Source organism: Pinus tabuliformis, chromosome Q (genome assembly GCF_031772625.1).
Source record: "Pinus tabuliformis cultivar Carrire ecotype Pingquan chromosome Q, CPIR1, whole genome shotgun sequence".
NCBI lineage: Eukaryota > Viridiplantae > Streptophyta > Pinopsida > Pinales > Pinaceae > Pinus > Pinus tabuliformis.
Genome location: NC_142296.1, coordinates 768,973,593 through 769,117,771, shown reverse-complemented (window position 1 = coordinate 769,117,771; position 144,179 = coordinate 768,973,593). Strand labels below are relative to the sequence as shown.

The 144,179-nt window shown below is 37.9% G+C and overlaps 1 protein-coding gene across 1 annotated transcript; it reads right to left on the bottom strand.

The window, feature by feature from the left end:
- Window positions 1–38,926: 38,926 nt before the first annotated feature.
- On the bottom strand, window positions 38,927–98,731 carry LOC149221757 (T-complex protein 1 subunit eta). The gene is made up of 14 exons (XM_089385222.1): window positions 98,469–98,731; window positions 98,107–98,367; window positions 62,271–62,396; window positions 61,967–62,170; window positions 41,210–41,379; window positions 40,934–41,069; window positions 40,716–40,832; window positions 40,514–40,633; window positions 40,295–40,393; window positions 40,081–40,170; window positions 39,881–39,968; window positions 39,701–39,789; window positions 39,503–39,577; window positions 38,927–39,400 (listed from the first exon to the last, which is right to left on the bottom strand). Exons 1-14 carry the CDS (start codon window positions 98,481–98,483, stop codon window positions 39,302–39,304), a joined length of 1,689 nt encoding a protein of 562 aa, XP_089241348.1. The 5' UTR covers window positions 98,484–98,731; the 3' UTR covers window positions 38,927–39,301.
- Window positions 98,732–144,179: the final 45,448 nt, after the last annotated feature.

The following is a 144,179-nucleotide window of genomic DNA, read 5'->3' as shown; positions in this document are numbered from 1 at the left end:
GGGTGCCTCTTGGTGAATGGGAATGATTTTTTATCATGCCCTTTTGCTTATTTTAACTAATTGTTAAAACTACTAATTAATTTACATAGAATTTCCTCCCTCCTGAAAAGATGCTTTATATTTCCATTTTAGGCCTCAAAATTCCCCTTATTTTGACTTCCCACTTCTACTCAAGAATGGGGATTGGTTGTAGTAATCTCGTTAGCTGTTTACACAAAAAATTAACTTGTTGACATTCCAAGCACCTAGAAATGTATTTATCAACTCCCTTTTTCATGCCCACCCAATAATACATTTTGTTCATGGTTGTTATCATTTTCTAAGGATGACATGAAAAAGTTATTTTATAAAACTCATCCAAGATGAGCTTCTTCAAAGTACATGCAAAGTACATATCATATATCCTTGAATTTCAACATTCCATCATCAATATGTGTATAATTCTTACTCAAGGGCCATTTTGGCTCCTTCTACAAGCAATCTCTCACACGTTGAAAGTGCTTGTCTTTTATCAATGCCTCCTTGATTCTTTCTTTGATATTAACTTCACAAGTTTCCATAGCTCCCAAGTGAACCACTTGTAGACATCTACTAAGTGCATCTCCTACTTTGTTTTCCTTGACTTTAATGTGCTTTATCTCAAATTCAAACTCACTCATCAAAGCCAATCATTTGGCTTGTCTAGAATTTAACATGGGATGGTCAAACAAGTATCTAATCCCTCCATCATTTGACATCAATACAGACTTCCTCCCAAGCAAGTAGTGCCTCCAAATTTTCATTATGTGCACTATAATTGCAAGCTCTAAGTCATGAGTGACATAATTTTTCTCATGCTCATTTAATTTTCTTGACTCATAAAAGGCAATATGTCCTTCCTACATTGAGACTCGACCTACACTTTCCTTACAAGCATCTTTACAGACTAAAAAATCCTTTTCGAACTCAATTATTCTCATAGTAGGTTCATGCATGAGAAAATGCTTGAGTTGTTCAAAGCTATTTGTGCACTTTGGCGTCCATTGGAATTTGACTCCTTTCCTTTGCATAGCTATGATTGGATGCCCAATATTTGAAAATTATCGAATAAATCACCTGTAATATCCAGCCAATCACATGAAAGATCTAACTTTTGTGGAATTTTTGGGAATGGGCCATTCCATGATTGCCTTAATATTCTCAAAATCCATTGCCACTCCTTCCCTAGAAACAATATGTCCCAAGTACTAAATTTGTGATTGGAAGATATCACATTTGCTGAGCTTGCGCTCTCTCAAGAAATGTAGAACTACTTCCAAATTCTCTTCACACTCTTATTTGGTCCTTGAATAAACCAAAATATCATCCACAAAAACCAATACAAACTTGTCCAAATATGAGTTGAGGATATTTTTCATTAGGCACATAAAGGTGGTTGGGGTATTGGATAGCCCAAAGGGTACCACCGAAAATTCATGGTGTCCATATCATGTTCTGATTGTTTTCTTGTGGATGGCTTCATCCTTGATCTGAATCTGATGGTAGCCTGGACTCAAATATATTTTTGAGAACACCACAATGCCTCTTAGTTGATCAAATAAGTCATCAACTTTGGGCAAAGGGTACCTGTTCTTAACTTCGGTTTTTTTCAGTTGTTGGCAATCAAATGCATAGTTGTTGTGAGCCATCCTTCTTCTCAAATAAAATTGGGGATACCCAAGGCAACACGCTAGCTCTTATATACCCCTTTTCCAACATTTCTTTTGGTTGTAGCTATAACTCTACTAATTTTGGCGTACCCGTGCCATATGTGGATTTTGAGACTAGAATTGATCGTAAATAAATTCTATGGAGAAATTGATTTTTCTTTGGGGTGGTAATCCTATTATCTCCTCCACAAACACATCATTGAACTTCCTTAACACTTGGTTCTCTTCCCCTTTGTCTTTGTTGTTTTTCAATTTTTTGGTCTCATGGACCGCATACAAGGAACACCCTTTCTTATTGCATCTTTTCACTTGTCGCATTGATATTTTTCTGAAAGTGGTCGGCCTCCATATTGCTTGCAGCATCACTTCCTCACCCTAATCATTAAGGCACTCCAAATACTTACTATAATAGTTAATTTTTGTTTTATGGGATGCTAGCCAACCCATTCTGATTAGAACACCATATGAGTCCAATGGAAAAAGGTTGAGGGCAGCTAAAGTGGGAAAACCACTTATCATAGTGGAACATGATTCCACTAAGTATTTCACATTTATTTTGATTCTCATGACCAACTAAACCAGCCATAATTTCTCATGGGTTTTCTTTTGCAAAACACATTTCTCTATGATCGTCAGGTTGATTTAGTTGAAAATAAAACCTGGTTTAATTAAAATCGAAATAGGTTGATTGAAAAACATACCTTCCATCTCAATTACTAAATTTTGATGCTTTTCCTGCCTATTTTCCAACGCAACATAAATTTGTGGCACATTTTAATCCATATTGTTCATCATTATTGCCTCTTCCACATTGTACAACCTTCTGACATTTTTCTATTATTGAGGGCAGTCTCTTTGTAGGTGGTTTTCTCCACATGCCTAATGCTACAAAGGCCCTTTCCTTAACCCAACAACCTCTTCTCTTATTGGATTAGTGGGTCAGTTTCTACTAGAAGTAGTGAATTTTTTTTGGAACTCACCATTAGCAAGAGTGGTGAACTTGAAATTCCTCCCTCCTTGCTTGTATCCTAAGGATTTCAGCCCTTTTCCCTTGAAATTGGTCTTATCTCTCATTTTCCAATCTATTTGAAACTAAACCTTATGCTTGGCTTGGTTTAATAACAATATTTAGCCTTTTGGATAGTGACCTCCAAGGTCCATCAAACTCAATTTTGCTTCCACTGAGGTACATTTGAATCATCACCTTCCCATCTCTGATATATGGCACATACCTCAATAGCTCCAAAAATATGTTAGTGTAATCCTCAGCCATAAGCTAACCTAGCTTATTCTCATGGAATTTTTTCACTTTATTGTCACAGTTCGTCTTAGACAGGTACTTCTTCCAAAAATATTCCTCAAACCTTCCCCATGATAGGTCTTTTTCTCTAATGTTCTTGACATTTCTCAAATCCTCCCACCACATATAATCCTTACCGTTCAAGCTGAAAATGGAAACTTTGGCCTTCATGTTTTCATAGTAGTCATGTACTCTGAAGTATTCTTCATTCCCAACAACTAATATTTTTCCACTTCCACCTTCTTAATATCTCCATAAAAGGTAGGGGGTTTTACTTTCTTTAACTCTTCGAGCATTAGGTTTTTTTCATCCCTTTACTAGTGGTGTCTCCTAGTTGCAACACCAGAAACTTCTCATGATTGTTTGGCCTTCTTTCAAGAATGTTGAGTGAATTTCGTCCTCTCACTATGTCTTGACTTTATTGTTTGTCTTTTCCTTGACTTCTTTCCATCTTCCCTATTAGTCTTCAATTCATACTTCCCTAATTCAAGTTCGCTTTGCTTGGATTTGTGCTTTCCTAAGTAGCTAGCACCAAGCTCATATTTCTTTTCCCTTTACAAATCTGATAAGCTCTACAAAATCACTGCATTTACTTATGTTCGTTTTTCCTGAGCTTTGACAGTCATTTCATTATCTTCATTACAACTTCTCAATTAAATCCTGCAGCAAATGATATAATGAATTGGGTGCCTCTTGGTGAATGGGTGTGATTTGTGGTCATTCCCTTTTGCCTATTTTAACTAATTGTTACAGCTACTAATTAATTTACATAACATTGCCTACCTCCTGAAAATATGCTTTATACTACCATTTTAGGCCTCAAAATTCCCCTAATTTGACTTCCCACTTCTACTCAAGAATGGGGATTCGTTGTAGCAATCTCGTTAGCTGTTGACACTCCAAATTAACTTTTTGGCATTCCAATCACCTAGCAATGTATTTATCAACTCCCTTTTTCATGCCCACCCAATAATACATTCTCTTCATGGTCGTTATCATTTTCTGAGGATGACATGAAAAAGCCAATCATTTTATGAAACTCGTCCAAGATGAGCTTCTTCAAGTCGCACATGCAAAGTACATATCATCTATCCTTGAATTTCAACATTCAATCATCAATATGTGTATAATTCTTACCTAATGGCCCTTTTTGCTCCTTATACAAGCAATCTCTCACTTGTTGAAAGTACTCCTCTTTTATCAATGCCTCCTTGATTCTTTCTTTGATATTAAATTCACAAGTTCCCATGGCTTCCAAGTGAACCACTTGTAGATGTCTACTAAGTGCATCTCCTACTTTGTTTTCCTTGACTTTAATGTGCTTTATTTCAAATTCAAACTCACTAATTAAAGCCAATCATTTGGCTTGTCTAGCATTTAACTTGGGATGGTCAAACAAGTATCTCAGCCCTCCATCATCTGACATCAATACAGACTTCCTCCCAAGTAAGTAGTGCCTCCAAATTTTCAATGAGTTCACTATAATTGCAAGCTCTAAGTCATGAGTGACATAGTTTTTCTGATGCTCATTTAATTTTCTTAACCCATAGCAGGCCATATGTCCTTCCTGCTTCGAGACTCGACCTACACTTTCCTTACAAACATCTTTTCAAACTAAGAAATCCTTTTCAAACACAATTATTCTCATGGTAGGTGCATACATGAGAAAAAGCTTAAGTTGTTCAAATTTATTTGTGCACTTTGGTGTCCACTGGAATTTGACTCCTTTCCTTTGCAGAGCTATCATTAGATGCCCAATATTTGAAAAATATCGAATAAATCACCTGTAATATCCAGTCAATCACATGAAAGATATAATGTCTGTGGCATTTTTTGGAGTGGGCCATTCCATGATGGCCTTGATATTCTCAAACTACACTGCCACTCCTTCCCTAGAAACAATATCTCCCAAGTACTGAATTTGTGATTGGAAGATATCACATTTGTTGAGCTTGCGCTCTCTCAACAATTGTTGTACTACTTCCAAATTCTCTTCAGACTCTTCTTCGTTCCTTGAATAAATTAAAATGTCTTCCACAAAAACCAATAGAAACTTGTCCAAGTATGAGTTAAGGACATTTTTCATTAGGCACAAAAAGGTGGTTGGGACGTTAGGTAGCCCAAAGGGTGCCACCAAAAATCCATGGTGTCCATATCATGTTCTGAAGGTTTTCTTGTGGATGTCTTCATCCTTGATCTGAATCTGATGGTAACCTGGACTCAAATATATTTTTTTAACATCACAATTCCTCTTAGTTGATCAAATAAGTCATCAATTATGGGCAACGGGTACTTGTACTTCACTATAGATTTTTTCAATTGTTAGGAATCAAATGCACAATTGTTGTGTGCCATCCTTCTTCACAAATAGCATTGGGGATCCCCAACACGACCCATTAGGCCTTATATACCCCTTTTCCAACATTTCTTTTTGTTTTAGATTTAACTCCACTAATTCTGGCGTACTCGTGCCATATGGGGATTTCGAGACTAGAATTTAAACAAAAGAAATTCTATGGAGAAATTGATTTCTCTCTGGGGTGGTAATCCTATTATCTCCTCCACAAACACATCACTGAAATTCCTTAACACTTGGTGTTCTTCCCCTTTGTATTTGTTGTTTTCCAATTTGCTGGTCACTTGGACCGCATACAAGGGACACCCTTTCTTATTGCATCTTTTCACTTGTCGCGTGGATATTTTCCTGAAAGTTACAGGCTTCCATCTTACCTGCAACATCACTTCCTCATCTCATCATTGAGGCACTCCAATGACTTACTATAGTAGTTAATTTTTGTTTTATGGGACGCTAGCCAATCCATTCTGATTAGAACATCATATGAGCCCAATGGAAAAAGGTTGAGGGTGGCTAAAGTGGGCATACCACTTATCATAGAGGGACATGATTCCACTAAGTATTTCACATGTATTTTGATTCTCATGGCCAACTGAACCAGCCACAATTTCTCATGGGTTTTCTTTTGCAAAACACATTTATCTGCGATCATCAAGTTGATTTAGCTTAAATTAAAACCTGGTTCAATTAAAATCGAAATAGGTTGGTTGACGAACATACCTTCCATATCAATTACTCAAGCTGGATGGTTTTCCTACCTATTTTCCAATGCAGAATAAATTTGTGGCACATTCTAAGCTATCATCATTGTTGCCTCTTCCACATTGTACAACCTTGTGACATTTTTCTATTATTGAGGGCAGTCTCTCCGTAGGTGGTTTTTTCCACATGTCTAATGCTACAAAGGTCCTTTCCTTAAACCATCGGCCTCTTCTCTTGTTGGATTAGTGGGTTGGTCTCTATTGGAAGTAGCGAATTTTTGTTGAAACTCACCATTGGCAAGAGTGGTGAACTTGGAATTCCTCCCTCTTTACTTGTATCCTAAGGATTTTAGCCCTTTTCCCTTGAAATTGGTCTTATCTCTCATTTTCCAATCTATGTGAAATTCAACCTTATGCTTGGATTGCTTCAATAACAATATTTAGCCTTTTGGATAGCGACCTCCAAGGTTCATCAAACTCAATTTGTCTCCACTGAGGTACTTTTGAATCTTCACCTTCCCATCTTTGATGTATGGCACATACCTCAATAGATCCAAAAATATGTTAGTGTACTCCTCAGCCATAAGCTAACCTATCTAATTCTCATGGAATGTTTTCACTTTGTTGTCAGAGTACCTCTTAGACAGGTATTTCTCCCAAAAATGTTTCTCAAACCTTCCCCATGATAAGTCTTTTTCTCTAATGTTCTTGACATTTCTCAAATCCTCCCACCACATATCATCCTTACCCTTAAAGTTGAAAATGGAAACTTTGGCCTTCATGTTTTCATAGTAGTCAAGTACTCTTAAGTATTCTTCATTCCCAACAGCTAAAATTTTTCCACTTCCACCTTCTTAATCTCTCCATCAAAGGTAGGGTGTTTTACTTTCTTTAACTCCTCCAGCATTAGGTTTTTTTCATCCCTTTACTAGTGGTGCCTCCTAGTTGCAACACTAGATAACTTCTCATGATTGTTTAGGCTTCTTTCAAGAGTGTTAAGTGAATTTCCTCCTCTCACTATGTCTTGACTTTCTTGTTTGTCTTTTCCTTGAATTTCTTCCATCTTCCCTATTAGTCGTCAATTCATACTTCCCTATTTCAAATGGGATTTGCTTGGATTTGTGCTTTCCTAAGTAGCTAGCATCAAGCTCATATTTCTTTTTCCTTTACAAATCTGATAAGCTCTACAAAATCACTTCATTTACTTATGTTCGTTTTTCCTAAGCTTTGACAATCCTTTCATTGTCTTCATTACAACTTCTCAACTAAATCCTGTAGCAAATGATAAACTGCCTTGGGATCGTCTTGGTGAAATGGAATGATTTGTGATCATGCCCTTTTGCCTATTTTAACTAATTGTTACACCTACTAATTTATTTACATAACATTGCCTCCCTGCTAAAAAGATGCTTTATGCTGCCATTTTAGCCTCAAAATTCTCATAATTTTGACTTCCCACTTCTACTCAAGAATGGGGATTGGTTGTAGAAATCTCGTTAGGTGTTTACACTCCAAATTAACTTGTTGGAATTCCAATCACCTAGCAATGTATTTATCAACTATGTTTATCATGCACACCCAATAATACATTGTCTTCATGGTTGTTATCATTTTCTGAGGATGACATGAAAAAGGTATTTTATGAAACTCGTCCAAGATGAGCTTCTTTAAGTCGCACATGCAAAGTATATATCATCTATCCTTGAATTTCAACATTCCATCATCAATATGTGTATAATTATTACTCAATTTCCCTTTTGGCTCCTTCTACAAGAAATCTCTCACATGTTGAAAGTGCTCGTCTTTTATCAATGCCTCCTTGATTATTTATTTGATATTAACTTCACAAGTTACCATGGTTTCCAAGTGAACCACTTGTAGACATATACTAAGTGCATCTCCTACTTTGTTTTCCTTGACTTTAATGTGCTTTATCTCAAATTTAAACTCACTCATCAAATCCAATCATTTGGCTTGTCTATCACTTAACTTGGGATGGTCAAACAAGTGTCTCAGCCCTCCAGCATCTGACATCAATACAGACTTCCTCCCAAGCAAGTAGTGCTTCCAGGTTTTCAATGTGTGCACTATAATTGCAATCTCTAAGTCATGAGTGACATAGTTTTTCTCATGCTCATTTAACTTTTTTGACTCATAACAGGCCATATGTCCTTCCCGCATTGACACTCGACCTACACTTTCCTTACAAGCATCTTTGCAGACTAAGAAATCCTTTTCGAACTCAATTATTCTCATGGTAGGTGTATGCATGAGCAAATGCTTGAGTTGTTCAAAGCTATTTATGCACTTTGGTGTCCACTAAAATTTGAATCCTTTCCTTTTCATAGCTATGTTTGGATGCCCAATATTTAAAAAATATCGAATAAATTACCTATAATATCCAGCGAGTCACATGAAATATCTAACTTCTATGACATTTTTGGGAGTGGGCCATTCTAAGATGGCCTTGATATTCTCAAAATCCATTGCCACTCCTTCCCTAGAAAAAATATGTCCCAAGTACTAAATTCGTGATTAGAAGGTATCATATTTGTTGAGGTTGCACTCTCTCAACAATTGCAGTACTACTTCCAAATTCTCTTCACACTCTTCTTTGGTCCTTGGATAAACTAAAATGTCGTCCACAAAAACCAATACAAACTTGTACAAATATGAGTTGAGGACATTTTTCATTAGGCACATAGAGGTGGTTGGAGCGTTAGGTAGCCCAAATAGTACCACCAAAAATTCATGGTGTCCATATCATGTTCTGAAGGTTTTCTTGTGGATGTCTTCATCCTTGATCTGAATTTGATGGTAGCCTAGACTCAAATATATTTTTGAGAACACCACAATGCCTCATAGTTGATCAAATAAGTCATCAATTCTGGGTAATGGGTACTTGTTCTTCACTATCGATTTTTTCAGTTGTTGGAAATCAAATGCATAGTTGTTGTGTGCCATCCTTATTCTTCACAAATAGCATTGAGGATCCCAAGGAAACACGCTAGGTCTGATATACCCCTTTTCCAACTTTTCTTTTGGTTGTAGCTTTAACTCCACTAATTCTGGCGTACTCGTCCCAAATGGGGATTCCGAGACTAGAATTGATCCAAAAGCAATTCTGTGGATAAATTTCTTTCTCTCTGGGGTGTTAATCCTATTATTTCCTCCAAAAACACATCACTGAACTTCCTTAACAGTTGGTGCTCTTCCCCTTTGTGTTTGTTGTTTTCTGATTTGATGGTCACCTGGACCGCATACAAGGCACACCCTTTCTTATTGCATCTTTTCTCTTGTCGCGTTGATATTTTCTTGAAAGTGACAGGCTTCCTTATTACCCGCAACATCACTTCTTCACCCTCATCATTGAGGCACTCCAACGACTTACTATAGTAGTTAAAATTTATTTATGGGATGCTAGCCAACCCATTCTGATTAGAACATCATATGAGCCCAATGGCAAAAGGTTGAGGCTGGCTAAAGTGGGCATGCCACTTATCATAGTGGTACATTATTCCACTAAGTATTTCACATGTATTTTGATTCTCATGGCTAACTGAACCAGCCACAATTTCTCATGGGTTTTCTTTTGCAAAACACATTTCTCTGTTATTGTCAGGTTGATTTAGCTGAAATTAAAACTTGGTTCAATTAAAATCGAAATAGGTTGGTTGAAAAACATGTCTTCCATCTCAATTACTAAAGCTTGATGGTTTTCCTGCCTCTTTTCCAATGCAACATAAATTTGTGGCACATTCTAAGTTATATTGTTCATCATTGTTGCCTCTTCCACATTGTACAACCTTGTGACATTTTTCTATTATTGAGGGCAGTCTCTTTGTAGGTGGTTTTCTCCACAAGTCTAATTATACAAAGGCCCTTTCCTTAACCCATCGGTTGTTGGAAATAATACTGAGAGGGAGGGTGGGGGGGGTGAATAAGTATTACAAATCAATAACTTTTTCTTTTCATACTCAAATTTATATACGCTACTTCAGTGAAGGTAACTCGCGTGTACACACGACTGACTTTAAAGTAACCAACATATATCCAGCAAACTTATGATTCAGTTAATTCATCGTATGTTGATATTTAGTTAGTGCATTAGTACTTCATTAACCATATAAACAGTAACCATTCGTAGCAATAACAGAATAAACCATCACACATAAGCAACACACATGAACAGCTATATTTAAGGTGGAAACCAAATGCGGGACAAAAACCACCTGCTGTTGTCTTATTTTAATATAAGAAAAACCTGTTTACAATCTCATATTGGTGCAGACTCATACCAGTACACAGGCACCCACCTGCAGAAGGCTATAACCTTCTCTCATTCTCCAGCTTCTACTGGAAGGGAACTACAACCCCCTAGCTCTTGTACTAGCCGATCCATTTACTAGTACATAGAAATGGGCCTACAAAAGGCTCCAACCTTCAGTCATTTTCCAACTGCTACAGGAAGGGAGCTCCAACCCCTTGGCTCTTGTACTAGCCGATCCATTTACTATTACGTAGACACCAACCTACAATAGGCTCCAACCTTCACTCATTTTCCAGCTGCTACTGGAAGGGAGCTCCAACCCCATAGCTCTTGTACTGGCCGATATGTTTACCATTACGTAGGCACAGGCCTATAGAAGGCTACGACCTTATCTCTTCCTCTAGGGACCACATTTCATAAATTTTCAGACTGGATACTCCTGGAACGCAATACCACAATCTGAAGGTTGTGTTTCATCAAATTTTCATACTGGACCCATCAGCAACATTGAAGCTCAAAAATAAATCACTACTGCAATACAACCATCAAATACATCTACATCAACCAATCACTTAAACTCAATCATCAATCTCTGAGTGAACCACAACTCAATCAATCATTGAAAACCCATCATCACAAGAGCAAATCACAATCAATCAATCTGAACATTTAGAACACTATCACCAGAACACAATGCAAAACGCAGAACTCTACATCAACCACCAGAACCAACTGCAACTTCAAACATCATTTTTCATACTGTATACGCTACTTCAATGTGCCAAACCTGCGTGTATATGCACTTTTATCAAAGAGAACCAGCGTACAGATCTCCAAATACTAACTTAAAAAACTTCACAGCTATTCCACACCTTAGTCTTCCCAGATCATAACATTTATAGAATAAAACATGCGTCAGTATTCAGATCTATACTATCCATGATCAAACCACATAGCGATAATTCATTTTATGTCTTATGATCCTAATCCATCATCCATCATCAACCACATAGGTGCATCCTTAGTTCATATCAAGCAAAGCATCAGAAACCCATAACCTGCATATTTGATCTAACACTTCATAAGATATTCAATACTTTCACACCCTAGCCTAATGATCTTATCCTCCTTATATAGTTTTAGGCCAATCTCAATACCTCGGACCAAAACCACTTAGGACCAATACCTTGGACCAAATACCTCGGACCAATACCTTGGACCAAATACCTCGGACCAATACCTCGGACTAAATACCTCGAACCAAATACCTTGGACCAAAACCTTGATTTTCCATCCCATACGCGCTTTTCCTTCTGTGAAAGTGCGTGTATATGTATACGTTGTTTTTGTTCTGTGTGCCCGCGTGTACACGCTACTTTGACAAAGTGAACTAGTGTATACCTCTCTTTCTTCAATCTCTGGAGTCTGATCTGTAATCCTTTGTTGTTAACCTATTGCACTGTGAATTTTCATCTATGTGAGTTGCCATCAAGGACAACACATGTATCATAATGCCAAAAATCTCCCCCTTTGGACTTGATGGAAACAACAACACCAAGACACTCTCCCCCTTTGACATCAAGGGCAAAGGGTGGACCAAGATATTCTCCCCCTTTGGACTTGATGGCAACAACAACACCAAGACACTCTCTCTCTTTGACATCAAGGGCAAAGGACGGACCAAGATATTCTCCCCCTTTGATATACATTATGCAATCGATGCTCCCCCTGAGTACATGCTGAATTATCTAATTAAGCTCCCCCTTTGTACATGCTGAGATGCACTAAACCATCCATGCTCCCCCTGAGCACATGCAGAGTCTACAAAAATATTTCCCAAAAGAAAATCATGACTCTATAACTCAACTATGTGAGTATGACCTTCCTATCACCAATGACTCATACATACATCAATCTCCCAACCAAGTGGGGATACATGAATTTTGACTCATCCACCCAACCAAGTGGGGATATACCAAATGTTTATACATGACTGAAATAACAATTATTACATCATCCTTCCCATGCATAGTGGGGTTAAAAATTAGGTCTTTTCATGACCTTTACATCAAATGATATACATGAAATTTATAACAAGGACCAACAATCTAAACAAGACCATGATAGTCATAACCAACTATCGTACACCATATATGAACTGCACCATCAACATCTTTTAGCAACATCAAGATCAACGTCTTGTATATGTCCATCATCAAATGAGTCACCTGGATCAAAACAACCATGTGGATCAAGCAATATAAGCATCTTCATGTACCAAGAACTTCTAACATAATGCCAACAATGCATTATTAGAAGGATATGCTCTCCCTGAACCTGTGCCAACTGTTCATTGCCAGATCTGGTCATTGCAAATATCAGTAAGAATCATCAAGGCATCATCATCAATCAGATATACATCAACTTTTTAACATCTTATGAGGACCAACGCATTTCCACATATCATCAGCGTATTGTAACCATCATCGAACAGAACAGAGAATTGACTAAACCATATCAGACCCCTTTTCCTGAGTCTTTCCCACTACTTTTTCCTCAAAACCCCATATACGCGACTATGTAGCTTCGAACTCGCGTATATACGCGACTTGTCTTCATGATAACTGCGTATGAGAATTGAAATACTGAAGTTTCACACTTTCAGCTCCCCCTGAGTCTGTTATGTTTGTATATTGTGCTATGCCACATCTTTCTGACTGTACTTCCTTCTTCTTCCATACTTCAAGTGTGATGATGTTTTCTCCTTTTGGTATGTTGGCCGAAATTTTCTCCTGCATTCTTTTTCTATGTGCCCAAACTTGTTACATGCATAACATCTTATATGTTTCATATTCCTTATATAGCAGTTAATGGCTTTGTGACAAAACATATTGCATGAAAAACAATATCCTTTAAAGTACCTGGAAGTTGATGATCTTTCTGTGTGATGGTCTTGAACCATTCTACTTCTGCATCTCGCTGCAACATGTCCAAAATTATGACATATAAAACATTCAACATTATTCATCAGAGGAAATAACCGACTATCACTTCCATAGTTAGGAGTAAATGATTTTCTTTGAAGACTTTCTTTCCTTGGTTGTTGATGGGGTTGACCTCTTATCTCCTTGTTGAGTAGTTCAGATTTTGCATTAGAGTTCCTTGCCTCATCTTGTGAGCTAGATCCACCTTCAACAGTTTCATGAAGACTAAGACCAGTTTTGATGGTAGGAGACCTTTGACTACTAATAATATTATCCAAAATATTAGTATTGTCTTGAAATCATAACAGTTTATCCTTTTCTTCTAATTTACCTTATAAGATATTTACCTCAACCTCATATTGCTCTCCCTTTTCCAGATATTGCTTCTTCATGGTTTCTTCAACCTTTTGTCCTTCTTCCACTTGTTGCCTTAATTTGAGAATCTCCTTTTCTTGTTCTTCATATGCTTGAGGTAGTTCTCCATTCTGCTTATTTGAATTTTCAAGATCTCCTTTTAGAGAGAGGATCTTAGCCTCAAGACTTTCATAGTAACTGGATCTATCTTTAAGTCTCTTGATTGTTGTACTCTTTTCATATACTTCATTTCTTAATGATGTCACTTCATCCTGCAGATTTTGACATTGATCTTCCTTTTCCTTGTACTACTTCCTTACTTTGTTTCCTTCCTCCAGCTTAGCTCTTAACCTGGTAGCTTCTTCTTTGAAGTCACACTCCCTTTTTTTAAATATATCTTCTTAATCTCTAATTTTATCTGTGAATCTTTTAATTTTTTCCTCTATATTTCTTTCACTATCACTTTAAATATCTTAAACATTGCATGAACAGAGAAAAGTATCACTAGAAGACAAAAAAATTGTACCTGATACTTATTTTGCTTGTTCATCTTCAATCTGATGTGATTCTGAATCTGAATACTTGCTTCCACCTGATGGCCCGTTGTCTCTCTTGTTGTCACTATTTCTTTGAGATGTCTTCTTCTTCTTAGGCGCTTTCTTCTTTAGCTTCTTTCCCATTGTTTCTACAGATCTCCTTCAAGCGATCAAGCTTCTGCCAAAGGACCTGCTCTGATACCAATTGTTGGAAATAATACTGAGAGGGGGTGGGGTGAATCAGTATTACAAATCAATAACTTTTGCTTTTCATACTCAAATTTATATACTCTACTTAAGTGAAGGTAACTCGCGTGTACACGCAACTGTCTTTAAAGTAACCAACGTATATCCAGCAAACTTATGATTCAGTTAATTCATCATATGTTGATCTTTAAACAATGCATCAATACTTCATTAACCGTATAAACAGTAACCATGAGCAGTAATAACATAATAAACCATCACACATAAGAAACACACATGAACACCAAGATTTAAGGTGCAAACCCAATGCGGGACAAAAACCACATGTTGTTGTCTTCTTTTAATATAAGAAAAAAATGTTTACAATCTTGTATTGGTTCAAACTCATACTAATACGCAAGCACCCACCTGCAGAAGGCTACAACCTTCTCTCGTTCTCCAGCTTCTACTGGAAGGGAGCTACAACCCCCTAGCTCTTGTACTAGCTAATCTATTTACTAGTACATATGCGTCGGCTTACAGAAAGCTCCAACCTCACTCGTTTTCTAGCTACTACTGGAAGGGAGCTCCAACCCCCTGGCTCTTGTACTAGCCGATCCATTTACTAGTACGTAAACACCAGCCTACAGAAGGCTCCAACCTTCACTCGTTTTCCAGTTGCTACTGGAAGGGAGCTCCAACCCCCTGGCTCTTATACTGGCTAATATTTTTACCAATATGTAGGCGCCATCCTACAGAAGGCTACAACCTTCTCTCTTCCTCCAGGAACCACATTTCATAAATTTTTAGACTGGATACTCCTGGAACACAACACCACAATTTGAAGACCACGTTTCATCAAATTTTCATACTAGACCCATCAGCAACATTGAAGCTCAAAAATCACTACTGCAATACAACCATCAAATACATCTGCATCAACCAATCACTTAAACTCAATCAGCAATCTCTGAATCAACCACAACTCAATCAATCACTAAAAACCTGTCATCACTTAAGCAAATCACAATGAATCAATCTAAACATTCAGAAAATTGTCACCAGAACACAATGCAGAACCCAGAACTCTACATCAATCACCAGAACCAACTGCAACTTCAAACATCATTTTTCATACTGTATACGCTACTTTGATGTGTCGAACCTACGTGTATACACGCTTTTATCAAAGTGAACCAGTGTACAGATCTCCAAATACAAACTTAAAAAACTTCACAACTATTCCAAACTCCATTTATACTAGATCATAACATTTATAGAATAAAACAAGTGTTAGTATTCAGATCTAGACTATCCATGATCAAAACACATAATGATAATTCATTTTAGGTCTTATGATCCCGATCCATCATCCATCATCAACCACATAGGTGCATCCTTAGTTCAGATCAAGAAAAGCATCAGAAACCCAAAACCTGCATATTTGATCTAACACTTCATAAGATATTCAATACTTGCACACCCCGGCCTAATGATCTTCTCCTCCTTATATAGTTTTATGCCTTTCTCAATACCTCGAACCAAAACCACTTAGGACCAATACCTTGGACCAATACCTCGGACAAATACCTCGGACCAAATACCTTGGACCAAAACCTTGATTTTCCATCCATACGCACTTTTCCTTCTGTGAAAGTGTGTGTATACATATACACTCTTTTTTTTATGTGTGCCTACGTGTATACGCTACTTTGACAAACTGAACCAGTGTATACCTCTCTTTCTTCAATCTTTGGAGTCTGATCTGTAATCCTTTGTTGTTAACCTATTGCACTGTGAACTGTCATCTATGTGAGTTGCCATCAAGGACAACACCTGTATCATAATGCCAACATCGAACTCTTCTCTTGCTGGATTAGTAGGTCGGTCTCTACTGGAAGTAGTTAATTTTTGTTGAAACTCACCATGGGAGGAGTGGTGAACTTGAAATTCCTCCCTCCTTGCTTGTATCCTAAGGATTTCAACCCTTTTCCCTTGAAATTGCCCTTTTCTCTCATTTTCCAATCTATTTGAAACTGGACCTTATGCTTGGATTACTTCAATAACAATATTTAGCCTTTTTGATAGTAACCTCCAAGGTCCATTAAACTCAATTTTGTCTCCACCGAGGTACTTTTTAATCTTCACCTTCCCATCTCTGATGTATGGCACATACCTCAATATCTCCAAAAAAGTGTTAGTGTAATACTCGGCCATAATATAACCTACCTTATTCTCATGGAATTTTATCACTTTGTTGTCACAGTACCTCTTAAATAGGTATTTCTCCCAAAAATATTTCTCAAACCTTCCCCATGATAGGTCTTTTTCTCTAATGTTCTTGAAATTTCTCAAATCCTCCCGCCACATATCATCCTTACCCTTCATGCTGAAAATGGAAACTTTGGCCTTCATTTTTTCATAGTAGTCATGTACTCTGAAGTATTCTTCATTACCAACAGCTAAGATTTTTCCACTTCCAACTACTTAATCTCTCCATCAAAGGTAGGGTGTTTTACTTTTTTTAACTCCTCTAGTATTAGGTTTTTTTCATCCCTTTACTTGTGGTGTCTCCTAGTTGCAACACTAGATAACTTCTCATGATTGTTTGGCCTTCTTTCAAGAGTGTTGAGTGAATTTACTCCTCTCACTATGTCTTGACTTTCATGTTTGTCTTTTCCTTGACTTGTTTCCAGCTACCCCATTAGTCTTCAATACATACTTCCCTATTTCAAATGGGCTTTGCTTGGATTTGTGCTTTCCTAAGTAGCTAGCACCAAGCTCATATTGTTTTTTCCTTTACAAATCTGATAAGATCTGCAAAATCACTGCATTTACTTAGGTTCTCTTTTCCTGAGCTTTGGCAATCCTTTCATTGTCTTCATTAGAACTTCTCAATTAAATCCTGCAGCAAACGATATACTGCCTTGGGTGCCTCTTGGTGAATTGGCATGATTTGTGATCATTCCCTTTTTCCTATTTTAACTAATTGTTACAGAGACTAATTAATATACATAACATTGCCTCCCTCCTAAAAAGATGCTTAATACTTCCATTTTAGGCCTCAAAATTCCCCTAATTTTGACTTCACACTTCTACTCAAGAAAGGGGATTGGTTGTAGCAATCTCGTTAGGTGTTTACACTCCAAATTAACTTGTTGGAATTCCAATCACCTAGCAATGTATTTATCAACTCCCTTTTTCATGCCCACCCAATAATACATGCTCTTCATGGTTGTTATCATTTTCTAAGGATGACATGAAAAAGGTATTTTATGAAACTCATCCAAGATGAGCTTCTTCAAGTCGCACATGAAAATTACATATCATCTATCCTTTAATTTCAACATTCCATCGTCAATATGTGAATAATTCTTACTCAATGGCCCTTTTGGCTCCTTCTACTAGCAATCTCTCACATGTTGAAAGTGCTCGTATTTTATCAATGCCTCCTTGATTCTTTCTTTGATATTAACTTCACAAGTTCCCATTGCTGCCAAGTGAACCACTTGTAGATGTATACTAAGTGCATCTCCTACTTTGTTTTCCTTGACTTTAATGTGCTTTATCTCAAATTCAAACTCACTGATCAAAGCCAATCATTTGGCTTGTCTAGCATTTTACTTGGGATGGTCAAACAAGTATCTCAACCCTCCATCACCAGACGTCAATACAGACTTCCTCCCAAGCATGTAGTGCCTCCAAATTTTCAATGTGTGCACTATAATTGCAAGCTCTAAGTCATGAGTGACATAGTTTTTCTCATGCTCATTTAATTTTTTTGACTCATAACAAGTTGTATGTCCTTCCTACACGAGACTCGACCTACACTTTCCTTACAAGCATCTTTGCAGTCTAAGAAATCCTTTTCGAACTTAATTATTCTCATGGTAGGTGCATGCATGAGAAAATGCTTGAGTTGTTCAAAGCTATTTTTGCACTTTGGTGTCCATTGGAATTTAACTACTTTCCTTTGTAGAGTTATGATTGGATGCCTAATATTTAAAAAATATCGAATAAATCACCTGTAATATCCAGCCAATCACATGAAGGATCTAACTTTTATGACATTTTTTTGGAGTGGGCCATTCCATGATGGCCTTGATATTCTCAAAATCCACTGCCACTCCTTCCCTAGAAACAATATGTCCCAAGTACTAAATTTGTGATTGGAAGATATCATATTTGTTGAGCTTGCGCTCTCTCAAGAATTGCAGAACTACTTCCAAATTCTATTCACACCCATCTTTGGTCCTTGAATAAACTAAAATTTCATCCACAAAAACCAATACAAACTTGTCCAAATATGAGTTGAGAATATTTTTCATTAGGTACATAGAGGTGGTTGGGGTGTTGGGTAGCCCAAAGGTTACCACCAAAAATTCATGGTGTCCATATGATGTTCTGAATGTTTTCTTTTGGATGTATTCATCCTTGATCTGAATCTGATGGTAGCCTAGACTCAAATATATTTTTTAGAACACCACAATGTCTTTTAGTTGATCAAATAAGTCATCAACTCTGGGCAACAGGTACTTGTTCTTAACTTTGGTTTTTTTTAGTTGTTGGCAATCAAATGCACAGTTGTTGTGTGCCATCCTTCTTCTTCTCAAATAGCACTGGGGATACCCAAGGCGACACACTAGGTATGATATACCCATTTTCCAACATTTCTTTTGGTTGTAGCTTTAACTCTACTAATTCTGGCGTACTCGTGCCATATGGGGATTTCGATACTAGAATCGATCCAAAAGCAATTCTATGGAGAAATTGATTTCTCCCCAAGGTGGTAATCCTATTATCTCCTCCACAAACACATCACTGAACTTCCTTAACACTGGGTTCTCTTCCCCTTTGTCTTTGTTGTTTTCTGATTTGCTGATCACCTGGACTGCATACAAGGCACACCCTTCTTATTGCATCTTTTCATTTGTCGTGTTGATATTTTCCTGAAAGTGATAGGCTTCCTTATTACCTGCAGCATCACTTCCTCACCCTCACCATTGAGGCACTCCAACAACTTACTATAGTAGTTACTTTTTGTTTTATGGGACACTATCCAACCCATTCTGATTAGAACATCATATGAACCCAATGGCAAAAGGTTGAGGGCGGCTAAAGTGGGCATACCACTTATCATAGCGAGACATAATTCCACTAATTATTTCACTTGTATTTTGATTCTCATGGCCAACTGAACCAGCCACAATTTCTCATGGGTTTTCTTTTGCAAAACACATTTCTATGTGATCGTCAGGTTGATTTAGCTGAAATTAAAACCTGGTTCAATTAAAATCGAAATAGGCTAGTTGACGAACATACCTTCCTTGTCAATTACTGAATCTTAATGGTTTTCCTACCTATTTTCCAATGCAGCATAACTTTGTGGCACATTCTAAGCTATATTGTTCATCATTGTTGCCTCTTCCATATTGTACAACCTTGTGAAATTTTTCTATTATTGAGGGCAGTCTCTCTGTAGGTGGTTTTCTCCACATGTCAAATGATACAAAGGCCCTTTCCTTAACCCATCGGCCTCTTATCTTGTTGGATTAGTCAGTCGGCCTCTACTAGAAGTAGTGAATTTTTGTTGAAACTCACCATTGGCAAGAGTGGTGAACTTGAAATTCCTCCCTCCTTGCTTGTATCCTAAGGATTCAACCCTTTTCCCTTGAAATTGGTCTTATCTCTCATTTTCCAATCTATTTGAAACTCAACCTTATGCTTGGATTGCTTCAATATCAGTATTTATCCTTTTGGAAAGTTAACTCCAAGGTCCATCAAACTCAATTTTGTCTCCACCGAGGTACTTTTGAATATTCACCTTCCCATCTCTGATGTATGGCACATACCTCAATAGCTCCAAAAATATGTTAGTATACTCCTCAACCGTAAGCTAACCTAGCTTATTCTCATGGAATTTTTGCACTTTGTTGTCACAGTACCTCTTAGACAGGTACTTCTCCCAAAAATATTTCTCAAACCTTCCCCATGATAGGTCTTTTTCTCTAATTTTCTTGACATTTCTCAAATCCTCCCACCACATATCATCTTTACCCTTCAAGCTGGAAATGGGAACTTTGGCCTTCATGTTTTCATTGTAGTCATGTACTCTGAAGTATTCTTCATTCCAACAACTAATATTTTTCCACTTCCACCTTCTTAACCTCTCCATCTAAGGTAGGGGGTTTTACTTTCTTTAACTCCTCCAACATTAGGTTTTTTTCATCCCTTTACTAGTGGTGTCTCCTAGTTGCAACACTAGATAACTACTCATGATTGTTTGGCCTTCTTTCAAGAGTGTTGAGTTAATTTCCTCCTCTCACTATGTCTTGACTTTTTTGTTTGTCTTTTCCTTGACCTTTTTCCATCTGCCCTATTAGTCTTCAGTTCATACTTCCCTATTTCAAATGGGCTTTGCTTGGATTTGTTCTTTCCTAAGTATCTAGCACCAAACTCATATTTCTTTTTCCTTTACAAATCTGATAAGCTCTGCGAAATCATTGCATTTACTTATGTTCGATTTTCCTGAGCTTTGAAAATCCTTTCATTGTCTACCTTACAACTTCTCAAATAAATCCTGCAACAAACGATATACTGCCTTGGGTGCCTCTTGGTGAATGGGCATGATTTGTGATCATGCCGTTTTTCCTATTTTAAATAATTGTTACAACTACTAATTAATTTACATAACATTTCCTCCCTCCTGAAAAGATGTTTTATACTACCTTGGGTGCCTCTTGGTGAATGGGCATGATTTGTGATCATGCCCTTTTTTCTATTTTAACTAATTGTTACATATACTAATTAATTTACATAACATTGCCTACCTTCTGAAAATATGCTTTATCCTCAAAGCATACGTAATGACGGATTTTGTTGAAGAAATACTTCAGACTGCCAAGAAGCTTCTTCTTCTAGTAAGTCCTTCCACTTGATTAGGTATTCTTTGATTACTCGAGATCGCAATTTCTTTTCCCTAGTGGAGATGATGCCTTCTTGTTCGAGAATGACCCTTCCTTCATCATCTAACGATGGAAGTGTTGTTTATGCTAATTGATGTTAACAAATACCTAATCTCCAACTTCAAATTCTCTCTCGGTTCTATTTCGGTCAGCTTGCTGCTTCATACGGTTTCTTGCATTATTTAAATTTTCTTTTAGAGTTTGGACGACCTTTTGGGTTTCTTCTAGTTGGTTTTTAACAGCTGGTAGTTTTGTCTGGATGATAGCTAGGTCCTTCCATTTTGGAGGTTCGTACCCATACAAAGCTTGAAATGGAGTCATTTTTGCTAATGTGTGGTAAGTAGAATTGTACCACCATTCAGCTAGGTGTAACCACTGAACCCACTTATTTTGTTTTCCTGTGGCATAACAACATAGGTAAGATTCCAAACGTTGATTGACAACCTCTGTTCGGCCATTTATTTGAGGATAGTAAGCAGAACTCATGTTGAGGTAGGTTCCTATATGATTGAATAATTCCTTCCAAAAATTACCCTTAAACTTGGCATCTCTATCGCTCACAATGACCTTTGGAAATCCATGTAATTTGTAAATATTTTTGCAAAATATCTCAACGATTTGTTTTGTTGAGTATGATTCCTTCATTGCAATAAAGTGAGCATACTTGGTGAGTCTGTCGACTACTACAAGAATCTTATCCTTACCATCGGATATAGGTAACCCTTCAATAAAGCCCATTGATATTTCTTCCCATTTCTGATTCGGAATCTTTAAGGGATGAAGTAATCCAGGTGTCATAATATTTTCATTTTTATTCCTCTGGCATTTATCGAATTCTGCTACATATTTTTGAATGTCATTTCTCATTCCCTTCCAAAAAAAATGACTCACATGCATTGTAGTATGTTTTAAAGTATCTTGCATGTCTGGTTGACAATGAATCATGCAACTCTTTGAGAACCTTCGCTTTAAATTTGGAATCTGCATTCAGATAAATTCTTCCCTTGTACCATGGAATATCGTTCTTCCATTCAAATTTTGAATTATGAGGAAGATTATTGATTATAGCACTTGTTTCTAGATCTTTTGCGTATTCACTTCGAATCTCATTAAGCCATTCGGGAACAACTACTGACACTATGAGTAACGATGGTTCTTTGTCTTTCCTCGACAAGGCATCAGCTACTACGTTATCTTTCCATTTCTTGTGTAATATATCCATGTCAAAGGTAGCGATTTTTTCTATCCATTTTTGTTGTTTTGTAGATAATGTTTTCTGTTGGAGGAGACGCTGAAGACTATTATGGTATGTTTGTATTAAGAACTCTTCCTAAGAGATATTATCTCCATTTCGCTAATGTGTGCATAATAGAAAGCATTTCCTTGTTATATGTAGACTTGAGACGTTCATACTTATTGAGCTTTCTGCTTTCAAACGTGATTGGATGGTTGTCCTGCATTAATACTGCTCCTATGCCAAAACCCGAAGAATCACATTCAATTACAAATGGTTTTGATAAGTCTGGAGTTGCCAATACAGGGACGTTAGGCATAACTTCCTTCAAATATTCAAAACACTTTCCTGCCTCATCATTCCATAGAAATGAGTTATTCATTAGAAGGTTTGATAGGGGTACGGTAATATGCGGGTAGTTTTTAATAAATCTTCGATAATATCGGTCAACCCTAAGAATCTTCTTAGCTTGGAGATATTAACTAGTTTGGCCCACTCCCTTATAGCCTTGATTTTATTAGGATCCACTTTTAGTCCTTCATGGGATATTATGTGTCTAAGATATCCTAATTCTTCCTTCCCAAAGGTGCATTTGGACTTCTTGGCATAGAATTGATGCTCTTCCAATAGCGTAAGAACTTTCTCCAAATGTTGTAGGTGATCCTTCCAAGTTTTACTGTAAATTAAAATGTCATCAAAGAACACTAACATGAACTTCCTTAGATATGAACGAAATAACTCGTTCATAGTAGCTTGGAATGTCGATGGTGCATTACTTAACCCAAAAGGCATTACTTTAAATTCGTAGTGACCTTCATGTGTTCGGAAAATAGTTTTTGGTATGTCTTCCAACCTTATTCTAATTTGATAATACCTGAACTTAAGTCCAATTTTGAGAAATATTTAGCACCATGTAGTTCATCCAACATTTCATCGATGAAGGGAATTGGGAACTTGTTTTTAATTGTTATTTTGTTTAGTCCTTGATAATCGATGCATAACCTGAGCAATCCATATTTTTAATTCACCAATACAACTAGAGCAGCATACGGACTTTTACTTTTTGAGATGATGTCACACTTTAAAAGATCTTGGATTAATCTCTCAATTTCCATTTTTTGATGATGGGGATATCGATATGGTTTGATGTTGACGGGGTTTGATCCTGCTTCGAATTCTATTGTATGCTTGATTTCTCTATTAGGAGGCATATTCATGTACAGGTCTTGGAATAATTTTTCGTGCTTCTGAATTAGCTCTTGTACTTCTGGTGCTTCTTCGTTGATCAATTTTGAAGTTAACATTTCTAATTGGTGACATTGTACTACATATGTTGGTGCTCCTCTTCGAATCATTTTCATTAGTTGGGATGATGATACGATTTGATTCTCAAGTGCTTGGAACCCATATAATTTGTATTCCTTCCCTTCCCATTTAGATTTTATAAACTACTTTTGATGGTTGGCAGATTAAGTACCAAGGGTTTGTATCCATTGGATACCTAAGGCCACATCCACTCCTCCTAATGGTACCATGTAAAACGAAGATTCTAAATTAAAGTCTTGAATCTGCAATTTGACTTTATGGCATTTCCCTACTTTTTCAATTTTCTTACTGTCGACTACCATAACCTTCATGTTGCGCATGGGAAATGTGAAAATGTTGAGTCTCTTCGCCATGGTTGAGTCCAAAAAATTGTGGGTTCTACCGGTATCTATGAGAACCATTGCATTGTTCTTCTTGAAATGTCCTTTTAATTTTAATGTTTGGGGTTGTGATATCATTGTCATAGCCGATAATGATACTTACGGAATGCTCTCATCATCTAGTTCTAGAGAGAATTCCGGGGAATGTTCGACTTCTTCTACGTTTGATTCATCATTGTCAGAATCATTAGTTGCTTCGCATTTATACGGGTTTTTGGACTCTTTTCCTTTAGTACACCTATGTTTAGAGTCCCATTTTTCGCCATAGTGTTTTCATTTGCCCTCTTTCATCCTTTGCATTTCCACATTCATTTTTTCTCCTTCACGAAGATGTGGTGGAACATATTTTGTGTTATGCATGTTCGTCGACTAGGGAAATCTTCGTATCGAATATACCCTTTCAGCCTTTGACCACAGCATCTTTTCAAATTTCTTTTCAACAGCTTTTGCTTTTTGTCTTTCTACTTTTATCGATGTAATGTCATGAAGCTCAAGTTCTGCGTGTAGATGGGGTTTAAGTCCCAAGGTGTACGATTGAATGAGATGAGTTTCTAATAATCCATGTACTCATGTTTCTAAAGTCTCCCATTCTCAAGTGTATTCATCCACATTTCCTTTTTGTCGCAATCTAGTGAGTGTTGAGAAGAACTCTTCTTCCTTGACACCTTGAAACCTTTTAAAGAACGCATCCTTAAATGTCCTCCAACTGATACCAAGTGTTGTCTTCTTCCACCACATATACCAATTATATGCTTCACCTTCCATTTTCATGGAAGCATGCATGATCTTTTCGTCATCATTGTCAATATCATAAATCTCGAAATATTATTCTGCTTTATTGAGCCAAGCAACGCTGCATTTTTCGTTACCATCGAATTTGGGTAACTTGATTTTGCTCTTCGTTGATATGTCGATGTCGGCAGAGCGAAAAAAGGGTATTGATTTAAAAACGACATATTGATGTATGGATTCCAGAGCTGCTTATTTTCAAAATTCATGTTACTATTTCCTTGATGAAACGTGGAAGATGTCTTCGGAGACTCGGGTTTCTCATGTGTGTCTGATGATTTTGACGAATCTGGAGAATTGAGATGTTGAGTAGCCTCATTATTCTGGAGCATTTGATCAGGTGTAATCTTCAGGCTGGTACAAATACAACCCAACATCACCATAGCTTGATCCACCTTAACTGAAAGGTCTGCCTAATCCTTTTTAAATTCATTCTTGTTCTCCTCGAGTTGACTCTTTATTCCATCTGTTATGAATTGCAGTGTCTCAATTTTGTCGCCATGTTTTGTCACCTTAGCCTCAAGTTCTATCATTATTTTATTGAAATCAGCCATCGACATTGATGCAACCATTGATTTGGTATGCGGCGGAGTATACTTATCTAGCCTTAATTTTTCTTTATTTTTTTTATTTTTTAAATATCTATTTTATTTTTTATTTTTTTATTTTAAATAATTATTTTTTTAATGACTTTATTTAATAACTAAATATTAATTAATATATATAGTTATATTAATTATTATAAAATTATGAATTATATAACAGCTAATAACAAACTACATAATAATTAATATATATTTATAAATATTAAACTATGTGCAATGAATCGATAAAGGATAGGAGCAGACAACAATTGAAGTCAGTGTGAATTGATGGACAAGGTTGTGGTCAACAGGACGAAGGACAGACTAGGTTGACAGTGAGTCGAATGGAGCGAGGTGAAAGGCGTTAACGGGGATAGGGAGTGACGGCAGTGTCGAATGGAGTGACGGCATGGACACAGCAAGGCACCGACGGCATGGACACAACAAGGCAATGACGGCGTGGACACAGTGGGCCAGCGACAACATTGACCAAATAAGGCAGAGAACAGAGCTGGTTATATGGCGGGGAAGGTAGTGATTTCACTGTGGGAATGGATAGCGTGAGGTGTACAGACAATGGATGGAAAGGAATTAAGCAGACGCACAAAGGCAAGGATTCCAGCGGTGGGAAAGAACAACAGCAGAATCTGAAGACGGCAGAGGACGAGGTCTGGACGTGATTTCTTGCAGCGGATGACAGCCAAGGATCGATTGCTCTGATACCACATGTAGCAAACGAACTCAGCGATTATCAGAGAATATATATATATATTATTATTAATGAATGAATGGATGATTTACAATTTGTGGGAGGCCCCTAGGCTTTATATTGCCTTAGGTTCATCTTGGTGAATGGGCATGCTCTGTGATCATGCCCTTTTGCCTATTTTAACTAATTGTTACAGCTACTAATTAATTTACATAACAAATCCTTAAGCTTTTGAAGGTGTCCATCCAATCAAGGGAGTTTTCTTCTCTCTTCTTCCCAATTGAGTCTTCTTCCCAATTATGTTGGAATATAGCTATGTTGCATTGTACCATTCTACTACTTTCCTTTATTTTCTTGTTGTAAATTTTGTATTCTTATGTGTTGTTACACACACAATTGTTAGCTAAATCAAGCATAATTAAATAAACATATTCACTCACCACCTCGGCATATCTACACTTGAGCATGCATCCCTGGAGATGGATACAAAATCAAATCTAATGTCAATGTGTAGGTTAGAAGAAAATAAAAAAGAAAAAAAAAAAAAAAAAAAAAATATATATATATATATATATCAACATTATCATCAAGGTTAGCATCCACATCAATTGTAAATCTAACATTCAACACAAATTTATTAGTTAAAAAAAAAATTGTGTCCACCTCTCAAACCTCAATTTTACTTCCAAGAGTTTGATAATGAACTTATGTTTTAATCCCACTATGTAACCAAGAATTTTTTCATTTAAAGCCCATTTACTCTGAGTGTTAGAACCTTGGCTTTGATACCATTTTCTACCCACCTCCCCTTCCATCATCTTAAGGATTCTCTGGCCAAAGAAGATCTTAGTTAATCATTCTAACCTAATCTCAAACAACATCTATTATGAGGATGGGGTTACCAAAATCCTCAATTTTTAAAGTACGTAGAATTTAATTTTAACACCATCGTTGTGTTCAACTCATCAAGAGCTTCCCAGTGACATAAATTTTATACCGATCTGAGCCACAAATTCAAATGTTACACTGATCTGAATTTTGGCCTATTACAAGAGGACCACGTCATCAAGTTGGCCATGTTACGTCCACGTGCTCTCCATGTAACCCTCACAGGTCAACTTAGTGGACCCCATCAGGCTAGATCCATGTCAAACCACACGGTCCACTGGTGGGTAGGGTTCCCACAATGGAACCATGGCCACATCGGCCCCATTCCACCGATGCATTGTATTACACCAAGTCAGGGCATTGGGTGGTAGGTGGCGAGCGATGGGCGATGGAAAGGTTGCACGCCAAAACCATGGTTAGGTCAGCCCCTCCTCTACCGACATGTTCAATATATTTTACGATATGCAGTTACTTCAATGGTAGGCGATGAGCAATGGGTGGAGTTCCATTACTCCAAGTTCTGCCCTAGGGTCCCACTCTCCACCATTGTTACGATGTCTCTTGTTCGGCCATGTGTATCCTCCCAATTAAACCATTAAAGTACAGGCCGCAACCAATGGTTAATGGTTGGTGTCTGTCCATGTGGCACAGTTTTGTTGGGGCATGGTTCCACCATCGCCTAGTTGGTGTCAGCCCCCTGCATGTATAAGTGTTAACTCTTCTTCTTCTTGTCGATCCGAGCAGCATGGGTGTATATAAAATAAAAAAGCCAAGGTTGGGTTTATACACCAAGAAGGCGACCGTCTCAGCTCATCGCGCCCCACTATATGAAGTCTTAAAGCAAAATATGACCCAAGGTCTAAAGCCTCAAACCCTTATTCTCTATGTTTGCATTATAACAATGTGCAGGTCCCGAGCTACCAACTTTTTAGAGATATGGCTCCGAGGACCTGAAGCTCCATTTTCTCGATTTAATCATGAAAGTCAACACAGAGAACCAGTGAAGTTATATGTATATTTATTCACAAGCTTTAGAAATCAATCAGAATTAATATAAACACATGATTTCTCACATCTAGCATCAACATAATAATGAATAACATGTTGCAGGCGTGCATTAGAATTCGTGGGCATACAAGCTATCATTCTAGTCATGAGAATAACAGTGAGCCTCTCAACTCAGACATTCATTTACATTTATAAACACGCAAGATCTTGCACCATTAATAGGATAACAAGAATCATCATGCATAGATAACTTACACTTATCTGTGTGTTTACAGATGGTTAGAAATTGGAAGAGATACTTTAATTCTCCACCTAACTATAAGCTAGCTACATGCAATCTCTCTTGCAGCTAACCACCGTCAGCTGAATTGAGAGTTTGAGGGAATATTTGCTCCAAGGAACTTCACACCAAGGTTTGGCTATGACGGAATATTTGCTCCAAGGAACTTCACACCAAGGTTTGGCTAAACACTCAACATATGGAGTCCATTGTCTAAGTGGTTTATTAACTGCCCTCTAATAGTAATCACCACAATGATTCTCATATGGAGTCCATTGTCTAAGTGGTTTATTAACTGCCCTCTAATAGTAATCACCACAATGATTCTCATATGGAGTCCATTGTCTAAGTGGTTTATTAACTGCCCTCTAATAGTAATCACCACAATGATTCTCTTACTCTCTATTATAGGGATTCACTCAAGGCCCAACTAGGGTATCACTCAATTCCAAGGAACCGAATCGACTATATAGGTGGTTTATCGACTATGTTTTCAAGGCAAGCATTGCAGGAGCCTATAGCCCACAATCCAGGTGGTTTATCAACTCTTCTAGCAAGCACCACAGTGGTTCATCTGGGCCTGTCAAGTGGTTTATCGCCCTTACAACAAGCACCCAATTAGTTTATCAACCCATTCAGCAAGCACTAAGTGGTTTGTCAGCTTATTCAACAAGCACTCAATGGTTTATCGGCTTACTCAGCAAACACAAATGGTTCAATTCTCCATTGAGTCTCCCACTAGCCACTTAGGCTTAGACAAAAAATTCCAAGAAAATCAATTGCATAGAAAAATGGCGCTCGACTCTAGGGTTTCTCTGCAACTGATGTGTTTTTTGATGCCGCCACCCTAGTCGCTTTTGTCACTGGATCTTCTGGTTCTCATGTCTCAAACCAAAGTATGAACCTCCTTATAAATGTGTGTGGTATGGGCTTGTCATTTCGGGTATTTTCTCTAAATCGACAATATGCTCACAAAGAAGCCCCAAAAGAGTTATATGGTGACGGGAGCTCGGAGCTCGGTTCCTAAAATCTTTTTTTTCTCTTGGGTTGGCTCAGTTTTTGATGATATTTCTCAAAGTATCCATGGGTCTGCTCAATGGAATCAGAGAATCGACCACAAAAATATGGTACTCATTTTTATCCTTCTCTTCTGGCTTTATTACATTCACGGCAAGTTTCATTTCAGACGTCATTCTATAACCAGGCTTCCCCTATACTCCCTGGGCTTAAATTTTATATGCAATTGACCTCCCCTTTCTCATCAATGCCTTTCGGTGCCTTCCCTCAAACCCTGATTACATTGATTGCATCTCCCCAGGCAAGGCTTTGTTCGGAGGATTTTCAATCTCGGCCAGAGGGGTTTGTAAATAAATTTTATCAAATATTCATCAAAATCAACAAAGAGACAATAGAGGTATTTTAGGTATTGGAAAAATAAAATTGGCAAGGAAAAATTTTAGGGGCTAATTTTCTATACTTTTTCCAAAAAAAAAATTGTTAATTTTTATTTTTTTTAAATGATTCGCCCAAATTTTATAGAATTAAATTATTTTACCCTAAAAATCGCCAAAATATTATATATAGACTATATAAAAATATTATAAATTTGAATATTTTTACAAAAATATCTCAAAACATTTTATAGATTCCATATTATGGACTAATGGGATTCGCCAAGGTTTCTAAATTTATGATACAAGACAGATGGGATCTCCCTACAGATCATCAGCGTCTTTAATTTGAGGGGACAGTTATAATAGATCCTCTATCTCTTTAAGGATTACAATATAGCCAAAAATTCAACAATAATCTTGAATTTCAAACTCTGTGGGGTACAAATAGTGTCAAACCCTCAAATGGCACCTCAATATCTTTCAAGAATGTTGTCCAAGGGGGATCGAGTGTAGAAAAAGGGAAAGACATCTCTCACATGGAACATAATCTAAATTTTCCCTTTGGTCCATATATTGTTGACCAAATGGAACAAACTCCTTTGGAGATAAAAAACTCACGGGTATCCCATCAATTTACCACATTAGAGACAAAATCCATCATCTACAGATTTAATGGCTTTCGGCCAAAACCTATCAGTGGATATTTATTTCTTGGTAACATCTACCTCTATTCTAAAGGATTTTTGTGGTTCAATTTGACACTCAAAAAGAACTGGATTTTGTTATAAATGAAAGACCATGGTTCTGGGGTAATGTCGGTTTATCAATTACTCCATAGCTTCCTGGTTTTGATGCAACAACCATGGTGGTTTCTTCCATGCCAGTTTGGGTAAGGCTTCCAAACCTTCCCCTTCCCTTATGGCACCACCCAGTTCTTGAAGACAATGGGAATAAACTTAGGAATTTCAAAAAATTGGACATGGAAAGAATAAAAAAAGGAATATTCACCTTCGCTAGGATTTGTGTGGAAATAGATCTTAACAAAGGATTACCAAATCACATCATCTTGAAACATAACAACTTTCAATGGACACAAATGTTGGACTATGAGAACATGACTTTTAGGTGTCGTGTGTGTTATCAAACGAGTCATCTTCAGAACACTTTCCATTAGGTGAAGAAAATTCCAAAAAAAGAAAAAGAAACAACCAAACAATCCAAAAGGATTGCAGTTTAATTACTCTCTTCACTCGGAAGATAAGAGAGGAAATTCAAGCATCACAACCTAATCAATCTAGGGAAAAAATGGAAGGTGAGGCTACAACTTTGAAGATGTTTATGTCTCTCTTTCCCCATCAAGCTCGGATAGAGAGACCTAAATGCCTTCGACTAGCTTAGGGGGCACCAAACGAATTCATGTTTCAAAATCATCAAACTTTGACAAAGAGTCTCCTCGTCCAACCGGGGGCCAACAACATGCTTTAAAATTGATATATCAAGATCTAGAAGGATAGTATAAGGTGCAATGAAGGAAAGTACAAAAAAGAAAAGAAAAGAAAAAATCAGCACCAATGGTCATCCATAATGATCCATTTTATTTTGTCTTTTTTAGCATAGGCTTGGCATGTTGGCTTATTCTGGCTTGATGTATTAATTATGCTTTATCTTGTGATGTTGTATCGGCTTCTAACATCTTCTGCATACACTCTATGTGTGTCTATAAGTGTAATTTTTATTTTAATTAATAGAAATTACGGGTTTTTTCTATGGGAAAAAACACAAGGGATGACACCCGAATTCTTAGAGCATTGGCTTAGGGACAATCCAGTCCAATACAATCTTTCCACCATCTTCTTCAATAGCTCCTATGTAGAATCACTTCTTAGGTAACTCGTCTAGCAACAAATGGCTCTCAATTAGGGGATTTTTGAGATCTAAAATGGGCCTCCTGAGGAAATTAATAAAATAATAGTCAAAATGATAAAATAATATTTATACAACTTTCAATGAACACAAATCCTAGATTATCAAAACATAGCCTTCAAATGCCCTATGTGCTTTCAAACAGGTCATCTTCAAAACACATGCCCTATAGCGAAGAAGCTCCCAAAAAGAAAAATAAGCAGCGAAGCAAATCAAAAGGATGGCAGTGTAATGACTCTCCACCTTCAAAAGATGAGGAGGAAAACCAAGGGACAAAACTTGGACAATCTGAAGAGAAAATGGAGGGGGAGGTTGCAGTTCAAGATGGTTCAATCACTCCTCTATCAACAGGTCCTAAATTAGGAAACTAAGAGTGTTTCGCAGGTCCAGGAGGCACTAAGCGTGCACACATTTCAAAGTCCTCAGAATCAGACAAAGAATCTCCTTGTCTAGATGGGGGCCAAGAACTTGCTTTGGTACTAATTGATCCAAATCCAAAAGGATGGCTAAAGGTGCAATGTAGGAAAGGAAAAAAAGGAAACAATCAACACAAATTGACATCCACAATTTCTTTTTTCTAATTTTTGTTTTTCTTCTCTCCGGCATATGCTTGGCATTTTCTTTGGCCATTTTATGTGCCATATTTCGATCATATGTCTTCTCTCTCTAGTAATGATTGATCATTTTCGTGACTCATACTTCATATACACTATGTTGTGGATTTTCTTCTGCGGGAAAAAATAAAATAATATTTTTGAAATTAATTAGTAAAAAAAAACAACAACCACTGTTTTTTTGTTGTATTTTCAACTTACATCCTTTTAGGTTTACTCAAATATAAAGTGTAGACACTCATTGGATATGAAATTTAATTTTGTATCCAATGGTGTCAATACTTCTTTGAGCTAACCTATATGGAGATAAGCCAAAAATACAGTGAAAAAAATAGTTTCATTCTTTTTCCTCCGAAATATTTACCACTGGAGATGACATCATCATCTTGAATCCTACTAGCTTTTTCTAAATTAATTTTTTTGGGTACATTTTTGTTTTGAGACCGATTTCTCACCTCAAAAATCCCTTAATGCTTCTTCACATGCACTCCCCAACTTATCTCTCACTCCTGTCTTTTGCTTCATTTGTCATCATCTCTTTTGCTAGCTATGTGATTTCGTGTTGACCTCTCTTTTCCTTCCTAACACACCATTTTTCCCCTCAATCCGCAAGGAGGAGGCATGGATGGCATTGTCCTTTCACCCCATGTTGCCCACTCAAGGACTTCGACATTGTAGTTTTATTAGCACGGAGGTAGTTCATTTGTTAGGACTAGTTAATAAGGTAATTAAATGAGATTAGGTATGGGCCTGCTCATGGCATGCCACAAGCAACCCAACTAGCACACAACAAGCAACCCCCTCAAAACTCTGAATTTGTATGCCTTCCTTCAGTCAACCATAAATTTGTTTTACTCAATTTTATATATGTTCGAGAAATTCACATCAAAATATTTACATTACAGGGTGTAGCAAAGAGGGTTGTTACAAATTGTTTGTCATTATTGAGCATATTATCTTATAAGTACATCAAGTCTTGCCCAATTTAAGACAACCCAAGTCATCAAAACTTGGAAAAAAAAATTAGTATATCAAGGCAAAACATCACCTTGTTAACAAAATACAAACTAACAAAAAAAGGTTGAGTTTCTACATTTATTATGTCACTTCTAATATCGATAATACAAAATAAATAATGTTAACCATGGTAAATATTTGTTTACCATGTATCATTTACGATTTTGTTTCTTTTTTTAATATTATTAGTTTGGTCGCTCATTCAATGTGAATCTAAGACTCAATAACATCTTCAAAATAAACATTATTTCTCATACATAAATAGCTATTTCTGAATGTGCTAGATATTATGAAAGTCGTTGTAGTAGTCATTATATAATACATTTTAAATGAACTCTATAATGTCTAATTTTGAGATGATTGTAAAATTAACCATTTGAATGAAGTATGACGTAGAGACATCCCTTGGACATCTTTTGGGTGATAAATCACTCAAAACATTGTAATGTCATTAATAATAAATGTATTCCCATCCCTCTAAAATTTGTAGCAAATTTATAATCCACCATACTAATCTATTATCTATTGAACAATCTTAGACAAAATGATATCAAATTCATGCCATACCCGCACTTATAAACCAAATTGAAACAATCTCGAGTTTATTGTTTCAAAGGCTTTATGAAGCTCAATTTTAACCCTTCAATCATTCTAGTGTTCTTCTCTAAAAGTGTGAGTTCATCAACATATAAGATCATAACTCTTATGTCATCCGTACTTTCAAACTTCAATATAAACCCAAAATTTTTAAATTTTCCCCTCAAACCATTCTTTCTAACATAATCCTCATTTATGGCATATCAAGTTTTACAACTTTCTACAATCCCCAGTAATATATTTTCAACATTGTTATTAACTATTTACCTACAAAATATGATTGATTATTTATATACTAAATATTGTGATTGTCACACGTACACTTTCTCTTCTTCAACATCAATACAAATGGCACTTTTAAATGGCTTATATTATGAATACACCCTAATTTATCTGGAACTCATGCATTATATTCATAGCTAATTTTTTCTCTATAACTCATGCATTATACTCGTGACTAATTTCATTATAACTCATGCATTATAGTCACAAGTACTTGATATAATTAATTTATTTTTGATAACTTAATGAACTCTAACATTTTTCTTTTGTTTAAAATAGCATATCGCTTATAGTTACCATTTGGTTCTAAAAATTTTGGGGTTAAATCTCACTCGTGAAAAAAAAATTTCCAAAAAGCAGATTCACCAATTTTCATTTTTTTAAATGATCAATCCAAATTGTATAGAATAACAATATTTTATTAGAAAAATAATCACAGATTTATAACCATATAAGTTATCAAAATTTTCATGCTTCTATAAAAATATCACCAAACATTTTATTGTTGGTATTTTAAGAATTGGAAAAACTCACCAAAATTCTTACATTTTAAGCCTGCATCCTTAAAAAAATTCCTGTTATCCATTGTCATGTTCACTGAACTCGTGCTCATAACTTGTGCCTTACCTCAATAACTTGACCTAATTTCTCTTATTAACCATCAAATGCAGTATATATATATTGACTATTATAATTTTCCCTTCCAAAACAAGGACCATATATACCTTGGACTATGACATCTTAACATTATGGAATCTACCTATGAAGTGAATTACGTACATAATTTGTGACATATCTTAGTATGATGGAGAATGTATGTAATGAAGTGAACTACATACAATAATCATTAGACAATGTATGTAATGTACATAATTTGTGACATCTTAGTATTATGGAGAACGTATGTAATGAACTACATACAATAATCATTAGAGAATGTACGTAATGAAGTGAACCACAGAGAATAACCATTAGGTTTGTGATATTTATAAAATCCATTGCATTGCATTCTCTTCCACTTTATATTGTAAGAACTTCAATTTTCTTTCCATGTTACCTCTCAACCATGGACCTAAATTCCTAAAATGTTTCAAAGATTATCTAACTAATATTTAATAGAATGCAAAGGCTCATAAAAAAAAATTAGCGGAACCACACAATATTGGCTATTATTTAATAAAGGAGTAGTTTTTAAGTGCGACTTTTTGGAGTTTCTGACAGATTTCTGGGCGGAATCCGGCAAAAAAAAAGTGGGCAAATCTTGATTTGTGTTGTTTAAATTGGTTTTTTGACTGCATATATTGATTCAGCACCCTCAAAACCCCCTGGGAAACTTCGATTGTGAAGAACTCACCATCAGCTTGTAATTTCAATGAATCTCTACCAGATTCTAGACAAATTAGATCAGAAAATAAACCGAGAAACTTCTCAAAAAATCACGCTTAAAGAATACTCTTTTTAATAAAAGATAAAAAATCATGTAAGAGTTTTAGTAGTATACAATAACCTGCCCACAACATTTTGAACCGTGTAAACTTTTGTCAATTTTTTCTCAAGTATTGATGTATTGATGCAAACTAGGAAATAACCATCCATTTGTGCCAAAGTTATGTGGTTATAGCTCCGCTCATCAATAAAGGTTTCTCGCATACATCTAAGATGACCAAAACAAAATGTAAAAAGAAACAAGATCCTTGCTCTCATTCTTTTCACTTTATTATTAAGTAAAGATTATTTGTAAATGAATCCAATTACTGCCCCGAAGTATATAATAGGTTTTTTAAATAAAGAAACCAAGTTTCACCATCCACGTTGTACAAAACTCTCAGAATATCCAAGGGGTTTATAATGAGAGTTCTTCACATTTTGAATGGGGTAAGATATCATCCAAGACCACCATACCCATAATACCAATACCTAGTGTATGCCTTGTACCATATCGGTGAAGTCCTTCCTCACTCACTTTGACAACGATGTTTGTTCTATTCACAGAAAAAGACAAGTTTCTAGACGTGTGCCTCCAGTAAAAGGTTCTCAAGGATTGTAAAAAGTGAAACAGCAGAATTATCTTACCCACACTTACAACAGCATTTACAATTGAATGGGTTATTAAATGCAGTTCATTTTTCTGTAATTCGAAACAAACCTACATCGTCTAGATGAGTCACCAAATGTATTCCGGTGATGTTCAAAGAATATAACTGAGACAGAAGTGAATATTAAGGAAACGTACATACAAAGACAAACCTGTTTAAATCTAGTAACCACAAGAATCTAACCGAAGCTGTCAGCAAACAACCTCAATGGCAATGGAATCATCTTCGAATAACAAGAATAACAAAAGTTTTGATCTAGCTGGCTGCATTTGTAATCCAATGGAATTGAATATTTCATACCATGCACGAAACAAATCAGAGATAGACAACTAGCACAAAATCTTATTATACTGTTTTCACTGCTAGTTTTTTACTAGTTCAACTGCAGGCATAATGTTCACTGAGATGAGTCATGTACTACTTTAGGAAGCCAGTTTTCCCACCTGCATGGCGACAAGCTTTATGTTAAATTGCACTGAAATAAACATGGCACAACAATGTGAAAATCGCTCACACAACAGGACAACCTGACATAATACATGGTTGAACTAAGTCCACTAGAAACTTCTTCCTGGCTGTACACCCCTTACAATTGTAAAATAATCCTTGAGCTGTGTAGCTGCAATCTTGGTAGGGAGTCCAGACCCATCTTCCTGATATAAATGGAGAGCTTGAGCAAGTGGCAAAATGCTCTATCAAAAACAGAAAGGTCCAAAAAGCATCAAATGTCCTGCTTAAGAAGAATACCAGGAGAAAATTGTTGAAATACAGGAAAGAAAAACACATGCAAAATATACAACAACACAAGTAGTTCCGTACTCTAAAGGGTGTTACTCAGTCTACTTCAGAGTGTAGGTATGTGAGACTTTGAGTAAGCTCTTGCCTGAAGCAGAATAAAGTGTGGAAGATCAGTTGGTACCGTGATTGCTGTTCCCTGAACAAGGGTGCACGTTACCCGTAAGAATGAGAAGGCACTATGAGCTGTCTTGAAGTTTGTGGGGAGAATAGAAAACTATGAAAGCGCACCCATGAATGGCCAGAAGGAGATAGTTGAATTAAGGCAAAAATACCTGTCTGGATGGTGGAGATAGATGTTGGATGAATCTCCAAAATTCAGGCTCACCATGCAGTAGCGCGGTGCAAGTCTAGAGTGTCTCAACCGTTTGGGCAATCCAACAGACAGTGAAGTATGTCCATGGGTAATAGCAGACACAGGAACAGACTGTAATTGAGGTTGCCTTGACTCACAAGATTCTTGGCTTGTGTCTACAAAAGCATAGTTAGGAGTGGACAGGTGTCAGAGCATGATAGTCCACATGAACAAGTGTTTTAAGAACCGGCCAAACTGGAAGTGCAACCAGCCAGTACAGCTATATAAAACACCAAACCAGCACTTGAACCAGTTTGGCAACTGGGTCAGTTCAGTGCAGAACAGATCAGACCAGCCAGTTCAACAGGTTTCTGTGAACCAGTTTGGGCATGCTCATGGATGCACCAAAAACCCAGAACATCTTCCCATGATAGCAATTCTCACCTCTTAGTGCATATTTCCACCATGCACCTGCAGATGTCCTTATTCCAGATAATGTACTCCTGAAGTATTTGTATCCCCCTTTCCGCTCCAAAAGGAGGCATTCAAAGAAAAAAAAGAAATTAAACCAAAAAAAAAACCCCTGCCCCACCCCACTAAACCCTGCAACATTCACACAACAGCCCACCTCCCATGCCTCTATTTGCCACACATTTGGCCAAGTGCCAGCAAGAGGATGATCTTGTATTTCATGATGATGATCCCATTCCCAGTAACAATGATTCCCAAACTAAAATCTTATTGATCACACATTATGGATATATAGCTCTTTAAACCTTGTTATTTTACTCAGATACCAATACCAATGGATGACACGGAAATTTCACACAATCACCATAGCAGCCCCACAAAATACAGAATGCCACTACAAAATCGGAGACATCAAAATTCACGAAAAAAGGTAACAGTGATTCCCAAAGTAAAAGCTAATTGATCACAAGAGGATGATCCTGTATTTCATGATGATGATGCCATTCCCAGTAACAGTGACTCCCAAAGTAAAAGCTAATTGATCACACATTATGGCAATATAGCTTTTTAAACCTTGTTATTTTACTCGGATACCAATACCAATGCATGACATGGAAATTTCACACAATCACCATAGCAGCTCCACAAAACACAGAATGCCACTACAATATCAGAGACATCCAAATTCATGAAAAAAGGTAGTGTGTCACGTTAGTAAGATCCATTCTTTCTGTTTCTTCTGGTCAACCCAGACTTCCCATTTTTCTTGAAAACAATGTTTGCTTCATTTGCAGAAAAAACACATAAATCTCAAGACCCTGCAAGTGCCTCCATCCAAATATTCTCAAGGATTTTAAAAAATGCAACAGCAGATTATCTAACCTGCACTTTCATCAACAACATGTGAAATTAATTGGGTTATTACATGCAACTCATTCTTCTAGTGACAAGTCAAACATACAATATAGATGAGTCTCCAGATAGATTCCGTCGCTGTTCAAGGAATACAACTGGAGCAGAAATGAATGCTTCAGAAAATGCATCCAGAGGAAAACTATTTAAAACTAGTACCCACCAAACAATCTCAACGGTGATAAGTCATCATGGAAAAAATGAGACCACTCGCAGTACAAAATTAAAAAACAAGTAGATAGTTTGCCATGATGACATCCCTGTGTTTAAAGAAGAATGCATGCAAAACATTCATCTCTTCAGCATGACTACAAAACTGACTACTCCAAGCAACCCAACTGGCACCCACCAACGAGCTCCAATTCTCTCATCGCCTACGCATGCCTCGACCTCGACCACGGAAGCCACCACCACGACCTCGTCCAGCCATTGCATTTGCTGCCCCTTCTCCTTGAGCACTCTCAGACTGCATTCAAATATAACTTACATGAAATTCTTCTTGTGGAAGGCATGCTAATAGTTAAACAGTAAAGGCATAAATGTGAGACAGAAATAACTCGAAGACTACCTTTGGATTTTTCACCGTTTCATCCACACTCAAAATGAGACAAGCAGCTTCTGTGGCAGCATTGATTGCATTTATCTGCAATAAACAAGATCTTATAGGTATCAGATGAAAAGATCAAAGAAGCTTTAATATGATTTCAGGAGTTTAAAGCACAAGACCAGGTAGATAGAAGTACGTAAGTAAGAAATCAATAATCACCTTTACAACAGCAGGCTCCCATACAAAGTTTGCAAAAGAATCAGTAATACCTCCTGTATTGATATCCACTCCATAAGGTGCACCCTCACCTAGTGAAAAAACAAAGGTCAGTACCACCTCACTTACATAAAGCATACTAGAGAATATTGAAAATGAAAAAAAAAAATATGAAAAATCAACCAGATGGGAGAGCATGCTTCTGTCTCAGCTTGTTTAGCACATCTGTTGCATCAAAACCAGCATTTTCAGAGAGTTGGCGTGGAATAACCTGATGAACAACAATTGACATTGATCACAAAATAAATTTAATTAAACAGTACAAATTGTGTTATGAATATCATATTCTCACAATGCACATTCTATCAATTTAACAAGCTCACCTCAAGAGCTTTTGCATAGGAATTGATAAATAATTGTGACTTTCCTGCTATGGTCCGAGCATGCTGTCTTAAATATCTGCTAATCTCCATCTGCAAATACTCAAAGGTGTTTGAGCAAAATTTGAAGTTGTAATCTTCTATAACTAAAAAATGATGTCATTCATTCAACAAATTGCACTGTTAGTGTTTAGAAAAATATAAATATTGAGCATACATCAATTGCACCACCACCAGAAACAATGGTAGAATTCTTCATTGCTCTCCGAACTATCATGATGGCATCATGCAAGCTCCTCTCTGCCTCATCAATGAACTGCAAAAAACCAAAATATTTTAATGGACTTTTATCTTTATTTGAAAATGGAAAATGAATAGAAAATTAGGTAGAACACTCTGCAGTTGCACCATGCCACAAAGGATGCCTGTGGTATACCTGATCTGCACCACCTCGTAAAACTATTGTTGCAGTCAGGCCAGATGGACATCCACTGAATATATTGAATCGCTCATTGCCAACTTGTCTTTCTTCAAAAAGTTCACAGCTTCCTAGTACCTACCAAGTAAACCAGATTAACTAATAAAGACCCCTTCAACCACTCTTAAACAATGTCAGTGTTTTACCAGTAGTATCAAACCTCAGGCACAATGTTGTTCACAGAAGTTTGCACTGATCCACCAGTAGCAGCAGCAACACGCTGTAGATCTTCCTCTGTTACACGCCCCGCACAGAAAATATCTCGATCTGCAAAGTACTGCATATAGCCATAACTTCTGTTTAAATTCCAAACAAAATATTTAAAACTCTTGACAAATGACCTCTAAAAACAACAGCTTTATTCCAGCAAGACCATACTTGGGTTGCCAGATCACCAATCGCCAATCGAGATAGCACAATTTTAGCCCCACTTTTTACACACTTGTCCAGTTTATCATATATAATATTCCATTCTGCGTCTACAATTGATTGATATTTTGTTGGATCTGACAGCCTGTACAGTGAAGAAAATTCTAGTTACAGCATAAACTTTCGAAATGTTAACAGTGATAATCTGTCATCTAAGCTCTGCCTTAGAAAAAGTAATATCTTGTTTTAGAATAAATACACAAAGTGGATTAGTTGTAGGCTCACCTGACTTCTGCATTTTCCTTTTCTGATTTAAGCTCCAACTCAATATTTAGAAGAAGAATTTTAACGTTCAGAAACTTCTTTGGTTGTTGTTCAAAACCAGCATATGAAAATGTCTTTTTAAAAGCAACACCCTTCACTAAAAATGAGTCGCGCATGTTTCCTCCTTGTACCTGTAAGAAAGAGCAGAGTTCAAGCTTTTATAACAACAAGAAAGTTGGTTCAGGAGTAACAATGTCCTATCTATGTGTGGATAATAAGGAACACTGCCATTTATAGATTGAACAACAACCAAAATAAGATTCCAGATATGTCTATTCTCGCCACAAGTTTCTCACTAATAAAGCAACTTCAACCCTGCTGCTAGTTCAGGTTGACAATTGATGGGCTTGAAAAGTATCCATATGTACAATCTCGGGCAGGGATGAAACCATGCAACTATCCTAGAGAGAGAAAAGACTCAAGATGTTTCATTTGTATTCTAAACCGTTTTGCTTTATCATATTGGTCAAAGCCCTGCACAAATTCACTTGTTATTTGCTTGTGAATAGTGATGATAGCAAGGAGAGACTTCAGAATGTAATCAATATAAATTACAGATGGCTACAATGTAAAGGGAATTTCAAAAGCAGTCTACAAAGATTAAAAACTTAGCATTCAGAACATACCTACAAAATCGATTTGGATGGAAAAACATCGAAAATTTCAACCTTAGTAGGAGATGACACCGCTAGGACTAAAAGCTGAAGCCTGAAATTAGATTCAAAAATTGAAGATGCAAGAATATGGATTTGAAATGGAGCAAAGGGCGTGTTGTTGATCTTCTACATCTTCAGGAAAGTGCTAAAGGAAATCCCTAGAAAATTTCGGACTCCCTCCATGGAATCAATAAAATAAAACTGAAATAGAACTGCAAACCTATGTCACCGGGTTTGGCGAATCTTAATGTTGAAATTTGAAATTAGTCGAACGTAAAACCAAATCGAATTTATTCATTTAAATTCTTCAGCAAAATTCAAATTAAACACAAAAGGGAAGCTGAAAATAATATTCAAATAGTTTCAAGAAGGGCTTAATCCTACTTTTAAAAAATTGTTTAAATTCACTGGCAAAATACAAATTTAACACCAACGCTAACATGAAAATAATATTTGAATGGGTTCAGCAGGGTTTAACCTTTTTTTTTAAATAGGGATGTGGCTTCTTGAAGCCTTTGTTATGCGTAGTTGACATTGAAGCCGTAATTGTATGTAAAAACAATTATTTATATAACTTCAAAGGTTTTTAATAATCATAGTTTACATTATAATTATATAATAATACATTTATTTTAATAAATTTATATATATATATATATATATATTTAAATAAATTCATTTACATAATAATTTAGGGCTTTACATAATCACAAGTTAAATTTATATAATTTATTTATTCATCGCTATATATATATATATATAGTCAAACTTTAAGTCGAATTTTATCCTTTAATTTTTTATTGTCAATTGTTTTTTCGTCAAGGCTGTCAAATTCGAACACAAACCTGAACCAAGCAACTTAGCTGCAAACAGTTTAGTTTGGCAGTTGATGGGCATGAAATAAAACTATTCAGATAAGTTCAATTCACTAAGGCTGAAATTAGACATCTCCTCATATATTTCCTGCAAACAAAGAATGCTGCATGCTTACTTAATATTATTTTCTGATTGTTGCTATAACTTCATTATTTTTCCCATTTTCCCGATGATTGTCATATTAAAGGTGGAATCATAACACTTAAACACGTGTGTTTCTGATAGGAGATTGCATGCAAAGATAAAATTATAATTACAAGACGATACTTATGTCTCACCAAATCCCCTAGAGGACCTCCAAAATCCCCCGGTGAACAGAATTTGATGAAGCATTATGGCAAAGATGGGCAATCTTGACACATCTTACAGTTAGAGTAGAACAAAACATTATGGGTCTTATATGTCATGAAGAAAGTCTTCTAGCGAATCTCAAAAATCTTCTATGGGTTCAAATTCAATGTATGTGCTGGATTTAAGCACCATAAACACTTCGGTTTTCAATTTCAAATTTTTAAACCCGTTTCTAGGAAACATTTTCTAATATATGCTGTTTCGTTGCATGCTTGGATTTTATTATTAGGGAGGTGCCCCTCAATTTCTCAAATTTTTAGGCTTTTACTGAAATTTAAATACGTAAAAGCCTAAAATGACAGTGTTAAAATACAGAGTAGTTAAGTTATAAGTTTATAACATTACTGAACAATGCCACATGCAATGCAATCCATAAAAGATTGATTTTGATCAGTGATAATAGATGTGTAAATATATCATCCAAAATAGCAAAATGGAAAATGCATGTGCTCGCTACTCATAATAGATAGCCTATGTGCTCATACTCATACTAGGGTTATCCTAAAAAGCTTGAGCCTCACTGTCTTCTCTTGCATCATCCCTCACTTCCCTCCAATATAATGTCATACAATGGCACACCAACGAAGAGTATTTGTGGATACAGATTAAATTTATTAAAAATGCCTGAGCCTTACTTGTTTCTCTTGCAAAATCAACGCCACTGCCCTACAATATAATGACACACCAACCAAGCTTATCTATGAGTTTTTTCACAAATATCCAGGTTTCTTAATTTGTTAAGCATTCTCAAGAGTCTATAGTGCTAAGAGCCCATATAAATACTTGGTAGCCTTTCTCGTTTGAATGCAAAGACTACAATGAACAAAAGCAAGTATTTGAACTCCCATGCATTAGCAAATTGTCAAATCTCTTGAGCTTTGTCCCCATGCATTCTCCACCATACAGTTGGGGCAATCAAAGTTTGCAAAATCTTAAAATTGTTATCAAGTTATCTTCAATATGGCTTCACAAAACCTCCCTTCACATGAAGATTATTTATGGGTGCAGTAGAGCCCAAATTCTCTAAATAAGACTTGGGATTAAGTTCATAGCAACCATGTGAAAAGGGATGTTCATCTTTTTCCACTTCTGCTCTATACCTTGTGTTATTAAAAATAATGATGGATCTCTCTGACAAATGATGAATTTTATTGTGTCAACAATGCTATCAATTATCTCTAGAGCACGCTATCGATTGCCTCATATATCTCCCCCAAGACTAGGGGAATTTGACATTTCCTATATCTCAACTATTGGAGATGTTGCTCTACAAATCATCATCCGTAATGATCCTTTTACTCAAATGCCATGTTCTATCTAGGCTCCCCCATTTAGACAAGGGTTCCTGTATCTTAAAGGATTAATCATACACCCAAGAAACTCCTTAGCATGCATATATTACTAGATATAAAGAGACACTGTAGTTACAAATGAACATGTGCCCCTCTTGTACTTGTAATAATATGAGCTGTCCAAATAATTTTGCCATTGTCATTGAATGCATCATTCAGTGCGCATGCAACAAGAAGTCCAAAACATATTCCAGTAGCTTGACAAACTGGTGTTGCACCTTTGATAGCCTACATTGCATTAGAAGGTCCAACCTCCTTAATTGCATAATTTGATACCTCGTCTTGGAAAGGTGAAGTTTTCATCTTCCCAGTACAAGAAAACACTTACAAAAAGTAGGGCCTTTTTGATAATTCAACCACCTGGTCTTATCCAAGTTTATTAAAGGTCTTCCTGTTGAAATTTGGCAGCTCAGGGAGAAATTCCCTCCTTGGGGAAGCCCCTAAAGAGACCCTACTAGCCCTTGGGAGAATTTAATTTGCACATGGCAAAATATTATTTTTAATGTGGAACAATGACAACACAAAAAGTACAAGTTGGCCAGGAAGAGGAAATTCAATTCCCAAGATCACATATAAATAGAAATCACTTGGCATCACTTGGAGGCATCACATCACACATTCATCTTTTCTTCTCTTGGTTCAATTTGGTCTGAAATTGCAGGGTCCAAGTGCACATGTATGAAGGAGAGAGAGGGTAAATCTGTTGACCAGCATTGACTTCTGTTTTGGGACAGTTTGACCAGTGTTGACTTGGGGAAATCTGACTTCACTTGACTTGGAATTGAATCTGTTTTGGAGGGCCAAGTTGACTGGGACTTTGAACAAATTTTTCTGGCTATCTTGACCAGCGTTGACTGCAATTTCTGAGCTAGGGTTTCCACAAGTCAAACTTTGACTTTGACCAGATTTTGTGGGCATACTTTTGGGACTGTTTTAACTTTTGACCTATTTTGACCAAGCAAGGAAGGCCGCATTGTTTGACAGGTTGACTGAATTTTATTGGAGCATATTTGACCATTGACTTTGGACTGGTTAGGGCTCTGTTGACTGTTGTTGATTTTGACTGGAAATTGCATATTTGAAGTTGACCACACTTGACTTTTATGCTCAAAATTGATTGGATATTGGTTGGTTGAATTGGTTAATCAAAGCTTTGACCTTTGACTAATTAATGATATACTTGGATTATGTATCTCTCTGTTGAACATTTGATGACAATCTAATAGAAGAAGAATTTGGAAAGGGTTTTCCACCTTGTGGGATTTTTCCCTGGTATTTGACCAAATATTTGTGTCTCCATTGTTCTTGGCTGTCTTCTATTGTGCGTATGGTTTTATGTTCTATCTACAATTGCTTACTGTCATTGGATGATTGAAAATATATTGGATAATTCATTGCTATTGGAAGAATATTTTTTATAAGTGATTGTTACAGCATAAAACATTGGAAAATTAACATGGTATCAGAGTTGATGTGAAGACAAGCCCAAGGAGACCAAAGAAATCACCCTTTGAAGATATCTTATCTGCTGCTGAAGATCACTTGACTTGGTCAAGATGTCTACCTCATACTTCAAAATTGAAGAGAAGTTGAATTACTCATATAACCATGTTGTTTGGAGAGCTAGGGTTGACTTGACTTTGGAGGAAAATGATGTTTTGGAATATGATAAGGAAAGGTACCTAAGCCAGCCTCCAGAGAATGCTTCTGTTGCTGTTAAGTCCAAGTACAAGAAAGGTGAGGTCAAAGCTAAGAAAATTATTATTGATTCATTGAGAGATCATTTGATCACTTGTGTTGCAAAGTTGAAGTCCAAGGAAATGTATGATAAGTTGGTTGAGATGTATCATGGTCAACAACTTGAACCATATTCCTCTTGAAGAATCAACTCAAGGACATAAAGATGAACAAGGGGGAGACTGTGCAGTAATACTTCATGAGGATATCTCAACTCAGGGATCAATTGTTGCCTACTGGAGAAATTACATCTGATAGAGAGATGGCACTAATTGCTCTTGGAGGTCTTCCTCCGATTTGGGAGACATTTATCACCACCATTAGCAACAATGACAGGTTCCCTTCATTTAGTGAACTATTGGGCAAGTGCACTCAAGAGGAGACCAGGATGATTTCTAGAGGGAGAATTCAAAAGCATGAAGAAGGAGAACCGTCTTCATTTACTACTCGAGACAAGAAAAGGAAAGGAAATTCAAGAAAGCCTACTCCAGCATCCAAGGACTCGAATAGAAGATTTAGAAGGGACATGTCAAAAGTTCAATGCTACAATTGCCACAAATATGGTCAGTATACTCAAGACTATCCAGAAAATAGAAGTGCTCCAAGGTTGTGCAGTCATACTTCATGAGGATATCTCAACTCAAGGATCAATTGTTGTCTACTGGAGAAATTACATCTGATAGAGAGATGGCACTAATTGCTCTTGGAGGTCTTCCTCCGATTTGGGAGACATTTATCGCCACCATTAGCAACAATGACAGGTTCCCTTCATTTGATGAACTATTGGGCAAGTGCACTCAAGAGGAGACCAGGATGATTTCTAGAGGGAGAATTCAAAAGCATGAAGAAGGAGAACCGTCTTCATTTACTACTCGAGACAAGAAAAGGAAAGGAAGAGGAGGACCCTCTAATTCAAGAAAGCCTACTCCAGCATCCAAGGACTCGAATAGAAGATTTAGAAAGGACATGTCAAAAGTTTAATGCTACAATTGCCACAAATATGGTCACTATACTCAAGACTGTCCAGAAAATAGAAATGCTCCAAGGTCCAACTACAACAACAACAGGTTCAACAATAGAAGAAGGGATGCTCCTACTGCTCGTGAAGAAGGCCACCATCCTCAAAAGAGATCAAGGAACTCAAGGTATGAATATAAATTATATAATGCAGTGGCTACTCAATCTGAATACTTTCTTATTTCTGCTCTTTCTAGTTCCTCTCATCTAGATTCATTTGATAATTGGTTGGTAGATAGTGGGGCTTCTGGACACTTCACTGGTTATCGTGAAGTCCTCTCAAACCTAGTTGAGAGGGAGTCTAACTTGACAATCATTCTTGGGGACAATTCTACTTATCCATGAAGGGGTTTGGTTTTGTTTCATTTCATTTGGATTATGGTCAAACTATACATATACAAGATGTTATGTATGTGCCGAGATCGAAAAAGAATCTTGTGTCTATGTTTGCCTTGGAGGACAAAGGAATGAAGGTTGCTTTTATAAATAGAAAAGTACTTACTTGGCCAATAGAGTCTCGCTTAAAGGGATGCCTTCACTTTGGGATCAAGAATCGAAGGCCTTTATAAAGTCAATGAAAGACCAATACAAGCATTGATTCATAATAGTAATCATCAATGTGAGTTGTGGCACCAAAGATTCTCTCACCTTCATTATGAAGCCTTGCCTAAGGTGAGGAAGATGATTTTTGGAATTCCTAAGGTTTCAGTAAATCATGATGGAGTTTGTCTCGGATATGCAAGTGGAAAGACGTCGAATGGACTATTCCCTTCAAGCAGGAGCAAGACCAATGGAATTCTACAACTCATACATTTTGATCTTTGTGGACCAATGCGAGTGACTTCTCTTGGTGACTACCTTTACTATATAATCTTTGTGAATGACTTCTCCCGCAAAACATGGATTTTCTTCTTGAAGCACAAGGACCAAGCATTTGACATGTTCAAGACTTCAATGCACTAATAGAAAATCAAACAGGGAAGAGAATCAAGGTTTTTAGGTCTGATAATGGAGGAGAATTCATTTTAAATGAGTTCATTGACTTTTGCAAGAAAGTTGGAATCAAAAAGCAAACCATCGTACCTGATAACCCCGAGCAAAATGAAGTAGCTAAAAGGAAAAATGGGGCTATCATGGAAGTTGTTCGAGCTATGTTGCATGAATAAAAGTTGTCAAAGTTTCTATGGGGAGAAGCTGTAAACATTGTTTTCTATGTTCAAAATATGATTCCTCATCAAGCCTTGGGTGACAAGACTCCCAAAGAAGTTTTTACAGGTGTGAAGCTCGATGTTGGAAACTTGAGGATCTTTGGCTACCCCATCTACTTTCATGTGTCAAAGGACATAAGGAACAAGCTAGAAGCTTCAGGAAAGAAAGGTACGTTTATTGGCTCTTATGAAACTTCTAAAGCTTATAAAATATATGTACCTGGTCAAAGGAATATAAAGTATAGCAAGGATGTGACATTTGATGAAGATGTTGCCCTTGGGAAAGCAAGCGACACTCCTCCCCCTACCAATGTTGGAAGAATGGATGATGCCCTGAATGAACAAGAAGACTCTCCAATGCCTGAGCCAAACACTGATGTTGTTCCCTTGGATCCCCCTCTGTGTGATCCTCCTTCCAGTAAGAGACCATTATATCTTTGTGTCACTTTACAAGATGCAGAAAGATATGTCGCTACAAGAGGAACCTTCTGCAAGAAGCCATGTCGATATCAGGGATATGTTATAGCAATGAGCAACATTATACAGGCTGAACCTCACACCTTTGAAGAAGGTGTGAAAGAACAAGTATGGTAGGTTGGTCGAAGAATATGAGTCCATAATGAAGAATGATGTGTGGGAGGTAGTTCCAATACCCAAAGGAAAGTCTATTGTGACATTTAAATGTATGTACAAGATTAAGCATGGTGCGGATGGAAGTATCGAGAAATACAAGTGGAGATTTGTGGCTAGAGGTTTCTCCTAGAAAGAGGGAAAGGATTATGATGAATTTTTTGCATCGATTGCCTGCTATACTACCATTTGATCTATTGTTTCCCTTGTTGCTAGCCAGGGATGGACACTTTACCAAATGGATGTGAAGACTGCATTTCGACATGACATTCTAAAGGAAGAAGTATATGTTGAGCAACCACAGGGCTTTGAGGAGCACGACAAGAAGACTCATGTATGCAAGCTAAAGAAAGCGCTTTATGGATTGAAGCAAGCCCCTAGGGCTTGGTATCCCAACATTGATAGCTACTTGATGAAGCTTGGATTAACGAGAAGCAATGCTAACCCAAACCTCTACTTCAAAGTTGTCCAAGATATGTCCTTGATTTTGGTATTATATGTGATGATATTCTTAACAAGTGGAGAGTGTCTTATTCTAGAGTGTAAGAGGAAGTTGGCCTCTGAATTTGAAATGAAAGACCTTGGTTTGATGCACTACTTCCTAGGTGTAGAGTTGTGGTAGAGATTTGGTGAGATTTTCTTTTCTCAAGGAAAATATGTTGTCAAGCTACAGGAAAGATTTGGAATGGTAGAAAGCAAGTCCATGGCCACACCAATGGAAATGGATTTTAAGTTATGTGGAGAAGCTACAGGAACCGACTTGGCCAATCCCCTCTGATAGTTGATTGGCGCATACACGCACATTGGGTTGTTGTTGACCATGTGCTGAGATATCTACATGTGGTTGTTTAAACACTTAAAATAAACCAATGTTGCAAACATCGACATCGAGATAAAATCAACAAGGGTCCAAAAAACCAAAAATTCATAAAAATCAGGGAAATATCAATAAAACTTGACAAACATCAACAAAATTAAAATAATACAAAATTTTAGGTAAAAAAATCACTTAAATCACAATTTTTTCACATGGTTACAATGAAAAAAACAATATTTTTTCCCTTCAAAAAAATTTCGATTTTTTTGGCTGATAAAATCGGCTAGGCCAAAAAATCGTGATTTTGTGATTTTTTCGCGATGAAAATCGAGATGTTTGCAACACTAAAATAAACGAACTTAATCAATTTACTTGATTTCCATGCATTAAAGCATATAGGTCATGTAGATTAGTCGTTTGGCTTTCATTTTTTTAGCTTTATGTCAAAATGTAGCAAGTACATTTTACTGATTTTTTAACCCCTTTTTCAAAGATAGGAAGAAGTTCTATTATCTCCTCAATATTTGTGCATTGAAAAAAAATCTTAAACTCAGAAACAACATTTAATTAACACTTCATTACACAACCCCAGACGCACCAACAAGACGTGGCAACACACCCCCCTTCAAGAGTTTAATTAAGACATGCATAACGCTCAAAAGGTCGCCACAATTCAACACTCGATGGGTCTGCACAGCATTCATTAGCTAGCCTCTTTGAAGAAGTCTTACTACCTCATCAATATTTGTGCATTGAAAAAAATTCTTAAACTCAAAAACAACATTTAATTAACACTTCATTACACAACCCCGAACACACCAACAAGACGTGGCAACACACCCCCCTTCAAGAGTTTAATTAAGACATGCATAACGCTCAAAAGGTCGCCACAATTCAACACTCGACGGGTCTGCACAGCGTTCATTAGCTAGCCTCTTTGAAGAAGTCCCACTACCTCATCAATATTTGTGCATTGAAAAAGAAATCTTAAACTCAGAAACAACATTTAATAAACACTTCATTACACAACCCCAAACGCACCAACAAGATGTGACAACACACCCCTTCAAGAGTTTAAATAAGACATGCATAATGCTCAAAAGGCCACCACAGTTTAGCACTCGATGGGTCTGCAAAGATAGGAAGAAGTTCTATTATCTCCTCAATATTTGTGCATTGAAAAAATAAATCTTAAACTCAAAAACAACATTTAAGTAACACTTCATTATACAACCCCGGATGCACCAACAAGACGTGGCAACACCCCCCCCCTTCAAGAGTTTAATTAAGACATGCATAGCACTCAGAAGGTCGCCACAATTCAGCACTCGATGGGTCTGCACAACATTCATTAGTTAGCTTCTTTGAAGAAGTTCTACTACCTAATCAATATTTGTGCATTGAAAAAAAAATAAACTCAGAAACAACATTTAATTAACACTTCATTACACAACCCCGAAAGCACCAACAAGACGTGACAACACACCCCTTCAAGAGTTTAATTAAGACATGCACAATGCTCAAAAGGCCGCCACAGTTCAGCACTCGATGGGTTTGCACAGTGTTCATTAGCTAACCTAGTGACCTCCACAAAAGAGGATTACAATAGATTTTCAGTGGGATCACATCGTTGACAGTATAGCTCTCATTTATTCAGACGATCAGCAAATTCCTATCACACATCTGCCATTTAGTGATTAGCACACAAAGGGCACCCAGCCGAAATTTCACACATTGCGCAAGGCATAGCATGGACTCGCTTGAAGCGAAGCATAATTGGCTCTCTTCAATTAATAGATGTCGGTCCTCAATCATTGGGATTTCCCTCAATCCAGATTTTTTGTAGCATCCAACACACACCTCATCTTTTGCCTTGTGCAACAACTCTTTAGCAAGCTATGTTGAACATCCAGCCCAACGAATGGGTGGGAAACGCTGGAAAGGTCTAGTTGTTTCCTCTTCCCATTCCATTCTCGACATCCTCCCTCTTGGCACCCTTGTTCTCTAGGGGATTAAACTTCTATCAAGGTCTACAATGCTCCATTCCTTCCACCAATGCGAGTTGTAAGCACGATACAATCCTCCATGCAAACCTCCTCTAAAGCCTGATGATCCTAAAAACCCAAGTATAATGAGATTTTCTATTTAATCATACTTCTAATTCACAGCTCGTTCTAGGTTCTTTTGCTTCAGTTATCATAGGTATCAGGATGGCTCAGCCTCTAGGTGATACCAATAAGGCTCGAGGGTTGAGTCATTGCTCCACATTTTTTGGGCCCCTCACGCCTGTCAAAATGTTCTCCTTCTTATGGTTGATAGTCATGCCTAGGCAAAGAGCCAAAGTAAGGTAGGAAGCAACATATTACCAAGAGAGAGGCCGCTCCAGAGCTCATACCCAAGTTGAAAGCTCGACCACACATTATCGGGACTTGAACCCCCAACCAGTTCAAGAAGAGACCACTCAAGTGGCAAGGGAACTCTCCAATAAGCGATACAATCTTACAAACACAGAGGTGCTTTCTAGAGTGGCAAATTGGGTTCCTAATCCATGTCATACCAGGGGCAGGTATAATCAATATATTACACCGTGGACATCTACTAGCACCTCAAGTTTCTCTTCGGGAAAGTGCTTGTAGATCGAAATGAGATCAAGGAAGACATCATCTTGACTCTGAATCATTTGCAACAACTTTTGATTACAATGGACCGCAACCTTGCCAGAATTGAAAGGGGTTAATTTTAGGATAACAATGGTATGTTCTATGCTTAGAGCAATTTTACTTCAATTTTCTTTATTAGCCCAATATCATATCCAGTAAGCAATCACATCAACATGATAGTAAAATGCAAATAGAACATAAACAATAACAGTAGAAGACAAGCCAACACAAGAGGACACAAGATATGGCACAAGCCAGGGACAAACCCCAATGTGGGGAAACCCTTGATCAATTCTTCTTATAATTCTTCAAAAGTTCAACAGAGAGAGTACAATTTACAATATTCACTTGCTCAAACTGATTAGTCAAAACAACAGAAACAAAAAGCCCTAACCAAAAAGTCAATGCTGGTCAACAGGGTTAAAATTGACCTCCAAAATAGCTTGGTCAACTCGGCCTCCAACAGCGAGATAATGCAGCCCAAAACAGTCCAAAAATAACTAGTCAAATCTAGTCAACAAAAGTCAACGCAACAACTTGAATTAGGGCAGTCAACACAAGGGTCAAACTGCCTCGATTTTTGTGCCCATATCCCTCACAAAACCAAAGTCAAACAAGGTCAACGCTGGTCAAATTCAACGTCCTGAAATTTCGGCCTCCTGAAATTTCAATCAAATCTGGTCAACGCAACAACAAGAAAAGACGGTCTTCTTTTCACAAGTGTGGAGAGAGAGAGAGGCCCAGAAATTCGTACCCAATCAAGATGAGAGAGAGAAAGATGAATGAGATGAGATGCCAAAATGAGGAGGAAGCACCTTGTATTTATATGCAATGTTGAAGGTTGGAGGAGGCTAATTTGATGGATGGTTGACCTTGACAATTTGTCCATAATCAAAATAAATTCACAACATCTGTAAATGTCAGAATGGGATGATCTTTAGATCAATCCTACACCTCTCGGAAAGAGGAATCCAAGAAAAATATCAGATGCCTCATAAGAGTTGTCCAAAGTGATGTTTGGCCCTAGTTGCCAAATTTAACACTCCCTCGCAACTAGGGATAACATCACCTGCCAAACTCTCTGACAATTTGTACCATCCTGTCACTGCACTGCTCTGCTCTACTTTGTTGAACCATGAAGAAAGAAGAAATGGTCGAAAATGTATCATACCATTCTCCACTGACCCGAAGTCGGTCTCCAACAACAGAGAGTGTGTAACTAACTCATAGATAGTTTCCGTTGATCCCAGATCAATATCAACAACCTAGCATAGGGAGTACAGTAGGTACACGATGTGTCCATCGATAGTACTATGGTTCCTATCCTCATTTCCCTACTCATTGGCCAGATGAGAGGTACTTCCCATGAGTCTCGGACTGCATGGGTAGGATGTGCCGGCAAGAGAAAGTGAACCATTCATCTTGCTCATATGCCATAGGGGAGGGTGAACCACTCAGCCTATGCATACGCCACCATGGGGTATCATAGGGGAAGGTGAACCATTCACCCTATACGCAGGGCACCACTAGGGGAGGGTGAGTCACCCTATGGTCGCTCATCTCTCCAAGAAGTACCCCAAGCCCCGTGGAGCTCCCAGAGCTCACTATCCATCTCATACAGGACCCTCATAAGAGGGTCTCTCCACGACTCCAAGTCGTTCACAGAAGGTTAAGAATTTGAACTTCCAGAGGGGCATCGTAAGAACATCAACGACCTGCTCATCGGTCCCAATATTATGGAGCCTTATTGCTCCCCGGTGTACCATATCCCGAATAAAGTGGTACCTAATATCAATATGCTTGGAGCGATCATGAAACACGAGATTCTCATAAAGACGAATCCCACTGTGGTTGTCACGGGAGATCACGGTGGTATCCAGCACATGTCCAAATAGCTCACTAAAGAGCTTCCTCAACCAGACAGCTTCACAGGAGGCCAAACTAGCAGCAATGTATTCAACCTCAGCGGTGCTTAAAGCAACCGACTTATGCTTCCTGCTCATCCATGATATTGAAGCAGAACCTAGAGAGAAGCAACATCCTAATGTGGTTTTGTGATCCACCACACTGTCGACCCAGTCTGCATCAGAGTAACCATGGAGCCTCACATTCCCGGCAGTGTATCTCAATCCATAAGTGATTGTGCCCCAGAGATATCTCAAGAGATTCTTGGCAGTAATCCAATGTATATGATGAGGCTCAACCATAAACTGACTCAATGTGTTCACTGCAAAGCATATGTCCGGACGGGAGTTCACCAAGAACATTAGGGCCCCTATGAGTTGATGATACTCAAAGGATTTCCCAAATCGGGCCAGGCAGCACTTTCGCATAACTTCTTGAAGTTAAGTTCTATCGGAATAGTCACAGACTTGCAGTCCACCATCCCAAATCTTTCAAGTAGCTTCACAACATATTTTCCTTAATAAAGGAAAATCTCCCCTGGCTTCTGCCAGACCTCCAAACCTAGGAAGTAATGTATCAATCCTAGGTCTTTCATCTCAAATTCGGAAGCAAACTCCCTCTTACATTGATGAATAAGAGGGTCTGCACCTATTAGAAAGAGATCGTCCACATAGAGTACCAAGCTGAGAGGTTTATCATTCTCAACTTTAAAGTAAAGGTTTGGATCAGCTTCACTTCTCGTAAATCCCAGCTTCATTAGATAGCCATCGATCCTCTCATACCAAGCCTGGGGTGTTTGCTTCAACCCATAGAGGGTTTTCTTCAACCTGCATACATCTGACAATCTTGAACTTCGAACCCCTCAGGTTGTTCTACATAGACTTCCTCCTTAAGTGAACAATGCAAGAAGGCAATCTTGACATCCATCTGGTGTAGATTCCATCCTTGCGAGGCAGCGAGGGCTATAATCAAACGAATGGTAGTGTATCGAGCAACCGGTGCAAATATCTCATCATAATCTACACCTTCCTTTTAAGAGAAGCCTCAAGCAATGAATCTAGCCTTGAACTTTCCAGCATTTCCATCAGCTCCATGCTTGATCTTGTAGAGCCATTTCGAGGTGACAACGGATTAGGTCTAGGGACCACATCGCAAACATCATTCTTCATAATCGACTCATACTCTTCGTTCATTGCATCCTTCCAAACTTGGTGCTCTGCAGCTTCTTCGAATGTGCAAGGCTCAGATTGAACAATGGTGCTCATTGCAGTTAAGTACCCTTCGTACCTATTCAGCATCTTGCTTTCACGAAATGTCCCCCTAGGTGCAACATATCTCTCAGCATCTTCGAGAGTGTCCAAAAGCCATGAGAGCCTCCTTTTTGAGGAGGGCTCATGTGGAGGAGGATCAATGGGATCCATCGGTTCTTCAACATCGGGCATTGGCTCATCCTGTGAATCTCCCTGATTTCTTGCATCTACTCCTTTGTCCTTCCTTGGAATAGGAAAGTTGCTAATCTTCCTTAGGATTACATCCTCATCGAAGGTAACATCATGACTCAACTATACTTCTCTTTGACCAGGCACATAAATTCTATATGCCTTGGAAGTTTCACTGTAGCTCACAAAAGTTTCTTTCTTCCCAGATGCCTCCAATTTACTTCTCTTTTCTTTCGGCACATGAAAGTATACCGGACTACCAAAAATTGTAAAATGAGAAACATCATGTTTCTTACCGGTGGAAACTTCTTCGGGAGTTTTGGAATCCAATGCTTGATGAGGGCATCAATTTTGAACATACACAATAGTTTTGGCAACTTCTCCCCATAGGAACTTTGGAAGTCCTTAATCATGAAGCATGGCACGAGTGGCTTCTACAATGGAACGATTCTTCCTTTCAACAACACTATTTTGCTCAGGAGTATATGCAGTAGTAGTCTCCCTCTTAATCCCAGTTTCCCTACAATAGTCATTGAATTCATTTAACTCATACTCAGTGCCATTATCGGTCCTCAATATCTTGATCTTCTTCCTTGTTTGATTTTCCACCAAGGCTTTGAAGGCACAGAACCATGAGAATATTTCGTCCTTCTTCTCCAAGAAATATATCCAAATTTTGCGAGAGAAGTCATCCACAAAGACAACATAATATAAATATCCTCCTAATGATGTCATAGGCAACATACCAAATAGATCAGAATGAACCAATTGCAAAATATTAGCGGTCTTGCTATCACTTGAGGGGAATGGTCCCCTTGTATGTTTTCCCTCGGCACGGCTCTAACATCCACCTTCATGCTCTATTTTGAATTCGGACATACTTGTAACCATCTTCCTTACATTGGGTAGAGCATTATAATGAAGATGAGCAAACCTTCGGTGCCATAGTTTGGATTGAAGAGATGTGTCGCAAGACATGGCTCCCAGTGGACTTCCTCCAACTTGATATAAATTGTCAACCCTGAATCCAAGAGTAAATGCTTCTTTGAAATTTCTTTTCCACACACGTACCTTTCCATCGATAAATGCCACCTTGAATCCTTGTCTTCCATTGCCGAGATAAACACTGCATTCTTCTTTAAATCAAGTACATATAGTACTTCTTAAAGATGAATGGTGTTACCTTGATTCAATTGAGGGGTAACATTCCCAACTCCCTTCATGGGATAGGTGGCATTGTCTCCAAGGATAATTTCCAAATTTGTATCCTTCTCTATCAGATTTGAAAGAGCTTCCTTGTACCCGGTGAAGTGCCTTGAAGCGCCACTATCAATCAACCAATTTCCCAAAGTATCCCGAGGAGAGGCAGTAGAGAGGGCAAATATAAGATAAAATTTCTTTTGTTTAGAATTTACAACATTAGACTCATCATACCTAGAGTTTCTTGTTCTTTTAGAAGCTCGATCATTTCCAAGTTGAGTAGCAGAATCATTCCTTTTCCCTTTGTTGTTGAACCTACCATTCCTTTGATTGTTGTTGTTGCCCCTAGAATGATTGTGATCATCATCATGAGATGTGTCCCTTCTATTTGGACACTCCCAGGCATAGTGACCAAACTTTTTGCAAACGAAGCATCTTCCTTTCCTTCCATTTTTGAATCTCGGTCTTCCTTGACCTTGCTTCTTTGAACCTGCATTGTTCTTCCTCTTGGCATGAGCAGAGAATGTGGTAGGATTATTCCTATTCGAAGACATCTCCAATACCATCATCCTTGTTTCTTCTTGAAAACATCTAGTTAGCAATTCTTCAAAACCTGGAATTATGTCGTTATTGAGAATAGTAGTGTTGAACACATGCCATTCGGGTGGAAGACCTCCAAGGGAAATGAGAGTGAGCTCCCTGTCAGCGATAGCTTCACCAATCAAAAGAAGATTATTTTTTATCTCGGTAATCCTCATGAAGTAGGATTGAATATCCTCACCTTTTCCTTTCTTTATATCCTTCAGCTTATTCTTGATCAATGATTTCTCCCCTTAGTGATTGCTCTTCACTCTTGCTTGGGCATTGTCATCACCTCAGCGCTAATTCCATGTTAATTTTAAGATAACAATGGTATATTCTATGCTTAGAGCAATTTTACTTCAATTTTCTTTATTAGCTCAATATCATATCCAGTATAGCAATCACATCAACATGATAGTAAAATGCAGATAGAACATAAACAATAACAGTAGAAGACAAGCCAACACAAGAGAACACAAGATATGGCACCAGCCAGGGACAAAACCCAATGTGGGGAAACCCTTTATCAATTCTTCTTATAATTCTTCAAAAGTTCAACAGAGAGAGTACAATTTACAATATTCACTTGCCCAAATTGATCAGTCAAAACAGCAGAAACAGAAATCCCTAACCAGAAAGTCAACGCTGGTCAGCAGGGCTGAAATTGACCTCTAAAACAGCTCGGTCAAACTTGGTCAACTCAGCCTCCAACAGCAAGATAATGCAGCCCAAAACAGTCAGAAAATAACCAGTCAAATCTGGTCAACAAAAATCAATGCGGCAACTGAATTAGGGCAGTCAACGTGGTCAACACAGGGGTCAAACTGCCTCGGTTTTTGTGCCCAGAACAGTGGCCTGCCCAAACAGGAGTCTCCCTCACAAAACCAAAATCAAACAGGGTCAACACTAATCAAAGTCAGCCTCCTGAAATTTCGGTCAAATCTGGTCAACGCAGCAGCTGGAATAAACAGTCTTCCTTTCGCACGTGTGGAGAGAGGGAGGCCCAGAAATCCGTACCCAATAAAGATGAGAGAGAGAGAAAGATGAATGAGATGAGATGCCAAAATGAGGAGGCACCTTGTATTTATATGCAACGTTGAAAGGGCTGGAGGAGGCTAATTTGATGGCTGGCCGACCTTGACAATTTGTCCATAATCAAAATAAATTCATAACTTTATTTGTACATGTCAGAATGGGATAATCTTTAGACCAATCCTACACCTCTCGGAAAGAGAAATCCAAGAAAAATATAAGCTGCCTCATAAGAGCTGTCCAAAGTGATGTTTGGCCCTAGTTGCCAAATTTAACAAAAGGCAAATGGGACCTCCTCCTGATCCTGACTGCTATCCTGGCAGCAATAAGGAGCCCATCCCCTTCAAAGCAACTGATTAAGAAAAATAGGCATGCATGTTCATCTGCTTCTCTACTTTTAGTTCTTATGCTTTCTTGTTTTAGTTTGTAGGATGAGAAGGGCCTTTGTGGCCAAATACCTAAATCTTATATTTTGATTTTTGGGGCTATAAACTCTATATTTTCTTTTGATATTTTGAAACAATTGAAGTTCTGTGCCTGGTCTCATTTCCCCAGCGGCAGGCCAGCACAGACTTCGACAGCTATGAATGTACATTTTTGAAAGTGGGCAATACAAAATTTACCTAACAACCAAAAAAACACTTCCCTGCACAAAAACAGTGAAGGACGGCTCATTGTTCATCACTGTTTTTATACAGTAATCTGCAGTTTCACATCTTAGTTTGCATTGGTTTGGGTGCCTACCTTTAAGCAAGCATTTATTGCATCATATTTAGCGTGGAGTGTTTTCTGCTCTCTGTCTTGCACTATTTTAGCACAGAACAACAAAGTACTTTTCCTTTAGATTGAATTTAAATACTTAGCACAGTTTGCATCATTTTAGCCTGCTGTCACATTTTTCCATTTGCTGCTGTTTACAGAACAGCAGTGTATTACTAGCAGTTTGATCCTGTATTTAACCTTATTCGATTGCAGTTAATACCTTAGACTATTTAGAGAAGCCTCCCTGTTGTTCAAAAAGTACCAGCCCAAGGAAAACAAGGTTCAAATCGAGGTGGCATTGGCTACGCACACATTTGCTATACATATTCCTTTGTTCTTTCGCAGGAAGGAATTTTCGGCTGGTAGAAGAGGTCGTTGCAAATTAGAACATTCAAAGATGCAAGATGGCCTTATGGTTTGCCCCCCTTATACGCGCAGGCATTGGATGCCCTCACTCGTGACCCCATTAGGTTAGCTCCGAGTTGGGTCCCATTGACTTCGAGTAGAGACAGATCACCATATACCATGATTTGATAGGGTTTGCCAGTTGTGCCACCCACATCAGCCAGAGATCGGGATGCATCTCATTTTTCGGTGCCCCATATACTATGAGAATAGAGGATGATACTATTGCCTGTATATAGAGTTCGGAGGATTCGTCTCTACCTTCTATTGGTATCTTGACAAGAGATTCCTAGCCCTTTTCATTAGGGAGATATTTAGACACAAATTTCAGATCCTACATACCCCACCTCACTAGGGGACAATTCAGACGATCACACCGTACTTTTAGGTTGATCTTGTTGATCGAAGCAAACGATGATCTGAGTTCTAGGGTATATTAGATAGTAGAGCAATGAGACCTTGGGTCTCCCCTCAACCCCCCTTTGGGAGCCAATTAGTACCCTTGAGACCGTTGGGGAGGTGCTGAACAACACATCAATTCACTCGCACCCAGAGCGTCAAAGGGTTTTGTACTAGATAGTTCCCGAACAGGTCCCCCACCCCGCACTCGACGTGATCCTGTCTAGCCTCATCATATCAACTAGAGACATATTTAGAGCTTCTTTCCTTTGGCCTTGGATGTTAGGAGCATCCCGCATTCCGACATTCCCCCGCCAGGATCATGCAACAAGACTCCTCGTTGGATCCATAGGACTCCGATAGCGAGCCAATGCCACTATTGCCCCCGTTGCGGTCAGCTATTTGACTTGGGCACTTTTGACATCATTAACCTCCAGCCCTGAACTTATTCACTTAGCCTTCTACATGATTTGGTTGTATACATGTTTATGAGGCTGCCCTATTATCCTATCCTTATTTACTTCATTTTATCCTAGATTTAGCTTTGGCATTTTCTAGGAGTTGTGTTTACACTCCCTCATTGTACTTGTATTGGTTGTATCCTTCAGTCCCATTGACCTAATTATGGTCATTTGTTGGACATTAATAAAATTATCTTATCTTATGAGGAATATCTTTATATCCCATATGAGGAATATACATGTTTTCATCCTTGAGGGATTGCTCAAACTCAACAACAAGGTTCAAAGCCATTACAAAATGTTCATCATGTCACTTGCGAGAATTGAACCTAGGTGGGAAGCATAGCCATCATTTACTCCCAACTACCCGAGATAAACCCAATTGACAATGTTAAAAGCAATATGAGATGAATTTGTTGTGTTATTCAAAATCAAAATATGTGGGAGCAAAGGTGTCTACTTCATCATTCCTTCAAAAAATCCTTTTCCAGTAGAGTATGGGGGTTTGGTCCTTGATTGGCCCTAGATTGATCATTCCTTCAAAAAATTCCTTTGCCCTTGCAGCTTGTGAACAAATATAGGTTTCATAACTGGCAAAACTGCTAGCATTGCAGCAGATCACATATATCAAGCTTGTTGCTGAAGCCTGAAACACTTTTGAAATGCCATTAGTTAGAGGGTCTGACCAATAGCATTTAATGACTAACAGGAGTCAGAGTAGCTTCAAAGAACTTATATTTTAGGTAACTATTATGTAGTTGCTTCTCTGTTAAAGTATTACTAGTGAAGTTAAATATGTTATTGGTAATGGTAGAGGATCTAGCTCTTTGATGATACAGAAATGCACTGCAAAGATATCGGAACTAAAGAATTCTGCTGTTATTTCAAGGAGTAGGCAAGAATGCAGATATCTTTATGCAACAAAGGTGTATCTGGATGTATCTACATTGAATGTTCTAATTTGCAACGACCTCTTCTACTGCCCAGAGAAGTCACAGGATCCATTCCCACTGAATCCAGAAGGGTTACAGGCAGTATTTCAGCCAGCAGTTAATAATCCTCCATCCAGAAATAATAGGGAAGAAGGGGCAACGGCAAGGTGCCAGCTTCCTCACTTGGAACACTTAATATATGGCTGAGTGAAGGGAGTTTATTTATCTGGGGGAAAATATTAAAATTTGGTCTTTTGATTGCACTACCAAAAGCTTATTAAGAGAAGAATTGTATACCTTCTTTATGCCTATCATATTCAATCTATCTTCTTGACCAATTGAAATAACTGCTTCCACAACCATCTTTGCAAAAAATTCCTTCTCCCCACCAATAAGTTTTGATGAAAGTGTAGTTGCAGCACATTTCTCCAGAAGACCCTTCTTTTCTTCAATACTCTTTCCTTCTATACTGACAGCAAGCTCTTTAACTTTGTTGATTGCCTGCATAAACACCTCAATTAATTAGATATCCTTGAATAATATATTGACTTGAGGTACAAAATGTATGCAATAGAAAAAGAAACTCCAGATTGATACCAACCAAATAAGCTGCTGTCCGAAAGCTTCGAATAAGGTTCTGAGGATGGACTCCATCTTCAATAAAAGGTTTTGCCTCTTTCAAAAACTCTCCCGCAAAAAGTACGACAGTTGTAGTTCCATCGCCAACCTGGTCAATAAAAGTACACCTATATTATGCAATTTACCAAAGAATAAATGTCACTTGCCTGAACTGGAAAGAACAAAATTATACCTTTTACAATAAGAACTGTGGTATGGTAGCAACAACGTATAGTTCTATTAGGCATGTGACCATTCTCCTATTCAATTCATTTGGATTTGAATTTTAAGTGGTATTAACATCCACATCGATCATGAGCAATACATTTCATAAAGGTACTTTCAAATAGCCATAAATTCCCATATTATGTGGAATAAACTAAAGATGGTTTTCTTTCATAATTCTTTCCAGTGGGGTCCTCGAATGTCTCATGTGCTTGAGCACTTAAATAGATATGCTAACATGCTGACTATCCAAATATCAACTTATAATTAATTCACCATTTGATTATTGCTGATTCCCTTTACAAATGCCAATTGAACAATGCCTTATTTGTTTCAAATATTTTCCCTCTATAAATGCCAATTGAAAGGCTCTGTTTGTTTGAAATAGTTTAGTTTAATATTCACAACGCTGATCCCTGTTTAAAACAAATTCTTGAGATCATTTCAAAACTGATTGCAGACTGTAGGTACCATATTTTAAAAATAACAAAGACCATAACAAATAATACTGAGCATTTCCTAACAGATTCAAAAGCTGTTAAACAGACACCTTTCAGCAAGGGAAACAAGACCCAGGACAAAGTTACTGCCATAAACGACATTTAAATTCTACTAGGCACTCAAAGATGGCTACAAAGATTTTCAAAATCTATTTCAACCAGGTGTATAGCGGCAAAGACAAGTGATATCTGTTGTCACTAGTTCAAGTGTGATTTACTTCTCAAAATACAATTAAATAAATCGTAGGTAATGTTAGTTTTAACAAATGATTGGCATGTTGCTTTTCATACCTAAATGTATGTTCAGGAGATTTAATTAATTCAAAAATATTATTAGCAGTATGTTCATTCTAAACACTGCTCAAAGTCAACATGAGATGGAATACTCACATAACTAGTACTTCTAAATTGGGGAACTACTGTTTTAGAATACTTGCAAATGATATCATACACGTAAAACCTACATCGGAAATTCGAAAGTAGCATTTTAAATTTGAACAATTCTAAAATGTCCCTGGACTAAACTTTCACACTCGGCAGACCCAACTGCTCTTTCACAATGTTGAACTAGCATTTGCAACATGACAAAAACAAATTCTACCGACCAACTCAACACGAGATTGGGAATTTACAACCAGTTCAGAAATTCCAATGGGATTTTCCGAAGAAAAAAGTGAGCATATTGTAGTCACGTGATTGATAAAGTAAAAAACAACTGCTCTTCGGGCTCCTGGTTAGTTCAAAATCAAAATGTGAATAAATGGATCAAAATGTTGCAAATGTCTTTGGGCTCCTGCAAGGTTATCTTATATTCTATATGGAAAGCTCTTTAATACAGCCTATTCCCAAGGGCAGATCCTTATTCCAGACAGATTATGTGACAAGATAAATAATAAAGTCCTGAGAGCAAGTAATCATTTTAATGTAGCAGCCAGATTTAAGAATAAGATGGTAGCAGAACTTGTTGAAAATTGTAACTAGGTTTGGTTTTATGAAAATGTAAAAAGAAAGAAAAATAAAATTATTTATTATTATTTTTCAAGCATGGGTTTCATGCTCCAAGTCAAATCATTATTTAGGTCAAGCAGGTTCTTCATGCTTCTAAGGTTTGTCAAGTCAAAAGAAATCGTGTTATGAGTCAAGTAAATGCCCTAGAGTCAAAGTCCTATTTTGGACTTTTTGAAAAAGATGTAAAAGAATTTTTATTTGAGTCAAAATAGTCAATTTGTCCTCCACAAGCCAAAGTTGGCCCTCCTAGACAAGTAGGCCCAGAAAGACACCTATTCGACCTCCAAGATAGAGAAAAAGAGTCAAAGGAGAGAGATTTTTCTGTCACACATGCAAATTCTGCCCTAGTTTCTGCCACACGTGCAAAGGTACAGGTCTGCTTCAGAGGCAGAGAATTTCAGGAAGAGTTGCAGGTCTGTTGACCATTGACTTGCATTGACTTTGATGAGTTTAACTTGGTTAAGGAAAGGTTGGAAAGGGAACTGACTTGGGGCTAGTGGAATGACTTTGTCTTGGTGTTTGGATCTTGGAATTCTCACTTTGATCTATTCTATAAGAAGATATTTTCTGTGTTTTCCCCTTGGAGGGGTTTTGCCCTGGCTTGCAGCCTATCTTTTGGTGATGTTCATAATTTATGTTTTTGGTAAATGCTTGATGATTAGAACATAATTGCCTTGGTGTTTGGTTCTTGGAATTCTCACTTTGATCTATTCTATAAGAAGATATTTTCTGGGATTTCCACTTGGAGGGATTTTGGCATTTTGCCCTGGCTTAGAGACTATCTTTTGTGTTCATTGTCTTTTGGTGATCTTCATAGTTTATCTTTTTGGTAATTGTTTGATGATCAGAGCATAAGAAAAATAATAAGAAGCCAACATATAATCACAAGCAATTATCAGGTAAAAGAGAAATCAACTCTTATTGCTGCCCAAAGGATTTCTCAACATGGTATCAGAGCTAAGGTGAGGAGAAGGCAGCTTGAAGATCACTCTTATTGGCATAAGTAGAAGACATTCATCAAGAAGACCTTGGAGGACATTATTTGCAAAAAGGACACAAGGAAGCATAAAAGAAAGGGCACAAGGAGGAAGTTTACAAGGAGGAAGTTTGAAGGGTCATCATCATCATCTCTCTCTCTCTCTCTCATTGAAGGTTCTTGGTTACTCATCATCTTTTGAGGGAAGAAATACTCTCTCTCGAAGGATCTTTGATCATCATCCATTTTGAAGACATCTACAAGACATCAATTAAGGAGCACCAATTAAAAGGCATCATCTACACTTTTGGAAGCAACATCATTCATCTTTGTAGCAGCTTGAAGCCACTATTGTACCTGCCATCCTTGAGGTCATCATCCTAGACATCCTTGAAGATTCTTGTAACATTTTCAAGAAAGGCACTCATTTGACAAAGTAAGTACTATAGTATTCTCTATGTCTCAATCTTCAAATCAAATGACTTCATTTTCCAAAGAAGGCAACGAGTTAGATGGGTCATCAAATTTTCAAGCATGAAAGAGAAGAATAGACTTAATACTTGTAGAAAATGAAGTTATGGGCTATGTTCTTGGAAAATGCAAAGAACCAGAGAAGGAAAGGATTCAAGAATGGGCTAAAAGTATGCAAAAGGAGAAGTTAGAGCTCAAAGGATTATCATTGAATCCATCAAAGATCACCTTATTCCTTTTATTGCAGATCTAAGTACATCTAAAGCAATCTATGACAAATTAGTAAAGCTATATTCGGTCAGCACTTCAGGTCAGAAAATATCTTTGAGAAATCGACTATACAAGACAAGGGTATCAAAAGATGAAGACTTGGTTTCATATCTTATGAAGGTTTCACAATTGAGGGATCAACTACAAGGACTTGGAGAAGTTGTTTCAGATTCAGAATTGACTACTTGTATACTCAATGCTTTACCCCCAGATTGGAGCAGTTTTGTGTCAAGTATATATTCTAGAAAGGACATTCCAAATTTCAATGAGCTATGGTCTCTATGTGTGCTAGAAGAAACAAGATTGAAGGCCAAAGAGGACACCGAAGTTCGAACCCAATGAGAAATCTCAAGCTTTCATTGATAGGTCAAAGATGAAAAGTGGAAGGTTTGGAAGGTTTGAACCTCATCAAAGGAACAATATAAGTAACAACATTCAACCTCATGGAAAACCTGATATGTCCAAAATATAATGTTTTGGATGCAATGAGAATGGACACTTTAAAAGAGATTGTCCTAAGAATCCTCGAAATAAGAAGAACAATAAAAAGAAAGGAGTGAAGCCCACGTCACTGAAGAAAATGAAAACCAGAAAAGAAACTGAAAAATGAAGATCCTAAAGATCTTTACTATTGAAAATCTTCACTCTACCAAATTTATTATCAGTATGTTTTCTTTTTAGTAGAAGAAGGAAGTTAGAATAGCTTGTACAGTTACTTTTGCAGAAGAAGTTTTCGCATCATGAATAGAAGCAAGCAGTTTTTGGAAGAACTAAAGTCTACATAATCACTTATTGGAAGCAGTCATCTAGCACAATTTAAGGATAGAAGGATTTGGACCACTTAGCTACTACTCTACATCATATGCACATCACAGTTCATGCAGCTACTACTTGAAGCAGTCATTTAGCAGGAAGGGATCACCAGGATCCATGCCAATGTTTGTTAAGATTCTTAATCGTAAAAGAATTACTTGTGACATGGCAAAAGTATATTCCACCTAGAAAAACGCAAGCATCATAGAAGTTTGAACTTTGAAGATTGTCAATTTACAACATGAAGGCATGATTGAAGCATCTCTCATATTAAAGAAGAAATCTCATCATGGACACTACATGAAGGCATGATTGAAGCATCTCTCATCTTAAAGAAGGAATCTCATCATGGACACTATCTTCAAGAAAGGAAGCAGTTCAACCAGAAGGAAGTCATCCAGTAGGATATTTGAAAGAAAGAGGTATGTATATCTTTAAATAAAAGCTCTTTATTAAAGGATAGATTCATGTCTTCGGTGAAAGTTTTAAAGCAAAAGCTCAAAGCAGAAGTCTATATGAGCATGATATTGGATGAACAAGAACCTTTTTATATGGTCATTTGTCACATAGAAGTATGTCAGATGAAGTATGGTATTGATCAAACATCCAATATAGCCTCTTGAAGAACTTAAAATAAGATTGGTGGTTTCAGAAGGAGCTATGAAGCATTCAGTACTAAGAAGCAGCATGAAGAAGAAACCTAGTATTTTATGAAGACAAGACATGCAGAGGAATGTTGACATCAGAGGGAACTAGAAGCAAATTCGACATCTTGAAGGCCATTATGATTTGGCAATTTTGTTTGAAGGTATGATTAGGCTACTTGGAAGGATATATTACAAAATTATATGCAGAAGCTGGAAGGATAACAGTTGAACACATGGATCATTTGAATAAGCATTAGGGCAGAATTGATACTGGAAAGCTGATATGACACCTTATAGAATATAAGAATCCTATGAAAAATAGAAGACATACAGCTGAAAGAAATTTTGGCTCCTTATAGACAGATGAGAACATTTGATGACAATGATTGACTAGATCCAGGAAGCTCGAAGTTTTTAATGACAAAATGCAGTTAGGAGCCGAAAACCCTGTCACGAAGATGGATTAAGGAAGAAGTTTTGCTACATACCATCCAGGAAGGTGGAAGCTCAAGTACGATATGATGATACAAGAAGTTGTCCTGCAACTATTTGAAAATCTCCACTACAAACATGTACCTGATGAACGAAGACAAAATAAAGTTTATGGTTGAAGGCTGAAGCCTCCCTGTTTAAGAGGGAGTGATGAGGGATGCCACATTCTCCATGGGTCATGCACTACACCAAGACTAACAGCCATAAATCTTAATGAAGGCACTGGTAAGGAGAATGGAGGATCTGTAACCGACACTCTTTGAGAATCCGACAGGGTAGCCAAGATAAGAGTGGTCAAAGACAACCGATATTCTTTAAGGATTAAAACTCCAAGATAAGAATAGTCCTAAGGACATACCTAGTGAACATCTGGATGGGGTATGTGCCTTGTGAGACAATGATGATGGTGTCTATATTCATTGTCTCCCCAACATTGTGCTCTAATCTAATGGAGAGATAGAGCTTGTTGGTCAAGGCCTAGCTATGTTGACAATGATGGTTATGATATTAAAGATGGCTTATCAATCCGACTCTTCGTATGAGAATATTTCAATTTGAGAGTTTCCTTGTACCTTATTGTGTAATTCTGAATACCTCCCTAGTTAAAAGGGAGTGTTGAAAATTGTAACTAGGTTCGATCTTCATAATTGTCATTGTACTCACGTAATTATATATTTTATGAAAAAAGAAAAAAGAAAAGTAAAATTATTTATTATTACTTTTCAAGCATGGGTTTCATGCTCCAAGTCAAATTATTATTTAGGTCAAGCATGTTTTTCATGCTTCTAAGGTTTGTCAAGTAAAAATAAATAGTGTTATGGTTCAAGTAATGTCCTTGAATCAAAGTCCTATTTGGACCTTTTGAAAAAGATGTAAAAGAATTTTTATTTGAGTCAAAATAGTCAATTTGTCCTCCACAAGCCCAACTCGGCCCAGAAAGAAACCTATTCAACCTCTAAGAAGGGTATAAATACAGTGCAATTCAACTTCATTTGGAGCATTAATCCACACTTCGATCTCTATGCCAAGAAGAGAAAGCAAAGGAGTGAAAAGAAGAGAAGTCAAAGGAGAGAGATTTTCCTGTCACACGTGCGAATTTTGCCCTAGTTTCTGCCACACGTGCGATGGTACAATTCTACTACAGGGGCCAAGAATTTCAGGAAGAGTTGCAGGTTCGGAAATCATAGTTTGACCAGACTTGTTGACCGTTGACCATCATTGATTTGATGAGTTTGACTTGGTTAAGGTTGGAAGGTGTTAATTTTTCATCAAGAATTGTTTTATGCTGCAACTATTACTTCAACAATTTCCAATATCAAGCAAATTACAATTTCACTTCTTCAGTTGATCAATGATAGTAGAGCAATAGTAGATAGAACAATTATATAGATGCACAATGAAAGACAGCCAAGAAACAAGAGACACAATATTTGGTCAATGACCAGGGAAAAACCCCACAAGGGGGAAAACCCTTTGCAATTCTTCTTTTATTAGATTGTCTTCAAATGTTCAGCAGAGAGAGTACATCATCCAATAGTCAAAGTCAAGCATTGACTAGCCAATATCCAATATCCAACCAACTCAATATGCCAAGCAATTTATCCAAAATAGATACAAGGGAGAGAGAAAGTCAACAAAGGTCAACTCTTGTGCAAATCTGTCCAAGTCAACAGCAGTCAATAAGCAGCAATGTGTGCCCTAACCAGTCAACAGTCAAAACTATCCTTTCGCAGCTCGGTTAACAGCCCACAAACTCGGCCTTAATTGCTGGTCAAAGTCAGCCCAAAGCAGTCAAAAGTCCAGTCAAAGGAGAGAGAAATTCCTGCCATCAAATCAAAAATCAACACCTGGTCAAACTGCCCAGATTTTCTCGGTCTTGGTGCTAGTCAACTCAGCCTCTAAAAATCGAATTTTTCTCACTCAAAGCAAGTCAAACTGTCCAATTGCAGGCAGTCAAACTAGCCTCCAAGACCCTCACACATGTGAAGAAAATACGGATGCCTCAGACCCATACGAACCAAACAAAGCAAGAGAGAGAAGGAAAATGTGTTGATGTGATGTCCAAATGAGCTTGAGGTCACTTGTGTTTATATGCAGCTTTGGAGGGGCAATTTGTCCTTGGGCCAACCTTGACAATTTGTGCAACTGTGGGCTTCACTTCAAAAATACACTTTCCCATGCCTGAATCAAGTGTTTCAAAGGTCAAAATTGGTCCACTTGGAAAGAGGAATTTAGTCCCATGTTAAAATTGGCAACTAGGGCCAAATTCCACTTTGGTCCTCTTTTTGAGAGGACCAAAATCGCCCTAAAGATCACTAAATTTGGATAAGGAAGAATATAATTTTGAAAGCAAGCCCACACATGTGTAATTTATCAAGGTCGGCTTGGGGTTAATTAGTCAAGTTGAACCCCTCTCCATCTTATATAAATAGAGGTGACTTCCAACCTCATTAGACACATCCTGTGTGCTACAAATTCAAAGGAAACATCTCTTGTGGCAGCCGCAGCACAAGGAAGACAGGGCTGAGGTAGCAAAGGGCTGTTTGGAGGTCTGTTTGTGGGTTTTGGTAGGTCCGAAGTGCAGTAGAGGCAAGCCAAGGCATATCTGGGCAGAATAGTGCATTTGAGTGATATCCTCCCTGTTTTGATAGGCCGCAAGCCTTGAGGAAACTGCAGGAGCACCGAAGGCCTGTTCTTGGCTAGTTAGAGGGGTTGTAAGGCATAATTCCCATAGTAAAGTCAAGCTAAAGGCAGCGTGGGCAGGCAACATAAAGGAGGCAAGCCGCAGTGATTGGAAGGACTGTTGGAGGAGCTTGAGTGGGTTGTTATGGATTGTAATCAAGCCCTAACCAGGTATCAGATCTACAGCAGTTGCATGAAGTCCATTGTCCAGAAGGAGGGCCAAAACTATTGGCACAAGATCTGGGCAATCTGAGCTCTTTGACTGCAAGCCCTAATTGCAGACCTTTGACCACAGAGTTCATCATCACATTGACCAGGTTTGACTAACCAGTATAGAATTGTTTTGGGTTCATTATGATCAGTAAAGGAGGCCGCACTAATTGAACCAGGTCCGAGCTCCTTTTGGAGACTATTTTGTAGCTTCCTTTGACTACTGTTGATCATTGGTTATGGCAAAGTTTGTCTGCTGTTGTTTGAAGCAATGTCACATGGTTCGGGTTCGAGTTCGGGTTCGACAATGATTAGGTTCTGTTTGAGTTCGAATGTTTTGATGAAGTTCGCCATTAGGTTCGTCTATATATATATATATATATATATATATATATATATATATATATATAATGAATTATAGGATAAAATAGTAAGAAATCAACATCAGTAAACATAAAAAATGTTATCACGGACATGGAAACTGCAAGGATAAATTACAAGCTTGAGTTGTGACATGAAGTTATGAGTTTGGATCTATGGACTTGGTCAATGGCTATGAGGTTCGATGAGGTTCGCCGAACCTCAAGTTTTTTTTAAGGTTCGCCAAAATTCGAACCTCAAGGTTAAAGTTCGACGAACCTTGTGACATAGGTTTGAAGGCAGAATGGAAGATTTGTCTGGGCTGCTTCTTTGTCATTTGAACAGTGGTATTGATCATCATATTGGCAAGTCAACTTTGACTTTGATTGTACTCTCTCTCTCTGTTGAACATTTGATATTTGATACTAAGATGAATTGATCAAGGGTTTTCCCCATCTTGGGGTTTTTCCCTGGCTAGAGCCAGTTCCTGTGTTTTTTTTCTTGGCTTGTCTTCTGCATATATTATGTATGTTCTTTCTTCAATTACTGTCAATGTAATTATGGTTTATGTGATTGCTAATAAAAGAAATGGAATTGAAATTGGGCTCAAATGGAACATTTAAGTAATTGTCCTAAGCAAAGAACATGTTAACCAAAAATTAACATGGTATCAGCGCTCAAGTGAGGACAAGCTCAAGTGAGGACAAGCCCAAGCAAGAGCGAAAGAGAAAACAATCACTAAGAGAAGTTTGTTGTCAAGTCTCCATGATCTTCCTCAAGAAAGACTTCGCACGCCTCAGATTGCCGAATTGATTAGGAGCAGAAGAAAGGATGAATTTATATCTTGGTTTTAAGTATTGAATTTAGCACAGGTTTAGAGAAAAGTTTGCTAAGATTTTGTGTAATCTTCAGCTATAAGAATGTCAACTTTAGGACCTTTGTTCTCAGGTAGAGAAAGGCCGAGATTTCTATTTGTCTATACCTGTAGGTAACCTTGACTGTTTCAGGTCTCCTTCTCTTAAAGAATATGTGGGTTACCAAGGCATAAGTGAAGGTTAAATGAGAAACCTTCAGATCTGCATCTTTCATTGATTTCAACTCTGGTGTGTACATTATAATCATTTTTTGATCGGTGAATTTATCAAAGTTTTGAAGGGACTGTTCAAGGTTTGTAAGGCATTCAAGGCCTTCCTTCTGGCAACAATATCCATCCTTGAAGGGAGGCAAATCTTCTATACATGATCCAAAATTCTATGGCATTGTTTTACACACAAGTATCACATTGATGGCCCGTAAAGGACAGTCTCCAAAAGAATCAAAATTCTGAATCTACACCTGTGTCTATAATTAGTCCTAAATCCATTTTGCTGGAAGGACATTTTGAGCATGAGATGAAGCGAAACTCATTTCCTTCATTTATTCATAATCTTCTATATGTTCCTGGGCATGAGGTCCGAACTAGATCATTCAAGTAAGGGCTAGAAAAGAAGAAGACTAGCTCTTCTACTGTTCTGAGCTCAATTTTGTTGGACACCTAATCCTCAATGGGTTAGTGTGGAAGCTGAATAGACAAAGTAATCCAAGAGACCTTGGGATGTGAAACCCAAGAGTCACATAAAGTACTATAAATGTATATCTCTTGTTAATAAAAATTGTACTCTCCTGATTATCTTTCATATTGTCCTTGCTGTCCATGTGTGTTTAACATGGTAACAGAGTTGAGGTGTATTCCTGCTCTGCCTATTTAGTGTGAGCCACCTATTTCTGTGGCCTCTATAAAGCACTACTCTTTGAAATGTTCCTTTGATTGGTACGCTGCCACCCATACTAACCGATTTCCTACAGGCATAATGCCCTCAATCGAGGAGGACTAGAACTTGAGTCTGGCGCCCTAGATCACTCGGCCATCCTTAGATGTATCTCACATTTGAGATCCTTAACAGCGAGATAACATTTGGGTTTGTCACGTCGAAATATGTCTATAATGTATCGAATTTTCTAGCAACCATCCCATCTGTGTATCTCCTCGTAAACGAAATATTGAAACAGTTGTCCAAAGTTTCTTTGCGGGTTTGGATATTATGAACAATGACTATTCTTAGGTAGACGAAAGAATAGTCGAGGGATTCTAAAGAAGGTACTCTCAAATACCTTGCCACGCTGCTCTCTGTTGCCAGACCTCTGGTTGCATACCTCCATTGCCAGACCTCTGGTTGCTCATACCTCCCAATATACGCAACCAACAGTTGGACCTCTGCTTACACCGTTGGCTCTCCACACATATGCGCAGCCAACAGCTCCCATCTGGCTTCAGTAATTCCGCTTATTTTGCCACATTCGCCTCCGCTTACATCGTTGGCTCTCAAAAGGCGTTTTCTTTGAAATTCGATTTCCAAGTCCATGTTTGAGGCATCCTCTTGTCAGGCTTCCATTTCGCTCTAGCTACAACTCACATGAGGTTGCGAATTCAAATCCTAAGGAGTTGTGGTAGCAGGGTTCTCGACACTTTTTCTTACGAATTGCTAAAGGTTGCATCCCGCAGAATATCAGGCAAGAAATTCTTTAATTCTTTGAATGCCCTTTGATTTTCAGAAAGCCTAAGATAGCAACAACTTATGTGTTTAAGAAATCGCACGGGCGGTTGTTATGCAAGTGATGAACCAAAGGTTATTGGCATTTGGTTTGAATGTGTGAGGTGAGTTTCAATACTATTCGACATGTGGGACTGATGTTATATTGAAGCTTAAAATTTAAAGTTGGATTCTAGTTTTGAATCACATGTTTTAAATGCTTCCGCATGCAAATCTTAAAGTGTGAATTTACCAGCGAATGAGGTTTTGGATTTGGCATTTGCTGGGCATGCATTATGTGCGTGAGTTATTTTTCAAGACCGTTGAAATCGTCGGTTGAGTAGCTGGACGGGTGTCTTGAGGAAGGTGAAACGGAACCCACTCATTTTTGTTGCTGCCTGAGTTATCTCCTACCCGAGTTGTTTGCTTTGTGGAGTTACTGTTTGCTCTCTTTATAGTTCTGTCTGCCACACCTGCGCTGCCCTGACATATTCTATTTATGATTTTTTGCATACGCTCAGACTTCAAAACCGTTTCATATTCTTTGCAAACTCATCTCTGTCCATAACGCGCTGCCTTTCCAGCACTGCCTCTGCTGCAAACTCACTATTGAAACGTTGAATGATGGCCTAACATGTTGCACAATACCCTGCTGGATATAAACCGGAGACCTTCTGCGTAATGGTGTGGCTGCTCTACACAGTGGAAACGTGGTGACAGCGGACACAGAAAGGACAGTAACGCACTCTGTTACTCGGTTGATGGCAAGTTTAACATTCGAGGATGGACAACATCAATGTTGAAATTTCGAATGGTTGTTGAGTAACGTATGTTGCTAGCTTACTATTCAAACAACAAATAACTTCAAACACTGTGGAATGCGTTCCTTGCTCATAATCGACTAGAGGTCTATATTATTGCTGCACATGGGAGACGAAGAATATGCATGAACGGTGGAATACAAAGACAACCATTCATTTAATGAAAGAGATGAATCGAGCGGAGGGAAGCTTTGAATTTTGTTCCTGTACATAGACAACATGCATTTATGCTTGTAAGATAGACCAAGGTTTCATGAATAAAGATGGACAACGAAGTGATATGCCGGATGGTGCGGTGGACGTGGAGTGAACACGCGACCTTTTTGTAAGGATTGGACTGTATTTTTTATTTTCAGGTCAAAGCCGAAGATGAAGGGGTTTGCCATTTTGTAAGCTCGGTTACTGTTTATGTTCATAAATGAATGGTGTGTGAACGCAACGGAAGCGTGATGAACCCAGGTCTCTTCTGTTCTTGGCATCTCTGTAACCTGCTCTCGCCATCTCCAGGTCCTTCTTTCCCCAAGCCATGTTCAGGATATGATTTTTTTCTCCTCCACAAACTGATCGAAGATGCGCTGCAATGTTCGCTAAGATGCGTAAAGTAATTTTAAACTTATCTCCTTGACAATATCGTCAAGAGTGTCGTTCCTGCCTGTGTTTATATCCAGAAATAGTGATTGGTCCTGCCTTGCGAGACTTCGAGCTAAGGAAGGCAAGCATTCATTCCTTTAAAGTTTCAAAGAACCGACTAACTTGTATATGGCTTGATGAACCAGTAAGGTCGGTTAGAACGCTGTCGTAGCCTCTGGCATAAGTATCCCATCTTTACACATCCTTCGTGAAAGCCAACTGACAGCATAAGAGTGAATGTAGCCGAGACAAAGCCTGCCAGCTTTTGATTGTTGAAGCATGGGCCTTTTGCTATACTGCTTTACTTGAAGCTTTCTTTCAACTTAGCTTTTCCTTTAATCACTAGTTCTTATACTACAGTTTTAGCCGGCAAGGATATTTGCTATCCTCTCGACAGAACAAGAGGCTGTTTATGACGTTCAATAGATGAATAATTTTTTTGTATGATTGCTGTTGTGTACTTACAATTGTTCAGAAGATTCTGTGTTGGTTGGTCTGTTGGTATTTTGGGTCAGTTTCTACCATACCAGAATGAGTTTGTCACAATTTGGATGCCATTTAGAGGCTGTTTGTGTGGCTGTATATTCTTCTCACTAGCTGATACTGAAGTGTTGATATACGTTGAAGAGTGAACGAGTATTTGAAGGATCCAAGCAAGTTTGTAGTTGTTGCTGCTCCAGTGTAGCATTGTATTTAAAACTCATTATAGTGCATTGATTCCTAATTCCACTGCTGCATAAAGAGTTTGGTGGGCTGATTGTAATCTTTTATGTTGCACGCTGCTCATTTGCTGACATTTAAAAAGGATATTGCAGTGACATTGAATTGTGAGTGATTGTTGCTTCTTCTTCACTGATTGATAGTTGTGATCAGTTTCTTTAACATATAAGATAATGAAGAAAATGACCAGACTTGATAATGCATTAGAGTTGTTAAATACTCTGATACATTCCACTGTTGATGAGATGGTTAAGATCAACAAAACCTCTCTATTCAATATTAAAATATGTCTACAAAATGCACAGGAGAATATTGATTTTTTGCAGCTTGAAACTCAGCTACAGCAAGAAGAACCAAAACAGAGGAGTCATTCTGAACATGTTTCTGTTCAGAACATTGAGACTGCAACCCATCAGAAGCAAGTCAATGATGTTACAGTTGGTTCAGATTTAGTACTCCATAAAACAGCAGTTGTACATGCAGATGCAGAAACTCAGTCTGCACTTCCCAAGCCTATCATTAGACCTTGTGAACAGCTTGTCCACAACAAGCACAGAACTGATCTTGGATATGACAAGGACTTGTCCTTTCATATTCCAGACTACTCCAAGCCCATTCAGTTTCAGAGGTGGGATTCATTCATAACAGTTCACATCCAGCTGTTCCAAATTCTACTCCTCTTCCACAGCAACAACATCAACAACAATAACAGGTTGTGAAATGCCAACACTGTGACCGAGTTGGCCATTTGAAAGATCACTGTTTTGATCTTCATCCATGTATGCACTGTCATAAAGCCACCCATTCTTCACACAGATGCTTCAGAAACAAACGTCCTGCAAGAACAAAGATTCATCTTGGATGGATCGCTTCTTGGCAATGGGCATCAACAGCCAAGAAGATATTACAAACACATGTCAGAACTTGTTCCAGAGTATTGAACAGTCTTGCAGTTGAGTTTTCTCCATCCTCTCACCTTGTATTTGACAGGGGGGAAATGATGGTCACCTATAAGCTTCAAAGCCACATCAAGCGAGCCTGAGCCACAACCTGCCACACCAGTTTCAGAGTTGTAGCCAGAAACAAAGATGCCCGTGAACATGCCTTCAGTTGGCAATCTGGGACACTTCCTCTAGCAGAAGACTTCAGCTTCTTGCCAGTTTTGGAAGAATTCCAGGAACAAAATTGAGAACACTTCCTCTAGCAGAAGACTCCAGCTTCTTGCCAGTTTTGGAAGAGTTCCAGGAATTGCACTAAGCATTCCAGAGTTGTTGGTCATCCTTAAACCATCACAGGTTGAGACTTCCCTTTTCAGGTTGAAGTTCTCCCTTTTATGCGGGGTGAGACCTCCCCTTCATGGTTGAAGGTTTCCCTCTTCAAATCAATAGGAGCACTTCCTCTAGCAGAAGACTTCAGCTTCTTGCCAGTTTTGGAAGAGTTCCGGGAACTGCACTAAGCGTTCCAGTGTTGGTGGTTATCCTTAAACCACCGCCCTTTATACCAACATTTCATAGAGCACATTCAGCCTAGTGTTGCCATGCATATTTGCACATTTTATATTACAGCTCTCTTCTTGGACTCATACATAACCCTTCGGATTAAGGGGGGAATGTTGGACACCTAATCCTCAATGGGTTAGTGTGGAAGCTGAATAGACAAAGTAATCCAAGAGACCTTGGGATGTGAAACCCAAGAGTCACATAATGTACTATAAATGTATATCTCTTGTTAATAAAAATTGTACTCTCCTGATTATCTTTCATATTGTCCTTGTTGTCCATGTGTGTTTAACAAATTTCATTTTAATTCAAGCCTCTGTCTCAAAGGGAAAGGAGCCCTGAACGATGGATCATTAGGCTTATCATCCCACAAGTAGAGCCTCGTCACCTTGCTCTCGGTCTTGGACAGTAGCATAAAAGGATTATCCTACAGTGAGAAGAATATTCGTTGATCTGTCGAGATAGTATGAGCCTCTGTGAAATAAGAACCATATATATATATATATATATATATATATAATATATATATATATACACAGTTTGATCTACTTGAGACGACCTGTGGGGAATTTTGATTTACTTGCATTCAACCATGCCAAATCTCTCTAACAGTTTCACAACATATTTTCCTTATGAAAGGAAAATCTCACCCGGTCTTTGCCAAACCTCAATTCCCAAGTAATAGTACATCAAACCCAGATCTTTCATCTAGAATTCGGAAGCCAACTCCTTCTTACATTCAAGAATGAGAGGGTTTGCACCTGTCAAGAATAAGTCATCAACATATAATACCAAAATGAGAGGCATACCTTGGACCACTTTGAAGTATAAGTTTGGGTCAACACTGCTCCTTGTGAATCCCAGTTTCATCAGATAACTGTCAATGTCGACATACCAGGCATAGGGGGCTTGCTTCAAACCATAGAGAGCTTTCTTCAATCAGCACACATGGGTCTTCCTATCATGAACTTCAAAACCTAGAGGTTGTTCAACATATACTTCTTGTCAATCCCAGTTTCATCAGATAACTGTCAATGTCAACATAGCAGGCATAGGGGGCTTGCTTCAAACCATAGAGAGCTTTCTTCAATCAGCACACATGGGTCTTCCTATCATGAACTTCAAAACCTAGAGGTTGTTCAACATATACTTCTTGACGCAAACCATGTAAGAAGGCAGTCTTCACATCCATCTTGTGAAGAGTCCATCCCTGACTAGCTGCAAGTGCAACAATGGATCGAATGGTGGTGTAGCAAGAGACTAGAGCAAATATATCATCATAATCTTCTCCCTCTTTCAGGGAGAACCCTTACGCTACAAACCTTGCCTTGTATTTTTCAATGCTTCCAAATTTGTTCTTCCACAGCTTCTTCAAAGGTGTGAGGCTCAGCTTGAATCATATTACTCATTGCTACAACATATCTCTGATACTTGCATGGCTTTTTGTTCTAAACATTCCACGGACAACAGCATGTCTCTTAGCATCTTGTAGCGTGTCACGAAGCCATAGTGGCCTCTTCCTAGCAGGAGGATCACATGGAGGAGGATCCAAGGGGTCCATAGGCTCCATGGGATCATCAACAATGTCATTCTCAAATTCAGGCACAAAAGCACCTTCTAGAATATCCATATCATCACTCTTCTTCTCAAGAGGAGGAGGCAAAGGAAGGTCCCCAACTTTTCCAAGGGCAGCATCTTCATAATAACAGATATTATAACAATATTAAAAATAATATGAATAAATATTCTATAAATTCAATTAAATATGGAAATAGGAATACTATCAATAATAATAACTTCATTTACTCCTCACATAATAACAATAACAACTCCTCTTTTACGTTTGATAATAAATTAATAATAATAATAGATCTATGTTAGGTTTTAAGAATGTTATTAATCTCTCGAGCAAAAATTTTGATCCCTCTGTCTTTAGTCTCCTTAATAAAGGTCTCAATTTTGCCCTTGCCCCGAATAAGATTCCTACTAATGACATTATTTGTAGCATCGAATACGGGATCAAGGACCTTCCAGACAATGTCAAGGAGACTATTAGACAAGATTGCGATGTTGTTCTTAGAAAGGTTAAACCTCCTAAGAAAAACCTAAGCAAGGCTGAGTTTCTTGCCCTTAAATCCCTAAGGGATGACCCCGACATTGTCGTCCTTAGGGTGGACAAAGGTGGAGATGTTGTCATTCTTGATAAGTTTGATTATGTCCACAAAATGGTAGAACATCTATCTAGTAGTGGGAGTTACATCAAGCTCAAGAAGAATCCCCTTAAATCCATTTCTAAGGAGGTTGCATCTGCTATTAAAGCAGATCCATCTCTTAATCCCCTTTCCCGAAAGCTCATTGAGAGCAATCCCCTTACCCCTAGAATCTATGGCCTACCAAAGATTCATAAATTTGGGGCCCCCTTAAGACCTATCGTTAACACCATAGGCGGACCGACCTATCTTCTTGCTAAATTCCTAGCCCAAAAGCTCAAACCTCTTGTTGGTTGCACTGATTCTTTTGTGAAAGACTCTGCCTCCTTTGTTCAAGAGTGGAGAGATATCAAATTAGAACCTAGAGATTTACTAGTGAGTTTTGATGTCATTTCCTTATACACCAAAATCCCCATCCAAGAAGCCATTGACATCATTAATCGCATCACTAATAAAGACACTGCCAAGTTAGTTGGCATTTGCCTCACCTCAACTTTCTTTAATTTCCAAGGTGAGTTCTATGAGCAAACTTGCGATGTTGCGATGAGTTCCATCTCTCCCCTATCGTCGCAAACTTGTTTATGGAAAATTTTGAGACCAAGGCCCTAGCCTCTGCTAAATTCCGTCCTAAAAAATGGAAGAGGTTTGTCGATGACACTTGTGCCAATGGTCGAGGGAAACTAGATCTGTTTCTCAACCACCTTAATTCTCAATCAGACTCCATCAAGTTCACTATGGAAGTTGAGGAGAATGGTCGCCTTCCCTTTCTCGACATTCTCCTTTCTAGGAGGGAGGATGGTTCCGTCTGTCACCAAGTTTTTCGAAAGAAGACTCACATGGAACAATACCTCCATGCCAGTTCTCATCATTTCCCAGCTCAGAAATTCGGGGTTCTCAGCACTCTTGCTACCCGTGCTCTAAGAATCTCTGATGATGACCACCTTGATCAAGAGAAATCTCATCTTCTTGAGGTTTTTGAAAATAATGGGTATAGCAGACCCCAAAGCCTCAAGGCCTTTCACAAAGCTAGCAAAGAACCTAGGGTTAAACCCGCTCTTGTTGATCCTACCTCTAAGGTTCATCTCCCGTATATCATCTCCCATATATCCAAGGAACCACGGATAGGATTACCCATATTCTTAAGAAGACTAATGTCTCTTCTTCCTTCAAACCTCTCAATACAATTAAAAATTCTCTTAGATCTGTTAAGGACCCTATTGACCCTAAGGACTCAAAAGGGGTCTACCTCGTTCCCTGCTCATGTGGTATCCCCTACATTGGAGAAATAAGGTGGTCTATTAAGCAAAAGATTAGTGAACATGCTACTAACATCAGACACAATCGCTCCCGCACATCAGCCCTTGCAGAACATGCTGAGAAATCAAAACACCATGTCTACATTGAAGAATCCAAAGTCATTGCTAAAATTGATCATTTCCACCACAGGAAACTCAGGGAAGCGATTGAGATTGAGAGGCATGCCAGAAACCTTAATAGGGATGATGGCTGGAAATTAAGTAAAAGTTGGATTCTGGCTCTCTCTTCATAACTCCTCCTCCCTTTCCTCGCCTTTATCGTTTTACTCTTCCTATTTTATCTCGGTTTCCTTTTATATTTTTAACTTCAAATGTTTAGCTATCCAAAAATTATTTGCATTCATCTTTTTTATGGTAATACCTTTATTGTTATCTTTGCTTTCCTCCTTTTCAAGGAGGATAAGCTATCCTCTATCTTATAATGGTCTCATTAATTGTATAATTTTGATAAATAGTCTTAATAGAGGTATTGGTAATATTAATAAAAGATTCTAAAATATAATGAAATAAAAGATTTTATTTGGAATCGTTCCTAACAATGAATATTGGATAAGTCCCCCCTAACAAATAAAATTATAAATAATTATTTTAGGTAATAGTATTATAGAAATTGGTAATTAATTTATAATATTGAAATTAATATATTCAATTATTACATCACACCTCATTTTCAACCAAATTTATATTGAATAGGTCAACCCCCATCAAATATCATTATATAAATTAATAATTTTTAAATATTTTATATAAATTGGTAGCTAATTTATTATATCGAAATAACAACTAGTTTTCAACCTAATTCACATTGAATAGGTCAACCCTAACAAATAATATTATATAAATTAATTATTCTTAGATAATATTATTATATAAATTGATAAATAATTTACAATATTGATATAAAATAATTAATTATTACATAACAGCTAGTTTCTAACTAAATATTAAATAATTTAATAAACATCTCTTCATCACGTATTCCTAAATAATTTTATTTCACCAACTGCTAATTTTGAACGGATAACCTTGAATAATGATGCATCCCTGTTATTTATTCTCTCAAATCGATTGATTTCTCACCTTGTCCTGATGATGAACCACATTGGTTGGTTCGAAACATCAACCCAATCCTAACGATGTGATTAATCCGAAAGACTGATTTCTACATTATGGATCACAAAAGTCTTAGAGCTAACATCTTCATCAAACATTACATCCCTGCTAATTTCAACCTTCCTTTGACCAAGAATATATATTCTAAATGCTTTAGAATCTTCACAATATCCAACAAACGTACCTTTTCTTCTAGTGCCTTCTACATTGTTTCTTTTGTCCTTTCGCACATGGAAATATACAAGGTAGCCAAATATCCTAAGATGACTAATGTCGAGCTTAACACCTGTGAATACTTCCTCGAGAGGCTTGTTGTTCAATGCTTGATGAGGCACCCTATTTTGAACATAAACCATTGTATTTGTTGCTTCACCCCAAAGGAACTTTGGCAACTTTTGATCATGGAGCACAGCTCCGACAACCTCCACAAAAGACTATTCTTTCTCTCAACCACTCCATTTTGTTCGGGATTATAGGGCACAATAGTCTCCTTCTTGATTTCTTCCTCCTGCAAAAATCTATAAACTCATTTGAAATGTATTCTCCTTTGTTGTCAGACCTGAAGATCTTAATTTTCTTCTTTGTTTGATTTTTGACCAAAGCCTTGAACTCCTTGAATATTTCGAAGGCCTTGTTGGAAAATCATAAAGGCAGAAAGATTTTAACTTGATAATTACTTGTGATCTTTAGTTATCTTCTTATAGCTCTTCTTTGATTTCTTTTATGTTTTCTTACCATCAAGCAACTACCAAAAACAAAACATGAAGATCAATGACATAGGATGTAGGCTCTCAGACAGGGCAAAACCCCTCTTCGAGGGGAAAACCCAAAAATCTCTTCTTCAAGAACTAAATCAAATGAGACAACCAAGACCTTTTGACCAAGACAAAGTTTTTCCTCCATTTACCAAGTCAGCCTCCCATGAAAACAAGTCAAACTCTAGTCCATTTCCCAAGTCAGTTCTACGAGTGTCTTTGCCCTCTTTGCAATATTGTAAGTCTCAGCCCTCCCTGCAATATTGTAAGTCTCAACCCTTCTGCAATAACGTAAGTCTCACTCCTCTCTGCAACTCTATAAGTATCGACCCTCTTTGCAACTCTGTATTTTTCAATCCTCTCCGCAAACTTTGAAATTCGGTCTTACACCTCAATCCTCTTCACACGTGTGGCAGAAAGATAAAGAATCTTGGCTCCTCTTTGTTAGTATCTTCCTTCTATGTAAAGGCCTCTCTTTTAGACATTTCCACACTTTCGTTTTCACTTGAGAATTGCATATCGAATTCATAGATGACTTGCTCCCATACTAGGTCGAATCCATGGCTATAGTGGTTTGAAGCTCCTCTATTAGGCCGACATGAAGAGAAGGGCAAGCCGAATTGGTGGAGGAGGAACTAGACATAGTTTTGACGAAAATGTTTTTCTTCTTTGATACAATAAGCCCAAGAAGGGTCTATAACATGATGACATAGACAAGGACTTATGACACAAACTCTATAAGCCTTTAATGGAGGCTTTGACCTAGAGACAAAATAAATGAAGCATGAAACCCATGCTTATAAATATTTTTTCTTTTACAATATATTTTATTTTCTTTCTTTTTGACAAATACATTACATCAAGACTCAAATACAATTTTGAAAATCGATATTAGTTACATTTCTCAACAAGCCTCATCCTTGTGCTTCAAGTAATACATCCATGTCTTTCTTGAGAAATCATTGATGACGGTAATCTAATAGAGAGGGCCACCAAGTGAATATACGGGCATTGGACCACATATATTAGAATGAATGAGATGAAGGATGTCTTTTGTCTTGTTCTCGCTAGAGGGGAATGGTCCCCTTGTCTTCTTTCCACTGGCACACCCTAGACATACTCCATCATGTTGAGCTTGAACATCGAGAATCCCATATAGACTAACTTCTTCAATTTTGGAAGTGCTTCATAGTGAAGATGGGCCAGCCTTCAGTGCCATAACTCACTTTGATGATTAGCACAATGGACCATTATGCGAAGAGGTCTTCCAGTGACTCTATAGAGTCCTTCAAAGCTAGATCCCAATGTGAAGGCATCTCTCATGGAAGATCCAACAGGCCAAGTAAGTACTTTTCCTTTGATGAATGCAACCCTCATTCTTTGGTCTTCCAAAGCAAATATAGATACCAAATTCTTCTTCAATCCCAACACATACATCACATCATGAAGCAAAATAGATTCCCCAGAGTCCGAGTGAAATTTAACAGACCCAAAACCTCTAACACGATCACTGGAGTTATATCCAAGAATAATCTTTAAACTTGACTCCCTCTCTACCAAGTTAGAGAGAACCTCCTTATACCCAGAGAAATGGTGAGAGGCCCCACTATCAACCAACCAGTTATCCCAAGCATCCGGAGGGGAGGAACTAGAAAGAACAGAAATAAGGATATATTTAGAATGATTAGTAGCATTACTTTCATACCTGGAATTTCTTAACCTCTTTTGTGGACGATAGCCTTCTTCACGATCATCGAGAGAGTCTCTTCTTCTTCTATCATTCCTTCTTCCATCTCTTCTATCATATGACCTGTTGTTGTTGTAGCCACAGTTATTGTTGTAGGACCTTGAAGTGTTTCTACTAGGAGCATCTCTCTTCTCGAGGCAATCTCAAGCATAGTGACCTTTTCGATGACAAATATAGCATTTGACATCTCTATCTCATCTTTTTGAGTCCTTGGAGTCTCAGTTGGTTTGAGGTCTTCTTGAATTAGATGGCTTTCCCTTTCCTTTCTTTTTATTCTTCTTCTTCCCTTGAGCAACAAAGGTTGTAGGCTCTCCTTCATTTGGCCTTTGAATTCTCCCCCTAGATATCATCATTCTTTCCTCTTGATTGCATAGAGCAAGTAGCTCATCAAAAGAAGGGATCCTTTCCCTATTGTTGATAGAAGTAATGAACATGTCCCATGATGAAGTAAGACCACTAGGGGCAACCATCACTAATTCCCTATCAGGTACAACAACTTCTTGAGCAGTCCAGAGTTGATCTCTGATTTCAATGATTCTCATGAAGAAAGATTGTATAGTCTCTCCCTTGCACATCTTAGATTCCTTAAACTAGTTTTTCAAATCCATAATGTGGCTCAAATTGTTCACTTCATACCTGCCCACAATCTTATCGTACATTTCCTTGGATGTCTTCAAAGAAGAAATATAAACAAGTAAATGATCTCTTAAGGAATCAATAATGATCCTGGTTTTAATCTCACCTTTCTTGTACTTGGATTTGACAGCTTCAGAAGCATTTTCTGGAGGAGCTTAAATCTTTCCTTCCACGTATTCCAAGACATCATACTCATCTAAGGTGACATTGATCCTGATCTTCCAAGCTGCAAAGCCAGATGCATCAACTAGCTTTTCATTATCCTTGAAGTATGAGGTAGACATTTTTTACCAAACCAAAATTCAGCTGCTAGAAGATGGATGCTCTTGCTCTGTCTCTTGGGCTTGTCTTCACCTCAACTTTGAAACCATGTTAATTTTTCATCAAGAATTGTTCTATGTTGCAACTATTACTTCAACAATTTCCAATAGCATCCAAATTACAATTTCACTTCTTCAATTAACCAATGACAATAGAGCAATAGTAGATAGAACAATTATACAAATGCACAATGAAAGACAACCAAGAGACAAGAGACACAATATTTGGTCAATGACCAGGGAAAACCCCACAAGGGGAAACCCTTTGTAATTCTTCTTTTATTAGATTGCCTTCAAATGTTCAACAAAGAGAGGACATCATCCAATAGTCAAAGTCAAGCTTTGACTAGCCAATATCCAAAATCTAATATCCAACCCAGTCAATATGCCAAGCAATTTATCCAAAATAGAGACAAGAGAAAGAGTCAACAAAGGTCAACTCTTGTGCAAATTTGTCCAAGTCAACAACAGCAATGTGTGCCTTAACCAGTTAATAGTCAAAGCTCAAAATTGTCCTTTAGCAGCTCGGTCAACAACCCACAAACTCGGACTTAATTGTTGGTCGAAGTTAGCCCAAAACAATCAACAAAAGTCCAGTCAAAGGAGAAAGAATTTCCTGAGGTCAAATCAAAAGTCAATGCTTGGTCAAGCTACCCATATTTTCTCAATCTTAGTGCCAATCAACTCAACCTCTGAAAATCGAAATTTTCCCACTCAAAGCAAGTCAAAACGTGAAGTCAAACTTGGTCAAATTGTGGTCAAACTTTCCAACTACAAAAATTCAAACTAGCCTCCAAGACCCTTGCATGTGTGAAGAAAATTCAGTTGCCTAAACCAAACAAACCAAGAGAGAGAAGGAGAATGTGTTGATGTGATGTCCAAATGAGCTTGAGGTCACTTCTATTTATATGCAACTTTGAAGGGGCAATTTGTCCTTAGGCCAACCTTGACAATTTGTGCCACTGTGAGCTTCAAAAATACACTTTCCCATGTTCGAATCAAGTGCTTCAAAGGTCAAAATTGGTCCTCTTGGAAAGAGGAATTTAATCCCATGATTAGAATTTGTCACTGAGCTTCCAAATTAACAAAAGGGGAGCTGACTTGGGGCTTTTTGAAGGACTTTGTCTTGGTGTTTGGATCTTGGAATTCTCACTTTGATCTATTCTATAAGGAGAAAATTTGGGTTTTCCCCTTGGAGGGGTTTTGCCCTAGCTTCGAGCCTATCTTTTGTGATCATTGTCTTTTGGTGATCTTCATAGTTTATGTTTCTGGTAATTGTTTGAGGATCAAAACATAATAAAATTAATAAGAAGCCAACATATAATCACAAGCAATTGCCAAGTAAAAAAGAAATCAACTCTTATTATTGCCTTAAGGATTTCTCAACAGAACTTACCTACCAAATTTGTGCCAGTGATTGCTTAGTGGGAATTAACTGGGGCCATTATCCTAAATAGTCATATCTTAGAAATCTATCATTAAAGGTGTGTTATGTTCTTAACATTGATCCAAGGAGATTTCTAGTTAAATGAAGCACATGAATAAGAATGGTAACTTGGGAGGCGCTTCTTCTTGATAAGGTATCTAAAAGAGAGTCATTTTCATTATCCACTTGCTTAATGTTTATTATGGAGTTTAAGGTTCACCAACAAGAGGAAAGGCCTACACGAGAACAAGATGAGACCAAACAAAGCACGAGATTTTCAAATGCTCAAAAGAAGACAATTGTTTCGATTATATGCAATGTAAACCTACTATAGACATCAAGCAACCTATGAGCACTTGGATTATTCAATAATGGATTTTGTAGCTTTAGAAACACCATCGAATCATTACATAAAGAAACTAACCTCCATTGAGTAATGAGATGAAACTTGTGTTGAGATTATGGACTGGATCTCCTGAGAAGACTCATGGGAGCATCCCAAAAGAAGGGGAGAGCAACTAAACTCTGTTGAGCACTAAGATGAGGCCTCCGTTGAGATCAATAATTGGAACTCAAAAACCTCACTAGGGTAGGGCTACAAGACTCAAGCCCATCGCCTCACTGATCTACAGGTAGAAGTATCATAGGTCTCTAGCTACCACTTGTTGCCACTAGCAAACTAGATGGACAAAAAGAAAGCAATTATTTCCCTAATGGAGTCTATCTAAGGAGATCCATTCTACATTTGAGACCCGTGTCATAACACCTCCTTCATAAAAAGATCTAGGCGTCATTAGTATAAATAGAGGAAGAGGGAAGTGTGGAAACCTCCTGAGTCTTAACAAATGGAATGGAAACTCCCTCTAATCTCTTAATAAATGCAACATTTGAAGATGAGAAGCCCCTTTGACTCCATCTCCTGCAACTGACATCACAGAGAATTCCTCTCACACTACAAAATGTGATGGTTTGTGTAAATCCGACACTACTGACAACACACTTTGAACTGGCCAATAGGGATCCTTATGCTATACACCCAATGTTTATGCATATAGATAGGTCTAACAATTACATTGTCCCTCATCTAGATAAAGTACTCAAAGCAGTGATGCGGGGGAGCGCCCCCCCCCCCCTTCGAACCCGCTCCCGAAGCGCGCTCCGGGCGGGAGCGGCTCGGAGCGGGTCGGGAGCGCGCTCCCCAAATCGCTCCCGGACGGGAGCGATTTTCGGGAGCGCGCTCCCGTAAAAAAATTTGCGCTCCCTGGTCTGTGAGGGAGCGCTTCAGGGAGCGATCGCTCCCGCGCTCCCGGAGCGCTTTTTAATGCCTGGGAGCGATCGGGGAGCGATCGCTCCCTGATCGCTCCCGGGCATTAAAAAACGCTCCGGGAGCGAATTTTAAAAATTCGGGAGCGATTCGGCGGAAAAAAATTCCGCGGACCCGAAAAAAACAAAAAATTTAACTTATTTTTTTGGATTTATAAGCCCAATGGGCCAAAACAAAATCATTTCAATGAGATTGAGCTTGAGTTTGAGAGCAAAGGAGCAAGGAGCAAGAGCTGAGGAGCAAGGAGCCAGAGCTGAGGAGCGAGGAGCAAGTGCCAAGGAGCGAGGAGCAAGCTTGCAGAGGTAAGTAACTTAATCATTTAGTTAGTTTAGCTGGTTAGGTGGTTAGTTTGGTTAGTTTAATTTACCTGTTTGAGTTTAAAGATCATTAATTTAAATTAAATTAATAAATTAAATGAATTAATCCCAATAAACTAAATTAATTTGCAGATTCAAGACTCAAACCCTACAAACATCAAACACGATGGACCTGGGGATTTTTATTGGCATTTTCCTCTTCCTGGTCCCTTTTCTGGTTATTATGGTGGTGGAGAGTAGGAAACGGAGGGGGCCTGAAACTGAAGAGGTGGATGAAGAAGCCGGAGGAAGTCAAATAGGTGAAAACCCCAGTGAGGAGGATGTGTAGGAGGGTGAACATGAGGGTCAAAAAACTAAACAAGACCAAACTCCATTGTGGAAATATGTTCAGAGGCCTGAAGCAGGGAGAGGGGGTGGAACCACTAAATTTCATTGCCCCCATTGCAATTCTGATTTCACAGGCTCATACACCCGTTTGAGAAGACACCTTTGCGGGAAAAGGGCATGGGATGGAGAGAAACAAATAGGAATCAGAACTTGCGACAAGGTGTCAACAGAAGATAGAGCCAAATACATAAAGGAAGAGGAGGACGCCCAATACAAAGCAAAAAGATCAAGGGGTTTCTTTGAAAGCTCACAAAGAACTCCTTCAGCATCCTCCCAAGGCAGTGGATATGGACATGGAGGCTCAGGGTCATCATCTTTACGCCGTAGAACCATATCAGATTTCCTTGATGAGGGGTGTAGGAATGATGTGGATTCAAAAATTTACAGGTTCCTCTATGCAAATGGGATACCATTCAATGTTCTACGCTCACCTTATTGGCACGAAATGGTTTCTGCCATAAATGATGCCCCTAAAGGATACAAGAGCCCTGGGTATGACAAGGCAAGAACAGTTGGCCTTGATCATGAAAAAGCAAAAATATCACATTCTTTGAATAAAATGACAAGTTCTTGGACTGACAATGGGGTGTCCATTGTATCTGATGGATGGACAAATGTAAAAGGCAAGCCATTGATAAGTGTTCTCGCTGTGTCCCGAAGTGGTCCCATTTTTCTAGCTGCACATGATTACTCAGACAAGTTCAAGACCGCTATCAACATTGCAGAAGCATTGCTTGAAACAATTGAGCGTATTGGCCCATACAATGTCATCCAAGTCATCACTGATAATGCTCCTAATTGTAAGGCAGCGGGAGCAATTATTGAGGATAGATACCCGAACATATTTTGGTCTGGATGTTTGGTTCACACATTGAACCTTCTGTTGCATGATATTGTCAAAAACAAAAATGAACAATACCAATGGATTGGTGATTTGTACAAGAAAGGAAAAAAAATGATAAAATTTATTACAAATCATAGCAATACCCATGGCCTTTTCCGCAGTCACTCGAGATTGGAGTTGCTGAAGATTGCGAGGACTAGATTTGGTAGCTATTACCTCACCTTCAGGCGCCTTTTGAAGGTAAGAGAGGGTTTAGCTAGCATGGTATCAAGTCCAAATTGGCAGGTGTTAAAGGAAAGGGCTACAAATGTAGCTGACATTGCAGGTTTTGAAACGGTGGAGGAGGCCGCTCTTGATGGGCAGTTTTGGACAACTGTGAGACAGGTATTGGATTTCACCAAGCCAATTTATAACATGATTCGGTTTGCAGATACAGACAAACCAGTGATTGGTGAGGTGTATGAGCAAATGGATACCATGTTGGGGGAAATAAAAGACATTGTTAATAACAGAGATCCCGACTTGTACAATCTGATTCACGATTGTGTGTGTCAACGGTGGAAAAGGCTTAACCTTCCACTACATTGCTTGGCGTATATCCTTACGCCAAAATACTACTCAGATTCTTGGTTGGGCAAACCTGCAGCAGGGGGTGGTGTTAGGACCAAACCCCATTTAGATCGAGAGGTAACTAAAGGATATCTGGATGCATTAGAAAAGTTGGTGCCTGACAAGGAGGAATGTGCAGCTGTGCGCCTTGAAATAGGCAGATACTTCACTGGCAGTGGTTTGTATGGTAACTTCCATGCAATGGACGACAAAGATAAATTTGATTCTCTCACATGGTGGGAAACATATGGCGGCGACGGACTTTTGCGAAAATTGGCATTGAAAGTTCTTGCACAGGTTGTAAATTCTTCTTCTGCAGAGAGGTGTTGGAGCACCTACAGTTATATACATAATGTGAAAAGAAACAGGCTCAACGAAAACCGAGCAGAAAGCTTGGTTTATGTGCACTACAATTTGAGGTTGTTGAGCCATTACTGTGATCGGGCTAATGAAGATCCCACATATAAAATTTGGGACAATCACCCTGAGGACGACAATTTGGAAGATGGCATTGTACATATGGAAGAACTAGAAGATGAGCTTGTACGGGATGAAGCTGAAGCAGCTGCAGCAGCCATGCCACCTCCACCTCCACCATCCAGTTCTCGGGGCCCGAGTCTTGTTCCATTGCTGTCGCCACCTCCATCGACACCCTCGCGTGGAGGCTCTAGTTCTGGTCGTCGGTCTGGGCGGGAGACTCCTAGAAGACCGCCAAGACCTACTTATACTCCTGGAGACTCTCGTGGCAAGGGCCACTTGTAGATTTACAGTTTACTTGTCTTTTTTAGTTTCTATTAGACTTGTGACTTGTCACTTTAGTTTTCATAACTGTTCAGTGTTGAGTTTTGAGTCCTTGACTCTTGACTCTTGACTCTTTCATATCATTATGACATTATGATATTTTTTGTAAACATTATATCACTGGTGACTGTGACAATGAAAATTTGAAGTTTGAAGTTGGGCCTTGGCAATTATAACTCATTGGTAATGATTGTGAATTATGAATATGATGCTTTGTGAAAGACTAAAGTTGTTTCATTTCATCTCATTATTCATGTTTCATTTTATAAATTTTTAACATTTCATATCATGTTAACAGTTAGAAGTTAGGACTTAGAAATATCTTCGATATTACTTCTTGTAATGGTTAAACTTGGCTTACAAGTACAACTTGTTACTTTGGTGATCAATGATGATAAATGTTATTGAATTGAATGTTATTTTAATTTATTATTTTACTAAGGTTGATGACGATTATAATTTCTAGATGATTGATGTGATATGGTTCAATGATCAATTTATGTTTTTTTATGTTTTTTATGTCTATTTCATCATTCTACATGTTTTTGTTGACATATATGTATCAAAAATTAAAAAATATAAAAAATATATATATTTTTAAAAAATCGCTCCCCGATTCGCTCCCAAACCGGGAGCTTCTGAAAATGGTCGCTCCCGCTCCCGCTTCCGCTCCCGCTCCCGCTCCCAAGTAACACTGACTCAAAGTAGAAAGCCATCTTATGGGTAAGATCCTCAACGGGGATCCAAGTAACCTAGAGGTACTACCTATAGATATCCACTTTAATCGTCATACATTCAAGTTTTGCTTGGGAGACAAAAGTCAACCAAGGGTGTCCAGGGTGTCTTAACTCCATGATTTTTTTCTCACAGAGTGTCCAAGCTTGCAGCCCATCTATTTTGCTTAAAGCCATGACCCCTACCAGTTAATTAAACAACACAATTATTGGTGGTGTGCCAATAGGTTACACCTATTGGGTACCTATTGTGTGCTATGAATAGGCCCATACACATCTGAAAAGGGAGATAGTGGCAAGCCACCGCGTGATGCCCAACAAACATGAGATTGGATAGAGGAAAGCATGGACGTTTTCATGTTGGGACATGAAGAAAAGGAAGGAACGCACTCGCACAAGGAAATACGAGGGGGCTCAAAGGAAAAAGCAAGGAGATATGATATTGCATTGGCAAGAGGAGACAGAGAAGTTCTTTGGGAGATTTTCGGGACTCGTCTTGGCGCCTGACTCCGCAATTGACCAAGGGTGTCCAAGGAGTACCCAGAGGAGGGAATGCAATCAATAGAGATGCCAAAACACTACAATAATAAAGAGGCCTTATAGAAACATCACCTCCATCTAAAGGAACCTCTCGAAACCATGTCTTCAAAGCATAGAGAGCGAAGAAATGCAAGTCAAAAAAGAGAACAAGGCAATAAGAACAAAATATAGGAGAAACACAAGCAAATAGAACCTTACTCTATATAAGTTGGTTGTGAAACAACAAAGGGTAAGTTTGTAATATTGAGGCAACAAGAACTGTTCAAGATGATGAATGGAAATCCAAAAGCATTTTGGAATAAATTCCAAACCCAAAAACAAGGGCAAGCTAATGACGTCACACCATATCAAGGGCTATTTCATGTCAGAAATTTGTAAGAAAAACTCAACCATGAGAAAGTATGGAATTACTAAAAATAGAAATAAATAAATATATATTTATATATGAGAATGTAGTTACTGAAAATTAGCATAGAGAGACTTGTCTTCACATAAGAGGATTTCCAAGGGAGTATCAAAAAGATGGCATCGAGAAAAAAAAAATGACATTTGCAAGCATAATACCTAAAACAAGGGAAAGAATTAACTCAGCGAGCACATCGCAGCCCTGTCGATAAAATTGTAAAGAGGGGTTCCCAAGCCAATGGGCAACAAAACTCAGTATGCCCATATTCAAAGGCCTTGGGATAGTAGTGGCAAAGAATTAAGAAGATGTTTTGTCGATTTCAAAAAATCCATTCACACAGTCCAAAAGAGAAACTTATCAAAGAGGTCGACAAAAATGTGAGTCTCGAACAAATAAAGGGCAACAATACACATGTCACATGAGAAAATAAATCTACAAGCAAAGTTACAAAGGACCTTCCAAAGGGCCTTGATAATTACATTAGGGTGAAACATCATTGGTCCTCCCCTTAATGGCCCACTAATACATAGCTAAGATGGAAAAGTGGATAACCAAGAAAGATAAGATATGACCATGGCAAGGATCATAATAAACATTCTGTTGGATGCAAATCATGTAACACTAATGACTAAGACTCTACACAACTTGTAAGGTCACCTAGAGGCCTTAGAGTTCTTTTGCATGAAGGTGGGTATGACCATGAATTCATAGAAAAAACTAAGGTAGAAATATTCTCATTCAAAAGAAGATCAAAACAAACACAAATAGGCATAGTATGTGAACCAATAGAGACAACTCAAAACTATAAATATTTGGGAATAGACTTCAACAAGAAGCTAAGTTGCGAAACGTGCACAAGTAAAACACTACATGAAGGTTGGAAAGCATTTTCCCTTCTCCAAAATAGATGTGAGACAAAATAGGTTTGGAACTAGCAATTGTTGCACTCCCTATTCCAAGTGCTCATAATCCCTATGTTCATGTGTGGATGTGAGGTTTGGGGACCAATTATACTGACAAATAGGTGGAACTAGTTTAGATGAGTGCAAAAACAACTAACAACAAGTTGTCTAAAGAGTAAAAGACCAACACCCATGCAAGATACTTCTTGCTAAAACAAGATTACACCCAATAGAATTGGAAGGTTTAAGAAAACAAATTTAATATAGACAAAAAATGGCAGCCATGAACATCCACTGAATTTCAATTAAAATCAATCAAGATGAGTAGTAAAGAAGGAAGATGGAACTTACAATGCAATAAATGGTTAAGAGCATGGGAGATAGAAAAAGAAAGGTGTCCAAGGGATAAAAAAAAAGGAGTTGAGATGCCATGTACAAGAATGCCATAGGAAGGTAAAGAGGAGAAAACATGTCAAAACAAAACAACAGTACCACATATAACTTCTAGAACTAGGAGAAAAATAAAAGATGATGAAGGAATCAACGCAATTAAGAACTAGCTCCCACGGGCTGAGATATGAAAAGAGAATATGGGAACACCAAGAAACCATGGGAAGAAAACACTGCTCTTAAGAAGGAAAGGTGAAGTGTATCCCTCAATTCAACACTAATAGGCGTGTTTCAAACTAAAGTGTGGAGTCAGACCAAGGAATTCAATATCCAAATATGCACAAGTCATGGTGTGCTCAATTTCCCTCTAAAGTAGAAATGGGGATTTGATAAAGGGCTCTTGGACACATTAAAGATCGTGACCTTTACGTTTTTTTCCAAGGAAAACATCAAGAGGAAGCCCCCAAGCATTTCCTCACATTTTGCATATTGTATCCAATGTAAACCTGTTGATGCAGATTACAGCACCTGGCCTAGTATGTATATTGAGCAAGGCATGTGATAGAGACAGCCAGATCAAGGGATTGACCTTGACTCCTTGAGAACTCCTACAAGAAAGCTCAAAGCACTTAAAAACTTGAGACAACCCACCAAGCTATCATGATCTTAGTTTTACTTCGGTCAACCACCAATTATCTAACATCACTTGAATTAGTGTCATCAATCTATCTCTGATGCACCTCAGAGGAGGAGGCTAAGATAATAACACCGTCAGCAAATAGGATAAAAGAAAACAAAGCCTGATAAAGGAGACAATTGCCCCCTTCCTATACGTGCTCTCTAAGAAAATATTGCAACTCAGCTAGAGATAAAGAAGACTTGCTTGACTCTTATCGTGCTCTGAATGAAGTCCAAGCTGCAAGAAATACGAAGACAACCAATGACAAACTCATAGAGTCTCATAATGCCAACCAAAAGTGTCTCAAAGATGCCCATGTCTTATAGCTTCTAGAATAGTGCCTTCAAAAATCCAATGAAACAACAAAGACTTTTGAAGAAAGATGTCCAGCCTCCCCAATTATAGAACTAAATTGTGTTTCGTTTCCTTTTAACTGGTGAAATACTCTGTCATTGAAACTTTCAACAATCTACCTTCCACTCTCAAGCAAGCATCTTTCATATCATTATGATTGAACAGAATGGAGCCTACAGTTCATGTTCCTTTGCCCACTTTCTCTCCAAGAAAAATCAGTTTATTATGTATTATACAGGATACTTTGGGAATAACATGGAAACTATACTATAGCAAGAAAATTAGAAGACATAACTGTGCAGATCATTTTCATAGTATGTAACATAATCAAAATCTGACATAAACTTGAAGTGGCTCAAAAAAAAGTAATTCTGCCTAGCGGCCATCACAGGAACTAGTCAATGCATCAATCTATCACTGAACCTCAAAGGAGGCTAAGATAATAACACCGTCAGCAAATAGAGGATAAAAGAAAACAAAAACATGATATAGGAAACAATTGTCCCCGTCCTATATGTGCTCCCTAAGAAAAGATTGCAACTCAGCTATTTAGATGTGCTCCCTAAGAAAAGATTGCAACTCAGCTATTTAGATCTCTAAAAAGGTCGGAGGGATAAAAAGAGCTTGTTTGACTCTTATGGCACTCTGAATGAAATCCAAGCTGTGAGAAATATGAAGACAAACAATGGCAAACTCATAGAATCTCATGACAGCAACCAAAAGTGTCTCAAAGATGCCAAAATCGTATAGCTTCTAGAATAGTGCCTCTCTCAAGACAGAGACAATAACCTTCAAAAATCCAACAATACAACAGAAGACATTTGAAGAAAGATGTCCAGCCTCTGCAATGATAGAACTAAATTGTGTTTCATTTCCTTTTAACTTGTGAAATACTCTGCTATTGAAGCTTTCAGCAATCTACCTTCTGCTCTCAAGCAAACATCTTTCATATAATTATGATTGAACAGAATGGAGCCTACATTTCATGTTCCTTTGTCCACTTTCTCACCAACCAAATCAGTTGATTATGTATTATACTGCATACTCTGTGAATAACATGGGAACTATACTATGGCAAAAAAAATAGGAGACCTATCCGTGCAGACCATTTTCATAGTATGTAACATAATCAAAATCTGGTATAAACTTTAAGTGGCTCAAAAACAAAGTAATTCTGCCTAGCGGCCATCCAGTAAGTAAAAAGAATTGGAATAACGCAAATCCAACATTTTTTTAGTACAAAGAATGTGAATTATATAATGGTGATGAAACATATTCATATGCACACAGTTCACATTAAACCCAGACAAATCAAAACTCACTTTCGAAACTTTAACTGCATGTAGATCTCCCATAACAATCCCAAACAAATCAAAGCCTTCGCTTTTGGAACATTGACTGTAAATAGTTCTTTGGCATTATAAACAACATTTTTAAAACACTATAATGTCCTTTGTAATATATGGTTTTCTTTAATGTTTTTAATAGACAAGGCTACCAAATTGAATTGTCTACTGCCTAAGTAGATAGACCAAATTAATAAATTAAGTTAATATCTAATAGAATTGACTAGCTTGCACTAATGTATTTTGGCGCTTTCATGTAAGCATGTAGATATTAATTATTGCGGTCAGGATAATTTATTTGCAAATTTTTACATATATATCAGCTGTATTCACTTTCATAAATATAAATATAAATATACATATGGATATATGAGTTGAGGTTAACAGCATAATATTTTGTTATATATTTCTGTATATATCTCAGTATGTTTAGTATGAACTCATATGTACAGAAACTCCGTACTATTATGATGGACATTGTACCTATCTCAGTATCCCTATGGGAACCTTATGTTTTTTTTTGCTTTTTGAACAGTGGCGACCTGCCACAATACAGCATATGCCTATGGGCATCAACAGCATGTAATTTCTTATCAATAGAAATTATGAATTTTCTTCTTCAGAAAAAAATATGAGTTGAGGTTAACAACCCGGGCTATAAAGCAAAACTCAATTTATTGATATGAACCATAAATTCCAATCAGGGGTAGTGCCTACAATGGATGATTACTCAACATTACGTCTAGTAGAAAAATAACCCATATGATACAACTCACTGGTAACTTATTGATATATTATAGTAGTATCTTAGATTACCTGCATCTTGATTGGCAGAAATTGCAATGACCCGGAAATCAACCCCATTGACCTAACCAAGATCAAACCGTTTGATACAAAACATTGATAACTTAATGATAAATTATAACAATATCTTAGATTCCCTGCATTTTAATTAGAAGAAAAAGCAATGGCCCTGAAATCAGCCCCATTGACGAAACCAATATCAACAGTCGATGCCATTGTTGTAGTTGAGACAATGATATATGCGTAATATTACAAAATGCGAAATAGGATTTGCTCTGAGTAATACATTTGAACTTAATAACCAGGTGCATCAATTTCAATCGAGATCTGTTGCACTGGTTTTCTAAAATGCCGAAGTGTCCACTTAGGCCTTTGGAGAGGAATTGAAAACAGATTTCCCATAAAATGTGAAATGCAGTGAAAAACACTTACAGCAACCACAGGTAACAAAACTAAAAGTACAGGAAAGATATATGGAAATGGAAAAAAATGGATATGCAAAACTATTGAAAAGAAAGGAAAGAGTACAAACCAGATGGATAATAAAAGTTCCGCAATATACCAAACAGAAGGAGCAATAATACCTAAGCTCCGTAAGCCATAACTCCCTCTTAAAACAAAAACGAAAATCAAAACAGAGGCTTTGAAAAAATCCACTTGCACATTTACACACTGTCACTGAACTGTCATATATTTAACGATATCTATGGCAAATAACGCACGCGACCTCGAGACAAAAAGGATTAGTTCCTTCGAGAGTACTGAGTTCAGTTATAGGCACAAAATAAATTACCAGAATAGGTTAACGGGACTGTAAAAGTAAAATCAACATAAAAATAGACAAGACGGACAAATTAATCCGTTTCTCCGATGAAATCTACTCAGTCAGACAACAAAAATAAAACATAAGGACTCCACAATCTTATGCTTGTTCAGGAAATTAGAACTAATTGTTATCGGTTTACCTCAGAATCCTGAGATTTAGCAATGTCCACCAGAATTTTAGCCGCGGGGTGAACAATGTCGAGAAGCTTCATAATAGTCGCCCCGTCATTAGAAATTGTGGTAGTGCCCTTGTCGTCATGAATGAGCTTGTCCATGCCCCGCGGGCCCAGCGTGCTACGCACAGCATCAACAATGGCCATGCATGCATTTATGTTGCTGATCAGCTGAGCCTTTCCCTGGGAAGTGTCTGTGCCTTCCTTGAGCAAGATTATTTGGGGTTGCTGCAACAAAAAGACGAAAAGGTAAGTCCAGTTACAGCTGAGGAAAAAAAGGCGACAATAGATCTGTACCTCATCCGCGAATCAAGATGATAAATGTTTACCAGCATGGTCGACATGGCGAAAATGCAGAGGACCGAAGATAACAAAGAAAGTAGCTTAAAACCCTTAAAACCCTGGTTGCTGTTTGAGCGTTGAAGCTTACAGTAGAGAGAGAGAGGAGCAAAGAGCAAAGGGAATGAGAACTCTTCTAGAATTTCACAACCTAGATGAAGAGGGAAACCTTTCAAAAACCAAAAAATCGTCCCATAGATAAAATAGATTCGTAGCGATATTTCGTGACTATGATTCCTTGAGGAGTTGCCTATTTCAGGTCAGAATTGGCGAAATGTTAATTCGCATCGTCAAAAAAATTATAACGGGGTGGATTTGGAGGTTTATTAATAAAATCCAAAAATTTTAATCGCAATATTACATCGAGCTAACAAATTTGATCAAATTAAGAAAGAAAAATCATTAAGATAATGAGGCCATGTGTCTCATTATCTTTAAGTATAGTAGATTATAAATCTGGGTTACAAATGTTTATTATTTTAACTATTCATTGATTGATTTTTAGAGTTTATTTTGACACTGTTGTAAATATATTTAATTTCAATTATTTAATTAAAAGGTAATATAATATAGATTTCTAATCAATTTTATAGATATTTGTTTGTTTATTTTTTGTTTGTTATTTTGGAAGTGATTTTTTCAGGTGGTTATTAGTGACGGTAATTTTATAGTATTATTTTAAAAGATGTATAATTTAGGAATTGTATTTATGGTGTTTTTTAATGGGATTGATGTAATGTAAAGATTTTATAGCTTTAGGTAATGTAATATATTAGTCTCCTAATGTTAACCACTAAAGCATATTAAATCTAAAATCTTGAGCAATAAAGCTACACTACTTGATATAGTGAATGTTATAGTTAGTAATTAGAGGCTCTGAATGGTGAGGGTGGAGCACAACTCCAATATAGATAAGAGGGATGAGTTACACAATAGCTACTTAAAGAATAGGAGAACCTCTTCCAAATACCCCAAATAATTTATATATCCAAAACACATTTTCCCTCACTAATGACTACCCAATCTTTGTTCATGCATATTCATACATTGCATATGTGGCCCCTTTATTAGGTCAACCATTATTACATATACATTTACCTCCATATATCCCCTATTAGGGTCCTATCATATATGTTTAACCCCTATCAAATTCATGTCATGAATAAGAGACTTGGCATTGTTAATAATATGCATGTTCTTTCTCGAGGGTGGAAGGTGCAAGGGGAGTTATCTTTGCCCCAAAGGACAAATAGAACTTGAATGCTCGTGGAACCTAGGCATGGCCTCTAACACCTAAGCTAAAATCTATGTTCCCTTCCAAGGCATCATCGTAGCTCGATCTTTACCAGATAGATCTTTAATTCTAATAGGTGACTCTAGTAACTCCATATGCCATCTTGCTTTGGGAGCCTTCCGTTTGGACTCCACACTTAACCATCTTTACACGAGAATCTCGATAACACTCACTTGGATTCCTTGCATTCAAGTCAAACATGTTTTAACAGATATGAACAAGGTAGCGTACAAGTTGGAAAAAGAAAAATCAATCCTAATCACTCCCTACAGGAGCTTTGAGCATCAATGGAACCTTGTAGGAAGCAACATTACCTTGAAATTATGATGATGATGATGATGATGATGATATATATATATATATATATATATATATATATATATTTATTTATTTATTTATTTATTTATTTATTTATTTGCTACAGTCTAAGCAGTGAACTAGGAAGACACTCAAGGCAATGTGCATAAAATCTCTTCTGCAAAATCAACGCAAATACTCCAGTTGAACTGCTTAACCTTAATTGGGAAGTTATTGGTGAAATTTTGAAAATTGTAGATGACCAGGAGTCGACCCTTGTTATATTTTGATGTCGACTAAATGTTAATATGTTAATTGCATTTTCTATAGATTGTATTCATATGGATTTTTTTGGAACTCAGTATTAGAATCGAGGTGCAACCAGTCTCGCCATACTAGTGTAGCCTTAAAACCCTTTCCAATATTTTCTCTCACGAACTTATGGATATATCTCATTTGTGCTTCAACGCATTTTTTGCTAATATAATCTACCCTATTACACACACACACATATACATATACTTGTTGTTTCTTTATGAAACTCTACTCTATTATGGGTTATAAAGTAATATCAACTCCTCTTGATCCTTGCTTCCCTGATAAAAGAATGCAATTTCAATGATACATACCAACTTCCATTATCTATGTGAAGTATATTGATCTTATTCCTTATGTAATTTTCAACCATGGCTTTGAAATCTATGAACTTATTGAACAATTTGTCATTAGTCTTCAAAATTTAAATCAATTTCTTGCAAGGGAAACCAAAAAATGAAGGTGACATGATACAAACTACCTATCAAAGAGGAGGAAAAAATTAGTTCACACACATCTAAATGGATCATATCAAGACTCCCTCTTGATGTATGCTATGTATCGGTTGACTAGCCTTAGTATGTTTATGTGCACCTCCCCTACTTACACATTCCTTGTCTATTTTGAAGACTGGTAATTCTTGCACTGAGTTCATCGACAAAGGGAATGCTCCATGGTGAAAGTGACCAAAATGAATGTACCATAACTCACACAACTTAGTGTTATCATGCATCAGAGAACCGTGATTTACCAAATCTACTTACAATCCATAAAGACCTCCACCTTTGTTGTAACATGGGTTCAACTCAATAACACCACCTAGTGGTGTTTGGAAGACAATGGAGCCTACTTCGCTCATAATTTAGGTAATATCATCACCCAACTCCACATTCATATTTCCCTATTACTGCTATAGCTTTTTGAATAGTTTCTAATCATAATTCATATGTCTCAATGAACCCCAATCCACATATTGTCCAACACTTACACTATGTTAGAATATAAATAATAAACCATGGAGAAGGTGGTCTCTATCTAGGATGATTCAAATGAACTTCGATCCACATATCATCGAACACTCGACACTATGTTAGAATATAAACAATAAACCATGGAGAAGGTGGTCTCTAGCTAGGATAAACCATGGAGAAGGTGGTCTCTAGCTAGTACTAGTTGCATCTTGTTTTCTCTTATCATTCCCTTCTTCTTGTTTGGACATTGGCTACCTTGGACCATGACCCTAAAACCTTTTTCTAAAATTAGGCCTATAGATTAGAGGACTATGAAGTCAAATTACAAACTTCTTAGTTGACTCCCTTGTATAAGATCAAAATGGCTAGAAGTGCTAACGTCATTTTCTATGATAAGTATTATAGGGGCACCCAAAAGAAGAAGAATTTGAAGTGTACTTCTAAGTCCATGGATATAGAGACCAGTATTTGATAGCAAGGGTAAGAACACTAGAGATCCAAACAAGGATTTTGGAAAACAAGTTGATCACAATTGGTTAGGACCGATGGGTAGCTAAATGAGTTTTCTCTTACTCAAGGAAAAGAAAGAGAATATTAAGACCTTGGAAGCACTCAATTTACATAAGCATAGTTCAACAATTATTGGAAGAGAAGCATAAATTGACAAAGGAAGTCAACTTCCTCAGTAGTGAAAATGGCTTATTCAACACTATGAGCCAATCATTTATCAACAAAGTGAAACATTTGGAATTTACAAGGTTTTTCACCTTACCATTAATAACCCAACCAAATGAAGCCTGGGAGGAGTTAAAGATTTTAATGTTCAAAGTCGTTAGGGCACAAAGAAACCCCCACTATCAACATAATAAATGAAGTGGGGGATTCTAACACATTGAAGATACAACAAAATAATTGATGACTTGCTCGAGGAAATGAAGTTATGGAAAACCAAGCAACAAGACAACTTAGAGCAGGCTACAAGTGCACAAACCTTAGTCGAGAAAATGAAGGAAGACCTAAAGAAGCAAGGGCATATATTCAATGAGGTCCATAGGAAGTTGGCAGATATGAGAGCTCAAATGAAAATGGATAACAAAGAGAAACATGCATGGAAGTAAGAATACGTGCCAAAATCAGGGCAATTAAAAACACAATGTGAGGCTATGCCATTGAGGGTGATTGAAAAACAAGGTGACAATAATAGTTAGAATTAGATGGTCTATACAAGAAAGTGATCAAATAGCTAGATGGTACTTAATGTGGTATAGAGTACAAGGGCCACACAGAAAATGAAGTGAGAAAATTATTAAATAAGATCCCCACCTGAAAGCTTGATTTGTTAGGAACGAGAGATAAGACTTATGTTTCAATGGATGCAAGTGCTTACACTACAATACTCTTAAATTGGAATAATGCCAATGTAAATGCCACAACAACGTAGCCCACATCACAATTTTTATGGATGATAGGAAACAATGGTGTTGCTTATGGAATGACCAGTTGGCTTTGCAAGCCTCAACAAAATATTTCGAGAAGTTAAAAACAATGACCAAACTCTAAGTGGTAGTAGAAAAAACAACCATAGCCACATATCTATATTTTCCATAACATCTATAGCCATGTGTTACAACGTGGACCCTTAAGAAGCATCTAGTTCATTCCTTACCTCCTATATACTAGAAAAAAAAAAATCCTTCAAGTTCCTGAAGGGAAAGACGTGATAAGCAAGGAAGGGTAATAGCAAATGGTTATGATCTATGACTATACCTTGGGGATTTTGTAATAAGATATACCCTATAATTCACTTCCATTTGCTTAAGCACTAATAGGACCACCCATCCCACTTTAATCACTTGTGCCACTCACACAATAAACTTCATAAAGATGCGGCCACTTACCTAATCATAAAAAGGAATACCTTTTAAAGATAGGATGGCACTAAGGTAGGAAGTAATTAATTTTTATTACCCTTGGCATGATCCTCCCTAATTTTGTGGCACCAAAGCAAACATTACTCTTAATTAGTTAAGTAATCCCTAAAAAATCAAGGATGAGTTGGTACCATCCAATGGGCTGAATAAACCTACAAAAGGTGAGCTTAGCAACAATACAAGTGATGAAATTTCCATACTATCAAATTGTTGGATTTTTGAGAGAGAAAATCAAGTGCTTTCATTGTAATAACTTTTATAGACTCCATGCTAGAAGGATTGGTCACATAGAGTTCATCCTTTGTTCTCATTCACATTCTTTTCTTTCTATAAACATGATTGCAAGCCGCAGATTGTAAGAAGAAAGTCAACAAAGGCTTAGAATGAGATTTTATAGTCCCCATTTGCAACCACCCCTCCCACATTTACCCAATTTCACAAACTCGTTAGGGTAAACATGAGACGAGTGTCACTATGACATGACCTGACCTCCTAGTTCCAGTTAAGGAAGTGTGGCCTACAAATTGACCACAAACTAACATCCTACAGGGACTATAGAACACTCAGGAACTGAAGAAACACCCCAGGTGGTCAATCCCTAGGTTGGAACCCTTTTTCTCTACCTTGGGGCCACAACTGCATCCACAACAAGGCATGCATGCAATTATGAGGTTATAACTGCACTCACAAGCCTAGCTGCCAATGGTTTTGACCTAAAATCTTTAGTTTTGAGCATGTAGTCTCGAGATCTGTGCCACCTTTTCAGGATAACCTCCAAACCACTGCCCATAATTGCTTGAAACTTTCCAAAATCGTAATTAACATGATAACAAAGCTAAACATTCAATCTCAAATCATAAACTTGGCCTAGACTGCCTAATTCATGATTGGTGTTTCGTCATACATATGGCAAACATGTAAGTTATAGGTCACGAATGCATATATGTTCATAAACTGAGAGTCTTCATCTAAGAATCACCGAGAAGGCTCTAAACCCTCTCTAGCTAGCTATAATAACACTTATTAGTCCATACATTCAGCAACCATTCGATAACTTATCAAAACATGTCATGAACCATAGATAGATTACATCATATAATGAGCATATAATGAGCAAATAACCAACATAGAAACCATGGAAACTTAGCCATAATATCACCAACATAATGACTGCAAGTATACATGAATCACAATAGAAGAATAACTCTTATTAATATATGAAAATACCAACCAAAGCAGGGACTTCCATGTACCACTCGACCATAGATTTGGCTAAACCAAATCTCTCTTTTAGCCAATCACCCCCTCACCATATTCCAAGCATGAATGTGGGATCTCATGTAATAAACCAAGATAAAACCAAACCAGGACTTTTAGAGGAACCACCTCAACCCTCAACCATAGTGATTCCACCTCTACAATCGTACATTACTAACACCAACTAGATCAGTCTCTACCCAAGATGTCTAGGGCTCCATGAACTAGTAACTCAACCCACAACCTTCCAGGGATTCCAAAGTGGTTGTCCAACCTGGCACGAGGGACTAGTAACTCAACCCACCAAGGGCTCCAGAGCATTTGTCCCAACCTAGGATCTAGGACTAGTAACTCAACCCAAGTTGTTCCAGGGCTTCCAGAGTGTTTGTTCCAACCCACATCCATAAGGAACATTGGCACCAATAAAAAAAACAATGAAGTGGAAAAACCCACAACACCATAGATATCCAGGAATTGGCAAGGCAAGGCTAAAATCATTGTCAATCCAGGCAGATATCAATGTCAATGACAACACATAACCATAAAATCACATGCATGTACCATGCATCCAGAAGTCAACAACGAAATCACACATGCAACCTGTTACCTGTAAAACAATCTAGTTGTAGTTGTTGATCCAATTGTTCCCTTGTGCCTTCCTACTTTCCTTTTTCCTTCTTTCTCCAATCCAAGTGAATGTTAAAGTGCTCCAAGATTTCTCTAAGTGTGCAAGAGTATGAGAGAATGGAAGAATGAAATGAGAGCTCCAAAACTGAACTGACAAAAGCTAACAACTGATCCTCAGAAGCCTTTTTATCATTGACGCCTCTATTTTCTTCATTTTTCCTCTAATTTCGTTAGCATGCAAATATGTGTCTCTTCACCTTCCTTTTCTCTTATTTTCCTTTATTTTACAAATAAAAGCCAATTATTGCCTCTTTACCTTTGCCAATTTCCTTATTCACAAATAAATCGAAAGTGATCCCCACTATAATATTTGTCCACCATTCAACTTGGAATATGTGTCCCATGACCTTTATCTTATATTTCTTTACATGGAAAATCAACCAGGGGTTGTTACAAACCACTCCCCCTTGGGGAAACACCGTCATTGGTGTTCTATGACCCTTATGACCAGCAAACCACTGACAAGAAAACATATTGCCTATGGAGCTTTATAACACAATTCAGTATGATATTTACAATAACAACCACATATATGCTCATGCATATTTTCTTCAACCAACAAATAATCATATTGTCTATCGATATTTATAACCACTACTCGATACAATATTTGTAACAATATACACATATACATATGCACATTTGCTCTAACCAGCGAATAAAAGGATACGAATAAAAGGATACGGTACCCGCATCAGCCAACAAGGGAATCCAAAGGCTCACACCTCCACCCTGAAAAGTAGTACCAGGATTCACCTCCTTCCCAGGAAGTCCATAATCCACTACCAAAGTCAAACCTACATCCAATGTCCATCGCTATGATCCTTGTGCTACTTGTTCTCTCAGTGAACAGTTACTGGATCATTGTTCCAGGGCACACTCCCAATGTGTTTATGATGCATATGCAATGTTAATGACCCAAAAAAATTCATTATGCGACCTTCCCTTCTATGCTACACAGTTCCTATAGCAACCCATTCACCCCCTTCCGTGCAGTCACACACCTTCCAAGTTTTGTTAGCATCCCCTTCTCTGCTACACAGTCCCTCGGGCGATCCATCTCTTAGCAAGGTTTCCTCGCATCAGAAGGTCCAAAAACCAAGTCATATCCCTGACTCAAAGCCATCATACCGGTCATAGCATGCACATGAAAATCAATGGACACTATTGGGTACCAATGTCCCACAATGGCCCTGCTCCTGAATGCTTTACCATAAAACTGTTGCATGTTCCAATTCCTTTCACTGCTACTACTAACATTCTTACAATCAATTTTAAACACCCAAACTGGGCATTTTTAACAACCCGAACTTGGGTATTTTCCATGCTTTCTTGTACCAAGCACATAATTGTCATTAGATTAAAAAGGAAATGAAGTAAACTCAAATAATACCTCATTTATAGCTCATCAGTAAGGTACACCTGCAACTCTGTTTACTTCATGTCACAACAAGTCAAACTAGCTCTTTGATCAAATCATCATGTATAAACATATCACATTTGGTTAGTTCAAAATGCAACCATCATAAATCATAATCATATGCATAATTAAAACTAAAATGAAATATTGATACTTATATTTTAATCAGTTCTTTGCTTCTACCTTTATTATTTGTCCTTTTTGTACACACACTGAATCAGCTTCCACACCCAACAAGCACCCAATGCCTCATATTTTCTTCCATCACGTACACATACACACAGTGTACATCACACACATACACCCACACATGGTGTATGACACAACACATACACCTAGACCCAATGTACAACACAATGAATACACATGTCACGATACAACAACTACACAATACCACATGTACACAACACCATGTGTACACAACATTACATGTACACAACACCACCTACACAACATGTACACAACACCACATGTACAACATGTACAAAATAACATATGTACACAACACAACATGCACACAACACCACATGTACATAGCACCGCATGTGCAACATGTACACAACACCACATGTACAACATGTACATAACACCGCATGTACAACATGCACACAACACTACATGTACAACATGTACACAACATCACATGTACACAACACCGCCTGTACAACATATGCACAACACCACATGTACAACATGTACACAATACTACATGCACATCCGAGGACCACACTGTCTCTACCAAGCAACCTTGCTTCTAGTGTCTTTTCACTATCCATGTTTGTCCCAACATGTCGCATATCACACTACTTTCATTATGTTGATGTATCCTTCAGCGTTACCTACCATAGCATAAACATAGGCATAATATAAGCTCATAATATCAATTCATATCCACATGATGTTGACCTCATATATTTGTCAGGGCTGCTCTTCCCACTTGATTCCTCGTAAAAACAAGAACCTCTTCATGAAATTCACTTGCATAAGCAATCATTCTTCCACAAGAATGGTCCCTAATGACCCTGTTAGAAAACGGCATACATACATACATGTGTACATACATAGACATCAATAAAATCATGATCACAACATAATTACCAAATCTCATAAGGTCAAGGTTAATAGAACTCCCTTTATCCGTGCACAACATTGAGAACAATAGTTCCCAACATAGCCAAGGCATATGACACCTCAAATCCATTTACTTTACCTTTCTTGTTAACTTTCTCATGATTGTCTTGCCATAATCCATTTATCCCAATGAACCCAACTAGCTCAACTGATTGTTATATTATTGCCTTCAACTGCCCTTATACATGCATCGGGCTTCATCCGAGTCTTACATTACCTACCTGTTGGGTTTCACTAATCTCCACTAACTTTCCTCTTTCCCCAACCAATTCCCAAGACCCTCAAAACATAAAAGGCAAGAACAAGAAACAAACAAGAACAAAACCATGAAAACCAATAACAATACAACACCACAAACAAAGTGGCATGGCCAAGCACCAGACGCAATCAAAACTGAAAATCAAGCGCAAACAAAACACAAAAGACCAAAAGCACAAAACTTTCAACATACACCATGACTCAATCCCCATGGGTTCCCAGTGCTTCCGAGGGAAAGCTCAACTTGAGCATGCGTCAAGACATGGCAATCTATTTTCCATGCAACCCCCTACATCATACTACCATAAACACACAATTGTCAATGCATAAATAAACATAGCAATATATTAGTTACCTTACCTTGTTGTACCCAACACTATGACATGTAATTGGACACGTACATATAACATCTCTTAAGGGACTCCAATTCCTTGACGAATCCAACCATAAATGGAATCAATTGTTATCCGTGTCAAATACATGTTCAGGAATATAACACATATCCACATAATGTCAGACAAAATCAAGATTAAGAAGACTTCATGTATTCATGCAAAGCACTCATTTATTTGGAATTGCAGTTTCCAAACATAGCCAAAGGAATTCTCACCCAATTCCTTTCTTTTACCTTTTTCCTTGTCGCAATTGAGTCTTATTATGTGCTATCACGTCACCCATCTGTTAGTTATAAACAAATCAAATGTTACCTTGTCATTCTAATACCAAGCATGTTGCCCTACAATTGTTCACACATGTCAATCACATGTATATTAATTGAAATCAACCTTTACCAACATTAATAGCCATGTCATAATCAACTCATAGTCATTAGTCATAATACTACAACTAGCACCCACTTGCACTCAAGTGCATATCAACTATCTCAACACATATTGTGTTAGTACAATCGTCTTAAAACAAGATCATTCCTTCATGCAATCTTATAGACACATACTCATATCATACAATTAATCAAACATTCAAACAACCTATAAACATACCACCTTATTGTCCATGGTCCACACCAAAGTAGAAGGAGGAAGCTACTGTAATTGTCAGATCTCCAATGTCCAATTATGGAAATGGGATCTCCAAAGCTCTACTAAATTTACCACACTCGCCAAAACTTTATTTTCATTTCTCATACCTTTTGTACGTGAAAACATGCCACATAATCATGCCACTTTTCCATTCTGTAGATTTCATGTCAGGCCTCTAAGGGGAGTCAAGTGAACCATAGTCCAATAATATGCTCTTCATCCTTGATCTTCTATTTCCTGCAAACATACCATGTTAGATAAACCAAATAGATGACATAACCAAACTCATACCTCAATGTATCTCAAGGGAGGCTATCACATTTGCACAAGTCAGTCCATATTAGTATGACACAATATCACAAATATATCAACTTGTAAATGAATATCATAACCATAACCACTGCACAGGCCAATCCAGATTAACACAATACATATAACATCAAGATCTTAAACCCAATGACTATAATCATCATGTGTGTGGTCGTGATGCATATAACAACAAGTTAACTACCACACATGACTAACTGACGCACATGCATATGACCACACTGATTAACTAGTATCTATCATGCATGTAATCACAACAACAATAGAATGTCATATATGCATATAACAACCATTAACCATCACACATGCATGCCAAACATACAATACATGTATGATGATATGCTTTTACCTCGAGGTCCAATGTTGTAACTTCGCTCTAATAATTGGCATCTCCTGCTCCATTTGTGGAAATTGCAACAAGAAAATCCTAATTTAATTTTTTCCTTGAATTAAATTGGGAATAAAATTGAATTCCACATCTCAAGACAACTTGTAATAGTTAACTAAGTTAATTTGACTTAGTTGGCTCAATTAATTTGAGTTGAGGATCTAACTATAGTCATGTAGAGTGTCTCTTACAATTAGGAGCACTAGTTGAATTTATTTTGAGTTATAGTTAATTAATTCAGTCTATTTGAGTCAAAGTCAGTTAAACTAGTTCCAACTGATGGATGAATTAGTGGGAGGTCTAGTAGTGTGATGTTGCCTACAGTCCAGTGGGGTGTTGCTTGCAGTCTAGTGTGGTGCTGCCTGAAGTACAGTGGGGTGCTTCATGAAGTTCGGTGTGGTGCTTTTTAAAGTGCAGTGAGGTGCTGCATGAAGTATAGTGGGGTGTTGCCTGAAGTGCAATGTGGTGCTACCTGAAGTACAGTGTGGTGTTGTTTGAAGTGCAGTGTGGTGCTGTCTGTAGTGATCAACTAGTAAACTAAAGATTCACTCATAATTAACTCATGCATGTCAGATCAGAGAAATACCCAGTTGAGATTGGAGTTCAGGGACAATGTACTATCAGTTGTAAAATCATCCAAATTAAATAGATGGTGCATACAGTTAGAGGAAGGCCTATGAGGATTGCACAATTCATAATTGAGGAATTTCCCAATTAAATAGGGGCTAATTCCTTGAGGAACAACACAAGGAAATAAGGACTTGGAAAAGTAGGAAATTGGCTAATTATTAGCCTAGGATTGTCTAGGAAGTAGCGAGACAAATAGAGATAGGGCAGATATTGCTTGGGCTTGAGCAAAGCATTGTAATATTCTCATATTTTGTGACTAATGCAATATACAGATAGCAAAGGTTTTTAGTTGTGGCTTTCCCCAGGAAATCATTGTGTTATGTATGATTGAATTATTTCTCTTGTATGCTTCATGATTTCATCGATCACTTATTATTTCCGCTGATGAGTAGAGTAGATTCAAGTCCATTGTTTTAGCATATTACAATTAGCAGTTTGAATCTAGAAGGAATTTCTACACCATCTCAGTGAATGTATCAACATCGTAATGACACAAAGTGCATAATGACCGCCATGATGCATGTCTGACTTACTATGCATGCATAACCATATACATTTAGCCCATCCAATCCAAGTGTTTGAATCTAGAAGCTATGATACCACCCTGTGGTATCATATATCACCCAAAGAGAACAAAAACCCACTATGATACCACCCTGTAACGCCTCCTCCCAACATTTATCCAATTTCACAAGCCTGCCATAGTAAACATGAGACGAGTGTCACTGTGACATGACTCGACCTCCTAGTTCCAGTTAAGGAAGTGAGGCCTACAAACTAACCACAAACTAACATCCTATAGGGACTATAGAATACCTAGGAGCTGAATAACACCCTAGGTGGTCAATTCCTGAGTTGGAACCCTATTTCTCTACCTGGGCCCATAATCGCACCCACAACAAGGCATGCACGTGGTTATGAGGCTATAACCACACTCATAAGCCTAGCTGCCAACAATTATGACCTAAAATCTTCAGTTTTGAGCATGCAGTCCCAGGATCTATGCCACCTTTTTAGGCCAACCTCCAGAGCACTGCCCATAATTGCCTGAAACTTTCTAGAATCATAATTAACATGAAAACAAAGCTAAACAATTAATCTCAAATCAGAAACTTGACTTAGGTTTCCTAATCCATGACATACATATTGTTAAACATATGGAAAACATGTAAGTTGCAGGTCATGAATGCATATATGATCATAAACTGAGAGTCTTCATCTGAGAATCACCGAGAAGGATCTAAACCCGCTCTAGCTAGCTGCAATAACACTTATTAGTCCATGCATTCATCAACCATTCGATAACTTATAGAAACATGTCATGAGCCATAGATAGATTACATCATATAAACAACATATAACCAACAAATAACCAACATAGAAACCATGGAAATTCAACCATAATGTCACCAACACAATCACTACAAGTATACACAAATCGCAATAGAAGAATAACTCTTGTCAATATATGAAAATACCAACCAAATCAGAGACTTCCACGTGTCACTTGACCATAGATTAGGCTGAACCAAATCTCTCTTTCAACCAATAAGCTTTGCGCCATATTCCAAGCATGAATGTAGGATCTCATGGAATAAACAAAGACACAAGAAAATCAGGGTTTCCAGAGGCCAAACCACCTCAACCCTCAACCATAGTGCTTCCACCTCTACGGTCATACATCACTAACACTAACCAAATCGATCTCTAACCAAATTGTCCAGGGCTCCAGGAACTAATAACTCAACCCACAACCTTTCAGGGCTTCCATAACGTTTGTCCAACCTAGCTCTAGGGACTAGTACCTCAACCCACCAAGGGCTCCAGAGTGCTTGTCTCAACCTAGGTTCTAGGACTAGTAACTCAACCCAAGTTGTTCCAAGGCTTCCAGAGTGTTTGTTCCAACCCATAACCATAAGGAACATGAGCATCAATTACAAAAACAATCAAGTGGAAAAATCCATAACACCATGGTTATCCAGGAAATGGCAAGGCAAGGCTAAAACCATTACCAATCCAAGCAAATCTCCTTGCGAATGGCAACACATAACTAGAAAATCACATGCATATACCATGTATCCACAAATCAACAAGGAAATCACACATGCAACCTATTATTGATCCAGGTGGATATTGGTGGCCACTCGCCTATTCCACCTAGACCTCCAATCGGTTTCATTAGTTTCCTTGTTTATAACAACATTTACTATTTTTAGCAGTTATTCGGGTCCTGAACTTCCGACGCAGTTTTGACCCCCTAAACGATATTTTTTTTAGGTCCGCAACAAGGCCATAGCTTGCCTCGCAAACCTCGACGGCCTCCCATGGCAGAAGAAAAAAAGATGAGGGGGCAGGAGATCCTTTCAAAATATTACTGGAGGAATCCTTCGAGCAACAAAGGAACACAATGATGGATAACTATGCCCAAATCCTTAGGCGGTTACCCACTGGTGGCACATCTTCATCCAACAACCACTCTGGAGGCACCGCTCTTTTTAAGGTACAAGTTAACTTTGACATTCCCATATTTGAATGCCAGATAGATGTATATGTCGTATATAGATGATTAAACCTGTTGGAAGGATATTTTCCAGTTCATGACTTTTCCAATCGAGAAAATATTACTTTTGCACTCCTCAAAGCCGCCCAACATTTCAAGGATTGGTGGGAAACTTGTAGTGAACAAAAGGACGAGAGGGAATCCTCACTATTTTCAGTCGCACCCATTTTGAATTCTTTCCAAGACGCCATCAAGGAAAAATATTACCCTATCAGGAGCTATGCAGATAAATACATAAAGTGGATCATGTTGTGACAGGGAAGCGATCAAGATGTGTCGGAGTTCACAAATGTTTTCCATACCCTTCGTACGAAATTGGGTATCAAGGATTTTGAGCGGCATTTGGTACTTAAGTACCGTGGTTGTCTACATAAGTACATCCATGATGAGATGGAGTTCCTGGACATCCCGCCTGTCGATACACTGTCAAGATCGAGCATAAATTTAAACAGAAGAAGTGAGACTTTGGATCTGTGAATCTGAAGCAAGGGAAAGGTGCCCCCAAACTGTTGAACAAAAAACAAAGCCAACGCAGGTCGACCCAAGACAACTCGTTGAATAGATAAGCAAAGAACAACACCACGAAGACAAAGAGGGACACAGGGAAATGGTGTGAGTTCATAAGAGCTCCACTCACAACACAAGTGAGTGTCGAGCCAAGCAGTCACTAGTGGTCGAGTTGAAGGCTTCCAAATCAGATGCATGTTCCAACTCTGAGTTAGAAACCGACAAAGGGACTGACAAAAGGAAGAAAATTATCGATGTAGAGCCTAGTGTGATTGTTGCCACCAACAAGATCCAAAAGGATGAGCCCAAATCCAAAGGAGAGGTGTGGCTCTTCCACTCACAAATGTGGGTGGCAGTTTCTTCGTTGCAGTTCATTATTGACAGCGGGATTTCAGTTGAGGTTGTGAAGCGATTGGGCCTACCGATCACACCACACCCGCAATTGTACACCATCGGGTGGCTTCACTAAGGGGGAGATCTTCGTGCCAGCCAACAGTGTCGCCTTCCCTACAGCATTAAGCCCTTCATGGATGAGGTATTGTGTGATGTTGCTCCTCTTAAAGTTTTTTTTATGTATTATTAGGCCAACCATACTTGTGGAAGTGACATGTTGTGTATGAGTCTAGGCCTCACACTATTATTATTATTTTGGGCAATAAGTTGTACAAGATACTGGAGGTAGCACCGCTTACTGCCATTTCTTTGATCACTACGAAGCAATGTAGTAAGATCATTTCCCAGACCGGGAAATTTGTTTTCCCTATGATTCGCCCTTAGGGCAAGAAGAAAATTGTGGCCACGACCTCCAAACAGGGTTCCTCCGCACAACAATAGTAGATGGACAAGGTTGTGGAGGAGTACAGGGACATCTTCACCTCACCCATAGGAGTACCTCTACATTGTCAAGTCAAGCACTACATCAATATGACCTTGAGCGCACTACTATCCAATGGACCGATCTATCGACGCTTTGTTTTGGAGAACGATGAAATCAAGAAGCATTTTTAAGAGATGTTGTAGAAAGGGAACATCAGGGCAATTTCGTCACTGCGTGGGAGCCCGATAATGCTACTGCAGAAGAAGGACGGGACCTGGAGACTCTGTATTGACTATTGGGCGTTGAACAAGATCATTGTCTGGAATAAGTATCCAAGCCCACAGATTGACGACCTTTTGGACCATCTCAAGGGGGCCAAATATTTTAGCAAGATTGACTTGAAGTCTGGTTATCACCAGGTATTGATTGAACCCTCCTATGTGTGGAAGACTCCCTTCAAATCCAAGGAGGGCCTTTTCGAATGACTGGTCATGCCTTTCGGGTAGAGGAATACCCCCACAACCTTCATGAGGCTGATGGACGACATCTTGCAACCCTTCACCATATTCGACAAGTCCATTCTCATCTTCATTCAGAATTGGGAAGAACGCCTCCACCATATTCGACAGGTTCTCCAAACTCTGCGACAACATAAGTTGTGTGCCAATTTGGAGAAATGCAGTTTTGGTATGAACCAGGTTCAATATTTGGGGTACATCATTGATGAGCGGGGTGTGCATGTGGACCCAGCCAAGATACAAGTCATTTGGGATTGGCCAGTCCCAACCACTCTAACAGAGCTCCACAAATTTATGGGTCTTGCCAACTTCTACTACAGGTTCATGTTGGGGTTCTCTCATATCACTTGGTCTTTGAGTTAAATCACCAAGGGAGGAGCGAAAGCAAAGTTCTTTTGGTCTATATCCAAACATAAGGCATTTGTTGAGTTGAAGCATCGCCTCTGCTCTGCATCAGTGCTCACATTACTAGACCTGCAGAAACCATTTGAGATAAAGACAGATCCCTCTAACTATGTTATTGGTGCAGTTCTTTCTCAGCATGGGAATCCAATGGAATGTCATAGTGACACACTTTCAAATAGAGTTCAAAAGTATCCCACCTATGAAAAAGAGATGTATTCCATTCTATAGGCCTGCTGACAATGGAAGCATTACATTATGGGGAAGGAATATGTCATCCACACAAATCACTGACCCTTGCAGTTCATACAGACACAGGGGAAGTTGCACAACGATTGCCATCAGAAATGGTCCACATACTTACAACAGTTCCATTTGAACATTAAGTACAAGAAGGGTAGCACCAAAAATGTTGTAGTCTGCCTCAGCCGATATTCGGTCATGGTGCTAACCACTGTGCTCGACTCTTGTGCGCACAAGATTGTGGGGTGGCCACATCTTTACAAGAGCTATCCATAATTCGACAACACATACTAGACGCTCCTAGAAGGAAAGCAAGTTCCAAAATTTCACCTCTAGGATGCACAGTTATGCCACATAGGACACCTTTGTGTTCCTTCAAGCGAGCGTGCCAAGATGATTTGAGAGGCACACTATAGTCGGGTCGCTGAACATTTCGGGGTAGAGAAAATAGTAGCAGTGCTGCAAAAGTATTTTTATTTTCCGGCCCTTTGACATGATGTTGGGAAGTACATTAGGTCCTACACTGTCTGGGCCATTGCCAAACCAACCATCAAGAAGCAAGGCATATATACTCCTCTACCTACTCTTAGTCGACCTTGGGATTACATCCCCATGGATTACATGTTGAGCCCTCCTTCTACTAAGCATGGCAACGACTCCGTTTTCATGGTCGTCGATAGATTCTCTAAGATGGCCATTCTAGCGGCCTACAAGAAGAGTATCACAATAGAATCCATTATTAAGCTCTTCTTTGAATGAGTGTGGGTACACTTTGGGATCCCACAGTCCATTACATCAGATCGGGACAACAAGTTCCTAAGTCCATTTTGGTCAAGTCTTTGGTTGATGTTGGATACCAAACTAAATAAGCCCAACGCTTTCCACCCCCAAACTAATGGCCAAATTAAGGTCGTCAACAAGATGACCGTACACATTTTGCAAATGTACAACTCGAATCATCCATGCACATGGGATGAAAGTCTCCCTTATGTCTAACACAACTACAATGGAACTCTCCATAGCTCAACTGGCTACAACCCCTTTCAGGTGGGATTGGGATTCCAACCACTATGTCCCATTGATGTGGCCATACCATTTGCAGCTACTCAGACAGATTCGATTCATGTCCAATCCGAAGCTGACAAGACTAACAACTTCCTTGAGCACATTTAACACATTTGCCAACATGACCATGACATATTGGACAAAGCCAATGTTAAGTACAAGCAACAACATGATCAACATTGGGTGCCACACAAATTCCAAGTGGGAGACAAAGTTTGGCTACATTTGTAGAAGGAACACCTCACTTGGCCCCACCGCAAGCTTTTCCCACTCCGATATGGGCCATACACCATCACGAAGGCTATAGGGGACAATGCCTTCGAGTTCAACATACCACGGTCCTTGGCCTGCTCCCAGTATTCAATGTGGACCGCCTTCGACCATACTTTCCACCATTGTTGGACACATCTGACATTGCAGAACAACTCACACCAACAGAGTTAAATGCAGACTACATGGAACAAACCACAATTGATCAGATCATGGACACGCAGATCAAGAACATACACCAATAGAGGATCCAACTATTTTCTGTTATCAAAGTAGTCCAACTCCTTCACCAAGGCAAGTGGTTCACTAGGGACCAGGGACTAGGTTGAACATAAATTTCCTCACCTCATGGAGGCTCTACACGCAATGGGGACCATTGCTTCGTAAAGAGGAAGGAATGATCTAGTTGGATATTGGTGGCCACCCACCTGTTCCACGTAGACCTCCAGTCGATTTCATTAGTTTCCTTGTTTATAGCAACATTTACTATTTTTAGCAGTTTATTGGGTCCTAAACTTCTGGAACGGTTTTTACCCCCTAAACGATGTTTTTTTTTAGGTCCGCGACAAATCTTGTAGTAGTTGAAGATATCTTTCCAACGAGGTATCATACGCGCCAAACAGAGATAATATGACCAAGTTACAACCCCAAAAATTTAGCTACCCAACTAACCCCAATGGGGCCCACAAACTCTTGGTGTTCCATCTCTTGGGGTTAGGGTTTTGGTTGTTTAGGTTTTTCCCTTGTTGTTAAATAATAAAAAGGCCCTTGAGCATCATTGTAACTCAGTTCAGAGGGAAGTAGCCGCCACATCTCTTCTCAGAGATAAGCTACCATCACACTAGCTAGTTTATTTCCATTTTTGTGTGTAAGCATATCTCAGTTCTTTGATATTAATGAAATGAAGTTTTATTTCTGTTGCATATCTGTGTTTCTGTGTGTACCTGTATTTTGTTGCGTTCCTGCATAAGTCCTGATCAGTTACCTGCAAAATAATCCAGTTGTAGTTGTTGATCCAATTTTTCCCTTGTGCCTTCCTACTTCCCTTTGCATTCTTTCTTCAATCCAAGTGAATGCTAAAGTGCTACAAGAATGCTCCAAGATTTCTCTAAGTGTGCAAGAGTAGGAGAGAATGAGAGAATGAAATGAGAGCTCCAAAACTCAACTAACAAAAGCTAGCAACTGATCCTCATAAGACATTTTGTCTTGATGCCTTTATTTTCTTCATTTTCTTTCATTTTTCCTCTAGTTTCCTTAGCATGCAAATTTGTGTCTCTTCACCTTCCTTTTCTCCTATTTTCCTCCATTTCATAAATAAAAGCTAATTATTGCCTCTTTAACTTTGCCAATGCCTTTTCCAATTTCCTTAGCCATAAATAAACCGAAAGTGATCCCCACTATAATATTTGTCCACCATTTAGCTTGGAATACATGTCCCATGACCTCCGTCTTATATTTTTTTACATGGAAAATCAACTAGGGGTTGTTACACCATCTAGTACTCTTGTTGTGTTTCACAAACTATTGGTTTAATTTTGCAATTAATACCAAGGTGCATTGCCACTAGGTGATCTCCTCTTTTCCCTATTTTTGTGATTGCCTAAAATGGATCAATGGGTCTACGACTCTATGCATGCCCATTTAATTTTTTGTCTCGTGAATATGCTTATTAGGAATGCACTACTTAGTCTCTTATGACTTAACATGTAATTTACTTTCTATTCTCTAAGAATGAGAGCATGATTAAGACACCTTCTGCATTAGGTTAATAAAATCTATATATAGTAATGCCCAATAGTTTTCGTTTCACTGAAAACAATATATACATCATCTTTAAAACTTTGTAGAGTCAATCACCATGCACCACCTTGTCCCTACAATAAAACTAGTCCAAGTTTCATAAAATATATCTACAAGACATTTGAGGATACCCCCATTATTTGGCCCAAGAGTCGGCTCAAAGGCATAGCATGGTTTAGGAAGGTGCTCCTCCACATTATTCCCTATTGTTTCTCCCTATGAGAACATGAACAACCTAGGCTACAACATAAGATCAACACCATTGCTAGGGACTCTAACCCAATAGTTGGCATAAAGTTTGCTTTCTAATCAGAGAGGAAGTAAGCCAACATACAATATGTGGGTATTGTTATTAAGTATTTTGAGTTTTTAAGCACATTAAGATTATGCATTTTCACAAAGAGGTTTACTCTTCCTTGAGAATTATTGACAAGAATTGACCCATTTAGCCAAGGAAATACTTCTAGGAAGTGACTTCACTAGACCCATTTAAAAAATCCAAAAAGCTGGATTTAAGTACTATTGATAAAAGGTTTAACTTAGAAGGAAGGACGACTGCTCAATTACTAGACCTAAATCTTGTCACAAAAGTAAAATAAAGATCTCTAAGCCCATATATAGGTAAGCAAATTGATTTTGTTATTCCACTCTTCACTCATGTTTTTGGCTTTGAAAGTATTCTTGATACAAGTTTTCATACTCATGTATTATCATTGGATTAGTTTATGAAGGCTACTCTACCCACCATTGGTCAATCTTAGGAAATCCATATACTCCTTTCTCTTAGAAAGCCCCATTAGGTAGATGGATGTTGTCGATTAACTACCCAGGAAAGATAAAAAATCCCTTCTATTGGAAAGCCCCATTAGGTAGAAGGGATATAAGTTTAAACTCATCACCTTTTAACTCAACTCCATCACCTAAAGTTGTAGTCTTCCATCTTGTTGTCACCTGTCATACCCCCTTGTAATTGTGTTGAATGTTCCTATTTTTATCCCGAAAGGAGCAAGCCAACCATCGAGAGTTGGTTCTCCGAACGATGGATATTGGAGAGGGCTTAGCATATCAGAACCTCGGGACCTCTGAAATTCATGTCCTTTATGAAATTCCTTTTTAAGAAAGTTCTGATCTGCTACGAGGGAAGAAGGGCTAAATTTATTGTAGGTAAGGGTCTCAGTATATCAGAACTTTGGAATATCAGAGGTTGGAACATAGGGACCTCAGAGATTTATTTAAAAGGGACCCTAGAAGGCTGAATATCGGAGTAGGTTGGAACCTTGGAATATCATAACCTCGTAACTCCTTAACAATTGAAGTCCTTTGAAAGCGCCGAGGGTTGCAAAGAATAAGAATTACAAACGAAATCGTTGCAAAACCAAAGGACTAAGGGACCATTTTCTCTCTCCTCCAATAGGACACATGGCAGCAGGTGATTGGCTCTAAGAAGCTGATGAAGCATATGACATCAACATGATGTGGCAGTACGAAGGACACATGGTAGTCAGATTCAATGTTTTTGGTTGGCCTAATGGGGTGAATTTGTGTGACACGTGTCACCACTAAGAAGATGCTCCATGGAGTTGATGACATCAACATGATGTCATCTCAGAGGTTGAAATTTCAGAGGTTGGAGTCTTAGTAAACTCTTGTCTAATTGTTTTATGGGAAAGTTTCGATTCGAGGTGTGGAGCTTCGATGTGACTGTCTTTTGGTCGTGGGGACCCAAAGGACCAAGGGAATAAGGCAAGCCTTAGCGCTAAATGTTGTAAATATGCAACGTGGAAAGTATGTCGGAGGATGTAGACCTCATAACTTTTGTCCTAATTGATGTTTAATAAATTACAACATGTAGGGGCTTCCAATGTTATTGGCACTTTGTCATGAAGCTAAGAAAAAACAAAGGCATAGAGCAAATACACTAAGAGATAGCCCCCCACAGGATTCTAAAGCCTTAGCACCTAAGTCTTATGCCGCCGGTCACAACTCCCGGTCCGGCGAAGGAAATGCAATAAGGGGCTAAGCAAAAGGGGCCAAAGACCATTCAAGATTTCGTAATATCGTAAAATCATGTTAATAAAAAGTTACGATACACAAGGCTCTAAGATCTCCAATGAAGTGGTGTATGAAGCCGTTGGTCACAACACATGGTCCTATGGTGGATAAACAAAAAGAGGTTAAGCATAAAGGGGATAAAGGCATCGAATTTTGTGATTTCGTAACATTTCTCTTAATAGAGTTATGATATGTTAAGGCTCTGATACTGCAATGCAGAGAGTATGGAGGATGAATGGGTCAACAACTAAGTTGCAAAACACCTCTAACGCCACCACAATCCAAGCAGTTAGAGGGAGAAAACGACAAGTAACCGTGGGAGGAATACAAAGGCAGAGGCGTGGCCAGACCATCAACCCACCATGAACCCAGATAATGGAGCTTGAGTCCACCTTAGGAAATCAGAGGAATCGACAATGGATATATTTTGTTGTGTCAATTATGACACCTCATGTTTTTTATGTTTTGGTTAATATTGCATTTTCAAGAAAAGAATCAAGTTTGTTATGTAATCATCAGGATAGTTAGGCTAGTCGCACACTTAGACAGCTGCAACACTCAAAGATATTTTTGTAAGTTGTTTTTATTTTGGTTCTCCCTATAAAAAGGGAGGAAAAGCTCATTAGAAGGGTTCTAAATTATGTTTTCAGAGAGAGGTTCCACGGTTCGATTTTCATGTTACTGGGGTTGTAATTGTTCTGCAAATTTCACAAGTTTGGTCCTGTGAGATGTATTTTATTCTTGAAGATTAATGAAGAAGTTTCAAGTGATTCCAAGCATTGGGATATGTAGTATGTGTTCTACCTTCATGTGTATTTTTCTTCTTCATAAATTGTGTAATTATAGCTGCTAGATTCACTCTTAAGCCACATATTTACTTATATTATGTGATAGCAGATGGTACCTCTGAGATTGTAGATTTATCTATATTATGTAATAGAATATGATACCTGTGAGATTGCAAATTTACCTATGTTACAATATGGCAAATAATACCTGTGAAATTTTGAGTTGAAATCCTTAAACACAAAACACTCTCCATAATTTTTGCACTTCATTTCCTTTATCATTCATGATTCTACTCGAATTTATTGCATAGGATTTTGTGTCTACCCAACTCTCTCTACCAGGTTCCTTCCTTATATTTCTCCTTTCTATCTTTACTACAATGATCAATCAAAGTGCATTCTCTGTGTGTAGGCCACTAGATGTGAACATTTACTCTTGTAAATGATATATTGTTTATGTGTATATTGAATTTGCCTCTGAGAAGGTTAATTGAGCTAGTTTCAAATCATTTTACATTTATCTCTTGAGTAGCACTGATTCATCTTCAAGAGAGACTGCGATGTCCTAGGCACTGACCTCTCCTCAACCCAGGGGTTGTCTCTAGGAGCTACAACATCTTCTGGTGCCGTTGTCGAGGATGAATTAGAATATTTTCCCTGGGTATGAAACTTGTACACCCCTTGGTTAGGTGAGAAAAAGGGGGTGTGGGTTGAAGATCTCTCACCTTGGCGACTCCATTGTTTAAAGCTTTGTTTGATCACTCTGGCTTTCAAAAGGCCTCATACTCGCTCCTACACTTCTCAACAAAAAACTCCCCCTGTATTTGACCCTAAAAAAATCATATCCAGGAGGGTTTGGAAGAAGAGGACCCCTATTACTCCAGATCTTGTGATCTCATTCCTTGAAGTGTCAACTTCCAGCTCTCAGAAGGCTGAGATAAACCTCTGAATACTCTTCCAAAGCCTTGGAATATTCATAAGAACGTTTCCAATTGTTTAACTCATTTTCCTCAAGAGTCAAATCTAAAGAGCCTTCTGTCAGTACACCCTTTTTCACTTTCCATACCTTCCCATAAGTTGAAGAAATCAAATATATCCCCATAATAGTCTGATTTGGAGCATTGCTAACATTCCACCTCAACTCCATATAGTCATAATCCACACACCTACTCAAATAGGCCTTGTGGTAAATCTTAGACCACCTCCATTGCAAAACACGGTTGTCCCTGGTTTTCTACTTAGTAAATATGCTCCACTCAAATTGCCACAGCCCCTCAATGGGATGCCACATGATTACCTTAAATGCCTACCAATGTTCAGTGGAGAGGATGATATTTCAGCCTAAAAGCATATAGAGACTTTCTGTGCATTTGCTGAGAATTCCAATGTGGAACATCTAGACATAGTCCTAAGACTCTTTGTTCAGTATTTGGATGGGGATGCCAAGAAATGGTTCAATATTATACCAAATGCTTCAACTAATACCTGGGAGGAGAAGGAGAAATCTTTTGTGCGGAAATGGGGGGAGACCATGGATATATTCTTACAGAATTTAATGCAATGAATAAAAAACATAATGAATATGTTTCAAAATTTATAAAGAGGTTTAATAAATTATATAATAGTCTTCATGCTGAAATAAAACTTCCAAAGGATGTTACCAAAGTGGTTTTTGTCGCAACCTTTGAACCAGGGTTTGGGTTTACCCTCAGATAAAGAAAGTATTGTACTCTAGACCAAATCCAAACAGATTTCCTCAAAGTCGAAGTGAATTACACCTCCACTGGAAAGTGGAAAGGGAAAGTTGAATATGGTGACAGGAGGAGAGGAAAGGAAGAAGCCAGTTATTCAGGCTATGCAAAGGAAAATCAAGAACAAAAGTTAGAGGAGATGAACAAGATGATAAGGAATTTGTCTAATAAACTAGTAAAATTGGAGTTGGAGAACAAAAACCCTCCTCGACAAATTCAACCAACTCCTAACAAAAATTTTAACCCCTAATATAGGAGGTCACCCTTGCATCTCTTGCAAAGGGAGAGAAAGGATCAACATGATCATATTCAACCTCCTTTGTATTTAGAAGATGATCCTGAGGAGATTGTTGAAGAAACTATAGAAGTTCAAGAAAATCAATTCTCTTCTCTCTCAGAGGGAGAAAATGAAATAGAAGCACATGAAGGAGAAGGGGATGATATGGATGCCCCACTGGATGATGATGAGATAGATAGTTATTGAAAATAGTTTGTTGACTTCATGCAAGCCCAGTTGCACAGGAAATATGATCTCAGGTCATCTAGGAAAAGGTCCAGGGGGAAAGATCAAAATGAAGAAACTCTTCATCCAAGTTCCCCTAAGCCAACAAATAAAGGGAAGAAACCACTCAACCTTGTTTCACCAACCAAGAAAGAATCCTCCAATCCTATTCCCAATGAGTATGGAACCTCCAAAATAGAGAAATTTACCTCACTGATAAAGCCAATCTGTAATGAGAACAAAGAACCTGTCGAGTCTGCTAAAATTGATAAGAATCCCTCTGCCTTCAGTCTTCAAAAAGAGTTGGAGAAAGTCAAGATAATTATCCCTTTGATTGAATTATTGAAACAACCTAGTTATAAAGCTCAAGTGTCTCAGTTTATGAGTTCACCCACCACTACCCCCTTGCAAGACAACCTTAACCTATAGGAAGAGAGGCCTATGGTTATGTTTGGACCCCATGTGGAGGAGCAAGACTCTTCCACTGCCCCATTTTATGTCACCTTGGTGATTCATGACCTGCTGCTACATAATTGTATGCTTGAATCAAGAGAATCTCATAACTTAATGCCATTATCTGTGATGGAATAGTTGGGACTGCAGATAACAAAACCATACAAAGATCTATACTCCTTTGATTCCAAAAGAGTGAAGTGCTTGGGTATGATCAAAGATCTAGTGGTCAATTTGGCTCAAATCCTAGTAAAAGGTGTAGTAATGGATATTGTAGTTGTTGATATCCCTGCAAGATTTGGTATGCTTTTGTCCAGGTCATGGGGAATGAAAATTGGGGGGTCCATTAAACTGGATTTAACATATGCTACCATTCTTGTGTTTGGTGGAGAGGAGCATTGATTATATAGGGAATCTAGATTCGTGAAGACAATTACAAAGGCAGATTGTTCAAACAATGCTCCTGTGTATGGTAAAGAGAAATATTTCTCTTGTCTGTTACTGGAAGAAGATGATCAAATTATAAGAGACACCTGGGTGGAATGTTCTGCTCAACTGAGTAAAAAATCATTGGAACAGGGTCAAGTATGGAAAATTATTTTGATGGTGCCTATTCTAGGGAAGGAAATGGGTCAAGTGTGTTGTTGGTGTTTCCATAAGGTAGCTTGATCCCTCTCTCTTTCAAGCTATAATTTAAGGCCACAAACAATGTTGTTGAATATGAAGCTTTATTGTTGGGGCTGCAAGTTGCTAAAAACCTTAACGTTGGGTGCCTGACTGTGTTTGGGGATTCAGAGCTAGTGGTGAACCAAATAAAAAATCAATGTCAAACTAAGCATCCAAGATTGAAGTCCTATAGGAACGAAGTATGGTATTTGGCTGAATTTTTTTTCTTAGCCTTCAATAATTAATTCCTGCCCAGAGAGCAAAATAAGATGGCTAACTCTTTGGCAATTACTGCTAGTAATTTCAAACCCCCTCAAAACCCATTGCTTAGATACGAAGTTGAGGTCAGTTACATGCCTTCAGTACTAGACAATGTGAAGCATTGGCAGGTGTTTGAAGACAAGGAACAAATCAAATGCTTTATGGTGGTTGTTGAAGAATTATCAAACTCAATGATTGATTAGGAGGATGAAAAGATAACAGATGAACCACATTCCGATTGGGGGGAATCTATTGTTGGTCACAAAATCTTGCAACTAAAGGGAAATACCATCCCTAGAGGGTTGGTTCCATTGGAAAGGCTTTTCAACTCAAATGATGTGGCTGGTAAGCCAACTAAACAAGAACTTGAGGAAGATGTGGAGGATTGTAATATTGGCACAAAAGCAAACCCTAGAGTCATCAAGCTAGCTAAAGGAATTCCAAGGGAATACAAACAAAGATATATTTACCTTTTCAAGGAGTAAATGGATGTTTTTTCTTGGTCATATGATGATTTGAAGACTTCTGACACCAATGTCATATAACACAAAATTCCTTTCAAAACTGGAGTGGAGTCGTGTAAGCATAAGCTTAGGTAGATTAATCCTCTGTTACTCCCATCAATGGAAAAGGAAGTGAAGAAACTATTACAGGCTAAGATTATTGTGCCTTTGAGGTACTCATATTGGGTAGTAAATTAAGTCCTAGTCAAGAAGAAGAACGGGGAAATAAGGATATGTGTAGATTTCAAAATTTTGAATAAGGCCTCACTGAAAGATTACTATCCTCTACCTAAAATGGATTATATTTTATAGAAAGTGGTAGGGTTTGGCGAATGTCCATGATGAATGGTTTCTTGGGATACAAACAAGTCACTGTACACACTGAGGATCAAAAGAAAACAACTTTTACTACACCATGGGGAATTTTTGTGTATGCCAAAATGCCTTTTGGCCTCATAAATGTTGAAGCTAGCTTCCTAAAAGTGATGGATATAACATTTGTTGGAGAGTGGGATAAATTCGTAGTAATCTATCTAGATGACATAATTGTTTTCTATAAATTAGATTAAGAGCACCTCAAGCACTTGCAACTCACTTTTACAAAATGCAGAAGGTATGGTTTGTCCTTAAACCCCAAGAAATCATAGTTTGCTTTAAGTGAAGGAAAACTACTGGGCCACATTGTGGCAAAGGAAGGGGTAAATATTGATCCCAAAAGGGTGGAGGCTGCTAATAATATTCCATTACCAAGGAATAGAAAATAAATTCATGTTTTCTTGGGCAGAATAACTTTTTTAAGAATATTTATACCAAACTATGCTGAAATTGTCAAATAAATCACAAAAACGTTGAAGAAGGATAGGGATGTCAAGTGGATTATAAAAGCTCGGGAGTCATTCTCTAGAATTAAAAAAATATTTTGTAGAAGCCCCAGTCTTAGCTAGCCCAGATTATCAGAGGTCATTCCTCCTTTTCTCTTTTGCCTCTCCTAACACAGTGGCAACTATTTTATTACGAAAAAATGTGAAGGACAGGAATAACCAATTACGTTTTTCAGCCAAGTGTTGCGAGAGGCAAAGATGAAGTATGATATCTTGGAGAAACAGGCCTATGCCTTGGTCAAAGCTCTGAAGGCAACTTGAAATTACATCCTACAGTAAAATATAATAACTTATGTTTCTTTTTTTCTCGGTGGTTCACAGGCACCCTTGGTCATTGGGTAGCCGCTACGTCCACAGTAAATTTGGGCAGATTGACCCCGAAGGGGATCACATCCCCTCGGCCTATGTACTGACCTGACCCGAAGAGATTTCGGGTAGATTCGACCCTGTGACCTCACGTAATAACTTATGTTCCTACAACTGCTCTGAAAGACATTCTCGTGCAAGGTGATAGTCAACGTAAGAGAGGCAAGTGGGTTGCCAAGATTCAAGAATATGATATGGATATCAAATCCACTAAATTCATCAAGGGGCAATGATTAACTAAAATATTGTCGAAGGCTAACTGTCAGGCCTTGGGTATAAACTTGCTGGAAAATAAGGAAGGAGAATGTGGAGGACAAGAGGAACTAAACAATATTGAGACCTCGACACGAAATATTCAGATGAAGTACCTTGTCTCACAGTGGTATAAGTATTTTGTCCATTATTTACTTTTCCTGAAATTCCCATTGAATTTTGACAAATTTAAATACAAGGCCTTGAGGCTACAAGCTCAGAATTTTGTTATCTCAAATGGCCAGTTGTACTGGAAGGACCCAATGGGAAATTTTCTTTTATGTTTGGTAGAAGAAGAGATCCCTAAGGTGATTGATGAATTCCATAACTGTGTCTGTGGGTGACATTATAGCTAGAGAGGCACAACCCATAAAATCCTCAAAGCAGGTTTCCACTGGCCCAAGTTGTTTGGTGAGGTTCATGCTTATGTTACGTCCTGTGAAAAATGGTAGATTTTTGTTGAGAAGCAAAAGTTAGCACCACTCCCCATGATCCTTGTTTTTGTGAAAGAGCCCTTCAGGCAATTGGGGCTAGACTTCATACGATAAATACATCCGCCATCCATCGGTCAACACAAATGGATACTTACAGCTCCTAAGTATTTCATGAAATGGGTGGAGGCCATCCCAGCCAGAAATGCAACCGATGTCGTGGTCATCAAGTTTATGGAGGAGAATATCCTTGCTATATTTGGTTATCCAAGGAAGATTATCACTAACAATTCTCATGTATTTAAGTCAACCAAGTTTGTCAGTTTCTATCAAAAGTACAACATCATCACGGGACACTCCACCCCCTACTATCCATGAAGAAATGGACTGGTTGAATCCTAAAGAAAAATTCTAGTGAGGATTGTTAAAAAGACCATATCAGAAAATCGAAAAAACTTGGATTCGTAACTGAAATTTGCATTATGGGCCAATAGAGTTACTACCAAGAGTTCAACCGGGAAGTCACCCTTTTAGTTGGTATATGGAAGGGACACAATTTTCCTTGACCAACTAGCCATGGCAGCGGCTAAAATTCTTCAGGATGTTGAGGAGGAGCCGAATTCTCCACCCAGGAGAATAAATCAACTGGAAGAACTGCAAGAAAAAAGAGGACATGTAACTCAAAATTTGATTAAATATCAGGAAAAGATGAAGGCTCTTTTTGACAAAAAGGAAAGGGACAAATCCTTATAGCCAAGATATTTGGTGCTCAAATGGGATGTTAGAAGAGAGGAAAAAGGAAAGCATGGAAAGTTTGATCCCTTGTGGTTTGGACCTTTCAAGATATCTAAAGCAAAATGAAACAACACCTTCTTACTGGAAAAATTGGATGGTGAGGTGCTTGAAATTCCTGTGAATGGGTAGCTTCTCAAGCTTTATTTTCAACATTAAAGAGGTCCATTTTCACCCATTGTATATACCCGTGAGCCATTGTACATACCAGTGTTTTAAGTTATTAGTGCTTCTATTTTTTCTTTTTATGCACTTGAATAAAAGGACTGCATTCCCAATAGATAGATACACTAATATGCAGGTTCTCAATGCATTGCTTGCAATACATGTCCCCAATTAGATTCGATGTTGTCACTTGTCATACCCTCTTGTAATTGTGTTGAATGGTCCTATTTTTATCTCGAATGGAACAGGCGAACCATTGGGAGAGGGCTCAACATATCAGAACCTCAGGACCTTAGAATTTGGTGTCCTCAATGAAATTTCATTTTAAGAAAGTTTTGATCCTATACCAGGGCAGCAGGGATGAATTTATTGGAGGTTGATGTCTCAGTATATCAGAACCTCGACATATCAAAACTTCAAAATATCGGAAGTCAGAACATAGGGACCTTAGTGTTTTATTTAAAAGGGACCCAAGAAGGCTGAATATTATAGCAGGCTGGAACCTTGGAATATCGGAACCTCGTAACTCCTTAACAATTGAATTCCTTTGAAAGCACTGAGGGTTGCGGATAATAAGAATTACAAAGGAAATTGTTGCAAAACCAAAGGATCGAGGGACACTTTTCTCTCTCCTCCAATAGGACACATGGCAACAGGTGATTGGTTCTGAGAAGTTGACAAGGCAGATGATGTCAACATGATGTGACAGTACGAAGGACACGTGGCAGTCAGATTCAATGTTTTTGGGTGAACTCATGGGGCGAATCCATGTGACACGTGTCACCCCTAAGGAGATGCCACGTGGATTTGATGACATCAACATGACATCATCTTGGAGGTCAAAATTTTGAAGATTGGAGTTTTCGTAAACTCCTTTCTAATTTTTTTATGGGAAAGTTATGATTCGATGTGTGGAGCTCCAATGTGATTGGCATTTGGTCATCGGGACCCAAAGGACCAAGGGCATAGAGTAGGCCTTAGCACATAATTTTGTAAAAACTCCACGTGTAAAGTATCTGGAAGTTCAATATATTGGAGGATGTAGACCTCGTAACTCCCATCATAATTGATATTTTAAAAAATTATGATATGTACGGGCTTCCAATGTGATTGGAACTTGGTCGTGGAGCTCAGAAAAACCAAATGAAGAGAGAAAATACACTAAGATATAGGGGCTGGACAAGATTCTAAAGGCCCTGGCACCTAAGTGTTATATTGTCAGTCACAACTCTCGGTCCCGTGGAGGCAATGCGATAAGGGGCTAAGCAAAAGGGGCCAAAGGCCAATCGGGATTTCGTGATATCGTAAGCTCATGTAACTAAAAAGTTACGATATGTAGGGCTCTGAGATCTCCAATGCAGTGGTGCATGAAGCCATCGGTCAGAACACATGGTCCTATGGTGGATAAACAAAAAGAGGGGCTAAAGGCATAAGAATTTTGTGATTTCATAAGATTTCTCTTAATAGAGTTATGATATGTTAAGGCTCTAATACTGTAATGTAGAGAGTATGGAGGACAAATAGGTCGGGAGCCAAGTTGTAGAACACCTCCAACACCACCACAATCCAAGCATTTATAGGGATAAAACGACAGGTGAATTGGCAGGTAACCGTGGGAGGAATACAATGGCAGAGGCGTGGCCAAATCATCAACCCACCACAAACCTAGATAATGGAGCCTAATTCCATCTTAGGAAATCAAAGGAATCAACAATGGAGATATTTTGTTATGTCAATTATGTCGCCTCATGTTTTTTTATGTTTTGGTTAATATTGCATTTTCAAGAAAAGAATCAAGTTTGCTAGGTAATTATTAGGACAATTAAGCTAGTCGTACGCCCATACAACTGTGTAGTTCAGACAGCTGTAGCATTCGAAGATATTTTTGTAAGATGTTTTTATTTTGGTTCTCCCTATAAAAAGGGAGGAAAAGCTCATTAGAAGGGTTCCAAATTCTATTTTCAGAGATAGGTTCCATGGTTGAATTTTCCTGTTCCTGAGGTTGTAATTGTTCTGGAAATTTCACAAGTTTGGTCCTGAGAGATGTATTTTATTCTTGAATATTAATGAAGAAGTTATAGTGATTCTAAGCATAGGGATATGTAGTATGTGTTCTACCTTCATGTGTCATTTCATGTGTATTTTTCTTCATCAGAAATTATGTAATTGTAGCTGCTAGATTCACTTTTAAGCCACATATTTACTTATGTTATGTGATAGCAGGCAGTACCTGTGAGATTGTATATTTATCTATGTTACGTAATGAAAAACAGTACCAGTGAGATTGTAGATTTACCTATGTTATGATATAGCAAACAGTACCTATGAGCTATTGAGTTGAAAGCCTTGAAACACACTCCATAATATATGCACCTCATTTCCTTTACCTTTCATGATTCTACTAGGATTTATTGCATAGGATTATGTGTCTGCCCCACCCTCGGCAATAGGTTCCTTCCTTATATTTCTCCTTTCCATCTTTACTGCAACGACCAATCAAGTTGCATTCTTTGTGTGTAGTTCACCAAACCTAAACATTTACTCTTGGGAATGATATATTTTTTTATGTGTATATTGAATTTGCCTCTTAGAAGGGTAATTTAGCCAATTTTAAATCATTTTACATTTATCTCTTGAGCAACATTGATTCATCTTCAAGAGAGACTAAGATGTCCTTGGAAACGACCTCTCCTCGACCTAGGGGTTGTCTCTTGGAGCTACAACACATCCCATGACCTAAGTTGTTGTTGATACCTAAGGTCAAACTTTGATTAAAATCCATGTGTTCCTGTGGTTGGCCAAGCCATTCTTGCTCATTAGTAATATTCAAGCCTTTAATCCTACCACTTATAGATCAGTTAGGAGACTTGCCTAAGGATTGCTTGAAGGTCCTGCCTGGATTTAATGGACATAACCATCTTTCTATTGAAGACTTCTTCATTTCCTTTCATGACTATGCTAACAACTTCTTATTGGTAGACAATGATGTCTTTTCTAGAATATTTTCTCATTTCTTCAAAGGGGAAGCTAGAAAGTGGTTCAAAAACTTGTCTAATAATCCTATGAATATTGGGGACAATTTCATGAAAATATTTTGAATATATGGAGGGTCAAAGATGATAATATATACTTCTTAACAATGTTTAATAACCTTAAGAGGAATAACATTGAGACCATCCCTAGGTTCACTAGTAGATTATATAAGCTCTATCATCATATTCTTGATATTGTTAAGCAATATAAGTTAGCTACCATGGTAGCATATGTAACTACCTTTAAGTCTAAATTTTCATTTCACCCGAGAGAGAGGAAATATTTTGACCTATATGAAATGTTTAATATTGTTGAAGACCTATAAATAAACATAAGCACATTACGAATACAACTAAAGCGAGATTTGACCCCTTCAAGAGACAAGAGTGATGTGATAAGAGGAGGAAGGAGCCTAAGATCATGCACATTGGGCAAGATCCTTTGTCCATGGGAAAAGTGAACAAAATATTGAGATCCATTGCTGATGATTTGACTAAGGTAAAACTAGGATAGTTTGGGCACTTTTCTTTGGTGCCTACCCCTAAAGCTCAAAATCCACCCATGAGAAATCAATCATAGTAGAGAAGGCCCCCATATGTGTTGTAAATGGAAAAATATTAGAAGAGAAAGAAGTCTCATAGAATTATAGAGGATATGCCGACATGATAGTGCTTTCGCCTCCTTATTATGAGGATTATCACAAACAAGGTGTTAAAGACCACACTAAGCATCCCATTAATATTAGTAGGTTGTTTCATTTTGATGATAGCATAAACATGGGAAGTGAATTTTCTCCCCTTATTGATTCAACTAGTTTCCTGAGGAGGGAAAAACAAGAGGGAATATAAGAGGAGGATATTTTAATGAATGACCAATAAGCCTTTGACTTCTTCCATGCCTAACTTAGAATGGTGTTTGATAGTATTTGACCAAGGCGAGAAGAAAGTGTGAGCTGCAAACTAAGTTAAATGCACCAAATTTTAGAAGAAAAGAAACAAAAAGGAGGCAAAGAAATTAGAAATGACACATCCAACGATGCTATGAGTTCAAGAAAAGAGGTAGCACTTAAAATCTTTGAATTTATGAGACCCATGGTTCCAATCAAGGAAGATCCCAAGCTGACTGAACGACCCAAGAATACTCGTTGTGTTGGTGTGAGGCACAACTCCCAACATTACTATAGTGAGATGTCATTTTAAATATACCTTTTTTCTACTGTAAAAATCTTAGAAATAACATCTCTATTGCCTCCACCTTTTGACATCAAGCATGACATAAGAAAACTTAAAATCCGCATGCACCGAGCTGAAGTAGTCAGCTACACAGTCTACAAAAGAGAAGTATTCAAGTTCCTAGGAGTAAGAAAGTAGCCTTAGAACTATTATGATAAAGCTCAAATAACCCAAACAAAGCTGCAATCCAAACTACACATGTCATGGCCATATAAGATGAAGCCCCTCTACAAGTTAGCTTGATTAACATCCAAGATGATGCTTTGAATATTGTTCTTGAAAATCTACAATATGGAAGGGATCAACTCACTCCTTTCTATATCACTTTAGAACTACAAAACTTTCATTTCCAACATTGTTTATATGACTTAAGAGCCTCCCATTGTTTGCTTCTCTTGGTAGTCATGGAAAATCTAGGATTTGACATTACAAGGCCCGGTTAAGACTTATTCAATTCCAAGAGGGTCCAAATCCCACGAATGATTATGAACTTGGTAGTTACAATGGTGCATATTCCAAGGAAATTTGTTGTGATGCATTTCGTTATTATAGATGTATCTCCTACTTATGGCATGTTACCATCCAAGAATTCAGGAACCTTTAAGGGTGGTATAATTCAATTTGATATATCTTATGCCATTTTTCCTATCTTTGGGAGTGATACTCATTACCTATATAGGGAGCCTAAGATGCTGGCACATTCAATGATGTTAAGAATCCATCTAACTTTCCTTCTTATAGTTCATATGACACTATAAATTTTATTTTTTAAGAAGAATAGTATGACCCCTCTGGCCTTTGTGATCCCTCTGGCCTTTGGAATTTTCATTTTGATGGTGCATGCAATAAGGATATAATGGGGTGGGGGTGCTTTTTTCTATAGGGAAATACTTCCCCATTGGTTTCAAGCTTGGGTTTGAATGCACTAATAAGTTGATAGAGTATGAGGTGCTTATTTATGGGTTGGATACCATAAGGAATATGGTCGTAAGGCTCCTAAAAAGCTTTAGGTATCTTGACGTAATAGTGTACTAGACGAGGGAAGTTTGCCATGTTAAACACCTAAGGCCAAGGCAATAAAATCATGAGATTTAGGATATGGTTAATACTTTCTTTGATGTTGATAATGTTGCTTTTATTCCTAGGGAGGTGAATCATAGGGTTGATAATTTGGCCAAGTCCATTGTTGAATTCAAATCTCCTAGTCTTGAACATTTGTCCTACTCCATTAATATTATGCACAAGTCTATTGTTCTTGACAACACCAAATGATGGAAATTATGTGAGTCTGATGCACATGTTGAGATATTTTTGACCATGGTGGATGAATATAGAGACATGAACATCAATTTAGATGGGGTGAAGGAACTAGGTGAGATGGACATATCTCAACCCTCTAACAAGGTTGTCCTTAATATGATTTGAGGCTAGAGATTCATTGAATTGGACATGAACTCTATCCCTTGGGGCTTGATACCTTTGTAAAGGTTGTTGGACCTAAATGATTTGCCTTCAATGCCCTTGGTAAAGCCAAAATTTTACAAGGTAGAAGATTGTAGTCTAGGTGTTGAGTATAATTTACTTGCATAAATTACGACATTAAACTATCAAATCAGGAGTTTAGACATTTTTGAGATGCCATGCACTGTATATGCAAGTTGACAATTTCCGTCTCAAGTACAAATCTATTTATAGCCAAACTACTTTAACTGCTCAATCTGGAAAGAAAGCAACTAATCTTCTCTGTTATGGGCTATACAAGTTTACATTGGCAGAAAATCAGGTTGTGAGGTGAAGTACGCCTTAAAAAGTCCCACACAACAATGTTATTTGCACTTATTTAATTTTTTAATAAAGAAGAAATTCTAAGCAAAATACCAATTAATCAATTTGGCAGGGAAGCAACTAATCATTTCAACCTTGTAACACCCTTACCCACATACCCAAATTCACAAGCCCTCAAGGTAATTGTGAAGCAAAGTGCCACTATGACATAACATGATCTTTAAGCTCTAGTTAAGGAAGTGGGGCCTACAATTGAGACTTAATAACCACAAATAAAATCATATTGGGCTTACAGGACACTTAGGGGCCAAAGAACCCCCTAGGTGACCAAACCTTGAGTTGGATTGCTTTTTCACTGACCGGGGATCACAACCACATGCACAAGATTACAAGGGTGCAGTTATGACCCTCCAACCACATGCACAAGCTTTCTTCCATGTGGTTATAGCCGAATTTTACTAGTTCAGAGGGTGCAGTCCCGAGATCTGAGCCTCTTTTCCAAGCTAGCCTCCAGACCACTGCCCATAACTGCCTGTAACTTCTTAGAATGATAAACGACATAATGCCAATGCTATTCATACAAAACATAAGAAGAACTTGACTTAACCAGGCCTAACCATGACCACCATTTTGTCAAACATATGGTGAACATGGACTTAGAGGCCATGAATGCATATATGATAATAGGAGTTTGAAACTTGCTTAAAAATCAATAAGAAGGTCTAATGCCCTCTCACAATAGTTGAAATAACACTTGTTAGCCCATGCATTTATTAACCATCAAATAGTTATGACATCCTGAACAAGTGATAGCTAGAGTACATTACAAATCTATGCTTATAACCAACATATAACCAGATTATTAACCATGATAAAACAACCATCAAATTACCATAATAACAAGTACAAGCGCTCTTAGATTACAATAAGAAAATATCTCTTATTAACTTATGCAAAATCCAACCAAGTTACAGACTTCCATGTACCACCCAACCATAGATTGGGCTGAACCAAATCTTTCTTTCATCCAATCACACCTGTGCCATATTCCAAGGATGAATGTGGGATCTCGAGATATAAACAACCAGGTCTTCCTGAAGATTAAACCACCTCCACCCTCAAGCTACCACGACTTCACCAAAATTGGTCAAGAGATCACAAAGCCCAACACAAGCTTAGATGCCTCAAAGTTTCTTAACCATTAGCTTGAGGAATTTACCTCTCTCCATCCAACTGTCAATGGATTCCTGGAGATTAAATCACCTCCACCCAAACCCTTGGGAATTTTCTTGAGACCACCTCACCTAGTTCGAAAATCTTCCAGCAATCCAAAGCTCAACCAAGAAAAGAATCCCATCACACAATGGTTATCCATGAGATGGCAAGGCAAGGATGGAACCACTATCTAACCAAGCAAAACCCATGCTAATGACAAAAAACGAACCAAATAAGCAAATGCATGTACCATCCATTCACACCTCAGCTAGGAAATCACACATGCAACCTATTACTTGCAAAATCCTCCTGCTGAAGCCGCTTGATCCAACCTTCCTTACTTGTCCTTTGTTTTCCTTGTCCTTCCTTTGCCTTCATTTTCTTGCTTGATTGCTTTCTCCTCTTGGTGCTCTTCTCTCTCTAAAAACAATTCTAAAGCCAAATTAACAAAAATTTGTGAAATGATCCTCAAAGGCCTCTCCTCATAAGCCTTTTTATCATTGAGGCCTCTATTTTCTTTATTTTCCTCTATTTTCCCTTCAATTTCCCTCTCATGCAAACCTGTGACCGTTCATCTCCCTTTTCTCCTATTTTCCTTTATTTTCATAAATAAATGCCAATTAATGCCTCTTTGCCTTTGCCAATTTCCTTGGCCATAAATAAACCAAAAGTGACACCCACTAGGATGTTTTTCCCAACATTCAACTTGGAGTACATGTCCCATGACCTTGGTCTTATTTTGCCTTTATATCCTTTATTACATGAACTTTTAACCCAAGGTTGTTACAAACCTATACTCTAGAATTTTACACAAGTAAAATATTAGGTTGTGAGGTATCCTCAAGAAAGGCCCACACAATGATGCTCTTTGCACTAATGTAGGCTATTGGTTGAGAAAAAAATTCTAACCACACAACAAAATGCACAACTCAATCATCTCTTTCTGGTTAATCAAGTATTTAGTAGTGCCCCACAATACCCTATTTTCTCTTCAATCCTTACTCTCATTAATCAAGATCAGTTCCAAGTGCTAAAGCAAATAAAAGCCTTCATTTAAATGAAACCGATGGTACACCAAATAAACTATTGTGAACATAAACTAAAGTCATGACCATTGAACAATTAAGAATTAAATGACACAAGAAAAATACAATGTTTAACATACAAACAAAGAGACCATTAAAAAATATGCACAAAGTATATAACAAAAAATAAGAGAGTATATACCAACAATAAAGCTACAACAACTATGTACATAGAAAACAATAATGCATGTGATGAAGCATGGAGATCCTCCAAGCCTCAAACCATACATTCAAGTACTTTTAGCTAGAAAAACTCAATATAGTTGCATATATTGATGAAGAAAAGAAGTCCAAAGCTACAACAAGTATCTTGAGAATTGAAAACCCAAGAAAAATCTCTGAAGCCAAAAATTTGAAATTGAGCTTATGAAAGTCTTCATGTGTTTGGGTATATATACATCACAATATGAAACTGAAATCCCATCAAATCTCTAACTCATTAAGTAATTAGTATACTAGACAATTAGTTGGCTCAAATTCTTGCCTTGGAATGCCAAAAATCATGCAAAATCACACATGTTTTGTTTTTATGGCTGAAATAGAGCACTTTTCATCAAACTAGTAGAGTTGACCATGCATCAATTAGATATGTGTGAGGTGAATTTTGGCAAACAAATAGGTATCTAACCATTCGTGGATATCAAGGAACAAAAAGCCATATTCTTGAATTTGCTTAGGTTCCTGCACATATCCCAACAAATGAACAATTACCAAAAAGCCTATTTTTCTTGTAAAATTAACCTTTTAATGCACACAAATTGTTAAAATTCATGAAATTAAAAGAAAATGATGAAAATACCTTTTTGATGATTTTTTGGATCAAAATGGGGATAAAATGTGGAAAAAGAGATGGACAATGAGTTTATTAAAGCCAACTTAGAGTGTATTATGAAGGCTAATTACCATAAAAAACGAGACCCAACATCTCCCCCAAGGTGAAGATGTTGTGTGCCCTCATGCGACAAAATTTTGTCTCTTTTTATCCTCACAATATTCTATTGTTTCTATTGCTTGCAAAAGGACATCCATATTTGATGGGGTTGCTCTCTAGCCTTGCTATCTATGTGCCAATAATCTCACCTTCAAGCTTATATTATTAACCCTTAGAGGCTTTTTTTTGTCGAAACCATTTATATGTTTATTTGGAGATTAGGAGATTATCTCTTTTAAGTCTCTTATTTTCTATTTTCAGTCTATCATTTTCCTCAATGTTTCTATTCTGTCCTCTCGACAAGTCATTCTAAACCTTTATGTACTTTTTTAATACTTCCATTTCTTCTATTTGTCTTTTTATTCTTCTAATTTTCCCATGCTTTTCTTCATTTATTCTTTTGAAGAGGGGGCATTTGGCACAGGGGATTTTCCTTTTGCATCCTATGAACCCTCTCAATTTCTTCCTCAATATTTTCCTCTCCAGATACTTCCTTCTTATTTGTAGAAAGGAGGTCTCCATAAGGTTCCTCATAGACTGCTTGATCTATAGAAAATTTCTCCTCTATAGCTTCCATGTTTGTGATTTTATCCATCATATTATGTTGGATTCAATCCACTTCCATATCATGATTTGAGGTAGTGGTTATAGAGAACCCATTTTTTTGTTTCTTAGCAACCCTCGCAAAGGGTTGTTTGTAACAAGCTCAGGTTAAAGTTCCATGTAATAAAAGACATTAAAGAAAATATAAGACCAAGATCATGGGACACGTATTCCAAGTTGAATGGAGGGAAAAACATTAAAGTGGATATCACTTGTGGTTAATTAATGGCTATGGAAATTGGAATTGGTATTAGCAAAGGCAAAAAGGTAAAAAATGGCAATTAATTCAAGGAATAAAGGAAAATAGGAGAAAAGGAAGATGAAGGGACAAGAATATGCATGCAAAGGAAACTAGAGAGAAAATAAAGGAAAATGAAAGAAAAGGGAAAAGGAAGGGAATAAACACTAGACATCAATGATAAAAAGGGATCAGAGAAACAATTGACAATTTTTTGTCAGTTTTTGATCAGTTTCAAAAATTCAACTCCAAGAGGAGAGAAAGAGCACTTGGACACAAGCAAGCAAGCAAAAGGACAAGCAAATGAAAGCAAGGGAGCACAAGGAGAATAATGGAGGAGCAAATACGATAGGAAGATTTTGCAGGCAACATGTTGCATGTGTGATTCCCTTGCCGGGGTTTGAATGCATGGTACATGCATTTGGTTTACATAATTACTTTGTTGTCATTGACATAGGGGTTTATCTAGATTAACAATGGTTTTAACCTTGCCTTGCCATTTCTTGGATAGCCATGGTGTGATGGGATTCATTCTTGGTTGAGTTTTGGATTACCAAAAGATTTTGGATCCGGGTGAGGTGGTCTCAGGAAAATCCCAAGGGTTTGGGTTGGAGATGGTTTTCTCGAGGAAGCCCTTTGACAGGTGGGTGGAGACAAGAAAAATTCTCTGGGTATGGTGAAAAAATTCCAAGGCATCCAAGCTTGTGTTGGTTTGGTGATTTTCATACTGGTTTAGTGAAATCACTGTGGTTGAGGGTTGAGGTGGTTTAGCCTTTGGATGCCCTGGTTGATTTTGCTTTGGTTTATCCCATGAGATCCCACATCCATGCTTCGAATATGGCATGGGGGTGATTGGCTGAAAGAAATATTTGGTTCAACCCAATCTATGGTCGAGTGGTACATGGAAGTCCCTGACTTGGTTGGATTTATGTATATGTTATTAAGTGTTATTTATTATTGAGATTAATGAGCACATGTATTATCTATTATGTTGATTTTATGATTGGTTTGTCATGGTTCCATTATGGTTAGATGTTGGTTATATGTGTGGTTAAATGATGTGATCCTGTTATGGATCTTGTTCATGATTTGATAAGTTGTTGAATGGTTACATGAATGCATGAGCTAACAAGTGTTGTTGCAACTAGCATGAGAAGGGCAGTGAACCTTCTTGATGATTCTCTAGTGAAATGAATGAGACCATGATGAGATACACATTCATGACCTTTAGCTACCATGTTTATCATATGTTCGTCTAAATGTTTATCATGTGATTGGCATGTCTAGACAAGATTTGATCCTAATATAGCGTGTGTGGCCTTGTGATTATCTTAGAATGGATTCTTGAAAGTTTTGGGCAATGGCCTATAAGGTAGCCCTAAAAATATTGGACTAATTTTGCGACCGCATGCACGAAATTGGGAAATTTCGGCTATAGTTGCACGGAGGAAGGCCTGTGCATGCGTCTGGAAATTTCCAACCACATGCATGCGTGCGGCTGGACTATGAGCTTAGTTAAAAAGAAAGTTCCAACTTAGGGTCTAATCACTAGTGGTTTTTGTCTAACACCTACGTGATCTAGAGTCCCTGAGAGGTTTCAGTAAGTTTTTGGTTAGTAGAACCCACTTACATAACTAGAACTTTGACATTGGGTCATGTCATAGTAACTCTCAGCTCATATTTACCCTAGAGAGCTTGTAAAAGCAAGTAAATGTGGGGTGGGGTGGTTAGAGGGTGTTATCATAGTAGTTATGTTCCTTGTAAACCTTTCTTTGGTATTAGTGTCACCAAGTGGTATCAAAGCGAGGTTTATAGTATTGGACCTCGGGGTCCATGAAGATAGTTATGGTTATCATGCATACAATTATTGTTACAATTTTGTATCACTATCATGCATGAATCATGATGTTGATATGTTGTTAATATATAACTATATACCGCAAACATATTGTGTTAGATAAGCCAAATATAAGACATAATTAAAATCATACCTCAATGTATCTTAGGGGAGGTTATTGCATCTGCACAAGTCAATCCAGATTAGCACGATCTCTCTCTCTCTCTCTCTCTCTCTATATATATATATATATATATATATATATTATTTTTTATCTTTTTATTTTTATTATGTCTTATGTCAATCCAGATTAGCACGATCTCTCTCTCTCTAGAGAGAGAGAGAGAGATCGTGCTAATCTTGATTGACATAAGACATAATCAAAATCATACCTCAATGTATCTCAAGGGAGGTTATTACATCTGCACAAGTCAATTCATATTAGCACGGTCTCTCTTTCGATATATCTCTCTCTATACACACACACACACACACACACATATGGAGAGAGAGAGAGAGAGAGAGAGAGAGAAATCGTTCTAATCTGGATTGACTTGTGTAGATGCAATAACCTCCCCTGAGATACATTGAGGTATGATTTTGATTATGTCTTACATTTGGCTTATCTAACACAATAACTTTGCAGGAAATAGAAGGCCAAAGATGAAGAGAAGAATGGTGGATTACAATTCACATTACTCCTCTTACAGGCCTAATGTGAAATCAATGGAATGGGAAATGTCAGTTGAGCAGCAAAGAGAGGAATATTCTCCTGATCTAGCAGATAGAGTGAGGAGTCTAAGGGCAGAGATTATGAGTTGCAAGATAGATAATAACAAGTTTATTGAGGCATAGGAAAGGCTTGCAAGAGATCAAGAAAAGCAAACCGAAGTCAACGTAGTGATTCTTCAAATCCTTTTAGACTTGCAAAAGCAGGGACAAGTGGGGATCAGTCATGGAGATAAGCATGGGGAAAAGACTAATGGGGTAGATGGTATCAAGTCTCAGAGGAGAGACAAGTTGGAAAGGGATGATACAGTGAAGAGTGACATACTCTTGGATACACCTAACAAGGGGACTGGTACACATGGGTTTTATTATAGTTCTTCTTCTAGGAGATATAATTGCCTTCACTGCCAGCATCATAGGAGGAGTGATAATTTTCCAGAGGAATTTAAGAAAGCGAAGCCTCCTACTTTTGATGGGGAATTGAAGAAATCAGAGGATGCAGAAGCATGGATTCTTGAGATGAAGATTTTTTTAGATTGCATGGCTACTCATAGAACATGAAAGCTAAAATAACTAACTTTAGTATCAAAGGAAAAGCATATATATGGTGGGAAAATATTAAGAATGTCAGAGGCATCAAGGAAGAGAAGCTGACATGGGATGAGTTTGAAAGACTCTTCTGGAAGAAGTACCTGTTTGAGTGGTATTATGATTGAAAGGCCAAGGAATTCTATGAACTCAGGATGGGTTCCATAATAGATGAAGAATACATAACCAAATTCTAGAGTTGTTGAGATATGTGCCCTACCTCAAGGATGAGAAAGCAAAGATCCAAAGGTTCATCAGTGGATTTCATTTGTCATTCAAGGACCGGATTGAGTTTGATGAGCCTCTGTCATTAGAATAAAAAAGTTGAATCATTGCTATGAGTAGTCAAAGCGCAAGCCTGAGTTGAAGTGTGATTGGAAGGGTAATGAGAAGACTAAAGGAAAATGGCCCAGGAAGTGAGGAAGATCTCAGGATGTAGGTGAGAAAAAAATGCAACTCCTCATAAGAAGTTAATGCAGTTAAGAAAGGACATGGGTCTCAACTTAGAGAGCAACATAATAAAGGCAATGGTAGGGAATCAAGGAAGTGTTGGATTTGTGGTAAAGACCATCACAAGAAGGATTTTCCATTGTACCAGGGTGGTAGGCCACATATCTACAATGCTCTGGAGATACAAACAATTGGGGATGTTGGTCAGAGCATTCCCTGGATTTATGCAACACTTGACAACATGCAGGAAGATCATCAGGTGTCTATTATCAAGATGGAAGGTAAGCTTCCTGATGAAGTTGTTTCCATTTTGATTGATCTTGGATCTAACTATAGCTACGTTAGTCCTGACCTAGTGGATTAGTGGCATTTGAATAAAGAAGTGCATATAGAATATTGGTTGGTACAATTGACTACAGGGACCAAGAGAAGATTCCGTCACTTGGTGAGATCTTATGCATTTGATCTTAATGATATGCCTGCTTAGCACATCTAAATGTGCTTCCTTTGGGTTCATATAGCATGCTTTTGGGCATAGACTAGTTTTTCATTCATATGACCAATGTAGACTGCTATGAGAAGGCTATTGAGTGTCTAGATGATGATGGATAAAGCAATCTTGCAGGGAAAGAAGAAACCTACATCAGTGAGGATGGTCACATCTATGCAAGCCAAGCACAACCATCAGAAAGGATGTGTATTGTTTGTAGTTCATATTTCCCATGAAAAAGGGAAGGAGGATGAGGATGATGAAGTCTTGAAGAGGTTTCTTGTCTTGCAGTAGTTTCAGGATGTTTCCTATAGATATTCTAGAGTTTTCTCCTCATAGAGAGGTAGATTTCTCTATTGAGTTGATACTAGGGGCAACATCAACATCTAACGCACCTTATAGGATGAGTACTCCAAAGTTGGTGGAATTGAAGTTGCAGCTTAAAGAGATGCTTGATAAGGGATACATAAGGCCAAGTGTGTCGAATTGTGGTGCACCAGTGTTGTTTGTAAAGAAGAAGGATGGTACTATCTGATTGTGCATTGATTATAGGTAGTTGAACAAGGTGGCTATCAAGAAAAGGTACCCATTACCTCAAATTGATGATTTGTTTGATCAGTTGAAGGGAGTAGTAGTATTTTCAAGGATTGATTTGAGATCAAGATATCACTAGTCTGCATCAAAGAAGAAAACATCTACAAGACTGTATTTCGCACAAGGAATGGGCACCATGAGTTTGTGGTGGTTCCTTTTGGTCTTAGCAATGCTCCAACCTCCTTCACGTGTTTGATGAATAGTGCGTTGTTTCCTTACCTGGACAAGTTTGTGATAGTCTTTGTTGATGATACATTGGTATATTCAAAGAATGAGGAGGAGCATGCAAAGAACCTGGAGACAATTTTGAGATTGTTGAGAGAGCATAAGTTGTATTCTAAACTAAACAAGTGTAGTTTCTTCCAGACTCAAATTCATTACTTGCGACATGTTGTTTCCAAGGAAGGGATAACAATGGTTTTGGAAAAGATTAAGGCTATCACGGAGTGGCTAGCTCCAAGGAATGTGGATGAGGTTAGATCATTCATAGGACTAGAAGGTTATTACAGGCGGTTCATCAAGAGTTTTTCCAAGATTGGCTATCCTATCACATCTTTGTAGGGGAAACAAAAGAAGTTTGAATGGACTAAAGAGTGTGCAACTAGCTTTGATCAGTTGAAGCATCTAGTTTTGAAGACTACAAACCTTGATAAGGAGTTTGTGGTTTATATAGCTGCATGTAAGGAAGGACTTGATGGAGTCTTGATGCAGGAAGGACAAGTTGTTTGCTATGAATCAAGGAAGTTGAATGAGCACAAGCATAACTATGTGACTCATTGTAACAACCCCTGGTTGATTTTCCATGTAAATATAATAAGACTAAGGTCACGGGACATGTATTCCAAGATGAATGGTGGGAAAAAAATTATAGTGGCTATCACTTGTGGTTTATTTATGGCT

Excerpts from the sequence above, each read along its gene's own strand:
- LOC149221757 (XM_089385222.1), bottom strand. Across the intron at positions 62,397-98,106 it reads CTAAATCTCAGGATTCTGAG|GTTGGCGATGGAACTACAAC; the intron begins GTAAACCGATAA and ends TTTATTGACCAG. Across the intron at positions 41,070-41,209 it reads AAGGAAAATGCAGAAGTCAG|GCTGTCAGATCCAACAAAAT; the intron begins GTGAGCCTACAA and ends TTCACTGTACAG.